Below are 131,291 nucleotides of genomic sequence, written 5' to 3'. Positions count from 1 at the left end.
AAAAAAAAGCCAGTCCACAAGCATCCTCGTTCTTAAAATGTTCACTTACGGTTATTATATTATGATACAAGTTCACATACTTATGGACTATATCTAAAACAACAAAACAAATATATAGTTTAATTCAATTGAAAATATAAAATAATACAATGTAACATACAATGATTTTAAATTGTATTGTGTATAACTTGGTCATTCAATTCAATTCATTAAACTTTTATTTATATAGCGCCAAATCATGAAACATGTCATCTCAAGGCACTTTACAAAGTCAAGTTCAATCATATTATACAGATTGGGTCAGATTATACAGATTGGTCAGAAATGTCCTATATAAGGAAACCAGTTGATTACATCAAAGTCCCGACAAGCAGCATTCACTCCTGGGGAAGGCTTAAGTAGCCACAGGAAGAGTCATCTGCATTGTACATGGCTTTGCTGCAAGCCCTCTACTGAGCAAGCATGAAGCGACAGTGGGAAGAAAAACCACCCATTAACGGGAAGGAAAAACCTCCGGCAGAACCGGGCTCAGTATGAACGGTCATCTGCCTCGGCGTTCTGTTAACACAGTTAACAGAACGCCAGACCAGGTGTACCTACTATGAAGAGAAAAGAGAGAGAACAGAAAGTTAAAGCAGAAATGACAACACATAATGCATAATTGAAGAACAGTAGAACTCAATAGAGTGAGAAAAATTAGATCCTGATATACTCCAGTAGCCTAAGCCTATAGCAGTAAAACTATAAAGGTAGCTGAGAGTAACATGAGCCACTAGTTATAATTTTTGTCAAAAAGAAAAGTTTTAAGCCTAGTCTTAAAAGTAGACAGGAGTGTCTGCCTCACGGACCAAAACTGGGAGTTGGTTCCACAGGAGAGGAGCCTGATAGCTAAAGGATCTGCCTCCCATTCTACTTTAGAGACTCTAGGAACCACCAGCAGACCTGCAGTCTGAGAGCGAAGTGCTCTGTTAGGAGCATACGGGGTAATCAGAGCTCTGATATATGATGGAGTTTGATTATTAAGGGCTTTATACGTTAGAGAAGAATTTAAATTCTATTCTTGATTTAACAGGAAGCCAATGAAGGGAAGCTAAAATTGGAGAAATATGATCCCTCTTGTTGATTTTTCATCAGAACTCTTGCTGCCAGCATTTTGGATCAGCTGAAGGCTTTGAACTGCATTTTGTGGACTTCCTGATAGTAAAGAATTACAATAGTCCAGCCTTGAAGTAACAAATGCATGGACCAGTTTTTCAGCATCACTCCTGGGACAGAATGTTTCTAATTTTGGCGATTTAATGTTAGGTTTAAACACCAAACATCTTATTCAGCAACCTGCACAAAGAAGACACAGAGAATCAGTATGTTTATCTTGCAAGGAGAGGGCTCGGAGATTGCTCAGTTTACAATCCTCCAAACCACTCTGAAGCAGTCTCCGCTCGCCAGGCTTTTTATTGAAAAATTGGAACGCCCTAGTTACACAGGATTTCAACTGCTGAGGGAAGGGGAACAAACCAGTTGAAATCTATTAGGCAGGGAACCAATACACAACAACAGCATTCATTGTTATGGTAGTAACTTCTTTATCTTCCACAGGCAACTGCAAGATACAATGGGTTGCAACCTGCAACTGCTCGCATGCTTGTGTTCTGATATAAGGAGAAATAACACTTCAGTAATAAGTATAATATAATATTGTAAATGGTCAAGAATGTTATTAGTAAAATATAAGATGCATAGTCATTTAGTTGTTATAAGTGCAACATAATATAACTAGAATATAGATTAAAAGTAGAATAACTATAATAAATCCAACATTACCCCTCCTGTTTATTCACTTTAAGCTATGTTTCATCCTTTATTGGTCTCTTCTTGTCAGATTTTCAACCATAAAATTCATTCACAACATTAAAGGTTACACCCAGAGGTCGTCACAGTCGTCGGGATCAGGATACAGGTCTGGAAATTAAGAGATGTCTCTTCGTCTTCATTTTCAGAATCAGCTGGTGATTTTTCAGTTGCAAGGCAGCGCATACATTTCCTCTTTTACGGGCTGTATGGGCTGTTGTTATCACTCTAGTGCACAATGCTCTTATAAACGGAATACAGCAACATCCACATAAGGTCAGAATAGCTGCAAACACAGCAATAGACATTAAAATTGATACCACTAGCTGTTTGTATTTTCCAAACACTTCTCCAAAGCCATCCCACATAGATGTATCAAGATTGCATAGTCATTTAGTTGTTATAAGTGAAACATAATATAACTAGAATATAGATTAAAAGTAGAATAACTATAATAAATCCAACAATTCCGGAGGTGAAAAAAGGAAACTCTGGAAACCTGTTAATATGGGATTTAAATGACATGTCTTAGTCAAAAATAACACCAAGATTTTTTTACTTTATTACCAGATGCCAGGTTAATGCCACCCAGATTAAGTGATTGGTTAAGAAGTTTATTTTTTGAGGACTCTGGCCCAAAGATTAAACTTCGGTCTTGTCAGAATTTAGATGCAGGAAATTTAAAGTCATCCAGCTTTTGATGTCATCAACACATGACTGCAGTCGAAGTAATTGATTGGATTCATCAGGATTTATGGATAAATATAGCTGAGTATCATCAGCATAACAGTGGAAATTAATCCCATGCTGTCTGATAATTTTGCCTATCGGAAGCATATATATAGTAAAGAGAATTGGTCCAAGGACTGAACCCTGTGGTACTCCACAGGTGACCCTAGAGTTTGAGGAAGATTTATTATTAACATGAACAAATTGGAATCTGTCTGACAGATAAGATTTAAACCAGCCTAATGCTTTCCCCTTAATCCCTACAGTATGTTCAAGTCTTTGTAGGAGAATATTGTGATCAACTGTATCAAACGCAGCACTGAGATCTAACAGGACAAGTACAGACACAAGTCCATTATCTGAGGCCATGAGAATATCATTAGTGACCTTCACCAGAGCTGTTTCAGTGCTATGATGAGCTCTGAAGCCTGACTGAAACTCCTCAAGTAGGTCATTACTTTGTAAATGTTCACAAAGTTGATTAGCAACTACTTTCTCGAGAATTTTAGATAAGAAAGAAGATTAGATATAGGTCTGTAATTTACTAACTCATCTTGATCAAGAGAAGGTTTCTTAAGTAAAGGTTTAATACCAGCTACTTTCAAAACCTGTGGTACATATCCATTTACTAAGGATAGATTAATCATGTCTAAAATAGTGCCACTGATCAAAGGGAATATGTCCTTAAACAACTTGGTTGGGATTGGGTCTAACATACAGGTAGAAGGTTTAGATGAAGCTAAAATTTTAGATAGCTCAGAAAGCTCTACTGCTTCTAAACAGTTCAAACACTGCGCAGATTCTAAAGATTCCTCCAATGCTGCCTCACTTACTGAGGACGAGGTAATCATGTTTGGGGGGATGCCAATTATTTTATTTTTAATGGCATCAATTTTATTTATGCAGAATCCCATAAAATCATTACTACTAAGAGCTAAGGGAATGGATGGATCAACAGAGCTGTGGCTCTGGGTAAGTTTGGCAACTGTACTAAAGAGAAATCTAGGATTGTTTTTATTCTCTTCAATTAATGATGAAAAATATGCTGCTCTAACTCTGCGGAGGGTCTTGTTATACAACAATAGTCTGTCCCTCCAGATTAAGTAGGATTCCTCTTGGTGTGTAGAGCGCCATTTTCTCTCCAATTTCCTAACATTGTGCTTCAAGGAATGCAGCTCTGAATTAAACCAAGGAGCCAGCTTCCTGTGAATAATCACCTTCTTTTTCAAGGGAGCTACATTGTCTAATGCAGAACGCAATGAGGAAGTCAGATTGTTAGCAAAGGTATCGATTTGTGAATGGGAAGAAACAGCAAATGCTGCCATCTACAGGGCATTTCTGCAATACTGAGGATATTAAAAAGGGGACAGACTCTTTAAGTTTTGATACAGCATTATCCGATAAAAATCTACTATAATGGAACCCTCTTTTGGGGGTGGAGAACTCAGTTAGATTAAACTCAAATGTTATTAAAAAATGATCAGACAGGACAGGGTTGTGAGAGAATACTGTTAATTCTTCACAATCAATGCCATATGTCAGAACAAGGTCTAAAGTATGGAGCCGAGAGTGCGTCGGTTTATGCACATTTTGAGCAAAACCAATTGAATCTAGGATAGTTTTAAAGGCTACACTAAGGTTATCACATTCAGTGTCAACATGGATGTTAAAATCACCCACTATAATAACCTTATCAGTATTTAACACCAAATCAGATAAGAAATCTGACAACTCATCCAAAAACTGAGTGTAAGGGCCTGGTGGACGATACAAAACAACAAACAGAAGAGGTTTTATTGCTTTGCAGTTTGGATGAGGGAAACTGAGGGTTAAATGTTCAAAAGAACTGTAATTATTAGTTGGCCTGGGACTAATTAATAAATCAGACTGAAAGATAGTTGCCACTCCTCCTCCTCTTCCCACAGATCTGGGAATGTGGAAATTTGAATAACTGGAGGGGGTTGACTCATTTATACTAACGTAGTCCTCTTGTAGCCAGGTTTCTGTGAGACAAAACAAATCAATCTGATTATCAGAAATCAATTCATTAACTAACAAAGTCTTCGGAGGGAGAGACCTTATATTTAATAGACCACATTTAATTATTTTATTTTTTGGCTCAAAGTGATCCGTATGGATTTGTATTAGATTTTTATGATTTGTTCCTTTTAGATCAGTTTTTGATCTGTTAAGTTTTGGCCGTGGGAAAGACACCGTCTCAATAGGATAATGGGTGGGTAACAGTACAGAAGCTGCAGAGAGGTGTGTTAAACTACGGCTCTGCTTCCTGGTCTGGACCCTGGGTTGTCAGCATTTAGGAGAACTAATAAATCCGGCCAGATTCCTAGAAAGAAGAGCTGCACCCTCCAAAGTAGGATGGATGCCGTCTCTCCGGATCAGACCAGGTTTTCCCCAGAAAGTTCTCCAGTTATCAATGTAGCCCACGTCGTTTTCTGGACACCACCTAGACAACCAGCGGTTGAATGATGACATGCGGCTAAACATGCCATCACTGGTCAGATCAGGCAGGGGACCAGAGAAAATTACAGAGTCTGACATAGTTTTAGCAAACTCACAAACCGAAGCAACACCAACTTTGGTGACCTCTGATCGGCGTGACCGGGTGTCATTACCGCCAGCGTGAATAACAATTTTGCGGTATTTACGCTTATCCTTAGCCAGTAGTTTTAGGTAGGATTCTATGTCGCCTGTTCTGGCCCCTGGTAAGCATTTAACTATGGTCCCTGGTTTCTTTAGTGCCACATTTCTCATTATGGAGCTGCCAATAATTAAGGTCGGCTCCTCGGCGAGACTGTCGCTCAGAGGGGAAAATTTATTAGAAACGCAGATGGGTTGGTGGTGATCTGGGGTCTGTAATCTAGAGCTATGCTTCCTACGAACTGTCACCCAGCCAGCCTGGTCATCAAATCAGTGTCTGTCAACCAGGTTGCCTGTAGGTATTTTTAAGGTCCAGCAGGTGTCAGTATTCAGTGACACAGTATTGGCACAGTATCAATACAGTTTGGTAATGTGTCGAAACGTTTCGTGACGCCTTATCAACCCATCACTACCTTCAAGTAAGTGACTAGTTTCAGCTGAGGTGCAGTGAGATGACACTCACTCTTGGCAAAATGTCTGTTGTACAGAGTCTCTGGTATGATAGAAACTGATCATCCTGTATTAATCAGTAATTCACAGTCAGCAGACTCACCCGACGCAGCTTTAATGTTCACATTGCAAAACAGTCTAGCAGTTAACATGAGCACAACCACTTCAGGCATTACTTTCAATTCAATAATATTTTATTTATATAGTGCCAGTTTATGAAACATGTCATCTCAAGGCACTTTACAAAGTCAAAATCAATCAGATTATACAGATTGGGTCAGTTGATTGCATCAAAGTCTTGACAAGCAGCATTACTCCTGAAGAAGCGTAGAGCCACAGGGAGAGCCGTCTGCATTGTCCACGGCTTTGCAGCAATCCCTCATACTGAGCAAGCATGAAGCGACAGTGGGAAGAAAAACTCCCCATTAACGGGAAGGAAAAACCTCCAGCAGAACCAGGCTCAGTATGAGCGGTCATCTGCCTCGACCAACTGGGGCTTAGAGAAGACAGAGCAGAGACACAACAAGAGAGACAAACAAGCACAGAAGCACACATTGATCCAGTAATCTGTTCTATATTAGATGGTAATAGCGGGTGAGCTGTCTTCTCTGGATGATTATCTCAGATAACAGAACGCCAGACCAGATGTACCTACTATGAAGAAAAAAAAGAGAGAGAACAAAAAGTTATAAGCAGAAATGATGACAAGTAATGCATAATTGAAGAACAGTAGAACTCGATAGAGTGAGTTGTTTATTTATGAGACTCGCCGCCTATTTCTTCAAAATGTACCATTGTTCACAGCAACATATCAATGAAATGAAGAGAAAATAATCAGAATTATTTCCTATTGTCTCAAACAACTATTTTGTTGAAAAAAGGCTTTCCAATAAAAAACTCTAATGAATAACATGACCCAAACAAAATTATCGATAAAACAAGAATATGAAAAATGTATGCTGATGACACTCAGCTATAGTTATCCATAAATCCTGATGAATCCAATCAATTACTTTGACTACAGGCATGTCTTGATGACATTAAAAGCTGGATGACTTTAAATTTCCTGCATTTAAATTCTGACAAGACAGAAGTTGTATTCTTTGGACCAGAGTCCTCGAAAAATAAACTTCTTAATAAATCATTACATCTGGATGGCATTAACTTGGCCTCTGGTAATAAAGTAAAAACTCTTGGTGTTATTTTTGACCAATTAAATCCCAAATTTAACAGGTTTCCAGAGTTTCCTTTTTTCACCTCTGGAATATTGCCAAAATTAGAAATATTCTGTCCAGGGGTGATGTTGAAAAAATACTCCATGCATTTGTTACTTGAAGGTTGGACTATTGTAATTCTTTACTATCAGGAAGTCCACAAAATGCAGTTCAAAGTCTTCAGCTGATCCAAAATGCTGCAGCAAGAGTTCTGATGAAAATCAACAAGAGAGATCATATTTCTCCAATTTTAGCTTCCCATCATTGTCTTCCTGTCTTCCCATCATTGTCTTCAAGAATAGAATTTAAAATTCTTCTTCTCACGTATAAAGCCCTTAATAATCAAGCTCCATCATATATCAGAGCTCTGATTACCCCGTATGTTCCTAACAGAGCACTTCGCTCTCAGACTGCAGGTCTGCTGGTGGTTCCTAGAGTTTCTAAAAGTAGAATGGGAGGGAGATCAGGTGGTATAGGATGTGTGTATTTTTTCAAGTAATAAAGGTTACCCTAATTCTAATCATTAAATAGTGACTTGGACTTGGAATGTTTTTTTTGCAGATTAATTGAAAAACAGTAGATCTGTTCAAACATGATCCAGGCACGAAGACACATAATGGTTTATGGTTCCTAATATCATCTTGGGGGCCCCCTAAGAGACCACCTGGGCTATCCATCAACACTGGTTCTTGTAGCTATCAGGAGAGGACAGACTTCCTTTGTTTGGGGAAGATGGGCTCATGGAGACTGTGCGGGGTAACGTTATAAGTGTTGTCTCCTTTTAGAATTTGAAATGTAATAAATGCATGTATGTTATAAGTCTTTGGTGTCAGATAATTGTTTCTTCCTTTGCTACCAAATCTTCGAACCGGGTGAGACGGGCCGTGGTAATTGGAATAGGAACGAGCCCTACTTAACAGTATCTTGTAATAAAAATGAATCCCTCCACCAACCCCCACCTCCAGAACCACATATACTTATGTGGCACTCGTTCAAAGATTTTTATAGAGCTTTTACATTATCCACAGCATTACAACATTTTATTGTTATTTATTTTGTAATAATCAGAAAACTTTTAAATAAACTACTTTTTTATATATTCACAGCTAGGAGGATGTCGCAGGATCAACGCAGCAAACCATGCCCCTCACCACTTCATCTGAGCTTTTATCTTATTCAAGGTGAGATGTCTATTCTGCAAAGAACTGCAGTCATGAACCGTATATGTCATAAATGTGTTAGAATTATGTTCCTATAATTATTATAAGTCAGTGTCAGACACAACTTCATATTTAGTGTGGTTTTTACATAAAATGTATTCTTCAACATATATCTTAGTGGTTCCACAGCAAGAAAGGTGAAGAAGATGACTCATATCAGCCACCTTCTAGGCGTCTACGCTCGGCCTGTCTCTGCCTCGTTGCCGCCTAGGTCCTCGCTTCCCCTATTATGACAAAAGGAGCAACCAACAAAAAGAAAAAAAAGCATCAAAGTAGGTAAATCAGGCTACAGCATCCTGACAGCGAGGACATATGGCATAATCCAGGTGAGCCACTTTTACCTACATTTATGTTTGAGATTGATAATTCTTGTTTTCATTAAAATACCTGTGTTTGGAAACAAAATTATACAATTCATCTACATTTCTGTTCATTTTATTGATATTATGCTGTGCACATCGATACATTTTGATGCCACACAGGGTAATCTTATGACTGAAGATTTTTTTGTATATAGAAGGTGTCCTACAATGGAAATCTGCACTTTTATTTGACCATATTCCCTTTTATGTGGGAAAATACCCATTTGGCACAGTTCTGGCCCATTTTGGCACAACTGTGCCAAATTCACGTCAACCTGGCACATTGCCCACTAAAACCTTTATGGAACAAATATGCTTCAACTGATTCAGTCCAGATTCATTGCAGTTATAGCCAAGTTGTGGCTCTATAAAGTCTGAGGCTTGTCTTATATTTAAAAGGGTTTTCATGGTGTTTTGGACTGTTTATTTTGGAAGAAATTTAGGCGAGGCTCAAAAAACAAATTTTCTATGTTTAATCACCTATAAATCAGAAATGGTGATATTTGCAAGAGTGGTTCCACCTGAGAAATATTCTTTGATTCTTTTGTGTCAAAGAAAAGCTAACATCTATACTTCCACTTTATGACTTTGGGGCTGTACTTTATTTAAATCATATATGTAATGTCAGGTGAAAATTGCTCTGGAAACCCTCTGGTCTTAAGGGTTTAATCCTATTTACAGATCCGTTGTACAGTATTAGGGTTCTTGGCCCTGTGGCTTGTTTTTTCTCAGTAGTTTAGAGGAAGGATTATTTACATACCTTTTTTGATTGTTGCTATAATCTTCCTTAGTTTCATGTTGAAGTGGAGTGAATCTTTAACATTTCCAACAGGTTTACTTGTATCATTTGTTGTGAGAACAGCCCATTGTTGTTTCACATTTCTTGGCAAACTTCTCTGTAATATCGGCCAGCTTTCTTTGTCTAGTTGTGGGGTTCCTAAATCTTTTGTCATTGCACCCAAAGTGTTCCAAGGGGGCTGCAGGTGGGTTTATTCTCATTTCAATCATTGAAAAGTTTGTTCGCTGGTGGTCACAGTTTAGGATCACAGGCAGGGTTGTTATATTTTCATACATGACGTTTAAATCAAAGTTCACTTCAAGTCGGCAGATTTTCTGTTCCATAACATCTTTTTCCTGTAGAAGGTTGTCAAAGTCCTCTGTGGTGAAGGGATAAGTCTTTCTAATCAGTCCTAGATGGATTTCGCTCCGCCTTGCTCCACTCATCCGTATGGGACAGATCCATAGGAATGGCATTTCAGAAGGCTGGGCCTTATCAAAAATCCTTGCATATGATTGGATAAGCCACTTGTCTGTCATCTTTATCGATGTGCTATTTCAACCACTCACACCGAAGCCAACCCGTGATGCTGATGAGAGCTACGCAGGAAAAAAAACTAAACATTTTTTTTTAATGTGTTTGCGGCTCTAGTGGCACGCGTTTTATTGACAGGGAGCTGACGGGAAGAGGGTGGGAGAGGGGGGAAAACAGGCGGCAAAGCGCCACGGGTCGGAGTCCATCCCGGGCCGACCCCATCAAGGACTAAAGGCCTCCTAACATGGTTCGCGCTAACCACTCCGCTATGGGCACGCCACGGAAAACAAAACTTGCCAAATCTGGTCAGGAGAAGGGCGAAACATTGTTTCCACCAACAACAGCCGTTCTCTGATGTTCTTTTAATGAAACAATATTAGGTAGATTGTACAACACGAAAGAAATAGCAGCATCAATGTTAGCGCTTGCTTTCTCGATGCGAGCCGCCATTGTTGTCTGAAAGAAAACAGTTTCACGGTCGCTTCTTCACTACGTCACATCTATGAAACTCCAGCCCTGCGTCCTGATTGACTGGACAATAAAATGGGTTGAAGAAATCACTCTATATGGAAGATGTCCCAGATGGATGTAAGTGAAGCTAGGCGGAGCGAAATCCATCTGACTAGGGTCAGGTTAGTTTAAAGAGGCATCTTGCGTGATTTAGCTGAAAACTAAAATAGTCCACATGGGAATAAATAGATAAATCCAAATTTCTGTAGTTTTGGCTTAGAGATAAAAAGGAGAAAAAAGTTAAAGGCGGGAAAATCCAAGCAATCAGATCTCTGATGTAAGATGAAGCTTGATAATTATGTGACAAGTGAAATTTTTAATTCTATTTTTGATTTAACAGGAAGCCAATTAAGAGATGCCAGAATAAGAGAAAAGTTAAGATTGAATAGGAGTTGGCTGTCTTTTATGTTTAGCCAAGATTATTTAGAGCCCTTGTGGAAGGACCAATTATGAACTTGTGAATCTGTAGCCAAAGGTTACAGACCCCTGCCAACTTGGAGATGTATAGCTATTAAATAACAAAAGCATATACAGTGAAATGTAAATCCTATATGACACCTAGATTATAAATACAGTGAAAACTAAACATCAACAGGAACTCATTTTAAAGCGATGACAATACATTTGTGCATCACAAGAACTTTATTCATTAGCATCCTACAAATTAATACTTGTACGTGTTGTGCTTTCATCCATATTTTGTCTCACATTGCTATCATCATTAACTGAAAATTACAATCTTGATTTACTCATCAATCTTTGTGTGTTTACTTTTTATATAGCATTAAACACTTTTGATAGGTCCACAAACACATTTTTCCTATTTTGTTGATCTTAAAACATCTAATCACCAAATCCAAGTCACTGATCTACACCAAATAGAAGCAAGACCTTTGTTACAACTATTCTGACCACAGAATATTTAGTGATAATAGTATATTCTATGTGCTGAGTAGTTTTATAGATTTTCTTTAAAATTTGAATAATGTGCCCCATCATCTGACTTGGATATGGAAATGGATAACTCAGGATATGGAAATAAACTGAAGAAAAGATTCTGTACAAGCCATTTTTTTACCATCAACAGCTTTTTGTAAACTTCTATATTGTAATGTTGTTCTCTGTGTACCACTGGATTGTTAAGTGATTTTAAATTTGAATTGACATATGTTAGATAAGCTCTCTTGATATGAAAATGAATTAGATTTGGACTGAACTGGGATGTATCAATTGGACTTCCCAAGGGGTATTCCTACAATTTACAATCTGTAAATAAAGTATACAACTAAGTATAATACAGTGGTTACTATAATTACAAGGTGATTTAGAAAATATGTTTTATATAAGGTATCTGCAAAATGTTTCTACATGTATGTATTATGTGATATAATGTGTAAGCTAATGAATATTCTGGAGGATCAAGCCATGTATATTAGAATGGATTTGCACACTAGAAACAATCTTCAAGATTGTACCTTATTTGTTGGTTTTGTGTAATCAGTTGCTGTTGCTTCTTGCCTTGTTTGAAGGCAATAAATGGTCTGAGATGAGAGAATATTGGCCAAACCATAACATTTGCATTTTCACATTTCATGGAAAGATATGAATTGCCTAATTGCAAGGGAAAGCAATTCAATCAAACTTTGTGATGTACAAGTTAAATTATTTTTAGATTTCAATCATGGTTTGTTAAATGTGTAATGCTTTCAACAACTATCTCAAGAGATCCCTAAACAAAACAAGCTACAGAACTAACAGCTATAATCTAGCATCTAAACATATATCCAGAGACAGATACAATAAAGTTAGATCTAGGTAATTTTGTAAGTAGACAAAAACACATGTTGTAAATGTCGTGACTAGACATCCCACGATGACCGGGTTTGAGGTCTGATGATCCTCATCTTGGAAAAAAGGAGAAAAGAATAAATGAGAAAACTGAAAGTCTTAAGGCAAAATTGACAATAAACTTGACCATAAGTTTGTCTGTACTAACCGGCGGATTTGTTTGGAAATCCAAGGTTTGTAAGGGGGAACTGGCAGGCTTGGTATAGGCACGTTTAGAAAACTCTATGTTCTGTGGCTGTGCACACATGCCTACTGATGGGCTGGACCGATGGCTGCCATATGTGAAAGGCTGTGACTGCTGGATCCCATACATGACAGATTCCTTTTCTGTGAAAGAAAGTTTTATTTGTAATACCAAAGAGATTGTACAACAGTGTGAAGTTCAGTAGATGCTCCTATTATTTCGCCAGAAAAAATGTCACTTGATTTTCATATTAGAGCACTGTCAGTCTCTCCAACATTAAAAGGGCATCACTTTGCTAAGTATGTCTTGTGCTTCCCTATCTCTTCCTTACTCTGTCTAAAAGCAATGTGTCATGAATTGAGATTGATGAACCCGAACTCAGCCACACACAGAGCTTCGTAGGGTAGTGAAAGATGAAAACCAACAGTCTTTACCAGGCTGGGAAGGGATGATGGAGATGGCAGGAGCAAGCGGACTGAAGGGAGCTGGAGCACTGCGGGTGTTGCGCTGCTGAGCCAGGCAGACGCTGAGAGCCAGGAAGCCTCCTGAGAAGGCGGGATGTTGCTTATATTTAAAGGCACTATGCCAGATCCTGCACAAATTTGAACCACTGCTTCCACTGTACTGGCCAATTGCCAGTCTGCTCTTCCCCACCGGTTCGTCTTCTGTCAACTGCTCTCAACAGCTTTCGAGCATCTCTCATCACACTCCTTCCTGCTGCTTCTCTGCATGCACCAGCCTTAGTCCCTTGTCGCCTTCCTCACTCCCTTCCTCACTGCCTTCCTCCGCCTCAAGTCTGCTGCAATCCCCGTCCTCGTGCCTGCCTGCTGTTCTCCAGCTCCCTCCATTTCTGCCTGCCTGCCTGTGACTCTCCCTGCTGTGCTGCTGGCTCATTCCCGACTCCAGTGCTCTCCATATGTGGTTTCACATATCTATCAGCATATAATGGGCTTTCTTATTTTTTCTCGTTTTGTTTTTGTTTTTGCCCAGACAAACTGCAAGCTAATGCACACAGGTGCAGGTTGAAAAATGTATACAATGTATAATTATTCATGATAGTATATTATTTATTATAATAACTATAATTATGAAGATGAGAAATAGCTTTTATTGTCCCACAATTAGGACATTCAGGCATGTGCAGTGGCAAAAACACAGAGTTACACAGTAAATCAGTTAGGAAAAAATAAGATAATTTGAACTGAAGTTAGTTCTAAAGCAATAGAGAATGAATTTATCAGATTGGCAAAATTAAAAGTAAAAAAAAAACAGAATATTGCACAATTATTGAATGTATGACATATTCAGATAAAAATTTATTAAACGGGTATAAACTTAAAAATACACACGAGTATAAATATTTCCTCATTAAAACAAATACTTATTTTGATAATGCTCTTGTAACCCACCCTAAATCTGGAGAAAGAAAAAAAAAAAAACTTAAGTAGGCATAGTATGATATTGTGATCAATAACTGTCACAACACAAAGTATGAGTTTTCTATGTTCACCTTATAAATCAGACACCAATAGTTGAGGTCATAGACATAATATAAGAGTAGACGCGTCGTTGGGCGGGTTCTGCCTACGCTGCGATGCGTCAGAGCGTCCGCCATCTTAAATGTGGCAAATCTGCAGTTACTCAGTCACTTAAACAGTATCAGAGGGACTTTAATCTCTGAATATACTTTGTATTCATAGTATTTTTTTTTGTAATATTACAAGTTTATTTTCGTATCCCTTTAGCTTCATTCTCCTGAATTTATTCTCCTAAAGAATAAAAATATTTAAAATAATCTAACCTGGCCCTATTACTCCAGGAGTAAAATAATTCTGCAAACTGTGTGTATTCTGGAAATGTTCCCCCTTAATTCTCATGATATGATGTTTTTATCATAACATTATCACTTTTGTGTTTGTTTATTTTTACTTTATTGACCTAGGACTTTTTTCTCTCATTTTATTAATTTTACCTCTTTAATACTCACCCAAAAAGTCTGTTCCTAAAGGTTCACATGTGACATGGTTTTATGAAATAATGAAAACAACAATGTTTAGATTTAACAAATCGATCCTCATAACATATACACACACAAATATATATATATATATATATATATATATATATATATATATATATATATATATATATATATATATATATGTGTGTGTGTGTGTGTGTATTTATTGCAGCACAGGAATGAGGCATCTTCTCTGATTCACGTTCACAATAACAGAACTGAACTTTTTTCTGCCACATACAATATGGCGGTGACGTTGACGTGCGAACCTGCGCCCTATGACGCGTCTATGTATATGATGTCTGTGGTTGAGGTTACGCCACTTTGTGTTAATTAATGCTAATTTTCAACACTTTTCAGCAGTGGTAAACATTTTGCGGTAATGCCCACTAGGTGGCCACTGTGCAGCGCTGGTGTTCTTTCTGAACCTGTTGTGGAGGGAGAAACAGCGACAGCTTAGCTCTGAAAGAAGAAGAGAATAATATCCCTAAGAGTAAATTATTTTGTTCTTTCTTTTGATTGCGGCGTCTGAAAACCTTTTTCTGTTAACATAGGTAAGCTCATATATCATGGTTATTCCTAACTTTTATCCTGTACAAGTTTTAAAGACTGCTGTTCGCGTACAGTTGAAAGGAGGGGCACCATCTTAATGGCTGCTGTACTGACTACTTCTAGAAGTGTCGGTCGTGTGTTGATGTCAATGTAGTTGCTAAAACTGTTTCATTTTATACAAATTATTAGTTAAGACATATGTGGCCAAATGTTAAATTTCATTGTTGTGCTGACTTTAGAGTTGTAGTTTGATCTAAACGTAAAAAAAAAAAAACTGTGCAGCACTGTTTTTTTTTTTTGTTTTTTTTTTTTTTTCTTTTCTGAACCTGTTGTGGAGGGAGAAACAGCGACAGGGTAGCTCTGAAAGAAGAAGAGAATAATATCCCTAAGAGTAAATTATTTTGTTCTTTCTTTTGATGGCGGCGTCTGAAAACCTTTTTCTGTTAACATAGTTAATGGCTACTGAGAGATTGAGTGGCGGACTGTGAGCGAGACAGTGGGTACGACGGAGGAGCGGTGTGTTTCCATTTCCGGCGGCCATAGCAGGAGAGAGAGAGAGAGCGTGATGGACAGCGGGCTGGACTCTGAACTGACTTGGATATGGAAATGGATAACTCAGGATATGGAAATAAACTGAAGAAAAGATTCTGTACAAGCCATTTTTTTTTACCATCAACAGCTTTTTGTAAACTTCTATATTGTAATGTTGTTCTCTGTGTACCACTGGATTGTTAAGTGATTTTAAATTTGAAATGACATATGTTAGATAAGCTCTCTTGATATGAAAATGAATTAGATTTGGACTGAACTGGGATGTATCAATTGGACTTCCCAAGGGGTATTCCTACAATTTACAATCTGTAAATAAAGTATACAACTAAGTATAATACAGTGGTTACTATAATTACAAGGTGATTTAGAAAATATGTTTTATATAAGGTATCTGCAAAATGTTTCTACATGTATGTATTACATACATACCTTTTTCTGTTAGAAGAGAATAATATCCCTAAGAGTAAATTATTTTGTTCTTTCTTTTGATGGCGGCGTCTGAAAACCTTTTTCTGTTAACATAGTTAATGGCTACTGAGAGATTGAGTGGCGGACTGTGAGCGAGACAGTGGGTACGACGGAGGAGCGGTGTGTTTCCATTTCATAGCAGGAGAGAGAGAGAGAGCGTGATGGACAGCGGGCTGGACTCTGAACTTCAGGCCTGAGTTTGGAATTTCATCTTTACTGTCTCATCAAATGAGGATTTTTTTTGTTTTCCTCTTGTGGTGTTGGAGGATAATATCGGATTTCATTTTTTTTACTGAGCTCAAAATAGGTATTGGGTTGTGCACAACTAAACTAAATTGACTATTGCTGCAGCAAAATTTAAACAGGTACTTTTGTTTGTTCGTTTGCTTTATTTATTTATTTATTTTTCTGGCCAGAATATATGTCATCATTATTATCTGACATTTTGGATCAGTAAGTGACCGTGTCTCATTTATTGTTGGACATTGGAAAATAATATTTTTTATATTAAAGTGCAGTTGTGTTTTCATTTCTCTGTGTGAAGTCAATAATCATCGACAGCCAAAGACTAAATGATTATTAAGTGCTAGTTCATTTGATATCTATTTTATCTTTAATCCCTCGGACCAGGACATTGCTCAAAGTATTTAAGTAGTGATCCCAGACCTTGAGGTTATTTTTTTTACAGGTAAATGTTGGAGGCTGATCAGAACTTGGTTACACTCTGTCCATCAATAAGACATCAGAATGCTGCAGCACAATGAGACATGTTCTGCCCAAGGTTAAAAGTTGAAGGTGTGTCTTAATAATTTGGTTTGAGAAGAAGAACTTTTACACTATTGGTTATCTGTATTTTATTTTGAAGGCGAATCTTGAGGAAGCATTGCATTGTGGGTAGCAGAGATGGCGGTAGTAGGGAAGTGATGTTTGCGGAGAGAAAGCCTGCCTATTACCATACGAACTTCGCCTCCTGTGTTGTAAATCTTTTCCGACACCTCCAAAAGCAATGGCTTTAATTAAATCTGTCTTCTGTTTGGCACTATATGTTTTATTAGAATTTATTTAGAGATCGTTTTTCAAATGTGTCTTTCCAGAAATTAGCCATGTCCCAATAGTTCTTCTTGCATGGTAGTAATTGCTGGCGCGACTGTTTTCTTAGCAACAGCTGGAGTTAATTCTAATTTATGTCTTCTAATGATGGAAGTTTGTTTTGTGCATTTAGAGCTGATGCACATTTTATATTTTGTTTTTGTTTATAGTTTCACTCAGTGCTTTCATTGAGCGTCCTGCACAATTGTACTATATTGTGAGAAGACCGTAATAAAGGAGCAAGACGCTCAGCTTCCTGGCTCATGAAAATTGAGTTTGGATTGCTGTTAATCTGCGTTAACATATAGAGTGTATCCAACACGTAGTGATAACAGTATAGTGAAAAGCCATAACAGCAGTTGGTGGAGGACAAAACTCAAGACACGGTGATGGACAACGTTAATGAGGAAAAGGCAGAAGAAATGTCTAACTCCAAAGCTAAAGCATCGTCTAAAGCTAGCTCAAGATCCAAACACTCTAGCTCCAAGCATTCATCCTACAAGTCGTCCTCGAAGTCTAGCGTATTTGAAGCAGCCACCTTTGCACAAGCCTCCGCCGAAGCCACAAATGCTAAAGCTTCCTACATTAAAAAACAATTGGAGATTAAAAAACAACAAGAGAATCTAGAGCTGGATATTAAGATGCTGGAAATAGAAAAGGAAGCAGCAGCTGCTACGACAAGGGCAGAGGTTCTAGAAGCTGCTGCAGCTGTCGAACAAGACAAGGAATGCCACGCTGCTATGTACCAGCCTCCCTTTCCAAGTCCATCTACACTGAATTGTGTTTTTTTTGTGACGCTTCAAGTCTGGGCTATCGTGGCAGTAGCATACTTGAAAACAGTCAATGCAAAGGGACAGTGTGATGTTGGATTTGTGCTTGGAAAGGCAAAACTTTCACCACAACCAGAACCTACAATACCTCGGCTGGAACTCTGTGGAGCAGTTCAAGAAGTGGAGATAGCAGAGCTCATTCTGGAAGAACTTGATCATAAACCAAAAGCTGTTAAATTCTACTGTGAAAGCAAAGTGGTTCTGGGCTACGTGTGCAATGATGCAAAGCGCTTTTATGTCTACGTACATAATCGAGTTCAAAGAATACGCCAGTCTACATCCCCTGAGCAGTGGCATTACGTTGCATCAGAGCAGAACCCAGCTGATCTAGCTACCAGGTCAGTTCCCGCACCCCAACTCATGGACACAACTTCCTTTACAAACTACCTGAACCAGAAACACATGAGTTGTTTGAGTTGATCAAACCTGAAGTGGATGCTGAAAAGTGAATGGACTCACACCAGAACGCTTCCAACACTTCTCGAAATGGAAATCACTGGTACGTGCCATTGCCTACTTAATTCACCAAGCTCGTTCTCACTCATTAAGCAACGCGTCAAACCCTCTATGCAGAGGCTGGCATGAATGTAGGCAGCCGCGCTCTCCAAAGGAACTGAATGCTGCCAGTAATCTCATTCTCCAGTCTGTTCAGAAAGAAGCTTTTCCTGACAAATACACTTCTCTCCAAGCCAATCAAACCATCCACAGCTCAAGCTCCATCATAACTCTTGACCCCTATATGGATGAAGGCCTCATAAAAGTTGGGGTCGCCTCAAACATGCTTCATTGGATGCAGTATTCAAGAATCCATTCTTCCAAGCAAACATCATGTGTCAAAGTTGCTTGTCCTGCACTATCATGCCATGGTTGTGCATCAAGGAAGGCAGTTCACAGAAAGTGCGGTTAGACAAGCCGGTCTGTAGATTGTAGGGTGCAAAAGACTGGTCTCGTCTGTTATCTACCATTGCATAACCTGCAGGAAACTCAGGGGAAAATTAGAGACTCAAAAGATGGCGGATCTTCCACCAGAGAGACTCAACACAAACCCTCCATTTTCGTACGTTGGGTTGGACGTGTTCGGCCCCTGGTCAGTGGTCACTCGACGCACACGAGGAGGAGCAGCACAAAGTAAGAGGTGGGCAATACTTTTTACGTGTATGACCACAAGAGGTGTACATATCGAAGTCATTGAATCTATGGACACTGACAGCTGTATAAACGCAATACGCAGATTCTTTGCAATACGAGGTCCAGCAAAACAAATGCGATCAGATAGGGGCACCAACTTTATTGCAGCAAGTGTGGAGCTTGGTATGACACAACCAAGCAAAAACCCTCCCAACATCGTCAACTATCTCCACGCTAACGGTTGTACATGGGAGTTCAACCCTCCACATGCCTCCCACATGGGTGGCGTCTGGGAAAGGGGTGACTCGCAGAATACTGGATTCCATGCTCCTGACGAACAAACACACCCATCTGACTCATGAAGTGCTTTGTACCCTAATGGCTGAAGTATCATCTATAGTCAATGCAAGACCCCTGGTTCCTATCACAACGGATCCTTCCTCACCATTCCTACTATGTCCTGCAATGATATTGACCCAGAAGCAGCATGTTCTTTCTCCACCAGGAGATTTTTGTGGAAAATACATGCTCAAAAGCCAGTGGAAGCAAGTGCAGGCACTCGCCAATGTGTTTTGGAGTCGCTGGAGGAACGAATATCTCAACACCCTCGAATCAAGGGGCATAGATCGCACCACGACCTTCAGCCAGGTGACATTGTGTTGTTGAAGCAAAATCAAGCACACAGAAATGAATGGACAATGGCCATCATCACAACCACGTTTCCAAGCAGCGATGGAAAAATCAGAAAGGTGGAAGTGAGGACATCATCTCAGGGCGTCTCCAAGACTTATTTGCGTCCCATCTCAGATGTTATGCTCTTAGAGACGGAAGTGACTGATGAAAAATAGTGGCATCGGTAATGCCAGGCGGGGAGTGTTCTGCCCAATGTTAAAAGTTGGAGGTGTGTCTTAATAATTTGGTTTGAGAAGAACTTTTACACTATTGGTTATCTGTATTTTATTTTGAAGGCAAATCTTGAGGAAGCATTGCATTGTGGGTAGCAGAGATGGCGGTAGTAAGGAAGTGATGTTTGCAGAGAGAAAGCCTACCTATTACCATACGAACTTCGCCTCCTGTGTTGTAAATCTTTTCCAACACCTCCAAAAGCAATGGCTGTAAATTCAATCTGTCTTCTGTTTGGCACTATATGTTTTATTAGAATTTATTTAGAGATCGTTTTTCAAATGTGTTTTTCCAGGAATTAGCCATGTCCCAATAGTTATTCTTGCATGGTAGTAATTGCTGGCGCGACTGTTTTCTTAGCAACAGCTGGAGTTAATTCTAATTTATGTTTTCTAATGATGGAAGTTTGTTTTGTGCATTCAAAGCTGATGCACATTTTATTTTTGTTTTTGTTTGTAGTTTCACTCAGTGCTTTCATTGAACTTCCTGCACAATTGTACTATATTGTGAGAAGACCGTAATAAAGGAGCAAGACGCTCACCTTCCTGGCTCGTGAAAATTGAGTTTGGCTTGCTGTTAATCTGCGTTAACATACAGAGTGTATCCAACACGTAGTGATAACAGTATAAGACATAAAGCTTCTAAACAATATGTAATCAGTAAGAGAGCAATAGTTGGTTTTCTAATAACTTTTTATTGTCGTAATTTTATTAGAAAAGCTGCTTTGATACTGAATCAGCAAAAGAATTACTTGAAAATAAAAAAGACAATTTTGTTCCTTTTGTAAATATGCACAAATGTCAGAAGAGTGGAGTCAATTTAAAATAAAAATAAAAACTTGCTAAATATCAATACACTCTTTTTTTCCCTCTGTCTTGACTGATGGTACATACAAATCATCCCTTGACAATTATTTTTCTTGAAATGTTGTTGCTATCGACAAAATGCCCAAATAATAGCAACTAGATTTTTTTTTATTTATTTTTTTACTTTTATAGAACTGTTCGGGATTAATGATCACTTTTACATTTGGTGGAGGAAGGAAGAAGCTTAAAAGCCTAAGGTCACTCATTCAAACTGCAGAGGATGCTGTATTTTTATGGGGTTGTTGTGTTGCAAGACGGAACAATTGATAATATCTCAGACAAATAACATTTGTTGAAATATTAAAGCAATATATCCAGGCATCAACCAAGATGTCTGGATATATTATATAGCACTGTCCAGTACCTTGTCTATTTTATGGTCTCATTGGCACTTGCGTCTTTGTAAAAAAGAAAAATACATTTTTAATTTGTGCCCTTGTTGTTTTTCAGTTTCTGTATGGATCATATACTGAAATAAAGCAGTAGTTGTCATATAAACAGCATGCTGACGGTATTGGATTCCGAAGTACTTCTTTGTCGTACACCAAAGTAATGAGTGCAGATGTTTGCGATTTGGCTTACAAATACTGCCTGAATGTGTCACATATAGGGTTCTGCATTGATCTTTGGGTGTGTGTACTGCAAAACCTCAACTAAATTGTGTGCATGTGTGCTGTGATTCCTTACTTCTTACTCCAGCTGTTTGTGTGTTTGTTTATATGCTCCACTTTAGGGGTTCTGTTCTGTCTCTCTTTGACAGAACAGTGTTTTTCTTCTCTCCAGCTTTCAACCCCCCCCCCTTCTCCTGCTTCTGCTTATGTCTCTGTCTTTCTGACCACTGTCTTCACATCACCCGAACTCTGAAAAACCATGGATCTGGTAAGCTGGTCTCTTTTCAACGGGTAGGCAACAAAAGGGGGCCCCTCCGGTCCGACTGACTCATTTTGTAGGATACACTCTACATTCCTGGGTGGAAAATGATGTGTCTTTCGACTTTGTCATTCCTGGATGTGGAAACGTTACATGGATTCATGATACTTGGATTTCTACTTATTGGATTTGGTGGATTTTTGATGTATCAGCAAATACAGCGGATGTCGGTTGCCATTTGGCCTTGATCAGGCTGCCGGCTGCATATGACGCGATCACTAAGACGGTAAACGGACAGACCTAGAAGGTGGAGGAGCAGAGCCGAAAAGCTGGCTGCACTGGAACGCAGACTGGCTTTGGTGGTTTAACTCAAGGGAAGATGGGATAAAATCTGGAAGTGAAATGCAGTTTGGAATACTGGATTCGCCATTTGGAGCAAGCAAAGACTTACAGCTGACGGGAAAGCCAGACTAGCTTGTCTCATAACAAATAAAGTATTTGGATTATGCCTCCCTTATCAATAATCACTCCCTGGTTGTTATGTTGAGAGAGCTCAGAACTCTCCCCTGCTCCCTCCTCCCCCACTGACATCTGCGGATGCTTTCTGAACTGTTGGCTGGCTGATAACATCAAGGACAATGGCCTCTGGAGAGCATTCATGGAAATATAATCACTTCACCCAAACAGACACACATAACTGATGCCCATAAAAACAGATGAAATTACATGCAACTAGTCTCAAATGTTTACCTTTCTGCTTATATGTGTCTCGTCTTATTTGTGCTTCTCGTGCAAAAGTTTTTTTGTCAGCTATGTCACACTGTACCGTGAGAGGATAGGGTGTGTTTTATTTGTCTTTTTTTTTCTTTCCTCTTCTCCCGTATTGTGGCATTCTATCTTTCCACAGATTCAAGGGCAGCGCCCTGTAAGGCGGTGTCCTTGGCAGCATGGCCTCAGTAAATCCCCTCCCCCCCCCCAAATGTTTGTGATGTATGTGATGGCGGTTGTACTGAAACAGCAATTTCCCTCTGGGATTATTGAGGTATTTCTGATTCTGATTCTGATAACACTTTACAATAAGGTACACAAAATTTGATTAACTACTAGCAAATGCCTTGAAAACAAATAATGTACTAATTGGTAATAAGTACTTACTGGTGAACACACAGCCCAGCCTTCTTGGGCACTACTGGTTAGTTACCTGGGAAACAAAGATGAACTTCTCAGGAATTATTCAGTAGTTACCAAGGAAACCAAAGAGGAATCAGGAGCTAATGGGTAGTTTAGGGGGAGTGCTGGCCTAGTGGTTAGAGCAGCGCGCTTGCACTCAGAGAAGGATGCAGGTACCCGGTTCGATCCCCAGTGCCGGCACTCTGAGCCCCTGAGCAAGACCCTTAACCCCAGATTAAGGGGCGCCGCACATGGCAGCCCACTGCTCCCCAAGGGTGAAGGGTTAAAAGCAGAGAACAAATTTCGTTGTAATGTATGTTTCAATGACAATAAAGATGATATTACTATTACTATTATTACTAGTTAACCAGTATGTACTGGGGATCACACAGCCTGGCCTTTTTAGGGGACTACTGCTTAGTTATATAGGAAACAAAAATGAGCTAATCAAGAGCTAACGGGTAGTTACCAGGGAAACCAAAGAAGAATGAATCAGGAACTAATGGGTAGTTACGCGTCCAGTGACGTTTTCTGGTTCAGCAGACTTGTGCGTGCTGATCCTGCTCAGTGCATTGCAGACATCTGTGGAGTTTAATGTCATAGGTGGGTGGTCAGCTAAAGTTTTGAGCTTGGTGGCTGTTTCTCTGTTGTCTCTTTCAAAGCGAGCATAGACGTCATTCAGCTCGTTCAGAAAGTTGACATCAGTGGTTGCGGGGGTGGATTGAGTGAGTTTATAGTCACCGATGGCCTGAATGCCCTGCCACATGTGTCAGGGGTCAGTGTTGGAGAAGTGTCCCTCTATCTTAAGCTTGTAGCATTACTTGGCGTCTTTGATGCACCTTTTCAGATTTGCTCTGGCTGTGCTATAGGCTTGTGCATCTCCTGATCTGAAGGCAGTATTGTGTGTCCTCAATAGGAGTTGCACCTTCCTGTTCATCAATGGCTTCTGATTTGGGTATGTGGTGATCTGCTTCTGGGTTGTAACATTGTCAATGGTGATATTAATATAATCCAGTACAGAGGAGGTGTAACAATGTCCGTGTGAAAGCCACTGGTGGCTTGAGAAACAACCATACTGCAGTCTGTGTATAGAAACCTTTCCTGAATTGATGAATCTGCTCACGCAGGCCACACCTTGATGGTCTTCACCGATGGCTTCACACGATTGATGAGAGGTGCATATTTGGGGGTGAGGAACAAAGCAAGGTGATCTGACTGACCCAGGTGGGGGAGGGGTGTCGCGTCATAAGCACCAGCCATGTTTGTGTAAACATAGTCTAAAGTTTTGTTTCCTCTGGTGTGGCAGAAAACATGCTGGTAAAATTTCGGTAGCACTGACTTTAAGTTTGAATGATTAAAATCAGCCGCAACAATAAATGCAGCTTCCGGGTGAACGGTCTGTTGTGTACTGATGGCTGCGTGAAGTTCTTTTATAGCAAACTTAGCATCAGCGTCCGGGGGAATTTAGGCTGCAGTGATAATAGTAGAAGTAAACTCCCGTGGTAGATAGAACGGTCTACATTCAACCATGAGAAACTCGAGGTTAGCTGAATAATGTCTCCCAACAATAGCAGAGTTTGTACACCAAGCTTTTTTAATGTAAATGCACAATCTACCACCTCTGGTCTTACCAGAGCCATCTAGTGTTCTATCCGCCCGGAATGTATGGTGTCCCGCTAGCTCAATAGCATCGTGTGGTATTTCGCTGTTTAACCATGTTTCCGTGAAGATTAGGACATTACAGTTCAAAATTATATTACTGTATGTAATGTTGAGTCAGAGCTCCTCCATTTTGTTCAGCAGCGACCGTACATTTGCAAGGAAAATGCTGTGTAAAGAGAGCCGGTGTGGTGTTGGCTTTAGCTCACCTCTTAGTCCCCCGTGTTTCCCCCGCCTTTGTTTATGATCTTGATGCCGCCTGCGGGCACACGCGATTTGCAGGAACGTTTTTTTTTTTTTTTTTTTTCAGTTTTAGAGAGGTTAAGGCAACAATAACCAAAAAATTCTTATTCAGTTTTTTAGATTAATGCTTTATGTTTTGAGACATTGCCCAATTACCCAGAAAAATATTATTTATATCACAGTTAAACCGTGTTAAAATGTGTGTATCATATTTGATACTGCAGGTATATAATTTACTTCATCACTGAACAGTCATGCAACATTTTTGTAAAGTAATGTATCACCCCATGACCCCCCTCCTCCTAATTCTAGGGGAGGCTTTAACATGTAAATGAAAATGCTGTGAGCTATACAAATGCAAATCAGGGTTGCAGGGGGAGTTTACCCCACGTCTCGCGTTCAACTCGCCTTCAATTCCTCTCAATCCACAAATTTCAGCCAGTCCGCAGACTGACGAGAAGAAACTGCTGATTGCTATCAGTGGACTGTCTCATATGAGTCAGTCGGTATTGAAGCAATGCCAAGAGCGTGGAAATGTTCAAGTCAGAAGTTTTGGTTGGGTCATTCATGATAGAGTAAATGAAATGGGGTTTAATGAACTAAAAATAAGTCCCACTGTACCTTTCCCAGATACTCCACCATGGGTTTTTAGGGAGGTGTCTACTGATTTGGGATTATTAGAAGAAAAACAAAATAATTATTATTATTCAGCAGTATTTAGATATAAGGTATAAAAATATGACACAAATATACACAGATGCGTCAAAAGAGGAAAATGGTAAAACAGGAGTAGCAGTATATATTCCGAAAGAAAATATTTCTATAAAAAGAAGGACAACAGATAATTTATCAATTTTTTCAGCAGAGATTACAATGGGTGCTGGAGGTGAAGCCTAGAAATGTAGTTATCTGTTCAGATTCATTGTCTTGCCTGACTAGTTTTAAAAGTGGAAAATCTGAAAGCCGTCAAGATCTTTGAGATGAAGTCAGTTATTTAATATATGTTATACAGCAACAAAAAATAAGTATTCAATTCACATGGGTTCCAGCACATAAAGGAATTTTAGGTAATGAAAAGTAGATAAGTTAGCTAAAGAAGCAGTTAAGGCAAGACAAATTGAATATGATGTCCCACTAAGTAGAACAGAAATAAAAGTAATTATTGAAGATAAAATAAATAATATATGGCAGGAGAGATGGAATTTAGAAGACAAAGGAAGACATTTATATAAAATACAAAAAGATATTATCATAAGATATAATATTATAATGAATAGAAGAGAGGAAATATGGATAAACAGGTTGAGGATAGGGCATAGTAGTTTAAATACTGGTTTAAAAATAATAGGGAAACATCCAACAGGTAATTGTTCTTATTGTGGAGAAATCAAAGGAGTAGAAGATGTTTTGATTTATTGTAGGAAATATATTAAAGAGAGGAAAGAACTGGAAAGGGTATTGGGGAGTTCAGTAAAGATGGCTGAATTATTAGGGAAACATCAATCAGATAAAATAATTAAAGCACTTATTAAATATTTAAAAGATACAGAATTAGCTCGGAGGATTTAGTGTGTATGTATGTGTGTGTGAGTGTGTAAGTAAAGATATCATCTAGTTTCATTAAGATATAAAGATATATTGTCAGGACTCAGCTGGCAGGGCCATGCAGCCTGTTGCCATCCTTTGCTTCGTCCACAGGTGTTCGTGGTTGGCTGGTGAGCGGAGCAGACGCACCTGCAGCTCGTCAGCAGCACCGGAGCTGCACTATAAGATCTGCACTCGGACAACGGGTGGATGCCTGAGTGTTACCGTTGTGGTATGCCTACCAGCCTCGACCTCTCGCCACCAAGACTTAGCTCCCACGCTAACCGCCACCCTTTGTGTCTCCCAGGTACCTCTTCGTGCTCCTTCGTCCTTCTTCACGCTCCTCAGTCCTCCTCGAGTCACCTTCCGGAATTCCCTCGTTCCTCTCGAGTGGAGCCTTGCTTCGCGGACGAGACGCACTTCCAACGACCCCCAGGTTCCATCCGTTGTCCTGGATTCCCCGGTGCTGCTCGGACCTCTCGCCACGCTCCCAGCCGCCCGGACACCTACGACCAACATCCAGCTGAGTCACACTGCCGTCCTCCCCGGTCAGGTTTCTAGCACCTCGTGGTAAGCTTACGTTCACCTGACTACTCTCCTTAGAGCTTTCCTCTCCGAGAATTAACGTTCTTCCCTCACCTCCAGATCGACCTGGTTCCCTGCCGCCCGAGTTCCTGCCCGAGTTCCTTCCAGCCCACAGATTAGCTTCGCCGCCTAGCATACTTGCCTGTGTAAACAAATAAACCTTTTAAACTTACCCTTGGTTACCGAGTGTGTTTCTGCATGTGGGCCCGACATCTCAAGGCAAACATGACAGAAGAACACTCAGGCCAAAGCGCCTCAGCAGGCACACTCGGTGGGGCTCTAGCGGCTCAGCAAGATCAGATCCGTGGGTTAGAATCCACTGTAGTTGGCCTGCAAGGCCAGATACAGAGTTTAGCCGGTCAAATTAACCAACTCACGGCTATGCTAAATGCTAACCAGCAGGCAGCCGCTTCAGCCCCTTCTACTTCCGCTTCCGAGTCAGTCATGAATCCAGTGACGTCACCGCCCGATCCCCAGGCCTCCTCCCCTGCTCCGGAGAAATTCTCCGGAGACAGTGGTGATTGCGGAGGATTTTTGTTCCAATGTGCCCTAGTTTTTAATCAGTCCCCTCGCTTGTACGTCCAGGATGACGTGAAGATTTCCTTTATTTTACGGCTACTTACCGGCCGAGCTCTTAAGTGGGCAGAGACCCGTTTCCCAAATTGCCAGCAGTTTGGTTGCTCATTCAACGACTTTCTTTCTGAGTTTAAGTCAGTCTTTGCAGCTGAAGTTGATGAGGTTCAGGACTCTCGGCGACTTTTAGCCCTCCGGCAGCGGGGTAGGCGCGTCGCCGACTTCGCCATTGAGTTTCGCACGGTGGCCGCTGCGGCAGGATGGGAGCAGCGCGCGCTAAAGACCGTGTTTTTTCAAGCTCTAGATGACTCCCTTAAGGACGAGCTGACGCGTCTGGAGGAACCTACCACTCTTAATGAGTTCATCTCTTTAGCCATCCGTATTGATAACCGACTCCGGGTTCGGTCTAGAAACCGACCCGTGGCTCCGCTCGCTTCTCGGCCGCCCCCTCCCGAGCGTAGTGTTCCTAAGCCGGTTGAGTCACCGCATCCACCTCCGGAGCCCATGCAGTTGGGCCGAGTTCGGTTAACCCCAGATGAAAGAGAGAAGCGGATGACTTCCAGGCTGTGTTTTTATTGTGCCTCCGCCGCTCACTTTGTCAAGGACTGCCCTGAGCGACCAAAAGAGTAGGTCCGTCGGTCATTCCGGAGGGACCGGCGGACCAGTCCAAGCAGACGCTATCCTCTCCTCCGCGACTTTGTTTGAGGGCTGCAATCGTCTCTCTCCGAGACACTTTTTCGTTTTCCGCCCTAGTTGATTCAGGGTGCGATTTTAATTTAATTGATCAAGCTTTTGTTCAACGGACTGGTTTGGAGACCGTCCCTCTTACCTCTCCACTCCAGGTTTCAGCACTAGATGGTGGAGTGCTACCCAGAATTACACATAGAACCACACCATTAGAGTTGGTCGTGTCTGGGAACCATAGAGAACGGTTGTCCTTTTTTGTTTTTCCCGTTAAGCATGCGCCCCTAGTTTTAGGTTTCCCCTGGCTTCAGCAGCATAACCCGCATCTAAACTGGGCAGAGCGGCGAGTTGAGACCTGGTCGTCCAACTGTCACGCCGTCTGCTTACAATCTGCGGTGCCTCCGTGTCAAACCCCCGTGCAGCCACCTAGTCAGGTAGATCCTGATCTTTTAAAGTTAGTTCCCGAGTGTTATCATGACCTAAGGCAGGTCTTCAGTAAAACCCAAGCTTGCTCCTTGCCGCCGCATCGGCCATACGACTGCGCTATTGACCTTCTGCCTGGCGCCCCGCTGCCGGCTAGTCGTCTTTATAACATCTCTCAGGCCGAACGCCAGGCCATGGAGAAATATATTAAAGAATCGTTAGCAGCCGGGCTGATTAGAACCTCGTCATCCCCTTTGGGAGCAGGGTTTTTCTTTGTGTCCAAGAAGGACGGTTCCCTACGCCCCTGTATCGATTATCGAGGGTTAAACGCCATTACGGTGAAGAATAAGTATCCTCTCCCACTCCTTTCCTCAGCCCTAGAACCGGTCCAGTCAGCCACGGTCTTTACTAAGTTAGACCTACGTAATGCTTACCACTTGGTGCGGATCCGCCGGGGAGATGAGTGGAAGACAGCCTTCAAGACTCCCCTGGGCCACTTTGAGTATCAAGTCATGCCGTTCGGCCTCTGTAACGCCCCAGCAGTATTCCAGGCTCTGGTCAATGACGTCCTCCGAGACTTCCTCAATGTGTTCGTCTTTGTTTACCTCGACGATATACTCATTTACTCCAACAATCCCACAGATCATCGCGTCATGTTCGGTTGGTCCTGCAACGCCTGCTCGAGAATAAATTATTCGTCAAAGCTGAAAAATGTGAGTTCCACAAACCCTCTGTGTCCTTCCTCGGCCTCATTCTAGAAGGAGGAAGGGTTCGGTCTGACCCCGAGAAGATCAAGGCGGTCCTCGACTGGCCGGTCCCCGGGACCCGGAAGGAGCTGCAACGTTTCTTAGGCTTCGCCAACTTTTATCGTCGGTTCATCCGGGGTTATAGCCAGATCGCCGCTCCTCTCCACGCCCTCACGTCGGTCAAGACACCCTTCTCCTGGAACCCGCAAGCAAACACAGCATTTTCCGACCTCAAGAGGAGGTTCTCCCAAGCACCAATCCTCGTCCACCCAGATCCCAAGAAACAGTTTGTGGTCGAAATCGACGCCTCAGACACAGGAGTGGGCGCGATCCTTTCCCAAAGCTCCGACCAAGACCACAAACTGCACCCCTGTGCCTACTTCTCTCGACGGTTGTCTCCTGCTGAACGGAATTACGATGTGGGCGACAGAGAGCTGCTTGCTATCAAGCTTGCCCTGGAGGAGTGGCGCCATTGGCTTGAGGGGTCCGAGCAGCCCGTCCTCATCTGGACCGACCATAAAAATCTGGCTTACATTCAAACAGCTAAGAGACTAAACCCTAGACAAGCCCGCTGGTCCCTCTTTTTCTCCCGATTCAATTTATCCATCTCCTACCGTCCCGGTTCTAAGAATCAGAAGCCAGACGCCTTGTCCCGTCTCTACTCACCACCCGACGCAGAGAGGGAACCCACGACCATTATTCCTCCCTCTTGTGTTTTTGGAGCCCTCCAGTGGGAGATCCAGGATGTCATCTCCCAAGCCCAGCTCACGGATCCAGACCCTGGAACCGGTCCCCCCAACCGAACCTATGTTCCCCGCTCAGCCCGTACCCGAGTACTCCAGTGGGCTCATTCAGAGAAGTTCTCTGCTCACCCTGGCATTCATCGAACCCGCTCCTTTTTGTCACGGTGGTTCTGGTGGCCTTCCATGTCCCAAGACGTCAAGGACTTCGTTCTCTCGTGTCCCGTATGCGCTCAGAGTAAACCGTCAAACCGGCCACCTGCGGGTCTTCTTCAGCCTCTGCCTGTCCCAGAACGTCCCTGGTCCCATATCGCCTTGGACTTTGTTACTGGGCTCCCCTCGTCACAAGGTATGACAGTCATCCTAACAGTAATCGACCGTTTTTCAAAGGCTTGTCATCTCATTCCCCTCAGAAAACTACCCTCAGCTTTTCAAACGGCCCAGCTCCTGGTCAAACATGTTTTCCGCCTACACGGAATTCCCCAGGAGGTTCTGTCTGACCGTGGTCCCCAATTCATATCGCGGGTATGGAAGGAGTTTGCCGTGGCCCTGGGGGCCCGGTATACCCTAACCTCAGGCTACCACCCGCAGACCAACGGTCAGACAGAACGTTTGAACCAGGAGCTGGAGACCGCCCTCCGCTGCCTAACCTCACAGAACCCATCAGACTGGAGCAAATATCTACCCTGGGTCGAATACGCACACAACAGCCACGTCTCCGCCGCAACAGGAATGTCCCCCTTCGAGGTCTCTCTAGGCTACCAGCCACCACTACTCCCCGAAGACAGCAGACGGATCGCTGTACCCTCGGTAAAGGACCACATTGACCGCTGCAAACTCTATTGGTCTCAAACCATCCAGGCTTTAAAGGACACCGCCGAGAATAACCGCAAGTTCGCCGACCGTAGACGCATCCCAGCCCCCAGTTATCAACCTGGTCAACAAGTCTGGCTCTCCACCCGTGACCTCCCCTCCCGAGCAGCCTCACGTAAACTGTCCCCACGATTCACTGGCCCCTACGAAATAACCTCCATTCCCAGTCCCATGACTGTCCGTCTCCGCCTCCCGTCCCACTCCCGAGTTCATCCCACGTTCCATGTCTCTCAGATCAAGCCTGTCAACTCCAGCCCCTTGTGCCCTCCGGCCGAACCCCCTCCACCCTCCCAGGACCATCATGGACGCCAGATCCAACGGATCGTGGCCTCCCGTCGGCGAGGTAAGGGGTTCCAGTATCTCGTCGACTGGGTGGGCCGCGGTCCCGAGGATCGGTCCTGGATCCCTGGCTCCGCCATTCCGGACCGCTCACTCATTGACTCTTTTCTCTCCTCTCGTCCATCCACGTCTTCCTCTGGGCCGCCAGGTGGCGACCCTTGAGGGGGGGGGTGGTGTCAGGACTCAGCTGGCAGGGCCATGCAGCCTGTTGCCATCCTTTGCTTCGTCCACAGGTGTTCGTGGTTGGCTGGTGAGCGGAGCAGACGCACCTGCAGCTCGTCAGCAGCACCGGAGCTGCACTATAAGATCTGCACTCGGACAACGGGTGGATGCCTGAGTGTTACCGTTGTGGTATGCCTACCAGCCTCGACCTCTCGCCACCAAGACTTAGCTCCCACGCTAACCGCCACCCTTTGTGTCTCCCAGGTACCTCTTCGTGCTCCTTCGTCCTTCTTCACGCTCCTCAGTCCTCCTCGAGTCACCTTCCGGAATTCCCTCGTTCCTCTCGAGTGGAGCCTTGCTTCGCGGACGAGACGCACTTCCAACGACCCCCAGGTTCCATCCGTTGTCCTGGATTCCCCGGTGCTGCTCGGACCTCTCGCCACGCTCCCAGCCGCCCGGACACCTACGACCAACATCCAGCTGAGTCACACTGCCGTCCTCCCCGGTCAGGTTTCTAGCACCTCGTGGTAAGCTTACGTTCACCTGACTACTCTCCTTAGAGCTTTCCTCTCCGAGAATTAACGTTCTTCCCTCACCTCCAGATCGACCTGGTTCCCTGCCGCCCGAGTTCCTGCCCGAGTTCCTTCCAGCCCACAGATTAGCTTCGCCGCCTAGCATACTTGCCTGTGTAAACAAATAAACCTTTTAAACTTACCCTTGGTTACCGAGTGTGTTTCTGCATGTGGGCCCGACATCTCAAGGCAAACATGACATATATAGGAAATTATATTTCTAAATTACATCTCCGTCCAGTTGATGGCGGTAGTGCACACAGTATGTAAACTGCCAGAAAACACAATAGAAGAAGAAGAAGAAGAAGAAGAAGAAGAAGAAGAAGACTTTGACTTTTAACAAAACTTTATTTATACAACATCAGAAAACATAAAAACAATTTAGTTAAAACAAAGTGTCATTTATATAAAATACTTAAATAAGGAGCTTGTTAAATTGGAGTTCTCCTTCTTTAGACACGCCACATAAAATCTTATTAAAACCCCACAACTGCATAAAATCATCCATGTTTTGTGTGGCTCTGTGGAAGTGAAACTCCAGCCTAACCCTGGCTTTAACGTTGCACTTCCACAGAGCCACAGCATCAAGATGGTGTCCAGCCTGCAACTTGTCCCTCCGAGATATGTAGATTGCCATTTTGGCTTCAGCAATTAAAAAATTTAACATCTGAGATTTTGCCTTAGTGGCTCTGCTGTAATGCACACCATTAATAAAAACAGCATTTGTAAAAACCACACCAAAAAGGCTAAAACATCTCGTCAAAAGACTAAAAAACCCCATCAATCTCACACATTCCATAAAAACATGAAAAACACTCTCCGACAAGCCACAGAACGGACACACGTTTAAAACTCCAGGACTGATGATCGATAAAAAAGAGTTTGTGGCAATAGCACCATGGAGGATTCTCCACTGCAGGTCACCAGTCCATTTCCTCACCGGAGGCTTGTAAAGAATTCTCCATTGGGGCCTCTGTCCTCCGAGCTTGTCTCTGCACACGCTGACAGGTCTGTTTCTCAAAGTCCGTTTATTCATTATTTTTACATTAACCTTGTACAGCATCTGTGGGCTCGCACTGCACAAGGTCATCTTGGGGGCCACGTTATATAAGAGTGGGCCGCTGTCCTCTGTGAAATCAGGGTCCAGTTGAACGTCTGGAAACGGGTCTATCGGGTCAGGCTCACAATGTCCAGTGTAATGCAGCTGCAGCAGATGTCTTTCTTTGGCTGTCATCCTCTCCTTCACCCGATCGAGGAAGCGCCGTATCAGCCTGTCGGACCGGACCCCCAGCAGTGAACCCAACGCCTGGATGTTGCTGAAATCCGGTCCAGCTGGTTCCACCAGCCTTCTCACAGTCACTGTGCCGGACCTGCACAACGTCTCTGACAGACCCGGCAAAGTACCGTCACAGACGTCTAGTCTCGCTCCGCACACCAGAGGTTCTTCTAAAAGCCAATGCAGAGAATTGTACGTTTTGGATCTATGTATTGTAAAAAGAGCACATGACTTAAAAACGCTCTGATAAAAACGAGGCAACCCTTTTAACTTTAAAAAGCTAAAATTGGTTAAGAACAGAGCAGCATCTAGCCCCAACCCACTCACGCGTCTTAAAATGCAGCTGGCTACGTCTCTCCACACAATGTCAGAAGGACTTACCAGGTACTTTTGGAGAAACTGCATGCGGAAAACAGCTGTTCTGCTGGCCAGGTGGACAAGGCCCTGTCCCCCCTCCTCTCTTCATAAAAACAAGACAGATTGTGGCACCCAATGTAAACCCTTTGTTAGGATATCAACAAGGTCAAGTGGAACGAGCTGTTTATCCCAGAACTGCATGGCACACTTAGATGGCACTGACCCAAAAGATTGGCACATATCTATCAGATACCACCCCGGAGGTGACACAGCTTCCCTGCTGATGTCACAGTTTGGATGTGTACCGCCCTTGTATGGGTGTGTCCCGAGATCCCTTTATAATGTTTGTGTGATGAGCACTCGAGGCCTCCTGCCGATCAGGGGCCCATCAGCGCTGGTGTGACTGTAACTATTTCTCTGTCTTTACCTAGATAAAATATAACTAAAAGCATACTTGTCTGTTTTATGCTTCCTACATTCAAGGTAATAAGTAAGTGGGGGTCGCCTGACTGGGTAAAACGAACTGGGTCCACCGAGGGTGTTTCACCTTAGACACGGCACGGTGAAACAGTAACAAATTGGTGTTTCCGCCCGGACCCAAAGGACGACGTACCACCTTCCGTTTTCCGGTCAGGACGCCATTCCGGAAGAAAAACACACAGCGTGCGGCCGCACAAAAGGTAAGGAGATTCCATTTATCTCCCAGTGTCTTTTTCTTCCTGGAGGGCCGACTTTTTGTACTCCTAAAGGCAGAGAAAAGTTGAGGATAATTGTTTGCAAACGTGTCGATAATCGATAAGAACTTGGGATTTGCGTGCGGTCACAGAGGTGAGAGTCCGGGAAGCCTTGGCCAGGCTTCTGAAAATATTGTGAACCTTGAGAATTTGGGGTTTAGAGGTCCTCGTGTTAGACACAGAGGAAAATACGTGTTCCTCTGTGTGTAACATAAAAGCCGCCATTCTGACAAGACACGCCATTACGCGTGGCTTCTAAAACATCGTGTAGCCTAGAAAATGTGGGTTTAGAGTCCCGTATTTTCCGCAAGGACGAAAAAAAAAAAAAAAAAAAAAAAAAAAAAATCTTCGTTTTTGCGGTAATATAAAAGCGGCCTTTTTCGAAAAACGAGCGCGTATGAGATTGAGAACAAGACCTGGCAAATACACAATAGTATGAATGCGGAGGTTTGACGGAGGGTGGCTCTGTTAAAACCCCGATTACAGACAAATATAGAAAATCAGCCAGTGAGTTCAAGATATCTAGTTTGAGAAGCCGAGAACCTGTCGTAGAGACAGCAATGCCGAGATATACCCGTGAGCTGGACGCACACACAACCAGCAAGACCGAAGGTACGTACAGAGTTAACTAAAAGATTGGCCAGAGAGTGTGAGTGTGAGTGTGTGTGTGTGTGTGTGTGTGAGACACGTTATTGTCATTGAGCCGTGGAAGTGAAGTGAAGGGTAAGGGCCTTCTCATCCTGAGTACACTGGCTCATTGAAATTGCCGTGTAAAAACACAATAATAAGGCATATAGGAACATAATAAGTTTTGGTGTCTGAGAGATAAAAAATAAGCTCTCATTGGACCGGGGTCAGGACGCTGTCCCAGCAGGTTGGCCAAGACGTGTGAGTGCTGGAATGGCTGAGAATCAGGCAGAAAATGAGCTCCAGGGGGGTTCATTAGGAACACTGCTGGAGACAGGAAAAAGGAGCATAATGGCAAACTTCCCACACAAAGATGCTGAAAACCATTTAAAACAATTTGAGGAGTGGTGTGAAAAAATGAGGAGAGACGGGGTTTTTGGTGATACAGAAGGGTCACCACCAGAGGCCGAAATGTGCACTTACTATTTGCAGATGTTAAAAAATAGATTAGCCCTAGCACAAGTAGAAACGGGTGATGCAGGTGAGTTTGCTCGAGAAAATTACCAAAAAGAGGAAATCAAAATAGCAGGCTTGATAAAAATAACTGAACTGTATTTCAGCATTTGCTTCTCAGGCCTCGACAAACAACAAGAGAGTGAAAATCTGCAAGGGGTAAGGGAATCATCTTCTTTCAAACAAGAAGGTAAGTACACAACTATGCAAAACAATCTGCATGGTGATAAGGGAGAACTGTTATCCAAGGCCAGGAGTGTGGTGACTTCATCAGACCCTTCGGTGCAGGTGCCTGGTATGGTGTTATGTGGGGGACAGATAAGCTGTGACGTAAGACCCAGATGTAACCTGCATTCTAGCGAAACTGATCTTTCTTTACCTGCAACAAAACAAAGTGTGCAACTGCCATTGTTTCAGACTCGCAGTGCTACAGGACAGGTGAATGCAGCTGTTTACAGCCCTCTTTCATGTGCTGACAACGTTCATCTGAGGCACATGTTCCCTGATCCCAGAAAAGGGGCGCACCTTTGGATCCAAGCATTCGTGGAGACTTTAAGCGGGTATGTATTGGCTATTGGTGATGTGAGAACTGGCTTATCAGCATACCTGGAACCACAAGAGGTACATGCGGTTGAAGTTTCTGCTGGAACTGACGTACTAGGAACAGCTGCCCCTCTGGCCCCGGTGGCACGGCAACTTTGGAGCACACTGAGGGCGTTTTATCCGGTAAGTACGGATTCTGCCCTTTTAAACGACACTACACGTTGTGCAGGGGAGTCGGCTTCAGCATATGTGAACAGGATGTTGAAAGTATGGGAAAACCACACAGGCTCTTGCCCGTTATCAGTCACGCTGCAGCAACTCTTTAAACAAGCAATGTTAAAGGGCCAGGTACAGGATGTTAAGCAGAACATGTATAGAATGGTTGCGAGTTATGATATGCCTTTAGATCAATGGATGGCAGCTTTGGTTCATCAGCTGGATATAGATGATAAAAACATGAAGCAACTTAGCAGTGATATACAGAACTTAAAACAACAACTCGTAGCTGAACAGCTACAACAGCTGAGAGACAATCAAAGTAAAAGGAGGAGGAAGAAGAAGAATGTTGCAAAAGCTCAGATGGTTATGGCCCCGACACCTGTGTTTGGTTCAGACCAGTTTGTGGGATCCCTCCCTCCAGAAGTCCCATTTCAGATGTATCAGAATCCTCCATGGGGACAAATTCCCAGCAGAGATACACAGCAGTACAGAAATCATAGAAAGGGACCAACCAAAGGTTATGATGTGCCCTTGTGCTGGACGTGTGGTTACCCAGGGCATTTTGAAAGAAGCTGCCCTAACCGTCGTTAGGATCTGACCAGCCCTTCCTCCCTGTCAGAAGTAAAGGCCTGCGTGTGTTTGTTTGTCTGAATGTCGTCAGTTTCTATGTATCTGTATGTATGTAACTGTATGTAACTGTACGTATGTATGTGTCGTTTGTAACTAAACGTTCTTCTGTGTGAATTAATTAATTTGGTTAAAATTATTGTTCATGGTTTCAAAATGATCATTTGTTTTGGGAGAACTGCAGCTCCTTAATTCAAATGACATTTTAAGCATGGAGTAGGTTAACAAAAAGGTAAAAGTAAAAGAGAGATTTAAATAACAAAGTTTGTTTTTTATTAACATTAAATATCTGGCCAAATTAAATTGTTACACTGAGATATGCTAACGTGTCTTAAACAGAAAATATCCCAGGGCCGTAGGAAATACTTGGGACTGGGGATAAAGTTTTTTTTTGGAGCTTAATTATGCAATACAGCAACCAGAGGCGTTGGTGTGTATTCAGTTATGCTATTAGATTGCGTTTGGCTTGTGTTTGTCAATGAATTCATGACAGCTGAAATAATAACAGAGTAAAAGCTTTTATATTGTAATTTTAGAACATTAATAAAATGGCAAACAGCATATGGGGAGCATATGGGAGAATGTTTGGGAGAAAAGGATTTTACAGCTGCCTAAAAAGAAGAATTTAAGAGCACTAAGATATACATGATTTTTGATTTAAATAGATGAGACAAACTGTGCTTTAAACAAACTGTATGGGACTAAATATGGTTGCTTTTCTAAGGGTTCTGTATTAATTTATTTTATTTCTTTTTACTGGGGATTTGAATGCAGCTAATGAGAAATTTTGAGAAGTGTCAAGATATCACAAGGCCACATTAAGCATGTCATCGGTTACAAAAGCATCTGATGTTATCAGTTATGCTGAGCTGAGGCAAGCCTCAGAGGGTCAGTTTAATCTGAAACAGGACAATAGATATGATAAACAAATCTGACCATGATGTAAACATCTGAATGTTATGGCAAGGCTGGGTCTGTGTGTTCTAGCCTGGGGGCACGAAAACTATGTCAGAGGGAAAAAATAAAATAAAGCCAGCTTGTGAAGAGTTAGATTCTACTTCTAATCTCTTTGTTTTTGGGTAGCTTTCTCAATGTGCTGAATTACGGGGAAAACTCTTATCATGTATAGAAAAACACTAGAAGCTCAAAAGCCTGAAAGAGAAAATGGTTGCTTTAAAGTTTCACCCTTGACCATTTAAGATTGAAAAGCATTAATAACTAAGTTTGCATGATCGAAAGAGCTAGAAAGAAATCAAAAGAATGCTATAAGATATTGGAACACACATAATGCACGCTTTGGGAGACTTTTTACTTTCGGGTTTTTATTGTTTTGTGTATTTTGATTATTTCTTTGTTAAATGATTCCTTTGCTTTAATTTTTGCATCACCAGTGACAAAGAAGTGACAATATTTAAGGTTGTTCGGCAGATAATTTAAGAAAAGGAGAAGTATTAATACAAAAACGCTGAAAGAAAAGGAACAAGAGATTCCTACCTCCCCTGGACCAACCAAGAACTTAGACACATCACGTTAAGAACCAAGACACTAGAAAGACCAGGTTTTCTTTTGTCACCTAATACACTAACAGAATTGTTTTTCTCTGAGTTACTTCTTTCAGATGATGTGAGATGAAACTGTAAAGCCACCTTGTTCCAACAGAAGTCTCTGGAAAGTGAGCTCTTTCAGGCCGTATGGTAAGAAGTCATGATCTAAAATGGACGTGCAGGGATTGACAAAAGTGACCAAATTATGCTAAGTTTTAACAAACTTATGGCAGGTAATATCGAGACCTTCTAGGCAAGGCAAGGCAAATTTATTTATAAAGTACAATTCAGTATTCAGTATCCTTCTAGAGGTAAGAAGGTGGCTTTGGAAATTGTTCATGTACCCCTGCTGCCCTCTCTACTGACTCACATTAACATTTCTATCCTGTTTTCTGCCTTTTTCTTGCAAGGAAACCTGGTCATATATAATTGGAATGTGCTAACGGAGAGATTTTAGTCTCTTTTTAGGCATTCTCAGAGACAAGTTAGTACCAAGCGGTGCCACAGTGGTCCAGAGGACGGAGAAAAAGGTGATGTACTTGACTCCTGCCTAATCCAGTTTTTAATCAAATTTAGAAAAAAAAAAAAAAAATCAGTAATTTTTGCAGAAGCTGCATAGAGGTTTAATGGGGAATGTGATGCTACAAGGTTAAGAGAAATGTTTTTTATTAATGAACTTATACAAAGAGGTTGAACTGTCTGTAAAATATTTTGCTTGGATAAATTTTTAAGGGATCAAGATCTGGGGTAAAGGTGAAGAACTTCAAGAATAATTTTGTTTTAGAGGGAACTATGTGGTTGATTTTGTTTTGAGACAGTTTTCTTGTAATTTTTTTGATTTTTCTTTTCAACTTATTTACACTACACTACGGATGAAGATGGACAATTCTTGTATTAGACAATTTGATTTTGGACAAAATCCATATTGGCAAAATGCTGGCAGAATTCCTTGTGGTTTCAGACACAACGATGGGAGAAAGAAGATTCATGGACAATGCTCGTCCTGGAACGATGTTGTGGTACTGAACTGAGACATGAGGACTGAAAATGGACAACTAATTGCGGGGGCAAAGACAGAGGCATCGGATAACCTTCAATGGACCGCAACACGAAACAAAGATGAGTTGGCAGACACCCCTTCTGCATTTCACATCAGATTTTCCTGCACATAATTAAAACACGAAACACACATTAGAAACATACACATTGGCGGATGCGCTTAGAAGAAAACTTTCAGATTAAAAGCAATCAAGATTATTATTAAACCCCTAGGATGTTAATTGTTTTAAGTCAGAGCTGTTATTAGCGAGCGATAAGAGGGTCAAACGCATTCGGACAAGTGGTACTGGTCTGGAAACAAAGCTGGTAGAGATTTTGGGCCGCTAATAAGAAGGATTTTCTTTTACTTTTCTAACAAAGTTTTTATTTAAATCATTTAAAATACATATAGATATGTTTTGGAATTTTATTAACCCCACAGGGGGTTTTGAAGTAGATTCAAAGAGGCACCTTTAAGATACAATAAGCTTCATAAAATACATCATGCACGAGAAGAAATAGGGAACACCGCTAATAGACATCCATTTTGCAGCAAAATATTAAGTTACGGGATGAGAGCATAGAGCAGCTTAAGTAATTATGCTAAACCTAAAAGGTTTGACAACTTATATTGGGGATTACATAGAGGGGCCGTTTAAACGTAAAAGGAAAGTGGATAAGAACAATGTATGCTATTACATCAATGGGCGATAATTATGATCATGACAAAACTAGTGGGCGAAAAAGTTAAAGTAGGCATTACAGCAACAGTTAATAGCATAACCGACTGAACGAACGAGTGAGCAAGCTAATTTTTCAATATAAGCAGAATAACTGCAGGTTTAGAATAATGCCTTATTCTAATAAATAACTTGGGTAAATTAGGATTAAAGCACCAATGTAAATAGTTTGGAATTGTACGCAGTTACCTAAAAGGTGTGAGGAGACTTAAAAACTATCTGTTTAAACACAAAATAGCACAATAGTTGTTCTTTAACTAAATGTTAAAACATCCAGAAGAAAAGAACACATAAACATAGTTTAGCCATCTATTAACCTAGTGGTCTTTTAGACCAGGATAATCTAACGATCGTCCTCTTGTACATGCAGAAAAGTAATGAGGTCAATTAGATTAGTTGGACGTTTGGTATCTGGTCAGGACAGCAGAAGCACTCCTGGACACAAGATGAGGATAACAGCTCCAACATGATATCAATGCATGAAGGTTGGCTCTGAGGAACATCAGAGCTGCAATGGCATCAGACAGTGACACTACTGCTGTGATAAAGAAAATCTTGAAAAGAACTATGCATGACTGCTTTGCTTCACAGGTGATGGAATTCAGCTACAAGGTTTCACGAACATGACATGGAGAGGTTGGCGTTCAGGAAACGCACCTAAAACACACTCTTGGACTCTTTGGGGTAAATGGGCTCTAAAGGGGGACACTTAACAGGAGAGAAACTGAAAGCCTGGGCTTACGACGAGAGACATTTCAGACAGGGGGTGTGGACACCCAGGAATTGCTGCTGTGGTTTGAAAATGTCAGAGATTTGTCGCAGGTGGTGGAGTGTTTCGATGACCCAAAAAAACGCAACCATCTCAGATTGTATTTTCATCAACAAGTCTGGTGGTGGGTCTAAAACATGAAGTTTGTGCCACAACTGCGATGCAACAAGATTGTTCAAAATTAACACCCTGCCTCTGTAAGACAGCTGGGAGTGAATCCATCTCCACTTAGCCAGTTTGTTCTTTATTTGTTGCTCGACAGTTTCCCAATTCTTTTGTACCAAAGCTTTATCCCCTAAAAAGATGTCCAGATACTTAAAACCATCCCTCCTCCATGGAAGATTTTGAGGGAGAACTGGGAGACGGCCATGCCACTCACCCGTGGAGAAGGCTTCACTCTTTCCCCAGTTCACCCTCGCAGCAGACAGGACACAAAACTTTTCAGTGACATTACATAATGTGTCAGCATCCTTCTGGTCTTTTATAAAAACAACGACATCGTCGGCATAGGCAGATAAAACCAAATTACTGTTAAAACCAGGTAAGACCAGACCACAAACACTCGAGCGTATTTTCTGGAGGAGGGGTTCAAGGGAGAGTGTGTAGAGCATTCCGGAGAGCGCACAGCCCTGCCGAACGCCTCTACACACTCTAAAAGGAGCACACAGTCTACCATTGATCTTCAGCACACTCTCAATATTACTGTACAACACCTGAATCTTGGCTATAAAACCAGCGCCGAATCCAAACTTTCGCATGGTTTCCCATAGAAAGCTGTGTTCGACGCGGTCAAATGCCTTTTCTTGGTCAAGTGAGACCAAGGCTGTCTGTAGACCCAATGAACTGGAGACTTCCAAAACATCCCGAATCAGGTGGATGTTGTCCACCATTGACCTGCTGGGGACGCAATAGGTTTGGTCTCGGTGGATGACCTGCTCCATTGCTCCTCTCATCCTGGCTGCCAGGGCCTTGGAGAGAATTTTATAATCGGTGCACAGAAGGGACACAGGGCGCCAGTTCTTTATCTCCTGCAAGTTCCCTTTTTTTGGGAGGAGAGTGATGACTGCCCTGCGGCAGGACGTTGGGAGCAAACCGGTCGTCAGGCTCTCGTTAAAGACATCTAGCAGATCTCCTGCTAATATGTCCCAGTAGGCTTTGTAGAACTCTACAGTGAGCCCATCGATGCCCGGCGCCTTCCGGGCTTGCATACCTTGGAGGGCTGTGTTGAGCTCCTGCACCCCAAGGGGCCGGCCCAGCTGGGTGTTGGTCTCCATGGAGACCTGGGGCAGTCCGCTGCAGAACTCCCCTGACAACTCATCATTTTTCTTATACTCGCTCTTGAACAATGAAGAGTAAAAACCCACAGCCCTCTCCCTGATCTGACCCGGCTCACTCAACTGCTGCCCTGTGTCCGACAGCAGAGAATGGATCAACTTCCGCTGCCCGCACTTCTTCTCCAAGTTAAAGAAAAAGCTGGATGACGTATCCATATCTGCGATGTTCTGCATCCGAGACCTAACCAACACGCCTTGAACTCTTGTGTCCAGCAGGTCTGCTAAGACTAGCCTTTTAGATTTGAGAGCTTCAAAATGCTCCCTGTTTTCAGTGGAGTCACACAATCGCTCTAATTCCACAATGTTCATCTCCAGATCCTTTATAGATCCAATGAGGTCACGAGTAACATTAACAGTGTGCTGCTGACACAGCAGTTTTATCTGAACTTTGCCGTAGTCCCACCACTGTTGCAGACAAGTAAAATCACTCTTCCGTTGTCTAAAACCAGTCCAAAAATAACTCAGAATCTCCTTAAAACCTTGGTCATAAGTTAAAACTGAGTTAAAATGCCAGTAAGCACTCTTAGGTAAAATGTTTCTAATAAAAACACTACCTAAAACCAGGGAATGATCCGTAAAACCTACTGGTAAAATCTGGCAATTTTTAAACACGTTAAAATGGTGTTTAAAACAATAAAACCGGTCAAGACGAGCTAGTGAAATGTGGTTTTCTTTCATGTGGGACCACGTGTACTGCCTGGAGCCTGTGTGCATCCTCCTCCATACGTCCACCAGGCCATGTGATGAGACCAGCTGCCGCAGGGCGCGCTGAGCTGCTACATGCGGCTCTGCATGGTTACGATCTACGGAATCGTCCTCTGTACAATTAAAATCCCCTCCTATAAAAACATAATCTTCCGTCCCACAATCCCCCAACTTCTCCCCAATTTCTTTTAAAAAACGTGTCTTCTCTGCATTGGCACATGGAGCATAAATATTAATAAAAACCATATTAAATCGTTCAAATCCAGCTCGGACTAAAAGACATCGACCCTTAACAATGTGCTGTATTTCAATTGAATGAGGATTAAAAGCTCTCGAAAAGAGGAAGCCTACTCCAGCGCTCTGGGAGGTACCATGGCTTAAAATGACTTCCCCCTTCCATTCCTTTTTTCATTCCACCTCATTTGAATTATCACTGTGAGTTTCCTGTACATACAAAACACTAATTTTTTTATTGTTAAGTGTCTGGTAGACCATTTGACGTTTTAAAGCCTCTCTAGCCCCATTGAGATTGAGGGATGCCATTTTAAAAGTGTCCATTGTGGGTAAAAAAATTAAGGCAACACACTCAAAGGCTATACAATATAATAATATTAATACAATGTTAGTGCGTGCCATTATGTTAAAGTTGCTTTCTCACTTTAACCATTATCTTTTTCAGTCTGAAAATCTCTTGATCAGTGAAGCCTGATTCCTCCTTTTTCCTGACGTAATATCTGGCTGAGGAATAAAAGAGTCTCAAGTTTGGAAAATATGTTTCCACCTTGAGTCCCCTCAGCCCTTTAGTTTGCTGAATGAAAGACAAAAAGGACTCAACAGGATATCGGGACTCATTACTGCTAACCTGTGAAAGTGATATCTCACTGGAATCGGAAAACTCGTCCTCGCTGTCACTGCTTTCCAACTGTTCTTTTCTTTCAGCAGCCATCTTGCCGGTCTGTTTACTAGCCTGCTCAACAGCCACAACATTTTTTCTTTTGCTCCTCCTCTTCATTATGGCTGAAGCTTCCTGCTCCATCACCTCCTCCTCCTCCTCCACCCTTACCTCTGCCTCAGCTCCCAATGAAACCTCTCCATTCTCAGCCTTCGCCCCTCCATCCTCCTCTTGTGCCTCCTGTTCCTTGTCCGGATCTCCACATGCCAACTGCTCTTGATTGCCCACCTTTCCTCCCTGCTCACCTTCCTCCTCCTCCACCCCACCACTAACCGTGGACAGATCTTCCCCAATACCACACACCATATAACCCTCATTGGTCTTCACACACCCCTCAGTCAACATCTTCCCTCCAACAACACCCAACACTTTTCCAGCATTGGGGGGACAGCCCTCTGTGACACCTTCAGCAGTGGCAGAATCTCCTGCCACCGCAGCAGGTTCTTCTCCATCAGCGGCTGGCGTTCCCGCCATCTCGCTCCCAGTTTCTGGCTGAACATCAGCAGGGCCTTGCTCCGCTGGCTGAGGCGGGGCTGGCCCAGCCTTGTTTGGGCACATTCTAATAATATGCCCCTCTTGTCCACATCCAAAACATTTTAAATTTGATGAGGTGGCAAACAAGGCATATTCAAAATCATCGATTTTTACATTGAACCTTACATTAAATTCCTCATTTCTCTTATTGAGGATCATGTAAAGTTGCCTCCTGTGGGAGACAACATGCTTTAACAGTGGTGACTTACATCCAGAAAGCATTTTTTTCACCGGGGACACCACCTTCCCATGTCTGGACAACTCTCTAACCAGAAACTCATCCGTGATAAAAGGTGGCACATTGGACAGCATGATTTTGGTTGCTGGCAACGTGAGTGGAGACACTTGAAAAAATAACCCACCAACAGAAATCCCGGCCTCAACCAACTGTTGAGCCTGCTCCACCTTCTCTACAAACAAAACCACAGCCCCATTCATGCGGGCTGCAGACTTGATTGACCTATGTCCAATCACCTCCCCCACCGCTAAACAAACTTCCTCCACGCTGCACGGAGAGCCAGCACCCACCTTGATGCCATTTCTCCGTGTCAGCGTGGAGAAACCTCCCACACCCACCACCATGGTGCTAGCAGCTGCTAGCCACCCAGGCAGGCCTGACGGCCACGCCCCAAACAAAACCTGTGAACACTCAAATCAAGTAATCCCAAAAAACAAATAAACCAATAATATGAAAAGCACACCCAGTGAAACAGTGAAAAAAAGCCAAAAGATATGAAAAAAAGGCACTTTCACTCTCACGCTCTCTCCCCTCTCCTTCATTCACACTCCTCTCACGAAGAAGAAGAACAAGAAGAAGAAGAAGAACATAGACATCATATATGTAGACGCCCCATTGTACGCTGCCGGCCGCTAGGCCGACGTGCATACAGGGCGGCCATCTTGGGTCAGACCACAGATCAGACAGCTGCTGTCAAAATGAATAGGAGACAGCTCAGATCTCATTTTAATCATATGTTCACAGTGATCGTGACCGTTCAGACAGATTACACATATTTATTCAGTACCAAAACTATTTAAACTGAAGTCAAACTGGATGAAAAATGTACACGCACTTACATATTTTGCAGTTACATATTAATCTAATATACACACAAATTATACACACATAAATCTCTCTCTCTTTCTTCCAATATATATATCGGTGTCTGTGTATATAGCCTATACATACAGTATACATACATATTATTTATATTTATATATATATATATATATATATATATATATATATATATATATATATATATGTATGTATGTGTATATATATATATATATATATATATATATATATATATATATATATATATATATATATATATATATGTATGTATGTATGTATATATATATATATATGTATGTATGTATGTATGTATGTATGTATATATATATATATATATACCCTGAGAAGATATTTCTCTCTCAGGGTGAAAGAAATATCTAACTAAAGTTCCCAATCTATATTAAAGGGTTTATAAACCTTTATAGCAATTTCTACACAAGTTTGTGATAGTTGCATGAGTAATGTATCTTACATAATTACCAAGTAATATGAAATTGTTAAAACAACTATATATATATATATATATATATATATATATATATATATATATATATATATATATATATATATATATATTTCTTTCACCCTGAGACATGGTGTACAAGAAATAGACAAGCTAGACTCTGATTAAATTGAAATGAATTGCTTCCTCTTTGAGGATTTTAAACATAACAAATGTATTTCAAATACCTTAGGGTATGGAATTGCTTTTTTCAGCCTGGTTTTGTATTAAGTGTAAAAATATGGCATAGGAGACCCTAACTGGTACGAAACCTCCGTCTGCTTCCCTTGGTTTCCATGACTTTCCATTGCTTTTGTGGACCTTGAGAAGGCCGTATATGCCTTTGTAAGTTCTAGACTTGCTTATTGTAAAACTTTATCAACATTAATCAGTCTTCCACCTCTCACTTACAGCTTGTACAGAACTCCACCCCTCACTTACTCACTAATGCACTTAAATATGAACATATTACTCCTGTCGTTTTATCTCCGCACTGCACTGAACTTTTGAAAATACACAAACCCAGCAGAACTCTATGGTCTGCCGACAAATATCTGCTGGAGGTGCCTCGCCCTAGGTGCAAGAAATGGACGACTGATCCTTTTCTGTTGCTGGCTCAACTGCCTGGATTAGTCTTCCCTTTCATCTGCATGCCATCTTTGACCTGGTGTTGTTAAAGTGAAACTTAAGACTCTTTAGTACTTTTAGTACTTTTATATTCCTTTATCTTTTTATTGTGGTTGTATTTTAATTAGCAGTTGTTTTGTTCTCCTTTTATTTTGTAAAGCACTTTGGTCAATGCAAGGCATTGTTGGAAGGTGCTATATAAATAAAGTTTATTATTATTATTATTATTATTATTATTATTATTATTATTATTATAAACAAGGCAAGGTTGAAGTGCTGAGTGAAGGTGTACTTTTACTCACAGTATATCTTACTCATATTAACATATTAATTCTTTAAAAATTTAAATTTCATTGCATGTACTCTTGCCCTGTGACAGACTGGCGACCTGTCCAGGGTGTACCCCGCCTCTCGCCCAGCTGGAGATAGGCACCAGCACCCCGCGACCCCATGAGGGATAAAGCGGATCAGAAAATGGATGGATGGATGGATGCATCTCTACGACTTTTCTCTTTTGTTTTTGTAATGATGGTTCTGTAATTGCAAATTATTTTTAGGGTATTTTCAATGTAAATAGTAATTTTTTGCCTTAGTTTTCCTGTTTATTTTGGCTCAAATATAAACAGCTGACAACTTAAAAAAAAAGAAGCATATTCTGATTTCCATATCTTGGACCTGTTACCGGCTTACACACCATATGTTTTTACAAGTAGAAACTTACTAGCTCCATGTGTGACTGGGCTTGTAGATCTGGTCCATTGATAGTCATCATCCAGCCACTCATTCACCAGTTTTTGTTTGATGTCTTTTTTTCTGGAAAAGAGTTGAATTAGCCATTAGGAAACTCTTCCCAAAAATTTTTTCTCAAGGCATAATTTCCAAAATGTACAGTGCACGCCACTACAATAAAGTGAACAATATATGTTTCATTCTGTGAATTGTTATTTCAGTAAGTAGCACTCATGACAATAATGCTTGATGTTTATTTTTAAATATTTAGTGTACTGTTGTTGCAAGGAATTATAAAGGTTTTTGCAAACTTCGTGGTCAATAATCCTCTTCCTCTGTTGTTAGTGTTGTTATGTCTTAAATAAACAAACCAAAAACTAAATAAAGAACAATATCGCTCATAGCTTACTTTTTTTGTTTGCGTTTGTTGATAACAGCATATGCAGCCAGGGCTCCCACTAGAATCAACATGGCAGCAAGGGTCACACTTAACCCTGCATAAAAAGGAGTCTTGTGTATAGGCATGTCACAGTCACTGCCCAAGTACCAGATGGAATCCACATTATGACACCTAAGCAAATAAAACATTTAGATAAATAAGGAGTCTGATGAAGTATCAATAGAAAAAAATAAGTTAAACACTGAAAAAATTAAAAAAAATGAACAAAATTGGTGAAAACAAAATATTGTTAAAACCTCTACACCAAATGTTATTTTACTCCTTTAGTTGAAATGGCCTTTCAGTATAATTTCTAAATTATTTTAGCTAAAAATGTTTAGACTGACAGAAACTTTTACATGTACCAATGTAAGAGCTGTAAAGAGCTGAACTGTAATAGAGGAAGGTGTTCAAACAAACTTGGAAATAAACCTCTCTTCTTTCTAAAATGCTCTGAGGCAACATGTATCATGAGGCAACATGTATCATGAGGTAACACAGAAATAATTCAACTGTACTGAGCACTGGCTCAGTCCCTACAGGACTGCTTATCTATTGTGCCCTTTAGGTCATGAAGGACATAATGAGTGTTTCATGCACTATATAGCAGCTCTTTTATTACCTGGAAATATATTTTATGTTTTGTTAATCAGAAAGAGAAGTCAAAGTGTTCTGTACTCAACAAGCTACAGCTTTTTTGTGAATTGGAAATCTTAATCTCTCTAACTACAGATACACTACTGTTGGAAAAGTGGAAGCTAATACTAAAAAGTACAAAAATGAAGCTGATATTGTTTGCAACCTAAAATCAATAACAAAATTGTTCATATACATACTTGCAGACCTCTCCCAGATCTCTGTAGAGTGTACAGTTACCCCCATTTTTGCATATTTTATTGTCGTTATGCCTTTTGTCACATCTGTTAATACAAATGATTCTTCCATCACCATCATCATAAAAAGTGTAGTATTCAGCAAAGTCCGTGTTCTCCAGTGTTTTTTCACATACAGCTAGAGAAACAAAGAGATACAATTTTTAGTAAGATCATGAAACCATTATCTATCCAACTCCAATCACTGCCCATGGGAGTATCTCCATTGATACAAGGGTGAGAGGCAGGGTACACCCTAGACAGCTTGCTATGACAGGGCAAGGCACAGATAAGCCAGAAAACACCTATATATACACATAGGAGCAAATTGGAGATGGAAAATTACCTGAACATCTATGAATATTTGGCAGTAAGCCGCATTATGCAGACAGGACTCACATAGGCATGATCAGAATTTACAATGTACACGCATAAAGACCCAAGCCAGGAACCAAGACAAAGACCTTACTATGATACAACAGTGGTAATAAATGCAGTATAACTTCTCTATGACATGTTAATTTCTTTATGGAAAAAAAATTAATTATATTTTCAGCTACTTAGGAAATAGCAGTCAAAATACTGATTACACTAGTGTAATTAACAGTGCGTTATGGAGTGTTCACCTTTAAAGTTTGGGTGATTTTAAAACAAGTTAAAGAAACCTAGATGGTGTTTAAAAGTTGCAGCAGAGTTATTTGCCAATACGAGCATCATATAAAAAGGGATGATGACCATGTATAGCAAAATCTTGTACAAATGTGGATCAAAGTGTGATTGTAATAATAGGAGGCTGATTAATGTTCTGTAGGGAGAAACATTTTTTATTGTTGCTTTATTATGTTCTTGCAGAATGTCTCACTCCAGACTCCCTCTCACACAGCTCTGTTGTTAATGAGACGGTTAATTGGTAGCACACAGTTTTAAATTTATGAAGTTAGTCTTGTTTATCTGTATGCTTGTTCTCTCATGTTGTAAGGGTCTTATTAATAAAGATTGAGTATGCACTAACCGGGGATTAATCTTGCATATGCTGCTTTCCGCTCAAAAGTAATTTATAAAACAAAACGAATGTATGTTCCCTCACGCAGTCTCACCCATGTATAAGGCTTGTATTAGAGATAATGCAGATGATAAAGTGGTGAATTGCAGCCACACTGTATCATGGTTCCTGTCAGATGTTACAATTTCATGAGCCTACACAATGTTTTATAAATAGTCCCTTGTTCATTGCAACTCAAAAGCCTGGGGCTTTTCAAATCCCAGGTAGCGTTTCCATACCAATTTACCTGGCTAATTTCACTGTCCCAAGGCCTCACTTTTTTGGGGCTTTGGTCCCACAAGCAACCCAGTGCTTTTCTCTGCTTTTCCTGCACGCAGCAAGAAAAACTTTCTGCCACAAGGGGGGGAGTAAAAAAAAGTAAGGACTTGACTAGTTTACAAACCTATCAATTTTATAACCTTAATTTATCACCAAAGTAATTATACAATGTTTTTAGGTGAGAAAGTACACCTGCAAACTTAATCTATGCAGTCAGTTCATCAATATTATGAGCAAATTTTAATACTGCTCGGTCTCTCTGGGATTGCTGCAGGGTGAAAACTCCCTTCTACCGTGTGTAGTCAGCACTTTTGTTTTCCAGCATAAAAACAAAAAATTTCTATCAAAAATAAAGTGCAACCAACTTTTCTTCTTTTTTTAGGTTTTAGGAGCACTGGTTCAACCTGTTACCACTCTTATTCTTATAAACAAACAGCAGTAGGGGCGGTCTCCTCTCCTGCGGCCAGGCCAAGCTAAGAGGAAAGCTGATCTGCACCTGCTGCAACCTGCACAGGCCCTCACAAAAAGCAACTACACCAGGAAGGCTTAGCGGCGGTCCCTGATTCCAAACAGAACGCACCCCATCCCTGGAACCGAGTTCAGCTTGCCCAGGCCTGGTTTCCCAAACGATGGTTGTTTTCCCCTTCAAGCTGCTCAGATAACCAACACAGAGTCACAGACAGGTTTGGAAGAGTTAGAACAAATCTTCTTCTATGCTTAATTTTAAGATGAAATATACGAATTGTGCTTCATTTGCGCACCTAGCTTGTAGCCTATACTTCATTCATTCTGGCAAATATGCTCAATTGGCTGAAACCAGGGAAACTGTCTGTTTTTTGTCAAATTAACCAAATCTGGGCTGACAGTTTCCCTGGTTTCAGCCAATTGAGCATATTTGCCAGAATGAATGAAGTAGAGGCTACAAGCTAGGTGCGCAAATGAAGCACAATGCGTATCTTTCATCCTAAAACTAAGCGTAGAAGAAGATTTGTTCTAAATAAATACTTTTTCATGTGAATACTGTAACGTTCCGTTATGACACCCAAGCACCAGACAGAGATTTTGCTGCTAACACTTTATTTTAGGACGAACAGGACGGGACAGCTTTTGCCCCGCCAGTCCACCAAACCATCACTCCTCCCCAGAAGCCACACATTTCTTCCGGTATAACCCCAAAGCAACCTAACTTAAAGAAACAGTAAGTGTGCAAGTTAGCACTTAGCAATACAGTGTAATATGATTAATTACAATACATTTTTATTTATTGATTAAATGTACAGTTTTTGATTTTAATCTTTACAAAGGAAATGTTTATTTACACGTCTTTATGGTGTGGGGGAAAAAATAGTCAGAGCGCCATTACATTTTTCATCTCGCGCAGCACACTTTGGGAATCCCTGTCCTAGAGTTTATAGGCTAGCTTCTGCTAGCATTCTGGAAACCAAGCTTTGCTGATATGTTTGAGTGTGATTTATGGCTATAACAAACTTTATTTCCATAAGGGTTTTATACACCAATGGGATATTAATGTCTGTGTTGTCCATTGCACTCATTACAACCAAATTGTGCCTAAAGAGTTTCTTTTTTTAATTAGCACAGAATGTCCGATATAACTTTAGAATAACCATCTAGCGACTGATCGCTACAATACTTATTAGACAGAGAGTTCATTAAACTAACTTAATGGCACAAAACGTATAACTGATTGGTGTGTTTTAAAGAAGGTTCTCACAACTTGGGAGGGTCTTTAACCAAATGGTTCAGAGGAGGGGGTTAATCACAAAGCCGGTGCTTTCAAGGGGCTGGGAATTGCCATTAGGATGTTTTCTGTGTCTGTTTTTTGTCAAATTAACCAAATCTGGGCTGATACTTTGGCCCAGATTTGAAGTGATCACATAAACTGTAGCTCAGTAGGTAGAAAAGTTACCTTGCAATTTGAAGGCTGTAGATTTTATTGTAGCTTCCCTTTGTCACATGTCAATATACCCCTGGGCAAGGCACTTAACCCCAAATTGTCTGCCAATCGGCGTATGTATGTGTGTGTGATTGGGTGAATGTGGCTTCAGTGTATAACGCTTTGAGCAGTCAATATGACTAGAATTGTATTATCAATCAATTTAGCATTTCATTCCATTCAGTAAATTAATGAAACACAACCTGAATTAAAAATTCACAAATTAGACTTAACGACCTAAACTATGAGTAGATGAGGAGGGACTCCACAACAAGAAAGAAGGAGCTTTATGAAGAATATGCACAACGGAGAAGATGATCAGCTTTATTAATGATTACTTTGGGAGGGCAGACTAACAGTTCAGACAAATCTTAACAGACATTCAGAGGTGTCAGTTACGTCTACATTCTGTCAAAAAAGTAATTCTACACCATTTGCTATTTATGCTATTTATTATTCAAACTGTAAAAAAGGCTTCAGTTATTTCACATAGCTTTGTTTGGCAAGGAGTCACAAGATTTTCGAGAAGGATTTGTCTGCAGACCCAGAAACCCAGTTTCAGACTTGAACGTTCTGACCTGCAGTTCTAGACCACTTCTCTTCTGCGATAGTGCCATCTATCGCCTTATGAATCAACATGTTTGGGAATCAGATAGTGAGTATTAAACGTAAACAAGAATTATATAGCATTTTGCCGTGATGATTTTAACACGTTGATTTTCGATTGAAGATAATCTTACCTTTTCTATGGTACAGGTAGCATAACTTGGATAAGCTAATGGTTTGACTTAAAGGCATACTATGCAACATTTTTCAGTTAATTAATATGTTCCATACCGTTTTGGATGATTAAATGAGTCATTTCAGGTTGAACTAAGGTTTTCTCGGCCGCCCTGGTGGTCTGTGGGGGAAATACCGCACTTGCAATGCAGGAGCAGTCGGCCCGCAGTCACAGGCTCAGTAGTCTCGTGTGCATCGTGAGAGTCGGTCTTGCTTTACGGCGAGAACTGCTACACGCCCGCAGTGAAAGGCATGCTCGTTGGTAGCGCAGTGGCGATATTTATGCAGTTATCATGGCGGAACCAGCGAGAAAACAGCGAAAGCCCACGTTGGAGCAGGCAAGAAAGAGGAAAAGGGCTCTGGACAGAGAGAGGAGTCGTACACGGGTGAACATAGAAGGCTGCAAGGTTGACGCGGACCTCGCGTTTCTGCTGATGCGATTGTAAGTAACATTGTAGGGTTTTACCTCACGCTACCGCCTCGCTGACATTCAAAAAAAATAATAATAAAAAAATAAAACTAACTCGATATGTGCGCCGCTCCGCTCCGCCGGTCACCGGTGCAAAGTTTGTCTCTCCCCCCCCCCCGCTCCGCTCCGCTCTGCTCAGCCCCCCGCTCCGCTCAGCCGGTCAGCGGTGCAAACTTTGTCTTCCCCCCCCCCGCTCCGCACAGCAGCGCAAAGCTTGTCTCCCCCCGCTCCGCCGGTTGTCCCAAATTCCTAGGGGAAACACTGCATTGGAATGGTTTCTCTCTCTCTGTGTTCATACTTTCACTGTGTTCATACTTTCACCGCGCCTGGCTTGACGGACAAACCAGGAGAACAGCTGAGCATATTTACGACAGTGCACTTTTACTTTCGCCCTCTGGGGGGAGCCTCGCTGGAAAATCAACCCCGGTTGCATAGTATACCTTTAATGCATTTAGTTTAATAAGCCAAGGCACAACAAAAAAACTTTAACGTTAAATGTTTGTAACACATATGCTTTGATCCAGTTTTCATGATAATATGAAACTTTAAACTTTTGAAAAATAGACATTGCATAAACACATTTGCAGTTATATTGTAACTGTGTGAATTTTGCATTTTCATTACATAATGAATTATGCATTGTTCTTTTGTTATTATGCATGTTTTAAGATATTTACATTGATATATCTATGTTACAGTGGCGGCTGGCCCATAGGGGGCGCTCGGGCGCTGCCCTCGCTAGATGTCGAGGGGAAAAGTCAAAATATATATAGATTTTAAAAGTATTATTAATGTCAGTTTTTACTTAATAGAACGTGGCTACGTGTAATAAGAATTATTAAAACACTTCTACTAATTGACTCTACCAATTGACTCTCATTTAACAGTGCATTTCCACCAACTGAACGTATCATTTCTCTTCTTCTACACTTGTGGGGCTGTCACTCAAGGAGCCCCACAAGTGTAGCAAAATAACCAATCGTATACTGTTGCTAGGGAAAATTTATAAATATTTGGCCAATCAGCATCGCCAAAATGAATGGAGTGTTTGCCATTGCTACACAGTGATAGGTGACTAGACCAGTTCACGCGTGACGTCACGAGCTACATCCGCGCTACATCCGGGTCCCGCGGGTAGGCAAAAACAGTACTGTTTTCGCTTACCACCGTGACAAAACGGGTGAATTAGAGCGTACTTTTAGTTTATTTTTGGAATCTAAACAATGCCTACGACTACCGGTTGCACTCAAAGGCATTCCAAATTGTCAGATGTACGTTTCTTTCATTTACCAAAGGACGAAGAAAGAAGAAAGAAATTGATAATTTCAATGAAAAGGATGCAGGCAGACAATCCCAATCGACTGTGGGAGCCATCATATCACGACAGAATTTGCAGTCTACACTTCATCTACGGTAAATACAACTTAATTTTGCACTAGTCATTGTTCTACTTAAATCATTATATAAATAAAAAATTAGGATGTATATTTAAGTCAAGACATAAACGTTCATTTCGTAATAATATACGTACATGTACAATGTATGCAAACCCTCTGGCATTTGTATGTGAAAATGATTAATAAGACAAAAACACCAAAATAATCCTTTGTGAACAATGTTTTTTTTTTTATTAATTAAATGCTTATTGTGGAATCGTAGTAATTTTCCAACTTTTAATTTATATGCATGTACTGGGTTAGGCAGGGAAAACTATTGGCCAGCCCCACCAAGATTTTTTTTCACCAGCCGCCACTGCTCTGTTACCTATGTTTTGAGAATTTATTTTAGAAAAACTAACTGGCTCTCTCTTTTTTCAAAGGCATTTAACTGTCCAGTCTTTACATGTTTAGTGAAGTGAAGGAGTTTTGCTGTAATATTGTAGGTAATGTTGCGAATGTCAGTATAAAATAGAATTACATGTTCTCCAGAATCTTTAAGTGTTGGCTAGGTATTTACATGCTAAGGAAAAGTTTCTATTTTCATCTTTGTGATAGATACGTTTTCTGTCTCTCACTGCAAATGTGTCTACTGTGGAGTGATGGACTGTAATCAAACAGTTAAAGCTGTCTCAGTATTTGACAGTCTTTGTCTCAAAACCAGACAACAAAACTGAAAAATGGATAACACAGACGAAAACTTCATATATTTCTCTAATGGGTTTGTATTGTGTAGTGTGAATTTTTGTACCAGAGTTGGGTGTGAAAAATATTAAGAAAATAATTTAGAATTAAAGCCTTAAGCGGCGTCTATCGGCCCTCGCAGCCAAGTGCTGCTCTGGCCTATTGGCCACCGCGTGGGTTCTCGCACCGCCGTCCGGCAGCCACCGCAGAAGCTGTCATGCATTTTCCCCGCCCGTCTGCCGGGTGATTTACACGAACGCTTTCGGCAGCGCTCCCCACGACTCACAAAAAATCTGGTGCAGATCGGTCGATGCAGCGAGGAGATACAGCCGTTGAATAATGATAATGCATTTGGCCACCGGACCGGACTAAAGCATTCGGCGGGCCAGATTCGGCCCGCGGGCCGTACGTTTGACATCCCTGGTTTAAACATTAGTATACCAATTTATTTAAAGGTATCTTACTAGCTGTTAATCCAGCTTCATGCGAAAAGTTAACAAAACCTTTTTAGTTATTTAAAGTTAATTGTTATTTCATGTGTTTAAGGGTTTCATTTCTTGCATTAAGACAGCTTTTATGAAAGTTTGACATCTAAATTGGTGGATACACACCCAAAAGTAATAATGTAAAAGTAACACTTTAGCAATATTCCACATGCGTATGTTGTGTACCAACTTTCGTAATTCCTAACAGAGCACTTCACTCTCAGACTGCAGGTCTTCTGGTGGTTCCTAAAGTCTCTAAAAGCAGAATGGGAGGCAGATCCTTTAGCTATCAGGCTTTTCTCCAGTAGAACCAACTTCCAGTTTTGTTCCATGAGGCAGACACCCTGTATACTTTTAAGACTAATCTTAAAACTTTCCTTTTTCCATCCATCCATCCATCGCCTTCCGCTTATCCGGGGTCGGGTCGCGGGGGTAGCAGCTTCAGTAGGGAGGCCCAGACGTCCCTCTCCCCAGCAACTTGGACCAGCTCCTCCAGGGGAATCCCAAGGCATTCCCAGGCCAGCCGAGAAACATAAGGCCCGTTTACACTACACTTTTTTAACCGAGCCGAGACCAGTCCGAGCTCGGTAACTGAGATAACTCTTGTGTGTAAACGGTCAGCAGACTGAACCGGACCGCGCTAAACATAACCGGACCGCGCTAACTGTGGACCAGTTCTCTAATATGTCTCGGACTGTTTTTTTTTATCCCGGTTACCTGATAACAAAAAGCGCATGAGCAGACAGCGTCATCCCCTTACAGTAAGCTGACTGTCCGCGGGTTTTCCGGCGTGTCTGGCTGCACGTCCCGATTCACACTCCATTCAGACAAATTTCAGACATTCATATTAATACTAGCTTCCTTACCGTTGCCACACGGAGAATATTCTGCTCAGCAGTGTGATGAACCTCAGTGTCTGTTGTTGTTTCCTGCGTCTATAAATCCTTATTAGACGTTCGTTTGTCTTATCCACGTCCAAAAAGCCGACTCTATGTCTAACCATAACATCCTGAATGTTACGGGTGCCGCCATTTTGATTTGCTCGGTCCCGCCTTCAATTCCAGAGAGCGGTAGTACCGCAGATCGCCACTAGGAGGCGAGGAGCAACCAAGGAACCGAGATAACTCTTGTGTGTAAACGGCTGTTTTTATCCCGGTTAACTGATTCAAGCTTGGACTGGTCTCGGCATGGCTCGGTTTTTAGGTGTAGTGTAAACGGGCCTATAGTCTCTCCAGCGTGTCTTGGGTCTTCCCCTGGGCCTCCTCCCAGTGGGACGTGCCCAGAACACCTCACCAGGGAGGTTTCCGGGAGGCATCCTGACCAAATGCCCGAGCCACCGCAACTGGCTCCTCTCGACGTGAAGGAGCAGCGGCTCTGCTCTGAGTCCTCACCGGATGACTGAGCTCCTCACCTTATCTCTAAGGGAGAGCTCAGACACTCTCACTATGGAGAAAACTCATTTTGGCCGCTTCTATTCGGGATCCCGTTCTTTCGGTCACGACCCAAAGCTCATGACCATAGATGAGGGTAGGAACGTAGATCAACCGGTAAATCGAGAGCTTTGCCTTTTGGCTCAGCTCTCTCTTCACCACAACGGACCGGTACAGCGCCCGCTTCACAGCAGACGCCGCACCAATCCGCCTGTCGATCTCCCGCTCCATCCTCCCCTCATTGCTGAAGAAGACCCCAAGATACTTCAATTCCTCCACTAGAAGCTGGCTCTTGGGACTTTCCTTTTTGACAAAGCTTATAGTTAGAGTGGCTCATGTTACCGTGAGCTAGCTCTATAGTTATGCTGCTATAGGCTTAGGCTACTGGAGGAAATCAGGGCCTATATTTCTCACTCTGCTGAGTTCGACTGTTCTTCAGTCTACTGTTCTCCAGTTTTGCATCACTGTTGTCATTACAGCTTTTAACTTTTTGTTATCTCTCTATTTCTTCATAGTAGGTACACCTGGTCTGGCATTCTCTTAGCTGTGGCATTATCCAGGGAAGACAGATCACCCGCTACTACCATCTAATGTAGAACAGATTACTGGATCAATGTGTGCTTCTGTGCTTTTTTGTCTGTCTTGTTGTGTCTCTACTATGTCTTCTCTAACCCCTAGACTGTCGAGGCAGATGAGGTTCATACTGAGCCCCGTTCTGCTGTAAGTTTTCCTTCCCGTTAATGGGGAGTTTTTCTTCCCACTATCGTTTCATGCTTGCTCAGTATGAGGGATTGCTGCAAAGCCATGGACAATGCAGACGATTCTCCCTGTGGCTCTACACTTATTCAGGAGAGAATGCTGCTTGTGAAGACTTTGATGCAATCAACTGGTTCCCTTATATAGGAATTTTTTGACCAATCTGTATAATCTGATCCAATGTGTATATTCTGATTAATTTTGACGTTGTAAAGTGCCTTGAGATGACATGTTTCATGAATTGGTGGTATATAAATAAAATTGAATTGAATTGAATTGAATAGCTTAAAGCATGGCTTGGGGCTGATCATTTAAAATATTCTAGGGGGCGCTATAGAGAAATTAGGTCACGCCCACCAAAGTTTGTTATGGATTCCTGTCGGGGGGTGGATAAGGATGCATCCATGTGAGTTTTAAGCAGCTCGGCCAAAAACTGTGGAATTCAGAGCCAAACGTATGGCAGTGGCATTTGAGGTGACTTTGCCACGCCGCCCTGCTCCATCGAATCCACTTGGAGCTGGAATCCACAACACACCAACATGTCTTCTGTCTCTGGACACAGTTTCATGTTGATTAGCTCAGAGGGGTTACATAGCGACCGTTTACAGCGAAACATGACACTTCCTGTTGTCAGGGGGCGTGGCCTAAATTATGTCATCATTTGATCATTGGGTTTTGTAGGACACCCGATGATGAAAAATCACAGAAGGTTTGGTCCCCCTGTGTGTTTCTGTGTAGGAGATATTACAGTTTTATTTTTTGTGGCAAATAGGTGAACTTTGACCCCTGCTAGCGCCCCTTCAGCATGCTCAAAAACTCACCGTCTTGATAACTTTTAATTGGCCATGCCTTATGATCAGACTGACCCAGTTTCAAGCCGCTCGCTCGAAATTCCTAGGAGGAGTTTGATCAAATACCAATGCTTTAAACGTAAAAAATGGGGTCAAAATCAGACCTTCAATCTAAAATGGCCAACTTCCTGTAATACTTGCACTATGACATTAATTGTAAATTCTAAGCGTCTGCTTGAGCTCTGCAACTGTACCAAATTTCATGTCTCTACAATGAAGTAAGTGAATAGCAAAGGGTCCTTTGAAAATTTCTAGGTGGCGCCGTTGAGGCATTAGGTCACACCCACCAAAGTTTGTTATGGATTCCTGTGGGGCGGTGGATAAGGATCCACCATGCATTCGCCAAGTTTGGTAAATTCTCCAAAAAGGCCCCTTTTTAGGGGGGCAGAATAAAATTAATAATAAGAAACAGTACAGATACAATAGGCCTTCGCAGCGCTTTGCTGCCCGGGCCTAATTAACACTACAGATACAATAGGTCTTCGCAGCGCTTCGCTGCTCAGGCCTAATAATTAACACTACAGATACAATAGGTCTTCGCAGCGCTTCGCTGCTCGGGCCTAATAAATAACACTACAGATACAATAAGCCTTTGCAGCGCTTCGCTTATCACGTTCCTCACACACGAAAGATCCCTGGTTCGTAACCAGGTGGAAACCTCAGTAAGATTGTAATTCACGCTGGCGGAGACACCCGGTCATGCCAATCGGAGGTCACTAAAGTTGGTGTTGCTTCGGTGTGTGAGTTTGCTAAAGCAATGTCGGACTCCGTAATTTTCTCTGGTCCCCTGTCTGATCTGACCAGTGATGACATGTTTAGCCGCATGTCATCATTCAACCGCTGGTTGTCTAGGTGGTGTCCTGAAAACGAGGTGGGCTATATTGATAACTGGCAAACTTTCTGGGGAAAACCTGGTCTGATCTGGAGAGACGGCATCCATCCTACTTTGGATGGTGCTGCTCTTCTTTCTAGAAATCTGGCCGGATTTGTTAGTTCTCCTAAATGCTGACAACCCAGGGTCCAGACCAGGAAGCAGAGCCGTAGTTTAACACACCTCTCTGCAGCTTCTGTACTGTTACCCACCCATTATCCTATTGAGACGGTGTCTTTCCCACGGCCAAAACTTAACAGATCAAAAACTTATCTAAAAGGAACAAATCATAAAAACCTAATAAAAATCAATACGGTTCACCTTGAACCTAAAAATAAAACAATTAAATGTGGTCTATTAAATATAAGGTCTCTCCCTCCAAAGACTTTGTTAGTTAATGAATTGATTTCTGATAAACAGATTGATTTATTTTGTCTCACAGAAACCTGGCTACAAGAGGACTACGTTAGTATAAATGAGTCAACTCCCTCCAATTATTCAAATTTCCACATTCCCAGATCTGTGGGAAGAGGAGGAGGAGTGGCAACTATCTTTCAGTCTGATTTATTAATTAGTCCCAGGCCAATTAATAACTACAGTTCTTTTGAACAGTTAACCCTCAGTTTCCCTCATCCAAACTGCAAAGCAATAAAACCTCTTCTGTTTGTTGTTTTGTATCGTCCACCAGGCCCTTACACTCAGTTTTTGGATGAGTTGTCAGATTTCTTATCTGATTTGGTGTTAAATACTGATAAGGTTATTATAGTGGGTGATTTTTAACATCCATGTTGACACAGAATGTGATAACCTTAGTGTAGCCTTTAAACTATCCTAGATTCAATTGGTTTTGCTCAAAATGTGCATAAACCAACGCACTCTTGGCTCCATACTTAGACCTTGTGCTGACATATGGCATTGATTGTGAAGAATTAACAGTGTTCTCTCACAACCCTGTCCTATCTGATCATTTTTTAATAATATTTGAGTTTAATCTAACTGAGTTCTCCACCCCCTGTAATATTCCGATTATAGTTCTGGTTTTTGTTTTTCTCTTGTCTTTGATTATCTTGCTGTTTTGATTTCTGTCTTGTCTGGATCCTCGTTTTGTTGGTGTAATGTTTTGGTTTACCCTGTTGTTATCACTTTTAGTCTTAGCCTGTTCTTCTGTTTTTAGTTTGTTCTGCTTAGGTTTATTTTTATCCTTAGACTTGTCCTGTTTGCTCCCTTAATTATTTCCACCTGGTTTTGGTTAATTAGTCCCTCCCTGCTACTGTGTCTGCCCGCCTATTTAAACCCCTCTTTGTTTTCTGTTTGTTGCCGGGACTTCATTATCATCACACCCACTTCTTTGGTAAGAGCACTCCTGCATTCTGGTCTGACCTGTTCTTTGTTTTTTGTGAATCTGCCCAGCTTTTTGGTGTTGGGATCATCAGCAGCCTGGAACCTGTCTGTTTGCCTGTTTTACTCATTCCTTCAATAAACTCCAGAAAAGGATTACGACTGCGTCTGGTTGAACTCTGGGTTCATCTCTACACAAATCATTACAGTAAGTCCCGGCCAGTAAGATGAACCGTTCACCAAGACGCTTTCTCCGCTCTGGTGCTGCTATGCTGCGCGAGCCCGGAAATCCTTCTAGCATGCCGGTGCTCGCTGCTCACTCACCTCAAACCTCCCATCTGTCCTCCTCGGAGCGTGCCCGTCCAGTCTCAGATTTTTTTCTTGAGGTTCACGCAGATGTGGTGCAGGAGATCCGTCCGGACCTTTTTCCGGAACCGTTGCAGCTTTCCTCTCCTTACGAGGAGCCGCCGAGACCGCCATCGGCTACAACGGTTCCTTCCCGTAAGGAGGCATCTACCCTCCAGCAAGGTCCGCCGACTCGCCGCCGGAGAAGGAAGCGCTTGCCTGCCGGCCATCCATCCAGTGTAGGTGGGCAGCCCCCCGACGAGCCAGTTCGGCCTCACCCGACTGCCGAACCTCTGGCTCCGCCCACTTCCGGTCCAGCAGATAGGGTTTCTTCGCCTCCTAGAGCCAAGAGGCCCACAACTCCCCCTGCTGGTGACCGTGACTCTGAATATCTGGCTCTGGAGAATAAAGTAAGGACGTTTGCCCCCATCATTAAGCGTCTCAGGGAGGCTCTATTCTTGCAATATTCCGAGGAACTGGAGCAGAAGTTAAAGGAGGTGGAGGGGCATTACAGGTCAGCCCTCCAAGCGTTCTACAGCAGACCCAAGCCTGTCCCTGAGGGTCTGGCCGACGCCTCGGCCCCCAAGCCTGTCCCCGAGGGTCTGGCCGACCCCTCGGCTCCCGACTCTGTTCCCGAGGGTCCGGCAGACGCCTCGGCTCCTGAGTCTGTCTCCGAGGGTCTGGCCGACGCCTCGGCTCCTGAGTCTGTCCCCGAGGGTCTGGCCGACGCCTCGGCTCCTGAGTCTGTTCCCGAGGGTCTGGCCGACGCCTACCTGCGACGTGGGAACCCAGAGGGGTCCGTCACCGACCTGCGACGTGGGAACCCAGAGGGGTCCGTCGCCGACATGTGACGTGGGAACCCAGAGGGGTCCGTCGCCGATATGCGACGTGGGAACCCAGAGGGGTCCGTCGCCGACCTGCGACGTGGGAACCCAGGAGGGTCCGTCACCGACATGTGACGTGGGAACCCAGAGGGGTCCGTCGCTGACCAGTGAGGTGGGAATCCAGGGGGATCCTTCGTTCTTCGGGCACCCTGAGCCTCCGAAGAGGATGCAGCAACTGTGGTCTCCTGAAGACTTTGAGCCTCTCGGAGTCGTGTGCAAGTCTAGACCCCTTATTGCCCTCATGGACTGCCAACTTTGGGAAAGACTTTATTGGATGTCACTTTCTGAGACCCTCCAGCAGCTGGTCCTAAGACTGCTGGTTGCGAAGGGCCTGACGGGGCCTCCTGAAGCCTGTAGCCCGGGGCCTCCTGAAGCCTGTAGCCCGGGGCCTCCTGAAGCCTGTAGCCATTGCACCGGTAGCCATTAACCAGGCGCCGCCGTCTGTAGCCATTAACCAGGCGCCTCCCTTAGCCTGTAGTCCGGCGCCCCCCCTAGCCTGTAGTCCGGCGCCCTCCTCAGCCTGTAGTCCGGCGCTCTCCTCAGCCCGTAGTCCGGCGCTCTCCTCAGCCCGTAGTCCGGCGCTCTCCTCAGCCCGTAGTCCGGCGCCCTCCTCAGCCCGTAGTCTGACGGCTTCCCTAGCCTGTAGTCTGGCGCCTTCCTTAGCCCGTAGTCTGGCGCCAGGTTCTGTTTTCTCCCTCTTCAGGCCCCGCCGACAATCTCTGAGGGTCCTGCCGCGCCGCCGGCCTCCGAGGTTCCTGCTCCGCTGCCGGCCTCCGAGGTTCCAGCTCCACCGGCGGCTTCCTGTCGCCTTGATCCGCCAACGGCCTCCTGAACGTCCGCCGGAGAACCTGTCACGCCGGGGCCGTCCGCCGGAGAACCTGTCACGCCGGGGACGTCCGCCAGAGAACCTGTCACGCCGGGGCCGTCCACCGGAGAACCTGTCACGCCGGGGCCGTCCGCCGGAGAACCTGTCACACCGGGACCGTCCGCCGGAGAACCTGTCACGCCGGGGCCGCCCGCCGGAGAACCTGTCACGCCGGGAACGCCCGCTGGAGAACCTGTCTCGCCGGGACCGGCCTCCTGGACGCCCGCCGGACATCCTGACTCGCCGGGGTCGTCCTCCTGGACGCCCGCCGGAACGTCTGTCACGCCGGGGTGGTCTTCCGGGACGTCCACCAGACTTTTGAGTTTAGAGACCAATTTGTTTGGGACATGTTTGTTAGTTTTAGTCCGCCCTGTCTGGGTTGTTTTTTGTTTGGACTTTCGTTTTGGACTTTATTTACTGTTTTCTGTTTCAGACCCTGGCCCTCTGTCCAAGAACCCCCTCCTCCCGCCCGGGCTGATTTATTTATTTTTTCTTTTTTGTTCTGTTTCGTACATATAGGAAGGCGTCTGGAATCCGCCCCTGAGGGGGGGGGCTCTGTAATATTCCGATTATAGTTCTGGTTTTTGTTTTTCTCTTGTCTTTGATTATCTTGCTGTTTTGATTTCTGTCTTGTCTGGATCCTCGTTTTGTTGGTGTAATGTTTTGGGTTACCCTGTTGTTATCACTTTTAGTCTTAGCCTGTTCTTCTGTTTTTAGTTTGTTCTGCTTAGGTTTATTTTTATCCTTAGACTTGTCCTGTTTGCTCCCTTAATTATTTCCACCTGGTTTTGGTTAATTAGTCCCTCCCTGCTACTGTGTCTGCCCGCCTATTTAAACCCCTCTTTGTTTTCTGTTTGTTGCCGGGACTTCATTATCATCACAGCCACTTCTTTGGTAAGAGCACTCCTGCATTCTGGTCTGACCTGTTCTTTGTTTTTTGTGAATCTGCCCAGCTTTTTGGTGTTGGGATCATCAGCAGCCTGGAACCTGTCTGTTTGCCTGTTTTACTCATTCCTTCAATAAACTCCAGAAAAGGATTACGACTGCGTCTGGTTGAACTCTGGGTTCGTCTCTACACAAATCATTACACCCCCAAAAGAGGGTTCCATTATACTAGATCTTTATCGGACAATGCTGCATCAAACTTTAAAAAGTCTGTCCCCCTCTTAATATCGTCAGTATTGCAGAAATACCCTGCAGATAGCAGCAATGTTGTTTCTTCCAATTCACAAATAGATGTCTTTGTAAACGGTATGACTTTGTCATTGCGTTCTGCATTAGACAATGTAGCTCCCTTGAAAAAGAAGGTGATTATTCACAGGAAGCTGGCTCCTTGGTTTAATTCAGAGCTGCGTTCCTTGAAGCACAATGTTAGGAAATTGGAGAGAAAATGGCGCTCTACACACCAAGAGGAATCCTACCTAATCTGGAGGGACAGTTTATTGTTGTATAACAAGACCCTTCGCAGAGTTAGAGCAGCATATTTTTCATCATTAATTGAGGAGAATAAGAATAATCCTAGATTTCTCTTCAGTACAGTTGCCAAACTTACACAGAGTCATAGCTCTGTTGATCCATCCATTCCCTTAGCTCTTAGCAGTAATGATTTTATGGGATTCTTCATATATAAAATTGATTCCATTAAAATAAAATAATTGGCATCCTCCCAAACATGATTACCTCGTCCTCAGTAAATGAGGCAGCATTGGCGGAATCTTTAGAACCTGCACAATGTCTGAACTGTTTAAAAGCAGTAGAGCTTTCTGAGCTATCTAAAATTTTAGCTTCATCTAGACCTTCTACCTGTATGTTAGACCCAATCCCAACCAAGTTGTTTAAGGAGGTATTCCCTCTGATCAGTAGTCCTATTTTAGACATGATTAATCTATCCTTGGTAAATGAATATGTACCACAGACTTTTAAAGTAGCTGTTATTAAACCTTTACTTAAGAAACCATTTCTTGATCAAGATGAGTTAGTAAATTACAGACCTATATCTAATCTTCTTTTCGTATCTAAAATTCTTGAGAAAGTAGTTGCTAATCAACTTTGTGAACATTTACAAAGCAATGACCTACTTGAGGAGTTTCAGTCCGGCTTTAGAGCTCATCATAGCACTGAAACAGCTCTGGTGAAGGTCACTAATGATATTCTCATGGCCTCAGATAATGGACTTGTGTCTATACTTGTCCTGTTAGATCTCAGTGCTGCATTTGATACAGTTGATCACAATATTCTCCTACAAAGACTTGAACATACTGTAGGGATTAAGGGGAAAGCATTAGGCTGGTTTAAATCTTGTCTATCGGACAGATTCCAGTTTGTTCATGTTAATATTAAATCTTCCTCAAACTCTAGGGTCACCTGTGGAGTACCACAGGGTTCAGTCCTTGGACCAATTCTCTTTACTATATATATGCTTTCAATTGTCAAAATTATCAGACAGCATGGAATTAATTTCCACTGTTATGCTGATGACACTCAGCTATATTTATCCATTAATCCTGATGAATCCAATCAGTTACTTCGACTGCAGTCATGTCTTAATGACATCAAAAGCTGGATGACTTTAAATTTCCTGCATTTAAATTCTGACAAGACAGAAGTTGTAATCTTTGGGCCAGAGTCTTCAAAAAATAAAGTTCTTAATCAATCTATTAATCTGGATGGCATTAACTTGGCCTCTGGTAATAAATTTAAAAATCTTGGTGTTGTTTTCGATCAAGACATGTCATTTAAATCCCATATTAAACAGGTTTCCAGAGTTTCCTTTTTTCACCTCAGGAATATCACCAAAATTAGAAACATTCTGTCCAGGGGTGGTGCTGAAAAACTAGTCCATGCATTTGTCACTTCAAGGCTGGACTATTGTAATTCTTTATTATCAGGAAGTCCACAAAATGCAGTTCAAAGTCTTCAGCTGATCCAAAATGCTGCAGCAAGAGTTCTGATGAAAATCAACAAGAGGGATCATATTTCTCCAATTTTAGCTTCCCTTCATTGGCTTCCTGTTAAATCAAGAATAGAATTTAAAATTATCCTTTTAACTATAAAGCCCTTAATAATCAAGCTCCATAATATATCAGAGCTCTGATTACCCCGTATATTCTTAACAGAGCACTTCGCTCTCAGACTGCAGGTCTGCTGGTGGTTCCTAGAGTCTCTAAAAGTAGAATGGGAGGCAGATCCTTTAGCTATCAGGCTCCTCTCCTGTAGAACCAACTCCCAGTTTTGGTCCGTGAGGCAGACACCCTATCTATTTTTAAGACTAATGTTAAAACTTTCCTTTTTGACAAAGCTTATAGTTAGAGTGGCTCATGTTACCCTGAGCTACCTCTATAGTTGTGCTGTGATAGGCCTAGGCTGCTGGAGGACATCAGGGTCTAATTTTCTCACTCTACTGATTTCTACTGTTCTTCAGTCTACTGTTCTCCAGTTTTGCATTGTATTACATTGAAATGACTGTCGTCATTTTAGCTTTTAACTTTTTGCTCTCTCTCTTTTTCTTCATAGTAGGCACACCTGGTCTGACGTTCTGTTAAACTGTGACATCATCCAGAGAAGATGGCTCACCCGCTACTACCATATAATGTAGAACCGATTACTGGATTAATGTGTGCTTCTGTGCTTTTTTGTCTGTCTTGTTGTGTCTCTGCTCTGTCTTCTGTAACCCCCAGTCGGTCGAGGCAGATGACCGTTCATACTGAGCCCGGTTCTGCTGGAGGTTTTTCCTTCCCGCTAATGGGTGGTTTTTCTTTCCACTGTCGCTTCATGCTTGCTCAGTATGAGGGATTGCTGCAAAGCCATGGACAATGCAGACGACTCTTCCTGTAGCTCTACGCTTCTTCAGGAGTGAATGCTGCTTGTCGGGACTTTGAAGCAATCAACTGGTTCCCTTATATAGGACATTTTTGACCAATCTGTATAATCTGACTGATTTTGACTTTGTAAAGTGCCTCGAGATGACATGTTTCATGAATTGGCGCTATATAAATAAAATTGAATTGAATTGACTCGTAGATGCTGCTGTCGTGGAAGAGAAGGGGCTGCGGGTCTGAACGTATTACCATTTAGTAGTTTAATGTAACTAAGCTTCAAGTTGTTTGTGGAATTGGGTGCACTAAATCTCAAATCAGTGTTTTTAATAGCTTTAACAGCTTCCATCTCATAAAAAAAATCAATGGTGATGTCACCATCTATTTCCTCACAAGGGATCTAGAACTACAGGTCTGAATGTGCAGTTCTGAGTCTCCTGGTCTGCAGAAACACACTATTAAGGTTTTCTGATCAGGGTTTCTCGCAGCGCTATCTTGGCGAGAAACTCACGCTACCGCCTCGCCAACATTCCAAAAAAAACAAACAAAAAAAAAACTAACTCAATACGCTTGCATGTTTATTTGACGTTAACACGTGCCTTTTTGTTGTTGCTTTTGCGCGTGCATATAGTGAATGGCAGGGAAAAAACACATGGATACGCCAACCCCCCCCCCCCCCCCCCCCCTCCCCCCGCTCTGCCAGTCGGTCCGCTCAAAACTTGACGTCCCCCCCCCCCCCCAACTCACCGCCTCGCCTAAGGGAAACACTGCTGATTCGAATTTAATCACCTTTATTATGTTGTTTTTTTTTTTTACGTGTCAACATTTTTCAGCTATCATCTTTTTTCAGATATGGCTCCATCTTTAATAATAGGAATCAGTTATCTGCACAAAAGGTGGGATGTCCACTACCTGCCCAGTTCAATTGCCCACTCTGTTGGCAGTGAAATCTTACTGGCTTCATTAATACTGTGCAGATGGTCAAAAAGCACAAAAACATGCGTCATAAAAACACTCTATGTGGTTTCAGTTTTTAGTAACTCTCGCTGACATTTAAATGTCTTTACAAATCACATTTGTTTTGTTAAAAGCAATCTTCCGCATTTTAGACTTTATTTTTCACCAAAATACTTTAATTCTGAGTTATTTCTGTGCACTACCCTACCCTACACAATAGTCAGCCACACACTGTTATGATACAATAGTATGATTGTACACTAAGTAATAAATATTTGGCAGATTTAGAGCGATAACACTTACCTTGCCTATCTAGCTCTGTTTTAGCGAATGTAGCATGCGTGATGGTATAGTTAAAATCTATCAAAGGAGACAGAAAACAGTTATTAGATTTCAACAGGAAAAATATGGCATCAGTGAGGAGTTACCTGAGTTATGAAGACTTTTCCATATTACCTGATGTACAATTTTCCAGGCTTTTAATTACTTTTTTGACAGCTTCAAAACTATTCCCATATAGTTGTACAGAGTAATTGTTTGGAATTTCCAAAACCACATCATGTGTGACGTTGATACTGAGGGAGACAGATTTTTCTGAATTAGTTACAATTAGGACATTAATCTTTAACTGAAAAACAAATAGAACTGTTAGGCTAATAACTACATATATTTCCCTTTTTCGGGATTGTTATTGTTTTTTGTTTTTTTTTGTACATGTCTGGCTGTGTAGCACTAAGAATGTCTTGCCAAAAGGAGCCCTACAGATTTACTTTCACATGTGGAGCATTACTGCTATCGCTACAGCGATCTGCTTGATATATAAAAAAAAACTTTATTGGATATTATTTCGGGAATATTTCAAATTAAATGAACATTGAAGCACTTTTTGGGCTGTAGGTGAACCATAATGCTGGCAAGAGTCCAGGAGACACATATTAAGTTGAAGATCATTTATTAAATAATAAATAATACCAGTACAGACCGGCAGGTGGACAGGAATCAGGAATGTGTATTAATGAGTATTCATTTTAGGTTTTACTGCTCAGTTTATGTTGAGAGAAAACATAGGGAAGCAAATATATACTCAGGTTTTAGAATACTGAGTTTGGAATTGCACCTCCCTAAATTATTTTCATTATTTAGGAGCAGTTTATGTACTTAACATAAAACCCAACCTTTCTTTTATGAGCACCATCTACCTCAAACAATTATTCCCTTTAAGCATCTGTGCACTTATTTTCATTGGTAAAATGGTAAATGCACTGAATAGTGCTTTTCCAGTCATATTGACCACTCAAAGCACTTTGCACTCGAGCCACATTCACCCAACTGCACTCACTAATGCCCACACATTCATACACTGATATGCAGAGTTGTAGGCAATTTGGGGTAAGGCTCTACATGTGACAGGATGAAGCTGGAATCAAACCCACAACCTTCCAATTTTAAGACAACTACTCTGGCCATTGCTTAATCCTGCCCTGTTTAAGGGCCAGCTTATGTTATTTATGTTTACTAGGGAAGCAATAAAGTTTCAAGCATGTGATAATTTTGCAAAAAGACCTAAATAAGTGTATCTGGACCTTACTGGTGATACCCTGATGATACTCAGGGTTGATTGAATTTATTGATATCAGCTGTTCTAGAACTTTAAAAATAGTTATCTTGCTTGGAGAAGCAAACCAGCAAGGTCATGGGAAGATTCAGTTTGTTAAACCTCCTTTCTAGAATACCCCTTTTGATTAATTGTATTTAATTTGTATGTCTTATAAGTTCTAGTTTGTTTAATGATGATTCTTATTATTTTCTCTAAAGGTGTTTGTTTGGTGCTGTCTATATAAGGTGTATCTGTAGGGGGAGTATATTTAATATTTAGTTCTCAATTAATAGACTTAAAAATAAATATGAAGCTTATTTACCCATCTGTTCTTGCTGCATAGTGGAAAGCCTCTGCTTCGACTGATCTTCTTGCCTTAAATAAAAATAAAATAAATAAAGAGACAACAAATATCAATTGCTTATGAAATTGAGTCTTTGGTTTAATAGTTTGCTATTTAAGGTGTTGTAACTGTTTTACCTCTTTCATAGTAGGATTTGCTATTATAGCAGAACCTCCCGGGCTAAGGGATAAATTATAAATTATGACTTTGCGATTTAAGTATCAAATACACTTTGTTTAATGCTTGATGTTAACTAATAAGCAAACTGTACTCCTGAAGTTTTGTGTTAGAATGACTTTATCTTTAAAATTAAAACCATAGAAAATACCCTGTTAATGGATTGTTTACCTTAAACTTGTCACAATAACTCCTTGGAAATGTGGTACCATTTTATACATGTTGTTCATCTGAAAAAGAAACAAAGAAATGTATAAAGACACGGCTCCAAAAATCAACCGCTGATTAGCTTGACCGAATAATTGATATTTACCCAACTTGTTTTACCATTTGCATACACTTGATATTTTAGAGTTTAATTAGTGCTCATCAGTTGATTAATTTAAGAATAAAGGGTCATGTTTTCAGTAGTTAGAGTGCTGGAAAAATATGTACTCATTGTTTTGCCATTACACGTTTCAGACAAGGATACTAAGGGAATTTTTTGGCGTATACGGAAATTTTTTTTACGGATTTTTCGGACCATAAGGCGCACTAAATATTCTTCCCAAGTGTGTATAATCACTCCGCCCCTAACATATACAGCTCTCTCCTGAGAGAGAGAGCTATCTCTCGGGAAGACAGAGTAGTTGCACTACACTGCCTTGTTTCTAACAAAATGCCAAAATAAACTTAACTTGTATATTGAATTAAATTACTAGGTTTATTATTGCTCGCTCGTACTCTGGGCACGGGCTGTCTAAAGGCACCCACATACCTGGGCCTACTGTGCACACACTGTGAGTTTGGTGGACTCTGTGCTGACTCTCGGCAGATGTTTTACCCTTCATAGTCGGGTGTACTGCTGCCTACATTTCTTCTGGCAAATTCCTACCATCCTACCATCCATCCGTCCTCTTCCGCTTATCCGGGGTCGGGTTGCGAGGGTAGCAGCTTCAGTAGGGTGGTCCAGACGTCCCTATACCCAGCCACTTGGGCCAGCTCCTCTGGGGAATCCCAAGGCGTTCCCAGGCCAGCCGGGAGACATAGTCCCTACAGTGTTTCCTGGGTCTCCCTCTGGGTCTCCTCCCGGTGGGACATGCCCAGAACACCTCACCAGGGAGGCGTCCAGAAGGCATTCTAACCAGATGCCTGAGCCACCTCATCTGGCTCCTCTCGATGTAGAGGAGCAGCAACTCTACTCTGAGTCCTCAACGGATGACTGAGCTCCTCACCCTATCTCTAAGGCAGAGCCCAGACACACTACAGAGAAAACTAAATTCGGCCATCTGTATCAGGGATCTCATTGTTTTGGTAATGACCCAAAGCTCATGACCATAGATGAGGGTAAGAATGTAGGTAGGCTGGTAAATCGAGAGCTTTGCCTTTTGGCTCAGCTCTTTCTTCACCACAACGGACCAGTACAGCCCCTTTTTCACAGCAGACGCCGCACCAATCCGCCTGTCGATCTCCCGCTCCATCTTCCCCTCATTCGTGAACAGGACCCCAAGATACTTAAACTCCTCCACTAGGGGCAGCGCATCCTCCCCAACCCGGAGAAGGCACTCTACCCTTTTCCGGCTCAAGACCATGGTCTCGGATTTGGAGGCACTGATCCTCATCCCGGCCGCTTCACACTCGGCTGCGAACCACTCCAGTGAGAGCTGTAGATCACGCCCTGATGAAGCCAATAGAATCACATAATCTGCAAATAGCAGACACGTGTTCTTAAGGTCACCAAAACGGATCCCCTCAGGACCTTGGCTACGCCTATAAATTCTGTCCATAAAAGTTATGAACAGAATCGTTGACAAAGAGCAACCTTGGCAGAGTCCAACTCTCACCGGAAATAACTCCAACTTACTGCCGGCAATGCGGACCAGGCTCTGACATCGGTCATACAGAGACCTTACAGCCCTTGTTAAAGGACCCACCCGGAGTACCCCCGATAGGACCCCCCGAGGGACACGGTGAAATGCCTTCTCCAGATCCACAAAACACATGTAGACTGTTGGCCAAACTCCCATGCACCCTCCAGGATCCTGCTGAGAGTGTAGAGCTGATCCACTGTTCCACGGCCAGGACAAAAACCACACTGCTCTTCCTGAATCTGAGATTCAACTTTCCAATGGACCCTCCTTTCCAGAACCCCGGAATAGACCTCATGGTAAGGAGGTTTAAGAGTGTGATTCCTCTGTAGTTGGAACACACCCTCCAGTCCCCCTTTTAAATAGGGGGACCACCACCCCAGTCTGCCAATTCTGGGGAACTGCCCCCAATGTCCACGCAATGTTGCAGAGTCGAGTTAACCAACACAGCCCCACAACATCCAGAGCCTTAAGATACTCAGGGCAAATCTCATCCACACCCGGGGCCTTGCCATCAAAAAGCTTTTTAACCACCTCGGTGACCTCAGCACCAGAGATGGGAGAACCCAACCCAGAGTCCCCAGGCTCTGCTTCCTCAATGGAAGACGTGTTGGTGGGATTAAGGAGGTCTTGGAAGTATTCCGCCCACCGACACAGGATGTCCCGAGTCGAGGTCAGCAGCACACCACGCCCACTATAAAGAGTGTTTGTACTGCACTGCTTCCCCCTCTTGAGATGCCGGATAGTGGACCAGAATCGCTTCGAAGCCATATGGAAGACTTTCTCCATGGCCTCTCCGAACTCTTCCCACACCCAAGTTTTTGCCTCAGCGAACAGGCAAGCCGCCTGCCAGTTTGACTGCCGGTACACATCAGCTGCTTCTGGAGTCCCACAGGCCAATAAAGCCTGATAGGACTCCTTCTTCAGCTTGACAGCTTCCCTCACCACTGGTGTCCACCAGCGTGTTCGAGGGTTGCCACTACGACATGCACCGACAACTTTGCGGCCACAGCTCCGACTAGCCGCCTCAACAATACAGGCACGGAACATGGTCCACTCAGACTCAATGTCACCCACCTCCCTTGAAACGTGTTCAGTGCTCTCCTGGAGGTGGGAGTTAAAGCTCTGTCTCACAGGAGACTCTGCCAGACGTTCCCAGCAAACCCTCACAATACGTTTGGGCCTACCAGGTCTGACCGGCTTCATCCCCCGCCATTGGAGCCAGTTCACCACCAGGTAGTGGTCGGTGGAGAGCTCTACCCCTCTCTTCACCTGAGTGTCCAAGACATGCAGCTGCAGGTCAGATGAAACAACAACAAAGTCGATCATTGAACAACAGCCTATGGTGTCCTGGTGCCAAGAGCACATATGGACACCCTTATGCTAGAACATGGTGTTCGTTATGGACAATTCATGACGAGCACAGAAGTCCAACAACAGAACACCACTTGAGTTCAGATCAGGTGGGCCAATCCTCCCAACCACGCCCCTCCAGGTCTCACTGTCTGCTTGGAGCAGCTTGGTGTATCAAGTGTCACATATAAAACAGTTTGATGGAAAGACTTCTTACCACCGAGAGGTTTATAGTGTGAAACTGCGAACACGGTCATAAAAATTGTGCTCTGCACATAGTACCTGTATGCGCGGAGTCCGTGCAGAGTCTGCCTTGAGTAAGCCTAGAGTACGCACGGGCCTCGGAATAGTGAACTACGCCCAAGTATGTAGGGGCCTTTACATGAATGTGCTTCAAGTTTCGACATTACAGTCAGGTAGTCTTGTAGACAGCTTAAGGGTCCAAAAATTTAAGGGGTTTAAGTGCACTTTATAGTCTGAAAAATACAGTATTGTGCCACTTTTGGCAACATCAGTTATCAACAAATATCTATAAAACTGGCAAGGACGGTTTTACAGCACTGTGGAGAAATTAGTCTAAATGGGTTTAAAACATCTTTTTGTGCATACATATAACTGGAGTGACAAAGAAGGATGAAAATAACAGAACATAGAAAATTTAAAAAAGTTATAATCTGCCATTGATCTGATATGACAGTGTGATACAAAACAGGTTGACAGATTTATCCTCTCTTGAATGCTCTGGAAAACTATAAAATCACTAAACTTTTGGAAATTAGATTTACTTTTTTCACATTTACTTAATTTCTGCATTTAAATTAGCTTGAAGGGGCACTGATTAATTATTCAGGAACCTATTGTTTAAAAATTCTGCCCTAAATCCTTTTTGGGCACAATTTAATCTGAATTTGATTAAAAGTTTGAGAAATGATTATTTGTCACCAGATTAGCAACTGTACATTCATAAATAGCACTGCAAACTACTAATGAATGTAGATCTACTTTACCGTTTCTTGAAAGTTTTTCACAAAGGTTTTATATTCAGTTGATGATTTGTCCTTGTACTCTTCAAGGTATTCTTCACTGATCACCACTGTAACGATAACTTTTTGATCAACTGTATCTGAGAAAATAAAGGAATTAATTAATGAAATGTTATTTGACATCTAATATGAATAGCTAAGTAAGATATATGGCTGAGAGCAATGCAATTTGCAAAGTAACTATACCTGGCACAACAGGTAGAACCTTTTCACATAGATGTCCAGAAAACCCAAGAAGACATGTGCAGTTGTATCCATTAAAAGTACCGCCATTTTGACAATTAAAAGGCTTCAGTGTTGTAATTTCTGACATTGTTGTCAAGGATTTTGGTGTTGAGGATGTGGCTTCTGAAACTGTGGTCTCAGTCTGTTGTGACGTTAACGGATCTTTTGAAGCAGCTGTTTGAGATGTTACGGCTGTTCCAACAGGCTCAGTTACAGGGCTAGCTGGATTGGTTGGTTCGGATCCTGATGTTCCTATGCTATCAGAAGATATTGAAAAGCCTGGACTGGTTGCCTCTGTGAACATGGTGGAACCAACAAGTTCAGTTGTCTTAGACACTGCAAGAGTTGTATGTTGAGATTGTAAAGTAGTATCAGCCTGCTGGGATGTTGATGAGCCAGGGACTGCAGATGTTTCAGATGGAATAGTTGTTTCCACAGGTTCAGACGTTACAGTACCAGCTGTATTGGTTGGTTCAGATCCTGACGTTGACCCACCACTGTCATATGTTGTTGAGCCAACAAGAGTGGTTGGCTCTGGTGAGATAGTAGAACCTACAGCGTCAGTGTTCCCAGGTTGTGAAGAAGTTGTTTGTTGAGACTGTGAAGTAGTTCCGGCCTGGTGGGATGTTGATGTGTCAGGGACTGCAGATGTTTCAGACAGAGTGGTTGTTTCAACAGGCTCAGATGTTAAAATGCTATCTGTAGTGGTCAGGTCAGATCCTAATGTTGACACAGCACTGTCAGAGGTTGTTGAACCAACAAGAGTGGTTGGCTCTGATGACATGGTAGAGCCTACAGCTTCAGTGTTCCCAGGTTCTGAAGGAGTTGTTTGTTGAGACTGTGAAGTAGCTTCAGCGTGATGGGAGGTTGATGTGTCAGGGACTGCTGATGTTTCAGACAGAGTGGTTGTTTCAACAGGCTCAGATGTTACAATACCATCAGTAGTGGTCGGTTCAGATCCTGGCGTTGACCCAGCACTGTCAGATGTTGTTGAGCCAACAAGAGTGGTTGGCTCTGGTGATATGGTAGAGCCTACAGCTTCAGTGTTTCCAGACTCTGCAGGAGTTGTTTGTTTAGATTGTAAAGTAGTGTCAGCCTGCTGTGATGTTGATGAGTCAGGGACTGCAGATGTTTCAGATGGAGTGCTTTTTACAACAGGCTCAGATGTTGCAATGCTATCTGTAGTGGTCAGGTCAGATCCTGACGTTGACCCAGCACTGTCAGATGTTGTTAAGCCAACAAGAGTGGTTGGCTCTGGTGACATGGTAGAGCCTACAGCTTCAGTGTTCCCAGGTTCTGAAGGAGTTGTTTGTTGAGACTGTGAAGTAGCTTCAGCGTGATGGGAAGTTGATGTGTCAGGGACTGCAGATGTTTCAGACAGAGTGGTTGTTTCAACAGGATCATATGTTACAATACTATCAGTAGTGGTCGGTTCAGATCCTGACGTTGACCCAGCACTGTCGTGTGTTGTTGAGCCAACAAGAGTGGTTGGCTCTGGTGACATGGTAGAGCTTACAGCTTCAGTTTTTCCAGACTCTGCAGGAGTTGTTTGTTTAGATTGTAAAGTAGTGTCAGCCTGCTGTGATGTTGATGAGTCAGGGACTGCAGATGTTTCAGATGGAGTGCTTTTTACAACAGGCTCAGATGTTGCAATGCTATCTGTAGTGGTCAGGTCAGATCCTGACGTTGACCCAGCACTGTCAGATGTTGTTGAGCCAACAAGAGTGGTTGGCTCTGGTGACATGGTAGAGCCTACAGCTTCAGTGTTCCCAGGTTCTGAAGGAGTTGTTTGTTGAGACTGTGAAGTAGCTTCAGCGTGATGGGAAGTTGATGTGTCAGGGACTGCAGATGTTTCAGACAGAGTGGTTGTTTCAACAGGCTCATATGTTACAATACCATCAGTAGTGGTCGGTTCAGATCCTGACGTTGACCCAGCACTGTCATATGTTGTTGAGCCAATAAGAGTGGTTGGCTCTGGTGACATGGTAGAGCCTACAGCATCAGTTTTTCCAGACTCTGCAGGAGTTGTTTGTTTAGATTGTAAAGTAGTGTCAGCCTGCTGTGATGTTGATGAGTCAGGGACTGCAGATGTTTCAGATGGAGTGCTTTTTACAACAGGCTCAGATGTTACAATGCTATCTGTAGTAGTCAGGTCAGATCCTGATGAGGACGCAGCACTGTCAGATGTTGTCGAGCCAACAAGAGTGGTAGGCTCTGGTGACATAGTAGAACTTACAGCTTCAGTGTTCCCAGGTTCTGAAAGAGTTGTTTGTTGGGATCGTGAAGTAGTCTCAGCCTGATGGGACGTTGATGTGTCAGGAACAGCAGATGATTCAGATGGAGTGCTTTTTTCAACAGGCTCAGATGGTACAATTCTATCTGTAGTGGTCAGGTCAGTTCCTGACGTTGACCCAGCACTGTCAGATGTTGTTGAGCCAACAAGAGTGGTTGGCTCTGGTGACATGGTAGAGCCTACAGCTTCAGTTTTTCCAGAGTCTGCAGGAGTTGTTTGTTGAGATTGTGAAGTAGTTTCAGCCTGGTGTGATGTTGATGGGTCAGGGACTGCAGATGTGTCAGACAGAGTGGTTGTTTCAACAGGCTCAGATGTTACAATGCTATCTGTAGTGATCAGGTCAGATCCTGACGTTGACCCTGCACTGTCATATGTTGTTGAGCCAACGAGAGTGGTTGGCTGTGGTGACAAGGTAGAGCCTACAGCTTCAGTGTTTCCAGGTTGTGAATACGTTGTTTGTTGAGATTCTGAAGTAGTTTTATCCTGGTGGGATGTTGATGTGTCAGGGACTGCAGATTTTCCAGATGGAGTGGTTGTTTCAACAGGCTCAGATGTTACAATGCTATCTGTAGTGGTTGGTTCAGATCCTGAAGTTGGCCCAGCACTGTCAGATGTTGTTGAGCCAACAACAGTGGGTGGCTGTGGTGACAAGGTAGAACCAACAGTTTCAGTGTTCCCAGGTTCTGAAGGAGTTGTTTGTTTTGATTGTGAAGTAGTTTCATCCTGGTGGGATTTTGATGTGTCAGGGACTGCAGATGTTTCAGATGGAGTGCTTTTTACAACAGGCTCAGATGTTACAATTCTATCTGTAGTGGTCAGGTCAGATCCTGATGTTGACACAGCACTGTCAGAGGTTGTTGAGCCAACAAGAGTGGTTAGCTCTGGTGACATGGTAGAGCCTACAGCTTCAGTTTTTCCAGACTCTGCAGGAGTTGTTAGTTTAGATTGTAAAGTAGTATCAGCTTGCTGTGAGATTGATAAGTCAGGGAATGCAGATGTTTCAGATGGAGTAGTTGCTTCAACAGGCTCAGATGTCAGTGTACCAGTTGCATTGGTTGATTCAGATCCCATGATAAACCCTACAATGACAGATGTTGTTAAGGTTGTTAAGGCAGTATGAGTGATTGGTTCTTGTGACACAGTAGAATCAAGAGGTCAATAGGATTTGTTTGTTTAGATGTTAAAATGATTCCATGCTTATGAGATGTATATGGCTCTATAGTTGGACATGCAAATAATATAGTTGTCTGAAATGTTATTTTATTAGCTGGGTCAGTCGTCACTAATGTATCAGATGCATTTAAATCATCTGGATCAGGTGGGTTTGTTGCCGAGGTGGTACCAAAATTCTCACAAGCCACTGACTCTGTGAGATTTAAAAGTTCAGCCTGTGTAATGCTCTGAGTTTGCTGTGAAAATATATCTGTGATGACAGGATGTTTAGACTTTTGAATATTGCCTCAGTGTCATTATAACTAGAGTGGCTCATGTTACTCTGAGCTACCTTTATAGTTTTACTGCTATAGGCTTAGGCTACCGGAGGATATCAGGATCTAATTTTCTCACTCTAGAGTTCTACTGTTCTTCAATTATGCATTATGGGTTGTCGTTTCTGCTTTAACTTTCTGTTCTCTCTCTTTTATCTTCATAGTAGGTACACCTGGTCTGGCGTTCTGTTAACTGTGACATCATCCAGAGAAGACGGCTCACCCGCTACTACCATCTAATGTAGAACAGATTACTGGATCAATGTGTGCTTCTGTGCTTTTTTGTCTCTCTTGTTGTGTCTCTGCTCTGTCTTCTGTAACCCCCAATCGGTCGAGGCAGATGACCGTTCATACTGAGCCCGGTTCTGCCGGAGGTTTTCCTTCCCGTTAATGGGGAGTTTTTCTTCCCACTGTCCCTTCATGCTTGCTCAGTATGAGGGATTGCAGCAAAGCCATGTACAATGCAGACGACTCTCCCTGTGGCTCTACGCTTCCCCAGGAGTGAATGCTGCTTGTCGGGACTTTGATGCAATCAACTGGTTTCCTTATATAGGACATTTTTGACCAATCTGTATAATCTGACCCAATCTGTATAATATGATTGAACTTGACTTTGTAAAGTGCCTTGAGATGACATGTTTCATGATTTGGCGCTATATAAATAAAATTGAATTGAATTGAATTTATAATGGCATTACTTTAAATGGACAGAGTAAAAAAATGCAATTCTTTATTACACAAAATAAACACTTTCTTGTTAAATCAAGGTAACTATTTTGTCATTCAAAAATCATGTATTGGCCTATCCTTCTGTGGTCCTAGTTATTCTGTTTAATTAAGCCACATAACTTTCTTTTCCTCAATACATAATATCTGAATACTACTGAGCAAATTTCACTGTTTGAACCCAATAATCAAAAGAGAAAAGAAGCATCTCAGTAAATGCTACATTGTCCGTTATTCTAACGTCTCAATTGTAAATTCTACTTGTTGCAGCTGCCAAGATTGGTATACGTTTGCAACAACCTCTAGAATAAATAAAAGTTTATTAGCATTTATCTGAAAGACTATGATTGTGACATCACTTATGAAGAAGAAAATAAGAGCCAAGGAATTAAGGTTCAGAGTTTAAGCTGTCCATAAAAGGCCACTTTCTAACAGAGAGTTTAGTTGAAGAAGATAAACCAGTCTGCAATGTTTGCTGTGAATTTTATTAAAATTGTCTTCTAAAAAACTTTTCCTTTATTTGCAGTAGCTATTGCATGCCACAAGCTCAGTTGTGGGTTTCAAACCGTGTTTTTGTACCTCTGCTACAGTCTGTGCCACATTAATGTTTTAAATGTTCCAACTGGGGAGAAGTGCACATGGCAGTAGGTGAAGATGAAGTATAAAAATGTTGTTCAAACGGGTAAGACCAATGGGTTAGGTCCTCATTTTGATTCTGTTTTACATTACACAGTAAATACTAAGTGGCTGTTTGACTGTGCAGTTGTTTTTTTATAATGCTGTTATCACACACATCAATATGCTCTCATCGCTATAAAGTTGTTAAATAATGAAACGAAACGCAGACTTTTTCTCAGCGAACAGAAAGAAGGCAGACGCCTGTAAATTGGGTGGTAGTCCACCACCTCTACCACTAACTTGGACAGTGGAGCTGGCCATAAGCCAAAATGTAGGAAGGCCAGCCGCCAAGGGAATCCCTGGAGGGAGCTCATCCTGCGAGCCCACCTTCCAAGACACAAGTAATGTTGGATGCTTCAGCCTATGGAAATAAATATTAGTCTGTTTCCCAGTTTCTTGTTCATTTTTAACTCTAATTTTTTAAAGGTACATTTGTTTGGGCAAATTTGATAACAAAAATACCTCATAAGAGTTTTTTGTGATAGTTTTTTTAAGATCGGCATATGTGTGTTACAAAACTAGTTCACAACAGGATTTTTCATACTCATACATATGCCAATATCATATAGGAATTTAAACTAAGAGCTTATAGCTGGCCATTTTCCATGGTTTGTGAATACAAAATTACCCATTCACACTTGCTCAAATCGTGGCACTTCTTCCGACAATTACAGTGGAAAAGGTGGAAACCTGTAATAATCAATGAAGAATATTTAAGCACATTACCAGAAGGAAAGAGTTGTACACGACTGCTGCTGAATACATTTGCTGATCTGTCCCCTTGTTGTTGGTTTTGCCCTAATTAACATTAAAGCTATTTCTCTCATATTGTAAGTAATCTTTTTTTTTTTTTTTTTTTGCTCTTAACCAGAAATAACCCAGTGTCTTCAAATAACGTTGGCACAGTATTGAAAAAGGTATTAAAGGTATGTTGGATGATTTTACTAGAAACGTAGGAAAGAAATGCCAAACTCACTTTTCAATTAACTTTCTGCTCTTCTGTTCCTAAGGGGATTGCGTGAAATATTTTCCCAAATATATTCTGGTCTTATGTCTTTCTTGTGAAGCCTCCTTCTTCTTCTTCTCACAAACTAAGACTCTCAGCCATTTTCAAAGTATACAGTGAGAACAGTGGAGCTACAATGAATGGCTGATACCAAAGCTCACTGGGTACATAAACACTAGAAAGGTGCACACACAGCAACAGGAAATTAGGCAGGAAAGAGTACACACATTGGCGTTAGGTGGCCACATCACAATTATTGGGTTGTGGGACTATCAGGTTATGGGTTGTGGATCAAAATTCAGGAGTGAACTCAAGAGCTGCATGTTGCATATTAGAGTGATTTATTAAATAAACTGGCAGAAACCAGGAGCGAGATGAAGTGGAGAGCAGAACTGGGGTAGCATAGCAGAGTACCTAACAATGAGAGTGACTAATGTTGCACTTAGACCGAACGCATTCTGAGCATCAATGGCATCCTATTTACATGCAAAAGTCTGTGGTGGACGTGCCCCTGTGGTCTTTGAGACATCTTGCAGCATGTCCTGCGCATGTTGCGCTGCGCGTTTTGAATCTTTCTGCACGTTTTGTGCTGTGTGTTTGGCTTGATGTGTGTTAAACACCTCTAGAGTGACCAACGCTAGAGTTGGAAACTTTAAACTTTTGCAGCTGAACACAAAGGGTCAACCAATCAGAGACCCTCCATGATGTAACGTGGAGATCCTGAAAAGTAAAACAACGAAAAACAACCCAACCAAGGTTAGTGGAGGGGGTCTCAGAAGGTTCGCAAGGATCAAAAAACAAACAAAAAAACAACAGGACGGTGACCATGAGGTCGTCCAACAAGGCAGAGAGTTCAGGAGGCAGAGAGTTCCTTGCCTCATCTGCAGAGTAAGAACACTGCAGACTGGCATAGAGAGTCTGCAGGCTGGAGCCCTGCAGGCTGGAACTCAAGAACCCTCAGAGGAGCCCTGAACAATGACAACCAGACCACAGGAACCCAGGTGGCACTCTGAAGACTAGGACTCACAGTGGTGCTCTGGGGACTTTGGTGCGTGATGGTGTTCAGCAGACTTGGTAGCACAGAGGAGCTCCAACAAGAAGCCAGTCAGGAGACCAAAGAAAAGTGCCGAACACCTGGCCATGTCTGCTTGGACTCCCTCATCAGAGGACTCAGGAGCCTGAATGTGAGAAGGGCCAGTGTGGTTCCCCTCATCGATGGACTCATGATAGCACGGCATATCCAACTTGACTCCTTCCTCTGAGAATTCTGGAATGCAAGATAGATACGCTTAGACCTCTCCCCGAGTAACTCTGGAACAGGGGAGGCTTCGATCTGGAAACCCTTACTGACCAAAACAGGAACAAGGACATGATGCTGAAAAGAAGAGAGAGAGACTGTTGGGGCGGTGCAGATGTTGTAGATGATGATGTTGTGGCCTCCACTTCATTCATTCTCTCAAATATGCTCAACTGGGTGAAATTGGGGAAACTGTCAGGTGAAACATTTAAGGTCAAAATTTGTGATGAAGAAGGAGAGGAACCAAGAGAAAGAGGAATCGGAGGCAACAGATGAAAGAATTGCAACATATACGGGTGAACAAAACGAGTGGAAATCAGAAAATGTCTCTATCTCTTTCCTCGCTTCACTTCGTTTATGTCAGTAGAGGGAAATTTGAATTTGGGCTGAAAGTTTTATTTACAAGATTAAATTGAGTGACTTGGTCTCTATTGATCGTGCAGCCATGGTGCTGTGACTGAACTGGATGCGCATGACACGCCCACACCGCTGCAGCCTCCACTGCTGCTGGTGGGAAAATTGGTGGTAGATGCGTTTTTTTTTTACTATGCTCATGTACAGAGCTGTAATACTGTTCATTGTTATTCAAAAAGGTGCAGTTCATTTTAAAGATGCAATTTTAGTGCTTTTTAGTGCTCCAATTCAGATTGGAACATGGAAACCGGCAACCGGAGTTGGAGGCTGCGGGGAGCTGAGGTGTGTTGCTATGAGCGTGTTTACCTGCTGAATGTCACCGCTGTAATACAATCAGGATATAAGTTTTTATTTCTCTGATTAATAACATCTTTATGGAGCACTCTCTTATTGTGATTCTGTGCCGCTCTACCATAGTGTTTTCTCTTACTCGCGGACACAAATCAAATAAAAATTCTTCGGGGTGATATTTTGTCACTGTCCCTGTGCTCCACCAGCAAGGACTTACTCTCCATTCCCCGCACCAGACTCAAGACCTTTGGTGACATGGCTTTCTGTGCAATTGCCCCTAATCTTTGGAACACCTGCCCCCTCTTATCCATTCCGCCACTTCCCTGACACAATTCCAAAAGCACCTCTAAACACATCTTTTCTCTCTTGCCTACCCTCCCTAAACCCCCACCCTGTCCCTACCCCCCTACTCCCACTCTTGTAAAGCGACCTTGGGTATCCTGAAAGGCGCTATATAAATTTAAGTTATTATTATTGTTATTATTATTTGTGGCGTATATTGTAAGTAAGACTCAGATTCAGAAGCTGCTACATGAAATAAATAAATTGAGAACACACACAGGTAGATCATGAGAGTTCAGTCCCTGAATCCACCTGGATGGTCTCTTCTTTAGAAACATGTCAGGTTGTCTGTGGAGATGTGACCAATCTGAGTGTCTCTTACTTTCTCTCGCTCCAAGCTGAGCCACAGATGCGTCTGAAAATCCTCAGGTTTCTGTTGTGCATGTTGTGTGTAACTTTATTGCTATTTAATAAATTATGTTCTAATTTTATTTCCATTACCTTTGTTATGATGGTTGTGTAGTAACTGCAACAGATTTTTTTATTTTTTATTTTTTTATAAGATTGTGGGTGCGTCAACCTAGGGCTGGACGATAATTCAATAACGATATATATAGATTGATAGACGTATATCGATGATAAAATAGGGTCAATAAAAAGTTCAATAGAATAAAAGTTTTTCTTCCTTTTGCATTCTAGCCTATGACGTAGTTTAACATGACAGTCATCATTTCCTCCAACCAATCATAATGCAGAACCAGGAACGCTCTGTCACCAAGCTCCGCCCCCTTCAAAGAGCACTCGTTCTTTTTTGTTTTTAAAAAAACAAATATTTAATGTACCTTTCTTATCTAAAATTCTTGAGAAAATAGTTGTTAGTGTATCCTTAGGAAACTTTTTGACCAATCTGTCTGGATTTGATTCAATTTGAATGTGTTAAATAAAGTTTTATTGAACTGAATTAAAAAGTAATTGAATTGAATTAAAAACCAAACTTAATAAAAGAGCTAATTACAAATTAGTTAAAAAACAATGACATAATTTAAGTATAAGCATTTTCAAAAAAACTTGAAGTATATGGATGAATACCCAGACTGTAAGTCTATTTATGTATGTTAAAGTTAAACATGCTAAGTAGATTGATATTTCATAAACGCTATTTAAAGCAAGGTATTTTCAGGTTTATTTCAGATAACAGATTTAGCATTGTACTGGATCCCGTTCCAGTGTTGCTGTACACACAGCAACACTCTTTTATTCCTTTGTCCCTTTGTCTTCCTTCATAACACACAATTATAAACCTAAACAAAAGATGACCAATCCCAGGATCCAGTTTTGTTTCAGAACATGTTACTGAACCAATCTCCATTTCATTGTTAGTCATATGTTATCAAAACAGTCCTCAGTTATTGGACAAACAGCATGTTTATCAGAAACTTTACAGTAACCTTTTGTTTGCAAATAAAGGAACAAGTGAGTCGACTAAACTATTTCAAATATATATATATATATATATATATATATATATATATATATATATATATATATATATATATATATATATATATATAACACATAACGACCTGCTTATTCCTGGTCCAGGCTTGGGGGTTGTGGCTCTGGGATGAAGAATGGGTTTCCTCTTGGTGGGAACCTAACCCAGCAGCTTGTTTTCCCCTCTTATAATAGGATAGTTCTGTTTGTTCAGTAATGGTTGCTACAGGGTGTGGCCCACCTAATTTACTGGTGGAGTAGTTTTCTTTAACTGTGTTTAAATAAACATATCAGTAGCATAATGTTTGGTAACATTAATTCCTGTACTATAACCAGTTAAAATATAACAAACTAACAACTACGATGAGTAATCGAAATATTATTTGGTATGATAGTTTTTTTTTCAACTAAACTTGGTTCAAAGTCTTACATAACACAGAAAGCAAAACTTGGCACATCTCTATGCAGGCAGGCACACAGTTATGCTGATTAAATGCTAATAAATTGTATATAAAAATAAAAATAAAAAACTTTAACTTAAAAATTTTTGTGGTTATAAGCCGAAATTATTGGGCAGAAATCATTCCAGATACATGACATAGTATTAGCAATGTCCTTTCTTAAAACCTTGAACAAACATAAAATAAGGAATTATATAAAATTTTAAAGGGAAATATTTGTGAATCTTACCCTCAGCAGAACAAAAGCCAACGATTAAAGTTGGTATCACCAACACATGTAAAGAAAATGCCATCATCCAAATATATTCTGAGTAAAGATGAATGAAACAAAAATTATTTATATCCTAATTCTTAAATTCTAGTCTTTCCAACATGATGTGACCACATATCACAGCTCTACAAAATGACTGACTTCAGAAGATTAAATTCTTTGACAATAAACTCACCCACAGTCCAGGTGTCATATTAAGTCAAAGATTATCATATTGAGATAAGAGCAATAAAAAAAAACACTGAGCATAAGTTTATTGCACTCAATTCCCCATGTAAATCCCTCTCAAAATGAAAACTGTGCAGACCAACTATTGTAATTCATTGAAGTCAGTAGAGGCTCGCAAAGCTACAACCAAGGACAACGTCTTGTCCTTGGTTGTCCTTGGACAAGAGGACAACCAATACGCATCTTATTTTGTTGTGTGTTAAAAAAAATCAACACAAGCTAAACTAAAGTAATGGCAGGGCAAGGCACGCCAAGGCAAGGCAAAGCAATTTTATTTGTATAGCACATTTCAGTAATAAGAAAATTCAAAGTGCTTTGCATGAACAGAAAACAAGAAAATAAAATACACAGAGGGAAGTACATTGTAGTGGAATAATAGTGACAGGTCAAGATAAGTTGGATTACAAACCAAATCTAATAATGTTTCAGTTAACTACAACAATTCAAACTGAACATTAAAATTCAAAGGCAGCTCTAAACAAATTTGTTTTTAACTCAGGGTTTCAGCACGTTCGCAGTCTTCTGGGAGTTTTTCCCAGATAAGTAGAGTAAAATAAGAACTAAATGCTGCTTCTCCATGTCGGGTTAAGGTTTTGGGGCTGCATAGCAGACCTGAGCTAAAAGACCTGATTGGTCAGGAAGGCTGACACGATAAGTCTATAATGTATTTTGGTGCTAGTTCCTTTCAGTAATTTATTGACTAACTGAAGTATTTTGAAGTATATTCTCTTGAGATATAGGGAGCCAGTGTAAGGATTTTATAACTGGGATGATGTGCCCTACTTTCTTAATTTTAGGGAGGATGTGGGCAGCAAAGTTCTGGATTAACTACAGGTGGTTCAACTGGGAGAAAATTAAGCATAGTTCTAGTTGAGTGACAGAGATATGAAACTGTGAAAAAGTCTTTGAAATGTCTATTTATTTTAGTATTTATGCTGGTAATTCTGTCAGTCTGAAGTTGGCTTATGATGACTAATGGATAAGAAAACTACCTACTGTCAGGACTCAGCGGGCAGCGCCAAGCAGCTTTCTGCCGGTCTGCCCTTTTTTACTCTCTCCTTTCTCCACAGGTGATGGTAGTTGGCAGGTGGGCGTGGCTCACACCTGCGGTTCGTTCAGTGCTGAGATCTGGGAGTATTTAGGCAGTGAGCTGACAGCTGGAGGATGCCAGAGTGTTAACCTTGTGTGGTACACCTCAGTTGGCCACTATCTCTCGACAGCTCTCATGTTTTCCGCATTAATCCTTTGTCTCCTGTGCTTCAGGTCACCTCACGCTTGGGTCCCACTCCAAGCGCTCTCTCGTGCTCTGGACAAACCAAGTCAAGCTTCCTGGCCCTCAGCGCTCTGGATCCCGTTCCAGGCACTCCCTCATGCTCAGGTTCAGTCACTGCTCATTCTCAGTTTGGATTCCGTTCTGAGGCTCCCCTGGTGTTACCAGGTCTGGCTGAACACTCCACCAGGTCATCTCCTGTTACCTCCTGCCAACTACAGACCCCAAAGCTCCCTTGGTGTTACCAAACTGGGCTGGGGACTTCACTGGATTTCCCCTGGTTCCTCCAGCTGTCCACTGACCTTTACTCCCACCATCGGTGTTGCTCGGACCCCGCTACAATCCTCTGTCTCGCCCATCTGCCACTCTGTCATCTGCCACCATCACAGAAAGTCACCGGCTGAGTCCGCCTCTCCACTCCACTCCCCCCGGACTGCTTTCCGAACTTGCCGGTAAGCTCTCCTTCCACCAAAACTGTCCGTCGGGAGCTCCACAGGGTCAATATCCACGGCCGGGCTGCTATAGCCAAACCTTTGGTCACTCGTGCCAATGCCAAACGTCGGTTTCAATGGTGCAAGGAGCGCAAATCTTGGTCTGTGGACAATTTGAAACATGTATTGTTCTCTGATGAGTCCACCTTTACTGTTTTCCCCACATCCGGGAGAGTTACGGTATGGAGAAGCCCCACAGAAGCGTACCACCCAGACTGTTGCATGCTCAGAGTGAAGCATGGGGGTGGATCAGTGATGGTTTGGGCTGCCATATCATGGCATTCCCTTGGCCCCATACTTGTGCTAGATGGGCGCATCACTGCCAAGGACTACCAAACTATTCTGGAGGACCATGTGCATCCAATGGTTCAAACATTGTATCCTGAAGGAGGTGCCGTGTATCAGGATGACAATGCACCAATACACACCGCAAGACTGGTGAAAGATTGGTTTGATGAACATGAAAATGAAGTTGAGCATCTCCCATGGCCTGCACAGTCACCAGATCTAAATATTATTGAGCCACTTTGGGGTGTTTTGGAGGAGCGAGTCAGGAAACTTTTTCCTCCACCAGCATCACGTCGTGACCTGGCCACTATCCTGCAAGAAGAATGGCTTAAAATCCCTCTGACCACTGTGCAGGACTTCTATCAATCAATCAATCAATCAATCAATCAATCAATCAATCAATTTTATTAGTCAACTGCAATTTGCATTACAATCGAAATTTCAGTTCCAGTACAACTGTCCATCACATACACTTAACAAACATTTTGGGGGAACGATTGACTGAGGCCTTGCGTTGCCAGGAACACACCCAGTCGGCCGCTGCTGCATGAGCGCTAGCCGTGAGGTGCGTTCCCCAAACTGCCCCAGACCCCGCTTTACACGGGGTCCCTAGGCACTGCCTTGAGATCTGTTGAAAAAAGATTTACACTGGGCGAGTGGAGGGAGAGAAAAAAAGACAGGTGCTTCACAATTTGTGTTTCCACACAAAATGTGAAGCATCCGACAAAAAAACCTCATTTGCACAAAAAGCACAATCAATGACGAGACACATATATGCAGAAGGTAAACATTTGAGTGCTGGTCGGGTAAAGTCATCTGTATTTGTGAGCATATGTGTGTCTGGGTGCATGTTGTGTGGAAATCTGTATGTCCATGAAGGCCGTCCTCCGGCAGGCAAGTGTCCTTGGTGGAAAGTCTTATCACTCTGCCGCTCCGGCTTGACTCCTCCACAGATGTCCGCAGGAATGTGGGGTAGCAGGGAATTTGTGCGATGTCGCCATAACAACCAGGGAGAATTTGATAGCGGGAAGTCCGATTTGAAGAAAACAGAATTTGTTATGAGAACAAGCTGACACCAACTTTTCTGTCAGCCTTAGAGTCTTTTCGCCGCTGGCTCCAGGATCCAATATTCCAATAATCCAATCAATGGGCTAGTAACGTTCACACTTCCAGGTTTTATCCCATCTCACCTCTGTACCACAACCGCGGTCAGCTTATCAAGCCGTCCGTTTTGTTCATTCAACGACCTCGTGATCGCGTCGACTGTCACTGGCAGTCTCATCAGGGCCATATTTACCGCCAGCAGCTTTTGAAGGTGTTGATACATTAAATATCCTCCAAGGCCAAAAATGAGGAATCCAAGTATCATAAATCCGAATAAGTAGACATCTTCGACGTCCTCAACAGAAAGAATTGAGAGGCACACCGTGGACCATTTCTGCCACGGGTCCAAGATGTATCCCGCAAAAAAAAGTTCCGTCAGGACAGGCACGCTCCCCGGTCCTTTGCTTTCCAGTTGAAAAAATTTGATCAATAGCGTTGAGAGACCAGCTGACGAGATCCATAATTGCCTTAGAGCTTTCGGTTGCTATGAAGAAATGGCACAAAAGACACAGACGAAGCAAATAGCAGGAGAATGGGGGCAGGGTAAAAGCAGATAAGGAGCTCTGGAGAGCTGAAGAAAAACCGACCGACCTCGAGGAGAGACAGAACAGAAACCTATATGTCATTCCCAAGACAAATTGATGCCGTATTGGCCGCAGAAGGAGGCCCTACACCATACTAATAAATTATTGTGGTCTAAAACCAGGTGTTTCAGTTTCATTGTCCAACCCTTGTAGCTATTACAATGAGCAGACTTTCACTAATATACCCAAATTACTAAGATCCCTGGAAGACGTAGGTTTAATATAATTTTTTGCCCTCATCAACACGTATATTCTGCGCTTGTTCCCTATTTGTGGCTGTGCTTGTGGTGCAACAATAGAATACTACACTTCTTCAACTGACCCTGTAAAAATAATTAATCTAAATTTACCTCTGCAGAGTAAAGTATTTTTGAATTGAACAGAATGCTTACTCATGTAGTTGATTAAACCATTTGACTTAATATGCCAATGAATTCCTTTTCAAAAGTTGGAAATATTGTAATGCACGGGGATCGGACCCAAGATTCCACCACGACAGGTGAGTGACGTTAAACAAGCTTTATTAAAAAGGAAAAGCACTAACGCACTGGGCATGCTGCTTACGCTCGGGCTGGAACCCCTGGAGGCAGAGACACAGGTTAGCGACCAGCGGAGGCAGGTATGATTACTGAGGAGCTGGGTCACTAACCCGATTGAGGAGAACCAGGGCACGGAGTGCCGGTTTGAGGCGGTGAAGCGAGTTCGGGGCTGAGGTCCCTTCGCAGGCAGAGTTAGCTGGGGCGCGGGCCAGGGGACGGCCGACAGGAAGAGGGATGGTTCCTGTGGGGCTTTCCAGAGATGTGATCCTGAGGGGTCCGGGTTCAGCAACAGTGAGGTAGAGATCCAGCGGCAGTACAGAGGGGTTATCCAAGAGTTGGGTCCGGGTCCGGTCTGGGTTCGGTAACTGGCGGGCTCAGAGAGTTGAAGGAGTTAGGAGGGATCCAGAACTCACAGGCAGGCTGATCAGGGGGCTCAGATGGCCGATCCAGGTCGTGCAGGTTCCAGGGTCCAAAAGCCAACAGAGCAGGTCTCAGGCTGGCAGACAGTAAGATCGGGGTCAGGCAGGCTCGGAAACAAAACAGATATACAGGTCGGGTAAAAGACAGGCAGACAGGTTCAGAATCAGAATGGCTGGAAGGTTCTCACTGGTTGGTTTGAGACAATCTGGCACTGGAAACTGATTTGGATGGGGTTTATATGGAGGTGGAAACAGCTGGAGCCAGTGAGGGTTAATTGCAGACAGGGTGGAGTAGAGCGGGTGACCCGAGTTGTGGATTAAATCAGCTCCAGTGCCAAGATTGTCACAGAGCCCTCCCAGTCAATCAAGTACTGTGTTCCCCTGCCCCATCTCCTAGACTTGAGGATGTGCCTAACGGTGTAGGCCAGTGGGAACCATCGACGAGACGGGTGGGTGGTGGCGATGTGGAGGCGGGAGTAAGACTTGAGGTCTTGACTGGTTTGATGTGGGACACGTGAAAGGTGGGGTGGATCATCATGGATGGAGGCAGACGGAGGCGGACTGCCATCGGGTTCACCATCTCGGAGATGGGAAAGGGCCCAATAAATCTGGGTGCCAGCTTCCTGCTCCTGACTTTGAGAGGAAGGTCTCTGGTTGAGAGCCAAACCCTGTCTCCTGGCTGGTATTGCGGGGCTGGGACCCGTCGGCGGTTGGCTGCCCGAGCCTGAGAGGAGCAGTGAATAGCTCTCTTAGCCTTCCTCTAGGCTCGCTGGCACCTCAGAGTGGACAGACGGGCAGACGGTACCCTAGAATCCCTCTTCTCGATGAAGAACACCAGAGGTTGGAAGCCATAAACTACATAAAAGGGGGAGAGACCAGTAGAGCTGGAGGGAGTGGCGTTCATGGCATGCTCCACCCAAGGCAGATTAGTGGGGTCAGACTGGCAGAAGAGGTGGAGCTTGGTCTCAACCTCTTTATTGAACTTCTCCGCCTGGCCATCGGTCTGCGGATGGAAACCGGAGGAGAGGTTGACCATTATGTCCAACATGGCACAGAACTCCTACCAGTATTGGGCCACAAATTATGGTCCTCGGTCAGAAACAATATCGGCTGGTAGGCTGTGCAGACGGAAGATCTCTCTAGCCAGGATAGCACCCATGTCCTTGGCAGAGGGGAGTTTGGGTAATGGGACTAAGTGGACCATCTTTGAAAATTTGAGGATGACCGTGTTACCATCCGAGACAGGGAGACCAGAAATAAAGTCCATGGACAGGCTTGACCAGGGCCGAGAGAGTACAGGCAGAGGACGGAGGAGGCCAGACAGGGGCCTGCGAGAAACTTTGGCCTGGTTGCAGAGAGAGCAGGCGGAAACTAATTCTCTGACATCTCGAGCCAGTGTTGAGCACCAGAACTGAGAACTGATCAAACAGAGGGACTTAGTAATGCCAGGATGACCGTACAGCCGGGAGCTGTGGCAGAAGTCAAGGACCTTCTGTCCTAGGGGGTTCGTGACGAAAAGCCTGTCCTTGGGGCAGGCCAGGAAAATCTGAATGTTCACCATGGAATCCCTAACCTTCTTGAGACACTGTCTGGTGACTGCACATCTCACTAGCTCCGGTAAGATGAATTCAGGAGAGTGATCGGGAATCGGTAGAAATTGGTAAACCCCAGGAACCTCTGGAGCTGCTTCCTGTCTGCTGGAGTAGGCCACTTAGTTACGGCCCGGACCTTGGCTTGGTCCATAGTCATCTGTCCTGGGGAAATAATGAAGCAGAGAAAGGAGGTGGAGGTTATGTGAAACTCACACTTCTCAGCCTTAACATAAAGCTGGTTTTGCAGAAGGCGGAGCAGGACGGAGCAGACATGTTGTTTGTGGAGGGTGAGGTTCTCAGAGTATATGAGGATGTCGTCCAGGTACACAAGATACACGAACACAAAACGTCCAATCATATCTCTGAGAACCTCGTTTACCAGATTCTGAAACACGGCTGGGGTGTTGGTGAGTCCAAATGGCATAACCAGATACTCATAATGGCCGGTTGGGGTGTTGAAGCCTGCCCTTAGGGATTCAGCAATGTAACTATGCATGTTCTGGGACTCTGGAGCAGTTAGAGAGTAAAGGCGACCCCTGGGTGGAGTAGTCCCAGGCAACAAGTTGATGGCACAGTCATAAAGCCGGTCAGGAGGCAGTCTCCTAGCCTTAGCCTTATTAAAGACCGCTCTAAGGTCATGTTAATCAGGAGGAACCTTGGACAGGTCTTGGTAAACTTCTTCCATCTTACCATCAGATGAGAAAGGTGGCTGAGCGGAGAGTAGACAGGACTCTGAACAGGAGGGAGTCCACCCCGTTACCTCCACCCTTCGCCAGTCGATGAAGGGGTTATGCCTTCTGAGCCAAGTAGCACCCAGAATGATGGGAACCTGTGCGGAGTCAATGATCATAAAAGTCAGTCTCCCATCAACAGTTCCACAGGCTCCGTGACTAGGCGGGAGTGGTTAAGTCTGTGACCATCCAGGGGAGGACACTATGAGGGGATGGAGCAGAGTGGAGTTTAAGATTCAGCTTCCTGGCGAACGCTTCATCCATGAACTTAGTGTCAGCTCCAGAGTCAACAAGGACAGAAATACTGTGAGATTGATCAGAGATGGTTAGTGAAGGGGTAGCAGTAGGTCTGGGCAGACGGAGAGTTTAGTACGGATCAGTAGGGAACCCCACCTCCCTACTGAGCCAGACCTTTTACTGGGCAGGTCCTGACTCGGTGACCGCCCTCCCCACAGTAAAGACAGAGACCCTGTTGTTGCCTGTGCTGACGCTCCTACACGGTCAGACCAGCTCTTGCCAGCTGCATGGGTTCGGGGTCAGCTGAGCCCTGAGAGAGGGGGTGACGACACAGCTGGGAACGTTGAGGGTGTTCTGGGATGGAAGGAAGGAGCCAAACGGCGCTCCCATCGCCGCTCAGACAGGCGGAGGTCAATATGGGTGGCCAAGTCCTCTAATTGTTTGAGAGACCTTGGGTGATGCATTTTCATTCTTCTCTAAAAGAGATTTTATATTAATGACGCAATAATATTGAAAAGAAGAGAAAATCTACTATTTAAGTTTGCAAACAGTGTATTATTAGCACCAACTCAATGAAACAGACATGTGAAGTGCAAAACTAACAGGTGCTGTTGCCTAACTAATGCTAATTTTTTAGAAGGAGATTATTATAAAACGTGTGAATGGTTTATGTTGCAGCAGAGGGCATTTAGCAGTGTTCTGTAAAATGATACATGGCTATAATAAAAAAAACAACATGTATGTAGTTGAACAGCGACTGGTTTTAACCGATCCTTTCCCGCAAATAGTCTTTTTCAAAAAATCCTTATTCTGATCATTTAAGTTTAAATCTACATTTTTTAGTTAAAGAGATCAAAGAAATCAACAAACATAACATCTCAGCTGCTTTACATTTTTTCTCCCTCAACCTATTATGGATAAAAAATGTTTTTTTTTTTAATCCCACAAAACAAGAGCTGGAGATTTAATACATCGCTGCTTAAAGATGAAGAATTTATAAAAAATTTCAAAGAGTGGGCTTCATACTTGGAATACAATGATGTACCAGGCACATCAGCATCTTTACTATGGGAAGCAGGGAAAGCAGTGATGAGAGGTAAAATAATTTAATTCTCATCTCATAAAAATAAGACAGAAAACAAAAAGATTTAGGAATTAGAAGAAAAACTTAAGTTACTATAAACCTCTCAAGAAGAGGAAAAGTTGGGTAAAATCCGCAAAGTAAAAATAGAACTAAACCAATATATTGAAAAGCAAAATACATTTTTAATACAAATAAACTTTGAACATGGCAATAAGTCAGGAAGCTTCTTAGCTAATCAGCTAAAAATAAATAAAGAAAAAACGACTATATTTGCAGTTACAGACTAAACTGGTAATACATTACGTGATCTGGAATGCATAAACAACACCCTCCGAGATTTCTATAAATCTTTATACACATCACAGACAAATCAATCAGATAATGAGATCAAGCAATTTCTGGATTAAATTACACTTTCTATATCATCAGATAGCCAAAGAACGACACCGGACTCACCGCTGACAACAGTTGAAGTTCAGGAAGATCTAAAAAGCATGCCCAATAAAAAGGCTCCAGGTCCAGATGGATTCCCTACTGAGTTTTTTAACGAGTTCTGTAATATTCTGGCACCAAAGTTCCAGAGAATGTTGCAGGAATTTTAGGAAAATGGCAGATTTCCAGCTAATATAAATTCTGCTACCATCAGTCTTCTGCTTAAGCCAGGCAAAGATCCTATGTTTCCCACCAGTTATCGTCCCATATTCTTAATTAATGTGGATATTAAAATAAGCTGTAAAGCTTCTGCAAAACGATTAGATAAAATCACTCCTCTCATAATCCACCCTGATCAAACTGGTTTCATCCGAGGAAGGCAGTCATCCACAAACACATGCAGATTATTTAATTTAATAGATTATTCCTACAGTAAAAATATTAAAACCAATATATTGTCTTTAGATGCAGAAAAAGCATTTGATAGAGTAAATTGGAATTTTCTACTCGCTACTCTACATAAATTTGGTTTTGGCAATTTTTTTATAAATTGGTTAAAAATTTTATACAGCTTTCCAACAGCCTGTGTCAGGACAAATAAACATCTTCCAGCTTTTGTCTCCAGAGGGGCACTAGGCAAGGATGCCCGCTTTCCCCCTCACTTTTTGCCATTTTTAATTGAACCTCTAGCAGCAACAATTAGACAAACTAATGTTGTCAAAGGTATAAAATGCATAAAAATAGAGCATAAGATTAGTCTTTACGCTGATATTCAGCCAGACAAATTGAGTGAGGCAGTCAGATTACAAAAAAGGGGAAAACAAGAATCTTAATCCAAAATCAGTCCAGGGTCAAAAAACGGAATAGCAAGAGTGTCCAAAGTATAATCCAAAAGCAGCGTCCAAGAACAGGTCAGAGGTTGGCAACAAATAAACTAAGTAGGAGGACTAGGAACAGAATCAGATCAGGTAAACAGGAATCAGGTAACAGAGTGGCTCAAAATGCTGGAACAAATAAGGAAAAGATCGACAGGTAACTATAGACGCTGGATCAGACTCACCAAAAAACAAGAACAGACTAACTGGCACTGATGACTGACTGAACAGGGATTATATAGAGCTGAGACCAGGTGAAGCCAGTAAAAGATAATTGCAGGAGGGATGGAGCAGAGCAGGTTTTTAAAGAGAATAATCAAACTAGCCATCAGTGCCGAGTTCCCAACAGAAACAGAAGCAAGCCAGAAACCAAAACAATAACAGAAGAACATTGCAGATGGCAAATAAAACTGATAACATACACATAATCAAAATACCAAATAACCCCAGAGCCCACACTATGGCACAAAACAAACTAAGACAGGTAAGTGGCCTTAGCCTCGTGAGACCATCCTGATCTCGCGAGCTTTCAAGGTTTCACTCGCAGATCAGTCTGGCTACTCTCAGTTAAAGAAAATTTGGAGCCGTTCACCAAACGAACGTCCAATCAGCGTTGGCTTTGAGGCGGGTTGAGGTGTGACGCAACGGGAAGCGCGACAGTTCAGTCTAAAGAACATGGCGGCTTCAGCCGATGAAACTAGCGTTAGCGTGGCTATCGAGCAAGTTTTATCGGAATTACAGAGTATTTCTTTGCTGAGCTAACGAGCCTTTACCTGCAGCAGCAAGAGTAGCTTGGCTTGTGGTTGTGTTTTCGTCGTCGCTCGTAACAGAGCGACGACAAATCTGATTGGTTCATTTGGCCCGTCTATCACCAACATAGGCCAATCAGCTAACCAGTATTTTCGCCCCTTCCCAAAATTACTTCAACGGAAGGTTTCCAGATGGATATGCGGAGCAAATCTATCTGGCGGAGTCAGGTAAAAGTGGCCTGGCATGTAAACCAAACTGAACTAAAAGCTTACAGAACCCTGACTGATAACATAAAACAACTGAATCAAACCATAACAAAAACTCAAATCATGACAGATCATGTATTACTCTATCTCCAGCATTCAAACACTTCCCTCTCTCAAGTAATTAGATTACTAGAATCTTTCTCAAAATTTCAGATTACTCTATAAACTTTCAGAACCCCCTAGATTTACAATTGCAATCAGGAAGTATTAAATGTCTGGGTATTACTGTGCCATCTAAACTAGCGGATTTACTAAAATTTAACCACACCCCACTTTTAAAAAAGATAGAAGAGTTCAGGTTTGGGTTCTGTGGAGTATGCCACTTGGGATCTGAGCCGGTGTACGCCCAAGTGTCTGCCCCTGCAGGGGGCCTCTGGTGTGCTGGGGGGCCTCGGGGCCTGTTGAGCTGGTAGGGGGGCATGGACATTAATGGCAGATAATCTCCCCCTTTTTGGATTGGCACTCTGCAAGTGGGGGGAGGGAGGGGGAGTGGGGACTAACCCACCCTGGATGTCTATTGTTGTATGTATGGTGAGTTGTTGGAATGTTAGTGTTGGGGAGGGATTACACCTACGGGTGGGGCGGTGTGTGTGGATGTGGATGTTTGGAGGGCTCCGTGTCTGGCCCCCTATCTTGGTCCTGGTCCAAGCCATCTCCCGGTGTGGTTTTCGTCTGGGGGGAGGGGTTCTGGATGGTTCGTGTGGGCTGGCAAGCAAGGGTGCCCCTTTTTTTAACCTCTTGGAAAGTCAGGAGGTTTGGTGGGTGGGTTGGGGGGGTTGTTGGTCCTGGTGGGTGGTTGGCTCACGGGCCCTACCGCCTATTCCTGGTCCCCGGGCTATGGTGGTGCGGCTGGTGGGGCCCCCTTCTCCGGGTGGGCCTACGGGGAGCGGGGGTGCCTATTGGAATCAGTAGGGGAGCTGGCTCCCTGGGAGTGCAGTAGGCTCCCCAGTCCTTTTCTCCCCATCCCCAGACTCCTCCCTCTGCCAGCTCCATCACACTGCCACACATGTAGGACCTTGGGGAGGTGGGTGTTACTGGAGGTTGTCACTTTCTGATCCCTCACCCCAATTTTATTATGTATTTTAGACATTTTCACTTAAAACATTTTCACAACGCACATACATGTAGGCCATTGTATGGGGGTTGGGGGTAAAGACATCGGGGGGGCTTATGTTGTGTGAGCCTCACCTCGGATGCAGTGGCGGCTGGTGCTAAAAAAACTGAGGGGGGCGCACACAAGCAAACAAATGAAAAACAAACAAAACAAATCTTAAAAAATAGCACTATTTGAACATGAATTTTGCCCTCCTTTCCTTCTGCCCAGCAAATTTCTCAATTATATTCTTGTTAAAGTCAGTCATCTCTGTGACTAGTCTTTTCTCCATTGACAACATGGCCAATGCATTCAGCCCTTCCTGAGTCATTGAGTTTCTCAGAAAAGTCTTGATTCTTTTCAGAGATGAAAAGCACCTTTCAGCTTCTGCTGTGGTCATGGGTGTGGTGATGAAGATCTTCAAGAGCGTGACAGTTTCTGAAAAGACTTCTTCTAGATTGTTTTCCTGATTTTAATAACATTTGCTGCCATTTTTTAAGGCTGTGTTATGAAATGTGTTACAGCATTTTTGTGGGACAAGATTATACAAAATTCAGTAACCAAATGTTTTATTCCCCATTACCCATAAACTTCAGTACAACTTAAATAATAAAATATCTTGCTGACAAACATTACATCAACATACCTACACAGCATAGACACAACTAAAGGTATTTCTAACTACAACGCACATCTTCCTAATATATTAAATAACATTACTATAAACCAGTGTAACAGTGATTTTCCACAACAACTCACCTCTGCAGCAATCCTTTCATGGTCTTCTACACTGAGTGGCCAACGCTTCTTCACTGGCTGACTACTACCTACACTGCTTTTTCCAACCATGGAGTGGAGAGATCACTTGCCTGCTGCTGAATTTGTAAATTAAGACAATCCGGTCCAAGCTCCTTTATCCTGTTTTTTTCTTCAAGTGAACGCTTTGTAAAAGCATTTTTTTGTAAAGACAAAACAGAATTTTCTCTCATTTTGAAACTACTCCACTTTGCAAGCATAACCGTGAATCAACCTAATGAACTGCAGCTGAGCTGAATCGAATCGGGGATTGTCCAATCACACAATATTTTTTTTAAAAATTAAGCCAGTACTGACACTCTACCAGTAATGACACAACAGAATGGGTGTGTCCGGGACGTAGAGCGCTGCGCCCCTGTGGAAAACCCTAGATAACCAATTAAAAGTCAGCCTCAGATCACGTGCTTGCCCAAGTTGCTGCGCCTACATTCATTCTCATTAGACCGGCGCCCTGCACATAGGAAAGGAAGTGTGCACAATGTGAGCAATTAAATAGAATTATGTATTTACTATTTTAATAAGTTCTAACATGTCTATTGGACACACAGTATGAATAAATACATTTTTAAGTACTTTGCAGTTCAGAAATCATTTATTATCTAAACGATTTAAAGGGGGCGGCGCCTGAGCGCCCCCTACTGGCCAGCCGCCACTGCTCAGATGGCTCCCTCCACCCCCTCTCGCATTTAGACATTGAGGGTTCAATTCAATTCAATTCAATTTTATTTATATAGCGCCAATTCATGAAACATGTCATCTCAAGGCACTTTACAAAGTCAAAATCAATCAGATTACACAGACTGGTCAAAAAATCCTATATAAGGGAACCAGTTGATTGCATCAAAGTCCCGACAACCAGCATTCCCTCCTGAAGAAGTGTAGAGCCACAGGGAGAGTGATCTGCATTGTCCATGGCTTTGCAGCAATCTCTCATACTGAGCAAGCATGAAGCGACAGCGAAAAGAAAAACGTCCCATTAATGGGAAGGAAAAACCTCCAGCAGAACCGGGCTCACTATGAACGGTCATCTGCCTCAACCGAATGGGGGTTACAGAAGACAGAGCAGAGACACAACAAGACAGACAAAAAAGCACAGAAGCACACATTGATCCAGTAATCTGTTCTACATTAGATGGTATTAGCGGGTGATCTGTCTTCCCTGGATGATGCCACAGCTAACAGAACGCCAGACCAGGTGTACCTACTATGGGAAGGCAAAGGCAAATTTATTTATATACCACAATTCAGTACTATAAAGAAAAAAAAGAGAACAAAAAGTTAAAAGCTGAAATGACAACAGTCATGCAAAACTGGAGAACAGTAGACTGGAGAACAGTAAAACTCAGTAGAGTGAGAAATATAGGCCCTGATGTCCTCCAGTAGCCTAAGCCTACAGCAGCATAACTAGAGGTAGCTCAAGGTAAAATGAGGTAAAAAGTAGACAGGGTGTCTACCTCACGGACCAAAACTGGGAGTTGGTTCCACAGGAGAGGAGCCTGATAGCTAAAGGATCTGCCTCCCATTCTACTTTTAGAGACTCTAGGAACCACCAGCAGACCTGCAGTCTGAGAGCGAAGTGCTCTGTTAGGAACATACGGGGCAATCACAGCTCTGTTATATGATGGAGCTTGAGTGTTAAGGGCTTTATACGTTAGAAGAATTTTAAATTCTATTCTTGATTTAACAGGAAGCCAATGAAGGGAAGCTAAAATTGGGAAAGTATGATCCCTCTTGTTGATTTTCATCAGAACTCTTGCTGCAGCATTTTGGATCAGCTGAAAACTTTGAACTGCATTTTGTGGACTCCCTGATAGTAAAGAATTACAATAGTCCAGCCTTGAAGTGACAAATGCATGGACTAGTTTTTCAGCACCACCCCTGGACAGAATGTTTCTAATTTTGGTGATATTCCGGAGCTGAAAAAATTTAACTCTGGAAACAATATGGGAATAAATATGGGATTTAAATTACATGTCTTGGTCAAAAATAACACCAATATTTTTCACATTATTACCAGAGGCCAACTTAATGCCATCCAGATCAAGTGATTGGTTAGGAACCTGTTTCTTTATTTTTTGAGGACTCTGGTCCAAAGATTACAACTAATGTCTTGTCAGAATTTAAATGCAGAAAATTTAAAGTCATCCAGCTTTTGATGTCATCAAGACACGCCCGTAGTTGAAGTAATTGATTGGATTCATCAAGATTTATGGATAAATATAGCTGAGTGTCATCAGCATAACAGTGGAAATTAATCCCATGCTGTCTGATAATTTTGCCGATCGGAAGCATATATATAGTAAAGAGAATTGGCCCAAGGACTGAACCTTGTGGTACTCCACAAATGGCCCTAGAGTTTGAAGAAGATTTATTATTAACATGAACAAACTGGAATCTATCCGACAGATAAGATTTAAACCAGCCTAATGCTTTCCCCTTAATCCCTACAGTATGCTCAAGTCTTTGTAGGATAATATTGTGATTAACTGTATCAAATGCAGCACTGAGATCTAACAGGACAAGTACAGACACAAGTCCAATATCTGAGTCCATGAGTATATCATTAGTGACCTTCACCAGAGCCGTTTCAGTGCTATGATGAACTCTGAAGCCTGACTGAAACTCCTCAAGTAGGTCATATTTTGTAATGTTCACAAAGTTGATTAGCAACTACTTTCTCAAGAATTTTAGATAAGAAAAGAAGATTAGATATAGGTCTGTAATTTACTAACTTATCTCGATCAAGAGAAGGTTTCTTAAGTAAAGGCAAGGCAAGGCAAATTTATTTATATAGCACAATTCAGTACATAGACAATGCAAAGTGCTTTACATGATTAAAATATAGGAATAAAAGCAAGTAGGGACAGAATGTAGAAACAAAAAAGAACATTAAAAACAGTAAAACAGTTTAACTGGAACATTTAAAGGCAATTTTAAACAAATGTGTTTTTAATCTCAATTTAAAGGAACTCAGGCTTTCCGCACTTTTACAGTTTTCTGGAAGTTTGTTCCAGATAAGTGGAGCATAGGAACTAAATGCTTCTTCTCCGTGTTTTGTTCGTGTTTCTAGGTATGCAGAGTAGGCTGGAGCCAGAAGACCTGAGTGGTTTGGAGGGTTGATACACTGATAACAAGTCTGTGATGTATTTAGGTGCTAAGCCATTTAGGGATTTATAGACTAACAGAAGTATTTTAAAGTCTATTCTCTGAGATACAGGGAGCCAGTGTAATGGATTAGTTTTTCCAGATCCTTCTGAGTCATTAGTCCTTTAATCCTGGAAATGTTCCTCAGGTGATAGAAAGCCGCCCTAGTGATTGTCTTTAGATGCTTTTGAAGGTTCAGGTCTGAGTCCATCACTACACCCAGGTTTCGGGCCTGATCAGTGGTTCCTAGCTGAAGTGGCTGAAGCTGTGTGCTAACTTTTGATCTCTCCTCTATTGGTCCAAATAGTATTACTTTAGTTTTGTTTTTATTCAATTGAAAAAAGTTTTGACACATCCAGGCATTGATTTCTTCTAGGCATTTACTTCAGTGCCTGAACTGGTTTATAGTCACCTGGTGACATGGTGATGTAAAGCTGTGTGTCGTCTGCATAGTTATGGTAGCTAGTAGGTAAAGGTTTAATAACAGCTACGTTAAAAGCCTGTGGTACATATCCATTTACTAAGGATGGATTAATCATGTCTAAAATAGAGCCACTGATAAAAAGTAATATCTCCTTAAACAACTTGGTTGGGATTGGGTCTAACATACAGGTAGAAGGTTTAGATGAAGCTAAAATTTTAGATAGCTCAGAAAGCTCTACTACTTCTAAACAGTTCAAACACTGCGCAGGTTCTAAAGATTCCTCCATTTTCTCTCCAATTTCCTAACTGTCATGATTTGTCTTGGAGGAACCCAGAACACAACACACACACAGAGCTGGTTTCCAGAGTTTATTGAAGCAGCAGGAAGTGGACGATGAAAGCCAGAGTCATTTACCAGACGGAGGTTGCAGGGATACAGGAACTGGCAGACGGGAACAGACAGGAACGGGAAAAGACAGGAATGGGACCAGGACACGAGCAGGAACAGGACAGGCATGATGTTCAGAGGACTGGAGACAAACCGGTTACTATGGACAAACTGAGGTCAGTTCTTATAGAGGTGTGAGCAGGTGGAATGAGTCCAAGGTTGATTGCAGCCTGACAGGTGTTCCCAATCAGGGCTGCACTGGGGAAGGAGCAAGAAATGTTCAGAATGCAGCCTTCAGGCTGCATCATGACACTAACATTGTGCTTCAAGGAACGCAGCTCTGAATTAAACAAGGGAGCCAGCTTCCTGTGAATATCACCTTCTTTTTCAAGGGAGCTACATTGTCTAATGCAGAACATAATAAGGAAGTCACACCGTTAACAAAGACATCTATTTGTAAATGAGAAAAAACAACATTGTTGCTTCTATCTCCAGGGCATTTCTGCAATTTTGAAGATATTAAAAGGGGGACAGACTCTAAAGTTTGATACAGCATTCTCCGATAAAGATCTACTATATTGGAACCCTCTTTTGGGGGTGAAGAACTCAGTTAGATTAAACTCAAATATTATTAAAAAATGATCAGATAGGACGGGGTTGTGAGGAAATACTGTTGATTCTTCACAATCAATGCCACATGTCAGCACAAGGTCTAAAGTATGGAGCCAAGAGTGCGTTGGTTTATGCACATTTTGAGAGAAACCAATTGAATCTAGGATAGTTTTAAAGGCTACAGTAAGGTTATCACATTCTATGTCAACATGGATGTTGAAATCCCTCACTATAATAAACTTGTCAGTGTTTATCACCAAATCAGATAAGAAGTCTGACAACTGATCCAAAAACTGAAGAGGTTTTATTGCTTTGCAATTTGGATGAGGGAAACTAAGGGTTAAATACTCAAAAGAAATGTAGTTATTAATTGGCCTGGGACTAATTAATAAATCAGACTGAAAAAATTAAACTCTGGAAACCTTTTTAATATGGGATTTAAATGACATGTTTTGGTCATAAATAACACCAAATTTTTTACATTAATACCAGAGGCCAAGTTAATGCCATCTAGATTAAGTGATTGGTTAAGAAGTTTATTTTTTGAGGACTCTGGTCCAAAGATTACAACTTCTGTCTTGTCAGAATTTAAATGCAAAAAATGTAAAGTCATCCAGCTTTTGATGTCATCAAGACATGCCTGTAGTTGGAGTAATTGATTGGATTCATTAAGATTTATGGATGAATAGGGTTCAGATAAGAAGTCTGACAACTGATCCAAAAAAACTCAGTGTAAGGGCCTGGTGGACGATACAAAACAACAAACAGAAGAGGTTTTATTGCTTTGCAATTTGGATGCAGGAAACTAAGGGTTAAATATTCAATAGAACTGTAGTTGTTAATTGGCCTGGGACTAATTAATAAATCAGACTGAAAAATAGTTGCCACTCCCATCACCCCCGTCCGGCCCCCCTCCGCTGGCTGACGCCTTGGCCCGCTGGTGCATTGGCGGCCCTCGGGTTCGGGGCGGACTCCCAGGTGGGTGCAGGCTCATTCCTGGCGGCTGCTTCGCGGGGCCTGGCCCCCCCAGGGCTTGGTCGAGGCTCCCGCCGGGGGGTGGGGGAACCCCTGGGGCCTCGGGGTCCTGGGGCCCATGGCCGGTTCCACTTCAGCATAGCTGGCTGCCAGCGGAGCCCATGCCTCGACCCCGCGGCTCCTGGGGGCTTCAGCATTGCGGTGGCTGGGGGATTTCCTCTGGGTCGTCTCTCCTCTTCCCTTGGTGGTGGGGCAGATTTCCTGTGTTGGCCCATCTTGGGCGCCCTGCTTTGGGGGTCTGGGGTTATGGGTCCCCCGGCGCCTGCCTCGGTGCTCGGGGGAGGCGGATCTTTGGTTCTTCAGAACCACTATTGAGCATTTTTCTTTTGGATACATTTTACATACATAAATGCATTCTCGCAAACACCCACAGGTGCTGGGTTCCAGATACTCAGTGTTCACATCTATACAGAAAGCCGATAATTTATTTATTTATTTACTTTTTTTCTCAGCTATCACATTATACATGTCAGATTAAGTAATAATACATATAATTTAGGAATGCTATGAAGGTGTTACTTTATTAGGCGCCCACCTATGCATTGAAAATGCATGGCGGAGGCCTTATGCTATGCACCTAATAAGGGTTTCTTTATTATTTTTTATTCATCCGTCACCGTTAATACAGCCCGAACCGTATGCTGTACCCCCACAAACTATATATCAAAACGTGCGTCTCGACGCCGCGAAGTGTGCTATTTGTACTTGACGCCATTTAAAGTTACCGTGGTGACAAAATTAACCAAAAACCACTTCTCAAAACCACTTCCTACACACAGTCGACCTCACAAAAATGCAGAGCTCAGCATGACACTTTTTTTCGGTACAGTGGTTTAGGTGTTGGGCTGGTGCACCAAAGGTCGCAGGTTCGCAACCCGCTGGGGGGTACCTAATATTTTTTTTTTTTTCACAAGTAACAAATAAATAATTTGAACAACTGATATAAATGAATGAATGATGAAAAAATTGCAACAGCAAGAACTACCCCCGGCCAATACAGCACCACTCACCTGTGTGAAATGGCACTACACACCATTTTTGTCAAATGTTGAGTTCTGGGCCCAGATTTGGTGAGGCTTAGTTGCTAAAGGAGGCCGATCTGACACATGGCCTTTGGTGAGCTTTGGTGACATTAAGTATTGGCACCCTTTTTGAGGAACTTCCCAGTACAGGATTTGGAGCAAACTAACAGAGTACAATCACCCGGTGATACTGGACACAACCATGTTAGCGGCTAACGCTTAGCATGTTGCTCACCGGAAGTAGCTCTAGGAAGGTCTCACCAACTTCTGCTTCACAGAGTTTGTACTTCCTTTAATAGTTTGTAATGCCTTTAACATTTTTATTCACATATTTCATTTTTTCATGCTACATTGAAGTATTTAATCATGTTTTAATAACACCAATTTTCCATGCTGCTTGGATGCAGACCTTCTCCTGTCGGCTGTTTTTTTTGGTGAGGCTTAGTTACTAAAGGAGGCCGATCTGACACATGGCCTTTGGTGAGCTTTGGTGACATTAAGTATTGGCACCCTTTTTGAGGAACTTCACAGTACAGGATTTGGACCAAACTAACAGAGTACAATCACCCGGTGATACTGTACACAACCATGTTAGCGGCTAACGCTTAGCATGTTGCTAACCGGAAGTAGCTCTAGGAAGGTCTCACCAACTTCTGCTTCACAGAGTTTGTACTTCCTTTAGTAGTTTGTAATGCCTTTAACATTTTTATTCACATATTTAATTTTTTAATGCTACATTGAAGTATTTAATCATGTTTTAATAACACCAATTTTCCATGCTGCTTGGATGCAGACCTTCTCCTGTCGGCTGGTTTTGACGAAGACAAATCCTTTTCACACTCAGAAGATTTGATTTAAAATCTCCAAGTGATAAAAGCCTACGACCAAGGAACTCGGAAGCGTTGCCTTTGACGGTATCGCGCACCACTAGGCGGGCGCCTTCTTCAACTTCTTCAGAAGTTGAACGTTTCTAGTTGTATCTGTTATACTATATTCATTGTTTGTGCTGTTCTTTTTACATCTCTCTTTGCAGGTGTTGAAGCAGATTGAAGACGTTTTATCATCTCTCCCTTTTATTTCCTCTTTCTTTCACCTCTTTTCTTTCTTTTTTTCTCTCCTTGTTCTTCCTTTACTCTCCTACTTTCCCATTGTATTGTCCACATAATTTTAAATACTCCCCACATGAATCACAATAAAACTATTTACATGCATGAATCAAGTGGAGTACTATGGCGAATGCTGACTCCTCCACTTGTGAAAGTAAAATCTGTCGAGCTCTATTAAGACAACGTTAAGCATAAAGACAACAATTCTTATTGCCATATTGCTATACAGGACACTGGGGGGGGGTGCTTTTTATACAGCTTACATCTGTTTATACATTTTAAGGAAAATGCATAGTCTTTTACAGACGTATGCATTTGTTACCTGATCATGTATCATTCTGATGAGTCACAAACATTGTTTCTTAATTAAAATCAATACAGAGAGTGACAGTAAGACACCAATAAATATAGCCTTCCCAAGGAAACACTTGGGAAGACTTTAGACTATCCGGTTTTATTTTGAATCATGCAAATTGAACTGCAAAGCACACACATGTATCTTATACACTCTTTGCAAAATAGACGGCATTTCTGTAATATCAGATGAATAAGGCATTTGTTGGATCGCTAAAACACAAGGACAATATTACAAATTGCATAACTTTTATCCAAGTTCAATAAAATAACATTCTCAATGTTTATGTTTAACTACAGATAAAAAATACACTGATCATTTATACTATATTGCTCTTTTTTCAAAGAAAGGTTATATGGCACACTAATCTATTAACTGTAATAAACCAATATCATATACAATTATGTTTTTTAGCCTGTGTATTGTTATAAAACTTTATAAAAGTATGGAAAAACTTTAGTAAGACATAAATCTCATGAGCGTTGCAGATTCTAAATTAAACAACTATTTCTGAAACTCTATTTTTTAATAATTCAACAATGTTATTTCGTTTTTGTAACCGCTGTAAAATTAAACTATTATTAAAGAAGCTATAACACTTGGTGGTTAAAAACCAAACAACACATATACAAAGCCTTTCACTGAGACCAGCCATTTGCTCAAGGGTGCGTTGTTGCTGTGAAATGCCAAAAAAAATTTACTTTTTTAGCTCCAGACAGATTTTATTCATTAACAATGCGGGGAAAAAGTGGCTCTTTGCAATGTAAAGGTTGCTGATGCATGTGACATACTGTTGTAGTTAGCATGTGGAGATACATCTTACAGGTTTTACTTAAGAAAAAAAAAGTTGTTGACAAGATCTAAGTGAAACACACTCCTTTGTGTAGGTATGTGTTTTTTTGTCAAATTGTTCCTGCAGCTCTTGATGCTAATAGCTGAATGTTTTTTATGGTCTTTGTTGTTGAAAGAGGAACAAGACAAATAGATGATGAATAGGTGAACCTATCGGTACTTAAACAGTGGTTCACCAGTAGATTCTTCCAAAAAAGGTTTTTGTATGTAATTTGACTTTCTGCCACAATGTCTCCTGTGATGTCATAATATTTTATTATTTTGAAAATAGGGAATTGAGTGTAGAACATGTAATATACGTTTTTTCAGCAATCTGAATAGTGCAGAGTGTTCATATTTATCACTTTCTGCACCAGATAATGCACAATTACCTCTAGAATTGTCCAAATAAGTAAATAATTGATCTTTTTCTTATAACAAACAGGTAGCATCAATGTGCAGCCTTTTATTATAAGATTTAACCCCTTAGGATCTGGGATTAAACCATTATATTGACCCCTGCAGAATGAATGATTGTGTGTGTGTGTGTGTGTGTGTGTGTGTGTGTGTGTGTGTGTGTGTGTGTGTGTGTGTGTGTGTGTGTGTGTGTGTGTGTGTGTGTGTGTGTGTGTGTGTTGACCCTAGAGGCCTGTGTGAGGGGTCTTGGCAGTCAAATTAAGAAAAAACAGTCTGTCAGAGTTGCAGCTAGGCTGTGGCGAGAGCTACTATGAGTCCAAATGCACTTAAAAAAAGGTATGATGATTAAATCGTAAAGACAGTGAGAAAGAGTTTAGGGTAAACTATGCTGTGATGCTGCTTTAAGACGGCATCACCTTCTCTAAATAAGGTTTGGCTTAGATTTCTTTTAAAAAATATTTTTTCCGTATTAAAATCTGTGGTGATTTTATGCAAAATCTGACTTATTTAACTTTCCTAAGTACGAAATGGGCCTTTACAGCTAAAAAATAACAACAACTGTTATTCAACTCTTCAAGGAATTCTAAGTATATAATGGAAATAAGCCTGAAATAAGTTTAGTTGTTGGCTTTAGTTGTAATCCAATATACACAATGATTCTGATAAATATACAGAAAGTGTCTGCTAGATTACTTCTTGGTCTCTTTTGAGAAAATAATGTTTTATAACAGATGGATAGATGATAATAGATAGATATATACATTAAAAAGGCCAATCTTAATTTTCCTCTGGCCAACAATACTTTATTTTAGTGTAAGTAAATTATCTGCAAAGAGAAGAAGAGAAACTTGAGTGTGGTTTTTAACCCCTTATTTCCCTATGCCTGTGGTGTCATGGGGCAAATTACTGTGTGTGTGTGTGTGTGTGTGTGTGTGTGTGTGTGTGTGTGTGTGTGTGTGTGTGTGTGTGTGTGTGTGTGTGTGTGTGTGTGTGTATGTTGACTCTAGAGGCCTGTGTGAGGTGTCATTCAAGAAACAGCTGTGGCTGCCTCAAGGCCTGCTCAAGGAGTCGTTCAGTCTGTTAGAGTTGGGGCTGGGCAGTGGCGAGAGCTGATTAAATCGTAAAGAGAGTAAGTAAGAGTTTGGGGTAAACTTTCTTTAAATAAGGTTCGCCTTAGATTTGTTTTACAAAAGTATTTTTCCTTATGAAAACGAAGGTTATTTTATGGAAAATCTGACTTATTTAACTTTCCTAAGTACAAAATGTGTCTTACAACTAAAAAGAACTGTTTTTCAACTCTTGAAGGAATTCTAACCATATATAATTGAAATAAGCCTGAAATAAGTGTAGTTGGTAAGCTAATATATGCAATAATTATTTGATAATTATACACCAGGAACCAGAGACCTTTCTTTAAATCAGGATTTTCTCTGAAACTGCTGACTAGGTTACCTCCTGGTCTCTTTGGAGAAAATAAGGTTTATTTTTTTTAAACTGTTAAGAATTGACCCCCTTCAGCTGCGGTCACCCCAGGTTCTTTGCCTGAACAATGTGGTGTTCTCAATTTGAAGACTTCTCTATTAACAATAAGTTTCTCTAAAGCCAAACTCTCAATGTAATGGAGACGTGGATCCCAGAAGACAACAGGGGGTAATCGACCAATCCTGAGCCAGCTTTGCTCATCCATATAAGCCAACGTGGCCAAGAATTGGACACTCTGGCGTCTGGAAATCTACCTGTCCCACATTGTTGTGTATGAGATCCAGTACTGAAGCTGTAAACATCCCCCTGCCTTGTAGATCAAACATGTTAAAACATAGTTTCTATTTCGAGAGTCTTTTTACTACTACAAAACCGTGATAGGGAAGTACATAATTTGAAATCATCATTAAGGCCATTCTATAACTTAACTATAAGACCGGAAACTGAAATCCATCTATTTTTTATATTAGTCCTTACCTTACATATTTCAAAAATAAACAATCCTCTTAAATTATACTGTCCTTTCCTTAATTTAAATATATATTTGAATACAAATAGGGAGACATGTATGTACTACTCAAAAAAGCACTCCCAGAATTTGTGAATATACAATATCTGAAAATTTAAAAGTACAGGATTTTACAAATAATTCATTTGATGTTTCTCGATATCCAGCATTATTTATTATCCTAATGGCTCTTTTCTAAAGTTTCATTACTGGATCAATATTAGTTTTATATGTAATTCCCCATATTTCAGCACAGTATGACAGGTATGGTAATACAAATGCACAATATAATATATGCAAACATTTGCTATTTAACAACCCTTTCACCTTACAAAGCACGGCAATTGATTTAGATAACTTTCGTTCGATATATTCAATGTGAGGTTTCCAACAACGTTTATAGTCTAGGATCACTCCCAAAAACGTTGTCTTGTAAACTCTTTCAATTTCATCACCATTTAATCTCAGTGTCATATCACAGTTAATCCCAATACCATCAAACAACATGATTTTTTTTTCATTTAATGATAGCTTACATAAATCAAACCATTTTTTAACAAATGTAATACTCGTTCCACAATTTTTATTGTGGAAAAGACTTGTTACACATACGGCTCAGTGGTTCAATAATACAATTAATTACTTTCTTTATGATTGACATATCAACATTATTGTAATCGGTAGATTTTCTATTCTTAAACTTACCAACAACTTCAAATACATCACAAAAACAACACCCCCCCCCCCCCTCAAGAAACATATGCTTATTCTCTTTTTCCTTTGTTCAATGTTTTTGTGAATTTCCTATATAATCTGTATTTACTTTTGCGTACTTTTTCCAGGCCCTGTGTTAACCATGGTTTAATCTTTTTCATAGATTTCTGCCCAAGATCCTTCAAAGGACAGTGTTTATCATAAATGCTCAAAAATGAATGTAAAAACATTTGTAGGACTCTTTTGTGTCTTCTACATAAACATCCTGCCAATTATGATTTGTTGTGCGCTTTTTCGTATATAATGCTGCATTATCCCTAATCATCATCACTGCAAAAATCAAGGGATATAACTTCAAACTAAACATACTATTAGTTTTCAAATGTTCATTTGCTTTAAGCAAATCAGTGCTGAAATCACCACAAACCATAATCACCTCTACAGGATCCCGGTGTTCAGTAAAAGCAGCTAAATAATACGTTTTTTCGACCTTAATTTCGATACTTACATATTCCATCAAATTGTGAATAGCCATCATCATACTAGTATTAATGTTACATTTAAATTCTGACCTCACAAACAAAGCCACACAGCCCTCCCCTTTAAGTAACACTGTTCTGAATAAACATTTCATAGCACTTTAATCCATCTAGAAATTCTTTATCATTGCTTAACCTCTGAAACTGCAGTTACACTAAATGTTTGCTGAAGTTGTTGGAGACAATCTTTTTTTTGGACAAAATACTATAAAGAATCCTGCTGTTATAAAGAATCAATGAGAAACTGTTTGGTTCAGGGAATAACTTATCTTCAGAATAGTATTCACAGCTCATATTAATTCCCAGATAAAAGTACATCTCTAGATTAATGTAATTTTCTAACTTATATGGTTTGTGTTCTTGTAGATCAATGAAAGAAAAATATGCAAATTCACCTATTTTTTAATTGTTTTTTTAGAAAACTGTCCAAAGCAACATTTTTACTGGTGAAAAACTGGGTGATCTGCTGCTCAATTGAATTCAGCTCACCTCTTTGTACATCTTCTGCTTGCTTGTCACCAGCAGTGATCCGTGCATAGGATCTTTGGCTAGGATGAGGAGTAGAAACCATCTTTCAGTCTGATTTATTAATTTGTCCCAGGCCAATTAACAACTACAATTCTTTTGAACATTTAACCCTTAGTTTCCCTCATCCAAACTACAAACTTCTGATTGTTGTTCTGCACATCCACCAGGCCCTTACTCTCAGTTTTTAGATCAGATCAACTTCTCAGACTTCTTATCTGATTAAGTGTTAAAAACTCACAAGGCTATTATAGTGGGGGATTTTAACATTCATGTTCACAAGGAATGTGAAAACCTTAATGTAGCCTTTAATGCTATCCTACATTCAATTGATTTTGCTCAAAATGTGCATAAACTAATGCACTCTTGTCGTCATACTTTGGACCCTGTAGAATTAACAGTATTTCCTCAAAACCCTGTCCTATCTGACCATTTTTAATAATGTTTGACTTTAAAGAGTTTGTCCCCCTTTTAATACCCTCAGTGTCACAGCAGATGGCAACAATGTTGTTTCTTCCCATTCACAAATTGACGCTTTTGTTGATGGTGTCACTTCTTCGTTGCATTTTGCATTAGACCAGAGTTCGCATGAGCTGCCGCTAGGGGGTGCGCAGTCTGACAGTGTTTTTCCCCACACCATAAATACATGCAAATAAACATTTCCTTTGTAAGAATTAAAATCATAAACTGTAAATTTAATAAATAAATAAATAAAAAGTATGAAAAAGTCACACGAAAATCTACTTATTCAGAAGAAGTCTTCTTTTATGCTTCATTTTAAGATGAAATATAGAGGAAGTTATCATTTTCTACACATTGTGCTGTGTATGCGCACCTAGCCTGTGGCCTCTATTTCATTCATTCTCGCAAATATGCTCAATTGTCTGAAACCAGGGAAACTGTCAGGCAGGTGAGACATCTAAAGTCAAACTTAGTGATGAAGTAGGAGAGGAATCAAGAGAGAGAAGGATCGGAGGCAACAGAGGACAGAATTGCAACGGATCCAGGAGAAGAGCGGCAGTCAGAAAATGTCTTTCTCTCTCCTCACTTCACGTCGTTTACGTCAGTAGAGGGAAAATTTTATTCAGGGCAAAAGCTTTATTTACAAGATTAAATTGAGTGACACGGTCTCGCTATAAATCACGCAGCACCTACAGACAGCGCTGCCCATGGTGCCGTGACTCTAAACCCCTACAAGCACTGACGCCCATGACATGCCCAAACCACTGCCACTGGTGGTAAAATTGATTGTAGAAAAAATAGTAGTTTCTTGACTATGTTCATGCACAGAGCTGCAATACTTTTCATTGTGATACAGATAGGTGCAGTTAATTTTAAAGATGCGGTTTTAGCTCATATTCAGACAAGAATAGGGAACCGGTGGTGGGGGCTGCGGGGAGCTGAGATGAGTTGCCGTGGGCATGTTTACCTGCTGTGAAAATATCAGAAATCACTTTTTTATTTCTCTGATTAATAACAGCGGTATGAAATGCTCTGTTATTGTTACTCTGTGCCACTCTACCAAAGTCTCTCGCTCACTTGCTCGTCATCGGATACGAATCAAATTCGACTACTTCGTGTTTTTATTTTGTGCCGTAAATTGTGAGTCAGACTCAGATTTAGAAGCTGGTACATGACAAAAAAAGGTGAGAACACACACAGGTAGGTTATCAGAGTTTATTCTGTGACTTCACCTGAAGGGTCTCTGCTTCAGAGACGTTTCAGGATCCTGTTGTGGATGTTGTGTGCAACTTTATTGCAAATTATGTTCTCATTTTATTTCCATAACCTTTGTTATGATTGTTGTGTTGTTGTAACTGCAACTGCAATTATATATAAATATATATTTATTTATTTTTTAAGGTCGGGGTGAGTCAACACGGTTGGGACGCAGAAGGGGCTGAGCGACTAAAACAAGTTTACAAACCCTGCATTAGACAATGTAGCCCCCTTGAAAAAGAAGGTGATTATTCACAGGAAGCTGGCTCCCTGTTTTAATATTAGAGCTGTGTTTGTTCAAGCACGTTAGGAAATTGGAGAGAAAACGGTGCTCTACACATCTAATGCAACCCTACCTAATCTGGAAAAACAGCCTACTGTTGTATACCCTTCACAGAGTTACAGCAGCATATTTCTCATCATTAATAGAGGAGAATAAAAATTATCCTAGGTCTCTCTTTAGTACAGTTGGCAAACTTACCCAGAGTCATAGCCCTGTTGATACATCCATTCCCTTCGCCCCCAGTAGTAATGACTTTATGGGATTCTTCATAAATAAAACAAATTCTATTAAAAATTTAATAATTGGCATCCTCCCAAACATGATTACCTCGTCCTCAGTAAGTGAGGCAGCATTGGAAGAATCTTTAAAACCTGATTGGTGTTTAAACTGCTTAGATGCAGTAGAGCTTTCTGAGTTATCTATAATTTTAGTTTAATCTAAACCAGAGATGTGCAACCTTTTATGAATCAAGATCTACTTTTTTGAAGTTGCACGTTTGCTGAGATTTACTAGTCTGTTCTTAACCTCAAAAACACACATTAACATAGGATTTATGTTGACAAATACAAATACATAATTATACATAATTTAACAAATACAATTTGTTTACACGAATTTTGTAGTTCTGCCTGCATGCGTAGCAGCTGGAAGTGATTTTAGCCTACCTTTGAACGTGTTCACTGAGATGATCATATGAATTATATTTTTGTGTTTACCTTGAAGGTTAAGTTCATTGAGCAAGCCAGTGATATCTGTTAGAAATGACAAATTCAAGAGCCACTCAGCATCCTCCAAATCTGGATGTTCACCATGGCTTGACTGCTTCAGAAAGACCCTGATTTCATGCAGAAACTCACAGAATATTTCCAAATATTTACCTCTGCTTAACCAGCTTAAGTCTGTATGCAGCTCTCTCTTTCTCTCTCTCTTTCTCTCTCTCTCTCTCTCTCTCTCTCTCTCTCTCTCTCTCTATATATATATATATATATATATATATATATATATATATATATATATATATATATATATATACACCACACACAGTGGTGTGAAAAGTGTTTGCCCTCTTCTTCATTTCCTGTTCCTTTGCATGTTTGTTTGTCACACTTAAGTGTTTCGGAACATCAAACCAATTTAAACAATAGTCAAGGACAACACAAGTAAACAAAATGCAATTTGTAAATGAAGGTGTTTATTATTAAAGGTGAAAAAAAAATCCAAACCATCATGGCCCTGTGTGAAAAAGTGATTGCCCCCCTTGTTAAAACATACTATAACTGTGGTTGTCCACACCTGAGTTAAATTTCTCTAGCCACACCCAGGCCTGATTATTGCCACACCTGTTCCCAATCAAGGCATCACTTAAATAGGAGCTGCTTGACACAGTAAGGTCCACCTGAAGATCTTTAAAAGTTAAACATCATGCCGAGACCCAAAGAAATTCAGGAACAAGTGAGAAAAAAAGTAATTTTTTATATCAGTCTGGAAAGGGTTATAAAGCCATTTACACAGCTTTGGGAATCCAGCGAACCACAGCGAGAGCCATTATTATGGGGTAAGGTCACTTCCAATATAAACTTGTACATAAAAGGATAGTTGTGTCCATATTAGTCAGAAGTTGTGCATAACAAACATTTGTAAATTCATAATAATTTAAATCACATTCAAAAGATACAACATACAGTTTAAATAGTTACTTCAATAACTAATAAATACAAATTTCAAGTTTAAATTTGTGCTTTACTCTTTATGAACACAAACAGCAGCGGCTGCTTGAGAATACGGATTTTTTTCTTTGAGAATACGAATTCACAACAGTGGTCTGACGTCACGGTTTCCAAGGCTGGTTAATGGAGCACAGAGTGCGAAGATAGGAGCCGCGCATGCGTTCTTCAGACTGACCGTCTCTGAATGCACCACGGCTGCAGGTTCATTCCAGACAGCGCAGAGCTCACAGTGGTAAGTTAAACATTCCCTTTTCTGCTGTTGTTGTTCAAAAGTACGTTTTCAGATTGTTTGAGGCGAGAACATTATACTTTTAAGCTTCCCTATGTGGCCTGTTTACAGAGTTAGTGCGTCATTTTAATAAAAAGTCCGACGTTGAGCGTCTGTGCCAACTCGTAGGTTTTTTTTAGATTGACAGCCTATTTCCTACCTTTATCTTTAAAAAAACAACATTGAGGATGATATTAAACATGTGATCACGTTGAAATTGTGACTATTTATCTGTAAAGAATTAAAATGAAAACATAATTTTTATATATTAGTAACAGTAAAGGGAGTAGGGTTAAGCTACTTTGTTGCACCTACTAACCTTCACAGCATTGTTCATTAAGGAAAAGTTATTTCTGTCTGCCCACCTTTACAGTGATTAATCTATAAATTGTGTGCAGTTAGTTCAGTTAATTATTTCAGTGAAATGGTAGAAATACCAGAGAAGGGAAGCCATTTGTTACATTTACTACTATAGATTTTACCTTTTCTTTCTTGAGAACTATAATAATCTGCATGTTAACCACATATAGTTTTATGGTGTGAAAAGGTGAGAATTGATAAAAACAATGATGGCAACATTTGCCATTTTTTATTTACAGGAAGAAACAGAAACAAAATATGTGAGGATGAACACTTCTGTGCCGATCCTCCAAATATTTTTTTTAATGAAGGGGACCTGAAACCAGCCTTCAGGCTAAACAGGGCCACCATCGTCCTCCTCCTTCAGCTGCTGCCCATCCAGAAGGTCCATGGATGGCCACAAGGGATAGAGGTGCTGCTGACCCTCTACTGGCTGGCCTGCGGTGCATCCTATAGGGAAACAGCTTGCCAGTAAGATCTCTTACCTTCTCTTCCTTAAATAGAGCCAACAATGACACATAATTGATACATACATTATATTAATTGGCTAGAAGATTAAGACATATCAGCATATTACCTAAATTACAAGTTAATTTTATATTTGGTACAGTCCAAGTGGAGGCACGCTACAACAGACACCACGCCAAGGCGAGAAACATCGTTGAGTGTGCCTTTGGTGATCTGAAGACACGGTGGCGTTCCATTTTCTTAAGGGTGCTGGAGGTCTGCCCGACGTTTTCCCCAAAAGTAATCGCCGGCTGCTGCATCCTTCACAATATTTGTATAGCAGGTGACCAGCTTGACATGGAGGACGAGACGGTGGACTTAGAGGAGAATGACCATCCGGCGGCTGAAGACAGGGAGCTGCTCCAGCTGGCTGCATGTTTAAGTTGACATGACTACATGTGACCTAACGTAGATCAGTTGTAGTACTCATGTTCACATGCTGCTTCATTTCATCTTTTTCACTACCTGTAAAAATACATAAAATAATCAATAAATTAATTTCCATTCCAACTATTTTTAATTGTATGTTTGTAGGTGTTGTCTATTTGTATAAGATGTTAATAGAAGTTATTTCTTTGTTTTAAACCATGTTAGTAACTGTTAATTTGTTGAATATGTTACACTTTCATTCTGTTCCAAAGTTAAAACATTTGTCTAAAATAAATATCTGTATTTTTTTTCATATATTGTTACTATTGTTTTCTTTCCCTCTTTCTCCTCTCAACTCTTCGTGTCCTCACTCAGAGGAAACTCACTTAGATAAGAAAAACATTTATAAAATGTATTTATTTATAGCTATTATATTAGGGCTGGACGATATAGAAAAAAGCATATTGATAAAAAAATGCATATTGATCAGTAGATAATTATCAAAAAGATTTAAAACCTGGCTCTTATAATATTGCTAAATGACTGACTTTTAATATATCACACACAAACTCTCAATCCCAATTAAGTTCTTATTTAACCAACATTTTTAACCATAACTTTTTTTTTTCTTTTTTTTTTTTTATGAAAAATGACACAACTTAAGAGGCCTGGGTGATATTAAATACTGACAAAGAATAAACTAAAGTGACCAGCGCTGTTAGAGGAAAAACTTGCAGCCTGGAACTTTATATTGCGGATCAAGAGTGGCGAGTAATTGTTTGAAGCCAGGTTTTTCAGCTGCAGACAACAGCCGCATATCCCCTCACTATGAAGCATGTTACTGCATGCGGATTGTGCTTACGCCGCCAGGACACTTTGTCATTTTATCACAAAGAAGGAAGCCAAGTTTTGTTGCTGTACCTGCTTTTTTTTTTTTTTTTTTTTTTTGGAAGAACTTCCATAAGATTCCTAAGACGCGGAGCTAAAACGGCTCGCGCTGCAGCGGGAGTGAGCGGCTGAGCAGCTTACGTGATGAAACAAGTTGGTTGCGTTACCAGACTTTGTTTTTACCGGTTCCTTGCAAATTTTACAAATCATTGGTTTATTTCTGTCAGGGTGGTGAACAAGTAAAACCCCGTTTTGGGACAATTTCCTCCACTGCTCCTTGCTGCGACATATCACATGCTCTGTGTTGTGGTTTAAGAGGGCGGGGCTTTTTGACGGCGTGCCTGGGTCCGCGATTACGATTGGTCGAGAGGAAGTAGTGACTGCAGCATCAACTAATATAGGCTAAGAGGAAGGAAGGAAAACTGTCTCTATAACCAACTTTTATCGACCCTTTTTTTCCCTTATTGTGCCACACGTCTTTCGATTGATATATATTGTTATTAAATTATCGTCCAGCCCCATTTTATATGCTGCTGTCATCCTTGGGAGACATTTACAATTTATTCCAGCAATTATTGAGTTAATAAAGCAACATCAGCCTGATACACACAAAACAAATAAATCAGACTCTTTTTAAATTACGCACCAACTCTGTAAATAGGGAAGCTTAAAAGTATAATGTTCTCGCCTCAAACGATCTGAAAACGTACTTTTGAAGAACAACAGCAGAAAGGGAATGTTTAACGTACCACTGTGAGCTCTGCGCTGTCTGGAATGAAGCTGCAGCCACGGTGCATTCAGAGACGGTAAGTCTGAAGAATGCATGCGCAGCTCCTATCTTCGCACTCTGTGCTCCATTAACCAGCCTTGGAAACCGTGACGTCAGACCACTGTTGTGAAATTGTATTCTCAAAGAAAAAATCCGTATTCTCAAGCAGCCGCTGCTGTTTGTGTTCATAAAGAGTAAAGCACAAATTTAAACTTGAAATTTGTATTTATTAGTTATTGAAGTAACTATTTAAACTGTATGTTGTATCTTTTGAATGTGATTTAAATTATTATGAGATTACAAATGTTTTTTATGTACAACTTCTGACTAATATGGACACAACTATCCTTTTATGTACAAGTTTATATTGGAAGTGACCTTACCTCATACATTATCTACAAATGGCGAAGCCATGGAACAGTGGTGAACCTTCCCAGGAGTGGCCGGCCGCCCAAAATTACCCCAAGAGCACAGCGACTCATCCAAGAGGTCACAAAAGACCCCACATCAACGTTCAAAGAACTGCAGGCCTCACTTGCCTCAGTTAAGGTCAGCGTTCACCATCAGGAAAAGACTGGGCAAAAATGGCCTGCATGGCAGAGTTCCAAGGAGAAAACCACTGCCGAGCAAAAAGAACATCAAAGCTCGTCTCAATTTCTCCAAAACCCATCTTAATGATCCCCAAGACTTTTGGGACAACATTCTGTGGACCGATGAGACAAAAGTGGAACTCTTTGGAAGGTATGTGTCCAAGTATATCTGGCGTAGAAGGAACACTGCATTTCAGAAAAAGAACATTATACCAATAGTAAAATATGGTGGTGGTAGTGTGATGGTCTGGGGCTGTTTTGCTGCTTCAGGACCTGGAAGACTTGCCGTGATAAAATGAACTATGAATTCTGCTGTCTACCAAGAGATCCTGAAGGAGAATGTCCGATCATCTGTTTGTGTACTCAAGCTGAAACAAACTTGGGTTCTGCAGCAGGACAATGATCCTAAACACACCAGCAAGTCCACCACTGAATGGCTGAAGAAAAACAAAATGAAGACTTTGGAGTGGCCTAGCCAAAGTCCTGACCTGAATCCTATTGAGATGTTGTGGTATGACCTTAAAAAGGCCGTTCATGCTCGAAAACCCTCTAATGTAACTAAATTAGGACAATTCTGCAAAGATGAGTGGGCCAAAATTCCTCCAGGACGCTGCAAAAGCCTCATTGCACGTTATCGCAAACGCTTGGTTGCAGTTGTTGCTGCTAAGGGTGGTCCAACCAGTTATTAGGTTTAGGGGGCAATCACTTTTTCACACAGAGCCATGATGGTTTGGATTTTTTTCACCTTTAATAATAAACACCTTCATTTACAAATTGCATTTTGTGTTTACTTGTGTTGTCCTTGATTATTGTTAAAATTGGTTTGATGTTCCGAAACACTTAAGTGTGACAAACATGCAAAGGAACAGGAAATGAGAAAGGAGGCAAACACTTTTTCCCACCACTGTATATAGATATAGATACATATATACACACAGGCCAGCTGACAGCTTTGCTAGTGCCCGGGACAACGCAGTCTTTTTGGGCCCCCCTCTACACCTGCCACCACCACAGAAATGCGCGCACACACACACACACACACACACACACACACACACACACACACACACACACACACACACACACACACACACAAAAGGCAACTTAACTGTATACTTCATGCCCTGGAAATCTCTGTATTTTATATTGGATATTTTCAACCCATCTATTGAATTTAGTGCACTAGTTGATCTTTTCTTCATAAAAGCACAGCAAGCACTGCAGCCAAAATATGGCCTTTTTTGACCTGCCGTATATTAGACAGTCCCTAAAATGTTTTTCCCTTCCATTGCAGAAGGTAGAATATGTTAGATACTGTGGAAATTCTCTGCCCTCTGAATCTCTGAGAAAAGCTTCCTTTTTGCCATTAAACACACAACATTCATTCGATCAGAATCAGTCAGTTTTGTTGGCCATAACGCGGGATCATTGAAATTAACACTGTGATCCATCTCTGAGCCACTATGCTCAGACTATCCAATCAGGCAGCAAGCGCCCCCCCCCCCCCCCCCAAGGTCTTAATTACATTTTCTGTGTGGGCTCCAGTAACATATAATAGATAATATCTACTTTGAAATTTAACATGAACTGCTGCTGAAGATGACCACTCTTATCTAACTGGATGTTCTCTAGAGGACTGAAACGCCTCAGTCAGTGACGTCCATCTGTGGGTCTGGTTTGTCAGGGCAATGAGAGAAGTTTCGTCTCCTCTTTCCGTTTCTCTCGCTAGACATTTTCTTGCTCATGGTTTTTCATGTGCTTAGATAAATTTGTTGTGTTTCCACTGAATTTAACCGGCTTTTTACAAAACACACAGCTTGATTTCATTTACGGTATTTAAAAATAGCCAAACAGCGCTTCTTTCCCTCTTCATGTTTTTGAGAGAGAGCTGAGTGGGCGGGCCAGGCTCAGCCTGCTTGCTGATTGGCTGGCGCCGCTAAACCATGTACCAGAGGGGAGGGGGAGCAGCAGAGTGCCGTGACCCAGAAAGCGCGCATGCTGACTGCAGCAGATGCGGAGACGTTGGTGAAGCTGCTGCAGTCTGTTATGGCCAGTTGCCTTTTTGTCTGTTTAGTTTTTCTTTCTAATGTTGCAGGTGTAGTTGCATCTTCCTGCCAGCTGGTGCCGCTGTGGAAACTTGCAAACCTCCTGAAGTCTCCTCCTCGTTTAACTTCAGCCACTTCCTTCTGCCATCATCCTCATTCTGGATTGGACACTCGCCTGATTGCCTCACCAATCCATGGAGAGCCCTCCTTTTTTAAACTCAGCTCTCCCATACAATCAGGGCAGCTGTGTTCTAGAGCAGCTTGCCACACTGCCGGTTGTGTTTTGTTTGTTGCAATGTGTTTTTGTTTTACTGTAACACTCGTTTAACCAGATATTTGTAAGGTTGTGTCACTCCTTAGGTATTTTGCCGTGACACTCTGTTTGAACCTGACAATGCTGGTTGTGTTACTCGTCCCCTGTTTTCTGTAACAATCTGTTAACCAGATGATTGTAGGCTGTGTCACTCGTTAGGCAATTTGCCGTGGCACTCTGGTCAAGCCTTTCAGTTGCTGGTTGTGTTACTCGTTTTCTGTTTTCTGACACTTTGTTAACCTGACTATTGGAGGCTGTGTCACTCGTTAGGCAATTTGCCGTGGCACTGTCAGTTGCTGGTTGTGTCACTAGTTGGATGTTCTGTCTTGTGGTTTATTTTAGTGTTGATGCTGTCAACACATTATTTCTTGTGGCCTTAAGTCATCTTTGGGTTTCTTTTGTTATTAGATCACGTCCTGTCCTTTTCGGTAGTGTACTTATTGTTTCCATTATTTTTGTTTCTATAGCCAATTTATCAATAAATTGTTACATTTTTCTCATACTCTTTTGTGTTGGCTTTTTACCCCTAGACCTTTGGGGTCGTAACAAGTCACACCCACACTGACTGACACTCTGACCATTTGTCAGAGTGTCAGTTTTGGGCCCCCCCTCTGTCCTGGGCCCGGGACAACTGACCCGTTTGTGTCCCCCTGTCGGCGGGCGGGCGTATATGTATATATATATATAGATAGATCTATCTATCTATCTATCTATCTATCTATCTATCTATCTATCTATCTATCTATCTATCTATCTATCTATCTATCTATCTATCTATCTATCTATCTATCTATCTATCTATCTATCTATCTATATATATATATATATCTATATATATATATATATATATATATATATAAATGTTTGTATATCTGAATATCTGGAGCGTGTAACAAAAGTAATTTCCCTCTGGGATTATTAAAGTGTTTTTGATTCTGAGCAGCAAGCCTGTGTGTTCTGCACTAGCCAGTTCCACGTGAGCCTGGAATAACCTCCTCTGTAGACTCCTGGCCCATACACTGCATACAGTCTTCATGGCAACATCTCTCACGTCTTTCATGTTTAAAATCTATGTTTAAAATCTATGATAGTTAAGGATATCCATGAAAGATTCACTTCGCTTGCAGAGTGTAATGAATCCACTGGTGTGGCCTGTCATTGCTGGAGCACTATGGGTTCAAATAGAAACTAGCTTGAAAAGGGGTAATTTGCTGTTATTCACAAACTCCATAAATGCTTTGAAAATATCTTTGCTCTTTGTGTGTCATTTCAATGGCACAATTGTAAGCAGCTCCTCCTTAGCATTCATGTTCAAAAACACCATCCTGATAAATTCACACAGCTGGGCTACCTCCACCACATTGGTCGACTCATCAAACTGGAGGGAGAAACACTCACATTCTTGAATGTCCTGCTTCAGCTGCTCCATAACTTCCACACCTATCCCCTCACATCGTCGTGTAACAGTATTCCGGGATAACTGCACATAATATCACTTTTATTCTTAAAATCACTGAACAGTGCATCTGCTGCCTCCATGAAAGCCTCTTTTACAACTTCTATATATTTGAAAGCCTTTTTTTGCTTGGCAAGAACATTGCTGACCTGGTACGATGCAGTAGATGCTGCTTTACCCTTGATGTTGGGTCAAGCGAAAAATGACTGCTGCCCAGCTAGCTGGTTTTCGAGCTCCCGGACTTTCTTGGCTCGTACCGCACTTTAAGCAGGGAAATCCATCTCATAGTGTTTGTGGACCGTCTTAAAATGTTTCTCCAAGTTCTCCTTTTAGGCTATGCCACACTCGCACTACAAATAAGGCAAATTGTCTTTGAGTTGGAAAATACAAAAAAGTAGTCCTCCTCCCATTCTAGATGAAAAGAATAGTTCTTTGTTGTTTTTATTCCGTTCTGCCATTTTGTGGCGCTAATAATATAGCGGGCTGCTTAACTGATTGACTGATGGTCGTCATAACCATTCCGCATGACGGACCATACTCAGTTTGATTGTGGCCGATTTTTTTTCTCGTCAGTGATACGTTTGAGTGCACCTGGGACTGTGGGTTAAGCAAGTCCAGTCATGTTTTACCTTCACTTTTTTGGCTTCCTGTTAAATCAATAATTGAATGTAAAATTTTCCTTACATATAAAGCCTTTGATAATCAAGCTCCATCATATATCAATATATATTAGTTATCAGGCTCCTCTCCTGTGGAACCAACTCCTTTTTGACAAAGCTTATAGTTAGAGTGGCTTAGGTTACCCTGAGTTATCTCTATAGTTGCTGGTGAAGATTCTCAGTCATCCAGGTCATGGTCATTCCAAAAAAGGTAAAAAACAAAGCAACTGGACTTGTTTTCCGTAGTTGAAGACGTTTCGCTTCCTCTCCCGGAAGCTTTCTCAATTCAAAAAGTCTGGAGTAATGATGAGAAACAAGCTTTATACCATTACCAAACAAAGGCCTGTAATGGCTTAGATAACATGCAAATTCAACCGAAACAGGACCACCCCTTAGTAATGGGCGGTCGTTAAAACCATTAAGCCAGCGGAATGGACCGAAACTGGTCCACTCCTCTGTAACGAGGAGTCGTTAGAGTTGTTATTGGCTTGGCTTAAAGGAACAATGTTTTAATCACCTGAATGAGGGTGAGAGTTAAGTTGACGATTGGCTGGAATTAATCCTATAGCTGTGTTGTAAGTTTTTGAGAGTTGGAACCTAAGGCCTCCTCCTCTGTTTAAGGTTGGTTTTTCTCTCTTAACGTAGATGGCTTCCTTCACACCCCTTTCAAACCATCTGTCTTCTTTGTCCAAAATGTGAACATTTTGGTCCTCAAAAGAGTGTCCTTTGTCCTTTAGGTGTAAGTGGACAGCAGAGTCTTGACCTGAGGAGGTAGCTCTCCTGTGTTGAGCCATGCGTCTGTGGAGAGGTTGTTTGGTTTCTCCAATATAAAGATCAGAACATTCCTCACTGCACTGAACTGCATACACCACTCCGCTCATCTTAGGTTTGGGGGTTTTGTCCTTGGGATGCACCAGCCTCTGTCTGAGGGTCCTGTTTGGTTTGAAATGTACTGGGATTTTATGTTTGGAGAAAATCCTCTTGAGTTTTTCAGAGACTCCAGCAACATATGGGATGACGATGTTTTTGCGTTTATTCTTCTCACCATTATGTTCTGCAGCGGGTCTTTTGGATTTTCTTGCTGATTTGACAAAAGCCCAGTTAGGGTACCCACAGGTTTGGAGGGCATCTCTGATGTGTTTCTGTTCCTTGTGCTTCCCTTCTGTTTTAGTCGGGACATGCTCGGCCCGGTGTTGTAAGGTTCTGATGACGGAAAGTTTATGCTCCAGTGGGTGGTGTGAGTCAAAAAGAAGATATTGGTCTGTGTGGGTGGGTTTCCTATACACTTCAATGTTGAGGTTTCCATCTCCTTCCAAATTCACCAAACAGTCGAGAAAAGGTAGCTTGTTGTCATTGGCATCCTCTCGAGTAAACTTGATGTTGTTGTCCACCGAGTTGATGTGTCTTGTGAACGCTTCCACTTCTTTTAGCTGGATTTTGACAAAGGTGTCATCCACATATCTAAACCAGTGGCTTGGTGGTGTTCCTCTGAAGGTTCCCAAAGCTCTCTTTTCCATTTCTTCCATGTACAAATTGGCTACAATAGGTGACACTGGAGATCCCATGGCACAGCCATGCTTCTGTCTGTAAAATTGATCGCTGAACTTGAAATAAGTAGTAGAAAGACAAAGGTCCAGTAGGGTACAGATCTGGTCCGGAGTGAAATTAGTTCTGTTATTAAGGTCACTATCTTGTTGAAGACGTTTCCTGACTGTTTCTACTGCCTCTGATGTAGGTATGCAAGTGAAAAGTGAAGTGACATCGAAAGACACCAGAGTTTCCCCTGGTGCCATCTTTAAATGTTTGACTTTGTTAGCAAAGTCCTTGGAGTTTTCTATGTGGTGTGGTGTGTTCCCCACCAGGGGGGCTAAAATACTAGCAAGCTGTTTAGCAATGTTATATGTTACTGAATTAATGCTGCTGACAATGGGTCTGAGTGGTGTTCCTTCTTTGTGAATTTTTGGGAGTCCATATAAGCATGGAATGTCTTCCCCTGGATATAATCTATAATAAGATGAGCGATTGATTACCTTGTCTTTTTCTAGTTGTTGTAGGTAGTCAGTGATTTTCTTTTTGTAGGAGTTGGTAGGATCCCTTTTCAAAGACTCATATGTGTTGGTGTCACTCAGTAGAGTGTGAATTTTGTCCTGGTAGTCTGAAGTGTTGAGGACCACGGTGCATCTTCCTTTGTCTGCTGGTAATATGGTGATGCTTTGGTCCTGGCTAAGCGATGTTATGGCTTTCCTTTCCTGTGGTGTGAGATTGGAAGGAGGTGGTTTGGCGCTAGATAGGGTAGCTGTTATTTTCATCCTGAGTTTTTCTGCCTCTGTTTCAGTCAGATTGTTGTTCTTGATGGCCGATTCCGTGGCCGTTATCAGTTCCACAATGGGTATTTCTTGTGGAGAAATGGCAAAATTCAGGCCTTTACTCAGTACCTCCATCTCCGGCTTCGTCAGCGACCTGCTAGAGAGGTTTTTAACCCACTTGTCCTGGACATTGATGTTAGTGGCCTCCTCCTGGGATATGTTGTTGTCTAGTGTAGGTGCTGCTTTCTGTTGCAGTCTATTGAATTTGGCTTTTTGTCTTTCTTTTGTTTTAAGGTGCTGTGAAAGTTGGACCTTGTCAACAAAGCTGGAAACCTCCCCAAACAAGGTTTCAGGGAGAAAACTCAACAGCTTCTGCCTAGTCTGATCTATTTTGTAAGAGAGGGCTTCAATAGTGAAGTGGGTCTGTCTTATCCTCTCACTAAGCAGTTTGTTTTGCGCGTTCCTAAGAATCTCTTCTGCCCTGTGGCCCTTAATGCTAGAATTCAGTCTTAAGCTGTTGGGGGTGAGGCTTTGCTGTCTACACCTCAAATTAAAACGAAGATGGTTCTTAAAAAAAACAAAGCAAGTCCAGTTGCTTTGTTTTTTACCTTTTTTGGAATGACCATGACCTGGATGACTGAGAATCTTCACCAGCATATTGCTCGCCAATTTGGGAAAGACACCCTGGGAGTAGTGCGTGAGTATGAGAAATTACTTAGAAAACTTGCAGATTATAAGAACCATCTTCGTTTTAATTTGAGGTGTAGACAGCAAAGCCTCACCCCCAACAGCTTAAGACTGAATTCTAGCATTAAGGGCCACAGGGCAGAAGAGATTCTTAGGAACGCGCAAAACAAACTGCTTAGTGAGAGGATAAGACAGACCCACTTCACTATTGAAGCCCTCTCTTACAAAATAGATCAGACTAGGCAGAAGCTGTTGAGTTTTCTCCCTGAAACCTTGTTTGGGGAGGTTTCCAGCTTTGTTGACAAGGTCCAACTTTCACAGCACCTTAAAACAAAAGAAAGACAAAAAGCCAAATTCAATAGACTGCAACAGAAAGCAGCACCTACACTAGACAACAACATATCCCAGGAGGAGGCCACTAACATCAATGTCCAGGACAAGTGGGTTAAAAACCTCTCTAGCAGGTCGCTGACGAAGCCGGAGATGGAGGTACTGAGTAAAGGCCTGAATTTTGCCATTTCTCCACAAGAAATACCCATTGTGGAACTGATAACGGCCACGGAATCGGCCATCAAGAACAACAATCTGGCTGAAACAGAGGCAGAAAAACTCAGGATGAAAATAACAGCTACCCTATCTAGCGCCAAACCACCTCCTTCCAATCTCACACCACAGGAAAGGAAAGCCATAACATCGCTTAGCCAGGACCAAAGCATCACCATATTACCAGCAGACAAAGGAAGATGCACCGTGGTCCTCAACACTTCAGACTACCAGGACAAAATTCACACTCTACTGAGTGACACCAACACATATGAGTCTTTGAAAAGGGATCCTACCAACTCCTACAAAAAGAAAATCACTGACTACCTACAACAACTAGAAAAAGACAAGGTAATCAATCGCTCATCTTATTATAGATTATATCCAGGGGAAGACATTCCATGCTTATATGGACTCCCAAAAATTCACAAAGAAGGAACACCACTCAGACCCATTGTCAGCAGCATTAATTCAGTAACATATAACATTGCTAAACAGCTTGCTAGTATTTTAGCCCCCCTGGTGGGGAACACACCACACCACATAGAAAACTCCAAGGACTTTGCTAACAAAGTCAAACATTTAAAGATGGCACCAGGGGAAACTCTGGTGTCTTTCGATGTCACTTCACTTTTCACTTGCATACCTACATCAGAGGCAGTAGAAACAGTCAGGAAACGTCTTCAACAAGATAGTGACCTTAATAACAGAACTAATTTCACTCCGGACCAGATCTGTACCCTACTGGACCTTTGTCTTTCTACTACTTATTTCAAGTTCAGCGATCAATTTTACAGACAGAAGCATGGCTGTGCCATGGGATCTCCAGTGTCACCTATTGTAGCCAATTTGTACATGGAAGAAATGGAAAAGAGAGCTTTGGGAACCTTCAGAGGAACACCACCAAGCCACTGGTTTAGATATGTGGATGACACCTTTGTCAAAATCCAGCTAAAAGAAGTGGAAGCGTTCACAAGACACATCAACTCGGTGGACAACAACATCAAGTTTACTCGAGAGGATGCCAATGACAACAAGCTACCTTTTCTCGACTGTTTGGTGAATTTGGAAGGAGATGGAAACCTCAACATTGAAGTGTATAGGAAACCCACCCACACAGACCAATATCTTCTTTTTGACTCACACCACCCACTGGAGCACAAACTTTCCGTCATCAGAACCTTACAACACCGGGCCGAGCATGTCCCGACTAAAACAGAAGGGAAGCACAAGGAACAGAAACACATCAGAGATGCCCTCCAAACCTGTGGGTACCCTAACTGGGCTTTTGTCAAATCAGCAAGAAAATCCAAAAGACCCGCTGCAGAACATAATGGTGAGAAGAATAAACGCAAAAACATCGTCATCCCATATGTTGCTGGAGTCTCTGAAAAACTCAAGAGGATTTTCTCCAAACATAAAATCCCAGTACATTTCAAACCAAACAGGACCCTCAGACAGAGGCTGGTGCATCCCAAGGACAAAACCCCCAAACCTAAGATGAGCGGAGTGGTGTATGCAGTTCAGTGCAGTGAGGAATGTTCTGATCTTTATATTGGAGAAACCAAACAACCTCTCCACAGACGCATGGCTCAACACAGGAGAGCTACCTCCTCAGGTCAAGACTCTGCTGTCCACTTACACCTAAAGGACAAAGGACACTCTTTTGAGGACCAAAATGTTCACATTTTGGACAAAGAAGACAGATGGTTTGAAAGGGGTGTGAAGGAAGCCATCTACGTTAAGAGAGAAAGACCAACCTTAAACAGAGGAGGAGGCCTTAGGTTCCAACTCTCAAAAACTTACAACACAGCTATAGGATTAATTCCAGCCAATCGTCAACTTAACTCTCACCCTCATTCAGGTGATTAAAACATTGTTCCTTTAAGCCAAGCCAATAACAACTCTAACGACTCCTCGTTACAGAGGAGTGGACCAGTTTCGGTCCATTCCGCTGGCTTAATGGTTTTAACGACCGCCCATTACTAAGGGGTGGTCCTGTTTCGGTTGAATTTGCATGTTATCTAAGCCATTACAGGCCTTTGTTTGGTAATGGTATAAAGCTTGTTTCTCATCATTACTCCAGACTTTTTGAATTGAGAAAGCTTCCGGGAGAGGAAGCGAAACGTCTTCAACTACGGAAAACAAGTCCAGTTGCTTTGTTTTTTACCTTTTTTGGAATATCTCTATAGTTATGCTGCTATAGGCTTAGGCTGCGATGTGTGGCCATTCTAGAGCAGTGGGTCCACAAGTTATCCTTAACTCCTTCCCTTATTGTTCCAATATGGGCTCTGTAACTTCCATCCATCCATTTTCTCTACACGCTTATCCATTCAGGGTGGCGGGCAGGCTGGTGTCTATTTACAGCTCTCAATAGATGTTCACTTATTCCTCTGCCTCCTTTAGTGATAATGGTACATGTAATAAATGTAGTGTTTTTGTAGCTTTGGAGGCGAGGCTGTCAGAATTGGAGACCCGGCTCCGTGCTGTTGAAAAACCAGCTGATAGCCGCTCCTTTGCTAGCGCGGAGCCGCATAGAGTAACTTCATGTAGCGAACCAAAAGCAGTAGCACCCGAACAGCCTGGTAACCAAGCTGGCTGGGTGACGGTTCGTAGGAAACATAGCTCTAGATCCCAGTCCCCAGACCACCACCAGTCCGTCTGCGTTTCTAATAGATTTTCACCACTCAGCGACGCACCCACTGAGGAGCCGACCTTAATTATTGGCAGCTCGATAGTGAGAAATATGGCACTAAAGAAACCAGGGACCATAGTTAAATGCCTACCAGGGGCCAGAACGGGCGACATAGAATCCTACCTAAAACTACTGGCTAAGGATAAGCGTAAATACCGCAAAGTTGTTATTCACGCTGGCGGTAATGACACCCGGTCACGCCGATCAGAGGTCACCAAAGTTGGTGTTGCTTCGGTGTGTAAGTTTGCTAAAACTATGTCGGACTCCGTAATTTTCTCTGGTCCCGACTGATCTGACCAGTGATGACATGTTTAGCCGCATGTCGTCATTCAACCGCTGGTTGTCTAGGTGGTGTCCAGAAAACGACGTGGGCTACATTGATAACTGGCGAACTTTCTGGGAAAAACTTGGTCTGATCAGGAGAGACGGCATTCATCCCACTTTGGATGGTGCAGCTCTTCTTTCTAGGAACCTGGCCGGATTTATTAGTTCTCCTAAATGCTGACAACCCAGGGTCCAGACCAGGAAGCAGAGCCGTAGTTTAACACACCTCTCTGCAGCTTCTGTACTGTTACCCACCCATTATCCTATTGAGACGGTGTCTTTCCCACGGCCAAAACTTAACAGATCAATAACTGATCTAAAAGGAACAAATCATAAATATCTATACGGATCACTTTGAACCAAAAAATAAAAGAATTAAATGTGGTCTATTAAATATAAGGTCTCTCTGTCCAAAGACTTTGTTAGTTAATGAATTGATTTCTGATAATCAGATTGATTTATTTTGTCTCACAGAAACCTGGCTACAAGAGGACTACGTTAGTTTAAATGAGTCAACTCCCTCCAGTTATTCAAATTTCCACATTCCCAGATCTGCAGGAAGAGGAGGAGGAGTGGCAACTATCTTTCAGTCTGATTTAGCGCCAAATCACAATGCATGATTTGGCGCTATATAAATAAAATTGAATTGAATTGAATTGAATTTATTAATTAGTCCCAGGCCAACTAATAATTACAGTTCTTTTGAACATTTAACCCTCAGTTTCCCTCATCCAAACTGCAAAGCAATAAAACCTCTTCTGTTTGTTGTTTTGTATCGTCCACCAGGCCCTTACACTTTTGATCAGTTGATATTGAAAATGCATATGTTGTGGAAAGAAGGTTTATTAATTAAAATTATAAAGATGGGTATTACAGGTAGGATGTGTCAGTGGATCAAAGATTTTCTAACTAAAAGACAAATACATGTTCAAATAGGTAATTATCATTCTGAGAAAAATATTGTTGAAAATGGTACTCCACAGGGAAGTATAATAAGTCCTTTATTAGTTTCGGTAATAATAGATGATGTGTTTTCTTTGCAACTACCAAGAAGTATGCTTGAGATTCAGAGTTTCAAAATATAGATAATGGAATGGGTTTTTCTCTTTTTGCTGATGATGGAGCTATGTGGAAGAGAGGAAGGAATTTGGAATTTATTACTAAAAAGGTGCAAGAAGCTATTTTTAAAGTTGAAGAATGGTCATTAAAATGGGGATTTAAATTCTCAGTGGATAAGACTAAAACAATGTTCTTTTCAAGGAAGAAAATGAATGATGTTAAATTAAAATTATATAATCAAGACATAGAGTGAAACAATTCAAAGTTTTAGGGGTTTGGTTTGACGAAAGAATACCATGGAATATACACTTTCAAAGAGTCTTAATTCAATTCAATTCAATTTTATTTATATAGCGCCAATTCATGAAACATGTCATCTGGAGGCACTTTACAAAGTCAAAATCAATCATATTATACAGATTGGTCAAAAAAATCCTATATAAGGGAACCAGTTGATTGCATCAAAGTCCCGACAAGCAGCATTCCCTCCTGAAGAAGTGTAGAGCCACAGGGAGAGTCGTCTGCATTGTCCCTGGCTTTGCAGCAATCCCTCATACTTAGCAAGCATGAAGC

General features: G+C 41.8%; 1 protein-coding gene and 2 long non-coding RNA genes across 6 annotated transcripts; 2 read left to right on the top strand and 1 right to left on the bottom strand.

Moving 5' to 3' along the window:
- Nucleotides 1–10,408: 10,408 nt before the first annotated feature.
- On the bottom strand, nucleotides 10,409–85,450 carry muc3a (mucin 3A, cell surface associated). Of its 4 annotated transcripts, XM_036134498.1 has the most exons (13): nucleotides 85,210–85,450; nucleotides 74,513–77,923; nucleotides 74,291–74,406; nucleotides 70,255–70,313; nucleotides 70,044–70,086; nucleotides 69,886–69,938; nucleotides 68,423–68,541; nucleotides 68,270–68,326; nucleotides 48,690–48,864; nucleotides 47,824–47,985; nucleotides 47,407–47,498; nucleotides 12,300–12,478; nucleotides 10,409–12,207 (listed from the first exon to the last, which is right to left on the bottom strand). In XM_036134498.1, the coding sequence occupies exons 1-13, from the start codon at nucleotides 85,274–85,276 to the stop codon at nucleotides 12,163–12,165; spliced, it is 4,578 nt and encodes a 1,525-aa protein (XP_035990391.1). In that variant the 5' UTR covers nucleotides 85,277–85,450; the 3' UTR covers nucleotides 10,409–12,162. The 4 variants fall into 4 exon arrangements, with proteins under 4 accessions (XP_035990391.1, XP_035990389.1, XP_035990390.1 ...); XM_036134496.1 differs by lacking the exons at nucleotides 10,409–12,207; nucleotides 12,300–12,478 and adding an exon at nucleotides 32,372–33,412; XM_036134497.1 differs by lacking the exons at nucleotides 10,409–12,207; nucleotides 12,300–12,478; nucleotides 85,210–85,450 and adding an exon at nucleotides 32,372–33,412 and having other exon boundaries at nucleotides 74,513–78,352.
- Nucleotides 26,415–27,026, top strand: LOC118562246. Its single transcript, XR_004930538.1, has 3 exons — nucleotides 26,415–26,501; nucleotides 26,577–26,839; nucleotides 26,915–27,026. It is a non-coding gene; the product is annotated as an uncharacterized LOC118562246 (long non-coding RNA).
- Nucleotides 31,497–32,108, top strand: LOC118562245. Its single transcript, XR_004930537.1, has 3 exons — nucleotides 31,497–31,583; nucleotides 31,659–31,921; nucleotides 31,997–32,108. It is a non-coding gene; the product is annotated as an uncharacterized LOC118562245 (long non-coding RNA).
- Nucleotides 85,451–131,291: the final 45,841 nt, after the last annotated feature.

This window comes from Fundulus heteroclitus, unplaced genomic scaffold (assembly GCF_011125445.2).
Source record: "Fundulus heteroclitus isolate FHET01 unplaced genomic scaffold, MU-UCD_Fhet_4.1 scaffold_84, whole genome shotgun sequence".
Classification (NCBI taxonomy): Eukaryota; Metazoa; Chordata; class Actinopteri; order Cyprinodontiformes; family Fundulidae; genus Fundulus; species Fundulus heteroclitus.
The sequence above is the reverse complement of the archived record's forward strand: the minus strand, read 5'-3'. Positions and strand labels throughout refer to the sequence as shown.

Coding starts and splice junctions, on each gene's coding strand:
- muc3a (XM_036134496.1), bottom strand. CDS start 85,276: ATGATGGCATTTTCTTTACATGTGTTGGTGATACCAACTTTAATCGTT. Junction 74,407..74,512: donor GGTTCTACCTGTTGTGCCAG/GTATAGTTACTT, acceptor TTATTTTCTCAG/ATACAGTTGATCAAAAAGTT. Junction 68,327..68,422: donor CCTGGAAAATTGTACATCAG/GTAATATGGAAA, acceptor CTCCTTTGATAG/ATTTTAACTATACCATCACG.